Source organism: Emydura macquarii, unplaced genomic scaffold (assembly GCF_026122565.2).
Source record: "Emydura macquarii macquarii isolate MOO-44397 ecotype Brisbane River unplaced genomic scaffold, CSIRO-AGI_Emac_v2 contig_3345, whole genome shotgun sequence".
Lineage (NCBI taxonomy): Eukaryota > Metazoa > Chordata > Testudines > Chelidae > Emydura > Emydura macquarii.
Window position 1 is genome coordinate 831,422 of NW_027133482.1, and position 144,179 is coordinate 975,600.

The following is a 144,179-nucleotide window of genomic DNA, read 5'->3' on the forward strand; positions in this document are numbered from 1 at the left end:
AGAAACTGTTCCATACCCCTAATAATTTTTGTTACCCTTTTCTGTACCTTTTCCAATTTTAATATATCTTTTCTGAGATGGGACAACCAGATCTGCACGCAGTATTCAAGATGAGGGTGTAACATGGATTTATAAAGAGGCAAAATATTTTCTGTCTTATCTATCCCTTTCCTAATGATTCCCAACATTCTGTGAGCTTTTTTGACTCCCGCTGCACATTGAGTGGATGTTTTCAGAGAACTATCCACAATGGCTCCAAGATCTTTCTTGAGTGATAACAGCTAACTTAGACCCCATCGTTTTATATGTATAGTTAGGATTATGTTTTCCAATGTGCATTGCTTTGCATTTATCAGCATTAAATTTTATCTGTCATTTTGTTGCCCAGTCACCCAGTTTTGTGAGATACCTTTGTAACTCTTCACAGTCTGCTTTGGACTTCTACATTGAGTGGTTTTGTGTCATCTGCAAATTTTGTCACCTCACTTTTTACTCCTTTTTCCAGATCATTTATGAATATGTACAGACCTCTAGGGGGCACCACTATTTACCTCTCTCTATTCTGAGAAATGACTATTTTTTCCTACCCTTTGTTTCCTATCTTTTAACTAATTACTGTCCAGGAGAGGACCTTCCCTCTTATCCCATGACAGCTTACTTTGCTTAAGAGCCTTTAATGAGGGAACTTGTCAAAGGCTTTCTGAAAATCTAAGTACACTGTATCCACTGGATCACCCTTGTCCACATGCTTGTTAACCCCCACAATGAATTCTAGTAGATTGGTGAAGCATGATTTCCCTTTACAAAAACCATGTTGACTCTTCCCCAACAAATTGTGTTCATCTATGTGTGTGATAATTCTATTCTTTACTATAGTTTCAACCAATTTGCCTGGTACTGAAACTAGGCTTACCGGCCTGTAATTGCCAGGATCACCTCTGGAGCCTTTTTTAAAAATTGGCATCACATTACCTATCCTCCAGTCATCTGGTACAGAAGTTGATTTGAATGATAGGCTACATAACACAGTGTATTTAGAGCATTCAGAATACTTTTTAAAATACCTGGGTTTTTTTAATAACATGATTGGATCCAGCCATCCACAATTAGTACCAGGCATGGCTTTACTACTGTGAGTAGACTCAGACTTCAAATGATGTAACTTAGCGCTGACTTTGGCCCCTTGTCTTCTTCTGTTTTGAAAACGTATTTTGGGCACTGCCACCAAAGAAACAGAACCAAGTATCTGTCATCATTGCAGAATTAGCTTGGGCTCTTACATGTGTGTTCCCCCTGACCCTGCTCCCATCCACATGCAAAGCCCTCTCATCCAAGTTTGGTGGTGCTTTAAATCTGGGATAGTTGGAATATAGGCTAGTGCTGCTTTCACTCAGACTGGTAACCTGCGCATTTTGCTCTGAGGATGCAGGCTGAACCACTCAAGTACTCAGTCCTCCAGGGCCTTCCCACAATTCCCTTTGTGTCCTGTTTGCCCAGGACAGATAAATTCTCCCACAGATCACTGTGAAAGAATCAGCTCAGCCTACCACAGCACAAAGACCCCATAGGCTATACCCCCAGAAGTCCTAGTGAAATGCACACAGGAGTGCAACACCAGTGAGGACACAATAACTTGGGTAGGGTTTTGCAGTGTGACTCACTGGGCTCACACCTGGGCTAGGCTAACCCAGATGCTCAGATCCAGGTGCCAATCACTGAAGTTAATTCTACAGTGAAGACATACCTTAAGAGTAAAGACTTCTCCTATTTGAAACCTCATGGCGGGGAACAGAAATTCATGCCTTGTTATAACATCTTAGAAAGAGAAAAATAAGGTATTGAGCAGAAGCTTCCAAACAAGTGCACGGGATGTACCACAACACTCAGATATTTTATTACAACATTTATTTCAGAAGAGAAGGCACTTACAATACAGAAAAAAAAAATTGAAGAGGCACTGAAAGTGCGATCAGAATTAAAATGACACCAAAAAAACAGTTTACCAGACAGAAAGAGCACCCTTCCCTGTTAACAATACAGTAATGGAAATAAGCTACAGGTGACTATGTTTTAAAACAGTTAGAGCTTTTTTATATAAAAAGATAAAAATTGTTCTACTGTTAATTTAAAAAAGCCTACACACAACTGTAAAAGGTATCACGAGTTAGTGGTTCTTCTCAAACATTAAGCTTTTCAGTTCCTGCACTGTAAGAGGTCTTGGTACATTTCAATGAGGTGAGCAGCCTCTCTCTGGCCAGAAAGCAAAGCACCATGGGTAGTGGAATAATACTTTCTGTGAGTGGCCTCTCCCGAAAACATCACCTGCATAGGCTGGAGATGAGAAAAGAAAATCAGTGGAAGTTACAGAGCTCCATCAATTACAGCTCAGGGGAAGAGTCAAACATTCTATTGCCCTCATACACTCTCAGAATTAACACCCAAAATCTTGTGGGAATCAGGGGCGAAATTTCCAAAGAGATGTGCCATAGCTACATGCAAAATATGCCATTGTGAGGGTCAAATATATACTGGCAGGCATGCTTATGTAGTGACATCCTCAGAGGGCATGCATACATCATAGCTGTTCGGGTGCATGTCATTTTTTATCCCACTGCAGTATATCTACACAGCTTTACCATCTCTGTTGATTCAATTTCTGCTTCTTTCATTCCAAACCATGCCATGTTCACTGTATTCTTTTTGTGGCTTAAGTTTAATTTTTCCCAGTATGACAAGAAACTTCCCAAAGCCACCAGATTCCTGGAATTAGAGAATAGCGGCCTCTTTCTCAATTTTGTAGCGTCTCTCACCATAGTATCTAGGTGCTTGTTAAAGGGATCACATATGAAAGAGCTCTGATTCATCCAGAGATTTTATTAATTAAATTCCCCCACACGTGAGAGACATGAAGGGGGGGGAAGCTACATTGGCTTTGGAGTGGTGAATCCACAGGAAGTAGAGATGTTCACAGAATTTAAATGATTCAAAATCTCCACTACCCTTTTTAATAGGCACGTCTGCCCCTCATAATTATACAAAGAAATGTAAAGCCAAGAGAAAAGATGGGATCATAGAAGTTGGTTTGACAAGTCATCTCTCTCGGAAGGAAGGATAGATTCTGAGACAAAGCGAGTAGTCTGGGAAATTGCACAGACACGGCTGACACCTCGCACGTCTTCTTAGCGCTACATTCACAGAACAAGGACTGCCTGAGAAGAGCATTTTATCATACACACTTGAACTCGTAATGCATGAGCTTCACAACAAGGGACAGGATCTCTTACGTCTTAGCACAGCCACAGAAGAGTTCTCAGTACATTGCGCTGGCATAGTCTAAATTACCCCTAAGGATAAGTCATAACTGAGGCCATGTTTAACACTCATTCACAGATACACACATTCTAAGGCCAGTCGAGAGCACTGTGATCATCTAGACCTCCTGTACAGAACAGGCCATGGAAGTTCCCCGAAAGCAGATGATGTTTAGAAAAACATCCTATCCCCATTTAAAAATCACCGGTGATGAAGAATTCACCACTACCCTTGCTAAATTGTTCCAGTGGTTAATTACCCTCACTGTTCAAAATGTATGCCTTACTTCCAGTCTAGCTTCAATTTCAACCTTAGGATCATGTGACATCTCTTTCTGCTAGACTGAAGTGCCCTTTTATTATTATTATTATTTGTTCCCCATGTACCTTCTCTTTGTTAAGTTAAATAGATTGAGTTCTTTGAGTCTATCACTAACCCTTTAATCATTCTTGTGGCTCTTCTCTGAACCCTCTCCAATTTATCAACATCCTTCTTGAATTGTGGGCACCAGAACTGGACACAGTGTTCCAGCAGCGGTCACATTGAACCAAACACAGAGTAAAATAACCTCTCTACTCCTACTCCGGATTCCCCTGTTTATGCATCCCCGGATCGCATTAGTTCTTTTGCTCACAGCAGCACATTGGGTAGCTCATGTTCAGTGATTATCTACCATGACCCCCAAATGTTTTTCAGAGTCACTGCTTCCCAGGAACACTACGAGAAAAGGTTGTGTTTAAAATGAGTTACCTATCATTATTTAACATGCCCCGTTTCAAACAAGACTTTGCACCTAGTATAGAAAGAGGAAGTAGTGTTCAAAAACACATTAGCCAGTCATGACCAACCTGAGAGTCTCCTTTACAGGTGCCGGCCCTTGACTGACGGGGAGCAAGCATCCTAAGGAGCCTCTGTGTGTTCAATTCCCCCAAGCCACCCCCGAAAGCAGTAGTAAAAAGAACAGGCAGGTGAAGCAGGGAGGCAAAACCGCACTGAATAAAATCATCCCCAGAACAGGTTTAAATTTTTTGTAGGCAGATTTCCAGTAGGTGAAAGTAACAAAGAAATGGAAGGACAGGAGAATGTAGTGTGAAAGGCTGTGTGGAGGCACACACAGATCTGTATAAATATTGTATCGCATACCATGAAATCTAGTGAACTGAAAAATAGGAACTCCCATTAATAAAGTCATAACCAAACAATCTCTCTCTCCATCCTAGTGCATAATACTTACAACCGTCTTGGAGCTTTCAGTATAAGGCAGAGGCTTAGCAAGTTTCTCCACATCAGCCCCGCTAGACCCCACTTGGGTGTAAGAATAGGATCCCCGGAAGTTGGGATTGCTGCCCCACGAGGACCGCAGGATACGGCGAGGTTTCGGAATGTTTGAATTCCCTGGGTCAAAACCAAAGGAGAAAAATCACAGTCCGGAGAAAAGTGGCTGCAACATCAATGTGCCAAAGGCATGGGATACATGCACTGGGGAGCCCAACAACCTGCCCGGGTAGTTAGTTCCCTCTTTAAATTTTTAAAATACATCTATAAGTGCCTATCCATGCTGAGCCTGACAACCACACGTACCAGGCCTAAAATAACTCTCTTGGTAGTGTGACCAGATGGCAAGTGTGAAAAATTGAGATGGGGGTGGGAGGCAATAGGTGCCTATGTAAGACAAAGCTCCGAATATCGGGACTGTCCCTATAAAATCAGGACATCTGGTCACCCTATTATTTGGGGACAAGGACTGGTTATTCCTCTGGTTACAGCTCACCCATTGTAAGGAGCACCCCATATGCATACAATGCTGTAAAAAAATATTAAGTTGGGAGTACAATAGAAAGCCCTCCACAGAAGCGTATGTTGTGGCTTAGTGGCACGAAACATTATTGAACTAACTGATGACCAATGGGACTCAAGCAGACAGACAAATACGCCAGACCGATTCTTGACCCCGCACCGTCAAGGAACACGTATCCAGCCATTTGTAGGTTTTGGTGAAATTTCAGGGATAAAGCAAAGGAATTAAAAATACACTCCCTCCGGAAAACTAGGAGCAGGACCAGCAATGGTTACAGGCAATGACTTGGGTTTGCAGTGAAACGCCTAGTAAGTTGGGCTGTGCAGGAATAAGAAGCCACGTTTTAAGAGATCAGATTTGTCAAGGAAACTGCTGTCACATTTCATTTGTAAAGGTTGAGCACAAGCCGCAGAGAGCGTTTGGCAAGTGCCATTACACAGTACAAATACTGGTGTGCTCTAAAGTCTTCGTACAGAGTACATTCCAAAGCACTTACACAAAAGTCATACAATGTATTGTATAGTGCCAAGCCAAATAAGAGGAGGTGGTTAGAAATGAGCCTTTGTTGCCCTTGCATTGTAAAGGGTGCATGTTCTCATTTGATATTGTCAAGGTGCCCAGAGGCCTTTAGGTGAAGGCGTCAATACAGAACATAACAATAATAAAAAGTTGATAAGGCTGGGAACATGATGCTGCCCTTACAAGAAGTACTGAATTTTAAATTGAGAATCATACAAAAGCAGGGACAGAGATTAGAAAGGGATAATTTAGAGGCTGTTCGGGAGTATGCAAATATACCACAGAAAGCAGGGAAACTATCAAATTTGTGAAAGGAAGAGAGTTTGGGGCATATCTAACCTGACCGGCAGTTGTATAAAATCAGTGTGCTTAACAAAGCAATGACTTGGATACTTGTGAAAAAAACAACTTTGTATTTCCTTTTTTGTAGATTTCCAAAAGTACATTTGAATGAGTTAAGCTTCAGTCCTCCTGTGATTGAAATAACATCATTCCCATATCACTAACAGGAAACCGAAGCACAAGCAGATAAAGTGACTTGCCCGTGGTCATACCGGACCTGTCTGCAGCATAGCCAGACACTAATCTGAGACCTCCTTACCCTGGGCTCTGTGCTTTAACCACTGTGCCTAGATCATCCTCCTCCTCGCAGGACAGTGAAAGTGTAGATACACAGCAACATCTATTATACATTTGACTGTAGCATTCTGGCTGCTTTAAATTTTAGAAACCTATTATATTTGGGGTGGGAAAGTCTGGGGAGTGAGGAATGCTGGCCAAGAAGCAGATTATCCCTCAACTCTGCAAGAGAAATCCTACAGTGTCTTTAACTTCCACCTGGCCTGTCGCTGCAGACGGAGGGCGGCTCTGTTTAAGGGGAGATAGGAACATGCAAGACAAACGCTGCAAGATTGTAGTGCTCCTTTGGAGGAAGAAAACCAATTAGGAACGCTACCTCAGCCTGGCAGGGAAGAAAAACTCAGCTGAAAATACGTCAAGAAACTCATCCAACAGGATATGCTGATAACATTTTTTATCGATAGCTGGATATTCTGGCTGCTTCTGTTTGCCCACAGACCAAATAAATGCATTGATGTGGAAGTGGATACCCCTAAGAAGGGATCACAGATGCGCTATTCAAATAGAGAGATGATGGATGTGCAAAGACTGGCCATCATTAACATGGGAGTGTGTGACTCCAGGGTCTCTTGATGTCAACTGGCAGAGGGCACAGGGATGCGCAAGGGTTTCAGGTATACCCTGGGTGTGGTATTTACATACTAGTCCACCAAAGAGCATCACTTCACGTCTCTACTGAAAGCCTATGGGCAACTGGTCATCATAATCTTTGCAAAATGTGTGTGGATAATATGTAAGAAGAGGTGTATGTATACCGCAAATTATGTTCTTAAACACTTGAAGTTAAAGGCAGGTCACCCACAAGTAACACGCCTTAAGATAGGTCTCACCAGACAGGAGCTGGGAGACATGTATCTCCCTGGTTGACCAGTGAGTATTGTGTATCTTACAATAGGAGTGTGTTTGCATAGTGAATCAAATGCTAATGAGGAGATTGTGGGGACTCCAACAGAAGAAATTAACAGGAAGAAGTGAACAGCAAGGGGAGAATCCAGTTTACAGGCAAAGAACAGACAGCTGGTCTATTATATGGAGGAGTGCAAAGAGATGCCCTGGCATCCTCCATCTGGGGAGACAAGCCGCCAGCAGGCTTGGTCTCACGAAAGGCGGGTCTCGGCCAACCGGCTGAACAACACTGCGAGAAGGACTTTGGGTGAGCAGCACCTTATAACAGGAGGACATGCTGCTAGTTATGATTAGGCTCTAGAATGTGTGTTATGCTTTTATTTTATATGTAACCCTTTGTTTCCATTAATCCTACTTGCTTCAGAGTGTGTAGGCTCAGCTGATTTACTTCCTTTGGATTAGTTTCTCCTTGGAATTCAGAAAGTCGGGTTGTGCTCTGATCCTGAATCACTGTCCTTTGTCAAATAAACGTATCCTTGTTTGCACTGTAAACGTATCTGAGCGCTGTGCGTTAAGTGGAGCGGTGATCCTGAGGTGAAACGGATAGGCTGGAGTGTCTGGGGGGAGGGAGCAATAGAACAGGGACACGTGATGGGAGTTAATCAGAAATTAAGGTTTGGATAGCATGAGATGGATGTGTTGATATGAGTATGTCAGTAATAAGAGAGAAGCTTCTGGAAGCATAGAAGGGTTTCTCATCTTTGATAGCACGTTTTTTTTTTTTTTTTTAATTTCTAATCCAGTATGGAATAGTCCCTAAAACCAAAAATTCTTGGACGACGACTATACAATGCTTTGGTCATCATTTCTGCAAAGTATTTTTCACAGATTCCAAGATTAGAAGGGACCATTGTGATAATCTAGTCTGACCTCCTGTATAACGCAGGCCATAGAATTTCCCCCAAATAATTTCTAGGGCAGGCTTTTAGAAAAACATCCAATCTTGATCCAAAATTTGCCAGTGATGGAGAAACAACCACAACCCTAGATAAATTGTTCCAGTAGTTAATTATCTTCACTGTTAAAAATGTAAATCTCATTTCCTCTCTGAATTTGCCTACCTTCAACTTCTAGTCACTGGATCATGTTATACCTCTGTCTGCTAGATTGAAGAGCCCATTATCAAATATTTTTCCCCATGTAGGTACTTATAGACTGTAATCAAGACATCCCTTAACATTCTCTTTGTTAAGCTAACCAGGTTGAGCTTCCTGAGTTGATCACTGTAAGGCATGTTTTCCAATTCTTTAATCTTTCTCATGGCTCTTCTCTGAACCCTCTCAATTTATCAACAATATTCCTGAATTGTGGACACCACAACTGGACACAGTATTCCAGCAGCACCAAATACAGAGGTAAAATAACCTTGAGATTCCCCTGTTTATACATCCCATGATCACATCACCTTTCGACCATAGCATCACCCTGGGAGTCCAAGTTCAGCTGATTATCCACCATGACTCCCAAATCTTTTTTCAGAATCACCGCCTCCCGGGATAGAATCTCCTATGGGGGATTGTATGGGAAAGTATGGCTTATATTCTTTGTTCCTCGATGTATATGTTTACATTTAACTGTATTAAAATGCATATTGTTTGCTCATGCCAAGTTTACCAAGCAATCCAGATCACTCTATATAACAATGAGCCTCACTCTTCATTATTTACCAGCCCCCTAATTTTTGTGCCATTTGCAAACTTTATCAGTGATGAGTTGCAGAGGGGTAGCCGTGTTAGTCGGTTTTCAGCAAAACAACGAGAGTCCCGGGGCACCTTAAAGACTAACAAATTTATGTGGGCATAAGCTTTCGTGGGATTTCTGCCCCCGAAAGATTCTGACCAAATACATTTGTTAGTCCTTAAGATGCCACAGGACTCCCGTTGTTTATCAGTGATGATTTTATGTTGTCTTCCAGGTCATTGATAAAAACGTTAAATAGCGTAAGGCCAAGAACCAATCTGGGTGCATCCCCACTATAGTGCCTTTCATCTGAGGAGCTCACAGAGCTTTGCAAACGTGGATGAAATGAGCCTCGCAAACCTACCCCTTCCCTCAGCAAAGCTAGACAGGTAATGTGGAACTGACAAAGAGATTTGTTACAGCCTGAATTTTTTTAAAAGTCACTAATTTGGGGTGCCTCCATTTTTGGGTGCTCCCTGATTTTCATTCGTATAAACTGCCGGCAGCTACCATTGGACAGAAGTGTGCTTGGAGCATCTGAAAAAGTGAGGCCCTGGGTGGCTCATGTTTGAAAATTTAGTCCCATGTGACTTACAGACAGTCACACAGTGAGTGGGAGTCAGGGAGAGAATCCAAATGTCAGACCCTCAGCTGGTCTCAAATGGTGTAACTCCACTGACTTGAATGGAACTATGCTGCTTTACACCCTCTGAGGATCTGGCACCAGGAATCCTGACTGTCCGTGTGTTGCTATAACTAGTACAGCTGCTAAAATGATACTGGAGATAACAAAGATATTTGGAGTCTGACTGCACTCAACCCACCACTTGATGTAGTGTGCTCCAGTTATCAACATTGCATAAATGGATCTCTAAACACACTCAAGCCTTTACAGCAGTGGCACTTAGTTAAGTACACAGAGTGCATCTCTGCAGCAGGTGCTCCTAAAGCATTTGCACAGCCTTTCAAAAGGAAGAAAAGCCAAGGAGCTATTGACTACGTCACTGCATTTCCTTTCTCTTGGCCCCCGAAAGTCCCCCCGTTCTTCTCCACCCACAAAAGGAATGAGGGCATTGCTGACCTGTAAATTTACGCAGCATCTCAGTGCATGTTTCTGCCACGGTTTCATCGTCGTACTTCTCCATGATCAAAGCCTCCTCCCCACAAATCCAGCCACTCAGCACATAGCCGTACCGCTCCGGTGGGTAGAGGACATCAAAGCTGCAGATCTTCTTGTACCACATCTCCTCAGGATAAGTCAAACTCTCACTCTCCGCTTCATCCTCCCAGACGAACTGGATGCTGTTGCATTCAGGACTCCAGAAGGGCTCTTCAAACTCCAGGAAGATTTTGTCGGTGGTGCTAATGCCCAGTTTCTGAATGGCCATCACCTTCTCCTCAGGCAGGCCAGGGTGGAACATGCTCTCATGGTACTTCTTCAGGACCCCCAGCGATACGGTCACGATGACATGGTCAGCGAGGATGAACTCACAATCCTCACACTCCACAAAGACATGGTAGCCCTGGTCCTCCTCGGGCCGGTCGCTGTTGTGGTCGGCCACGCGCTCAATCTCCTTGCTGACCAATTGGTTCCAGTGGATGCACTTGACTGGCTTGCACAGCTGGATGACAGACTCTGGAATGGAGTGGGACAGGATCTCCACAATCTTGATGAAGCCACAAGGAATGACATGATGGGCCCCAGGGATTTCAGTCCATTCTCCAAATTCGCTGAGCGAGACCTCATCCATGCTATGGGAGCTGCTCTCACAGCTCTCCACCTAGTGAAAGCAACACAAAATCACCTTTCCAAAGAGCTAGCCACCTTACCATGGTACAGATAGAATAGTGCAAGTTAACGGCGGAGGTGGGAATAGAACCCAGGCGCCGTGAGTCCCGGTCACTTGCACTAGGCCACTCTGACACTTACCGAAACAGCACCTGATAGTCAAAGGGTTGGACAGAAGAGATCACTTGTTATAGAATCATAGAAGATTAGGGATGGAAGGGACCTCAGGTGGTCATCTAATCCAACCCCCTGTTCAAAGCAGGACCAATCCCAACTAAATCATCCCAGCTAGGGCTTTGTCAAGCCAGGCTTGAAAAACCTCAAAGGATGGAGATTCCACCACCTCCCTAGGTAACCCATTCCTGTGCTTCATCACCCTCCAAGTGAAAACGTTTTTCCTAATATCCAACCTACACCTCCCCCACTGCAACTTGAGACCATTGCTCCTTGTTCTGTCGTCCACTATACTGCCTATCAACTCTCTCTTTCTCTCTCTCACTGAGGACCAATTACGTGTGTTCTGCTATAGCACTCCAATGCCCCAGCATGACTGTATGGGTCACAGGGCTGCTGGGAAGTTCAGATCTTCTGCATGATGTTGGTCCAAGGCCCTGGCCACTTTTGATTATATAAAAATCCCACTGGACTTTTCTGTTAGAGAAGGGGTGGAGCACTGAACAGAGATCAGCTGTGCGGTGCTGCTCAAACTGAAGCTGAAGCCGTGCTTATTTAAACACTTTTTCACTGGCCAACGTTGACAGAGATTCCTATTCCATAAGGAGACATTAACAGTACAAAAGGGTTTCAAAGCCAGCCCTTCAGAGGCAGATCTTAGCATGCCATGAAAATTAGCATTAAACTAGCTAATGATCTGCAGCTGAGAGGACATGTTCCAATGGGGACATTGGAAGGGGAAGCCATGGTGAGGTTGGGAGACCGATCTTAAATGTTCTTCGATTAGCAAAGCCTAGGACTTGGGGGTTCTCCTCAAAAAGGATAAGCACAGCTATTGCTAGCAATAGGGCAGCATGGGGGCAAGATGTTAGGCCTGCCTTTTGTTTCCAGTGACTAAGTGGGGCCTGGGGAATGGTGGCCTTAGATCCTTCCCACCGTTTTTTTCTCAGTTTCTAATTGCTGTTTCTGATCCCTCCACATCTGTGACTGTTTTACTCCAACATTTTATGCAGCATGGAAATGACAATGATCCGTCTCACCTTTTAGCCTATTACCTAGGCTTTTCTAAGTTGCCTGGCAGACCCAGCCTCCTCTCACCATAGAGCATTCACACATTGTGCTTTGCATACCTGGTTACTGCCAGGCACCATCGGCATGCTCAGGTGGTCTGGGATGCCAGACATACACAGTCAAGTTATTATTTTAAAAGGGCCAAAGCTGCGCTAAGCACTTCACCAACAGAGAGGACAAGGTAAGTGCCTTGAAGAAAATACAACCTATGGCCCTACTCCTGCTAGGTGCCTTCAGTGAGGATTTGCAGGGGCATGGAGGACCCAGCTGCAGGATCTGGGCCTAAAAAGTTAAACCATCTTTTCCCTCAGCACACGTCCACTGCAGCACGGGCTGCCCAGCTCCCTCTCGGAGTCTGCAATAATTTTATAATCCATCCTGACAGGCTCAAAGAGCTGTGACATCTTTAAGAGATATTAATACAGTAAATGTTTATATCATTTATATTTGGGGATTCGTCATTTTTTGTGTTTAATTTACTGTATGCTACTTCGAAGAGTGGACATGTGCTTTATTCTAAAGTCCTCCACAGCCACCAGCTCATCAGTTAATACCTGAACACCTATTGGCTGATGGGCTTTTAAGTCTCTGCTCATCTCCTTTCCCTGGTTATAGGGTGCTCTGCAGTCTGGGACTAGAGGACAATGGTGGCTGTTGTATAAGTTGTTCTGGCTCTGGTGGAAAAGCCTTGTCAAATCTAAGCAAGTTATGACAATGGATTCAGCACCAAAATGACAGAAGGAATCTTGTGGAGGCAAAATGCAACTATCCAGATTAGAATTTGGACAAGACACCAGAGTTAATGCCCATTCTCTTACCAGAAAGGCCCTGGGTTCGTTAATGGCCACAAGTGGCCATTACTGATTCAATGACTCAGAGGGAAGAGTATCTTGGCAGCTCTGCCAGACTCCCTCTGTGACCATAGGTCTCTCTTTGCCTCTGTTTCCCATCTGCAAACTGTGGATTCCTATACTTACCTACCATATCAGAGTGCTGTGTGCGTGGCACCCCTGCCTTCCTTCGTAAGACTTTAATTCACATTACAATTTCAAAACACAAACTGCCAAATTATTATTACCAGTTATTATGTGTGGAGTGGTTGGTGTGGCTGGAGCATTGCCAGCAGATCGAGGGAAGTGATTATTCCCCTCTATTTAGCATTGGTGAGGCCACATTTGGAGTATTGTGTCCAGTTTTGGGCCCCCACTTCAGAAAGGATGTGGACAAATTAGAGAGAGTCCAGTAGAGGGCAACAAAAATGATTAGGGGACCGGAGCACATGATTTATGAGGAGAGGCTGAGGGAATTGGGCTTGTTTAGTCTGCAGAAGACAGGAATGAGTGGGGATTTGATATCAGCCTTCAACTACCTGAAGGGGGGGGTCCAGGGAGGTTGGAGCTAGGCTGTTCTACTGGTGGCAGATGACAGAACAAGGAGCAACGGTCTCAAGTTGCAGTGGGGGAGGTCTAGGTTGAACATTAGGAAAAACGTTTTCACTCGGAGGGTGGTGAAGCACTGGAATGGGTTACCTAGGGAGGTGGTGGAATCTCCATCCTTAGTTTTTAAGGTGTAACTTGACAAAGCCCTGGCTGGGATGGCTTAGTTGGGGTTGGTCCTGCTTTGAGCAAGGGATTGGACTAGATACCTCCTGAGGTCCTTCCAACCCTAATCTTCTGTGATTCTAGGGTAAGTCCCAGCCCCAAGAAAAGATCCAGAGAAGACAGGATCTACTTGGTAAGTAGGGTGGAGGGACTAATGAACACATGGGTTTATACAGTTTTACCTTTGATTTGACTATCTTCCTTTTCAAATGAATGGTAAATGCTTTGGGATTTAGTTTGCAGGGACTGCCCCAATAGCATTGTATTATCAGAGTCAATTTTCCTGGTTTGCAAGCTCTGATAAAAGGCAAAAGGGGATAACAGATTCTCTGCTGCAGCATGTGGTCCAAGATATGGGGCAAAAAGATCCCCATTTCTAAGTTGGCAGTATGCTGTCTGTGGCTGATAAGCGGCAGGATTGAGGATTGAAAGTTGTAACGCCACACAGAAGAATTGAACTCAACTGAATTTAACTCGTCATATTTTACCGGCCCACTGTGGAGAAGTCCAGCTTATGATGAAAATTTAATATATGAACCCAGAAATATCCCAGCAGCAAAGACAACAAATACCAGTAATTCCCCACTGATAGCACGTAGCTCTTAGTCGCTAACATCCCGTGATTGAGCTGCCTTTTTAAACATACCTTAAGATATTGCTGGATCATGGCTAGTTTTAGCCTCTTGGTGGTCTCTGAGTCATCTGGATCGGCTTTGATGCGTTTGCGCACCACATCTCGTGTGAAGACGCCCACACTGTTCTGGCTCTCAGCATTGACTGGTTTACCACGTTGAAAGAATTCCTGAGTCAGGTTATAGACCTGCCAGAGACAGGACAGAAAGAGGGAGGGAGTAATTCGCGTGTGCAGAATCCAAGCCCTGAGCAGTGCATAGGATACCACCCTCCAGGATTGTCCTGGAGTCTCCAGGAATTAAAGATTAAGCCATGGGATGAAACCTCCAGGAATACGTCCAGCCAAAAATGGCAACCCTAGCACTGCGCACTCCTCTTCACCCAGGATCGGTGTGTTCAGGCCACCCCGTTGTGTGAAGGAACAAATTCCATAACTGGAGGCTCAAGACTGAAAGTTCCCAGACGGCTTTAGGCATTTATTTTATCACATTTTGCCCTTCACAGGACGCACCCACAGCCCGACTAGTCAGCAGAGGATAGGAAACCAAAAGGTCAAAGACAAAATGTAATAAGAACTCTGACCTACCTAAAATATACTCTAGTCGCTATTTAGGAACACACTATGTCCGTCAGTCCTTCCCAAATGCTGGAATTTCACCATTACCTTCCACTGGACAAAGGGACAGACCTCCTTGTGCAATCATGGCACCCAACCTTTTTGGCTTGAGGGCCACAGATATCATTTATATAACCCTGGAGGGCCACCAGTCTCTGCCAGCAGCCCTCCCCTCCCGCTCCACTGCAGCCAGACGGAAGGAGTTCAGCGAGGAGGCTGCCTCCTTGCTGCTCTCCTGTCCCCCTGGCTGCAGCAGGGAAACTGCACGCATCCTATAGCCCCATGTACTCCACTTGGGTCTCCAGGCAGTGCCCAGGGGAATGGAAGATCAGTGCTCCCTTCCCTCTGGCTCCAGCAGGGACCCCAGCACCTAGGGACCTAGGCGGAGCATTTTGCCGTGCTCCCTGCTACAGCCAGGAGAGGGGAACGTTGATCTCCCGTCTCCTTGGCTGCAGCAAGAAGTCTGTGACGTGCTCCGCCTGGGTCCTCAGGCAGCGGCTCCCTTCTGCAGCCAGCAGGAGGTGAGCTGCGGGCTACTTTGAAAGCGCTCGCTGGCCACTCTTGGCCCCCGGGCCACAGGCTGGGAACCACTGGGCTAGATCCTGCTATTCACACTACAGTATGGGTATTGCTACTGTGTCTGTGACCCAGTTGCCCTCTAGTGGTTGCAGACCAGAGAGCACCGATGTCTGTACTACTGCGCAGGGAGGGCTGGAGTTTGGATTTTTGCTAAGGTGAGAATGGAGTAGGAGAATGTTTGGTGCTGGGGACTGGCTTCTTTTGTAGGGAGAGCGACTGGGTTTGCAGTGGCTGATTTTGTGTTTGTCGGACTGTGTCATAAGCCCATCACACGCTCTGGACGGGCACCAGTCTAGCTGTGAGTGGATCCATCCACTCAATCCCACGTGCTTCTAAACCCCCTGGGTCTGGGTAATGACTGTTCACTGTACCTAGCTCCGGGTCTCTCAGGCACACTCTCAGGTGCAGACACCACGTCTGACACAGTCCATGGGCAGTGGGATCCCACAGTAAAGCCACCTAGTCCCTGGAACCAGCACCACGGTCCTCCAGAGCCCCCACTGTGCCCCCAGAGTCCGCCTGGCCGAGGAAGCTCTGGTTCTCACACATATGCATACACACACACACACACGTTACTCTGAAGAAACACAAGAGTTACAGATCTGATGTTTGCCATAAACTCCTGAATGTAATTCCTCCTCAATGTCCTCACCTTCTTTGGCCTGACCATTTTGCCTCTGGGCAGCACAACGGCTTCCTTTGCATACAGAGCATACCCTTGTTAAAGAAAGCCTCTAAAACCTTTCTTGCCCCTGCACTTTCACTGAGGAATTTCCAGGTTCCCCCCCCAGCCCCAGGTTATACACAGAGAATTGTTCCATGTCACTGCTCATAGCAAAACCATTGTTCCATGGAGTATAAGCCATTCAGTGTTGATGGCCCCTAATTACACTGTCTCAGCTTCCTAGACACAGCCTCTCCTCTATGGTGTCAAGTTCCTGCTACAAAATAAACATTCAAAGCCACATTACAGGTTACATTCAGCTGAAACACAACAAGGCATTCACAAAACAAAAATGGAATCCCTGGGCTGAGCAACACACATCCCCCCACACTCGAACAGACTGTGTTTTTAAATTATTTACCCGGGAGTCCAATAGCCTGGAACAGGGGCTCTCATGCTGAAATCAAAATAAACACGTGTGAATGATTCACAAGCAGGGAGGCCACTCATCTGGTTTTAAACAGGACAGTCCCCTTTTGGGGTGGTTTGTCCCCCGCTCCAGTACTGAGACAAAACTGGACACAGTTTTGTCTGGTATCGGATGGGGGACACGACTCTGAAGAGCTTCCAATAGGACCGGGATGATAAGCTCCTCAAAATGACGTCCCCCGTGCAGTATGATCTTGCATGTATGTGTCGGCAGGAGCATCCCCTGTACAGGGAGATTTTGATAGACCAGTAAAAGGGCCAGGGGCCACTTGCTAGTGTAATATTGATGATCATCTTTGTTGCTAACAGCAACCAAACTTGGTAGGCCTCTCTGCAGGCCTGTGCAGCCTTGGCATGACTAAGCCAGGAGGGGAGGGGAGCCTCTTGCTCAACCTTTGCCTGACCCCGCACTCCTCCCTGATGCTCTGGTGGACGTGCTGGGATCTGTGTTTCAGGAAAAGACCAATAAGCTTATTTATGCATGCCCACTGGGAGATGTTTGTCCGGGCCTCAAAATATGCAGATTCTGTAGGAACACATCTAGTTAATTAAATACTCTGGCGACCTTAGGTCTAAGCTTTTGAAACTTTTTCTCCTCTTTCTTGACCTTTTATTGTCTACTAAAAAGGATAAATAGGGCAGAGAGGGTTGAATTCTTTGGGATCTCTTCTTGGACACAGCTTCTGGATCCTCCAACGACAGCTGGAAGATCAGGCCAGTCGGAAAGCTGTCACTGTTTCCACTCAAAAGCCACCCGTGACTTCAGTAATTATTGAGGGTTGAGGTGTTTAACTAACCTATTGCAGATGTGTGTAATTGTTTGAGCCTAAGTAAAGTGTAACTTTGTAGTAAGAGCACTTTTGTGTTGTACTGGTTCTACCAGTCCATCTATCAGCTGGACGGCCGTGTCTACATTTGGCTTATTTCTTGACACCACCTCCCAAAGTAAAGTTACCACAAGCTCTGGGTTAGCAAAACCCCCAGTAACACCTCCACCTCCCCATTCCCAGGAGTATTGGAATGTCTGGTATTCTGGGAATGCGGTGTAGCCACCCTATTCACAAGTGACCACTAGTATACGGTCATGAAGCACCCAAGAGTTCCTAGTTGAGCTTGTTCAACTGGCTGAATCTTCCACCATTTCATACATTCATGCATTCCAAGGCCAGAAGGGACCATTGTGATCATCCAGTCTAACCTCCTGTATAATACAGGCCTTAGAGCTCCCACAAAATCATTCCTAGAGCAGAGCTTTTAGAAAAACATCCAATCTTGATTTTAAAATTGTCAGTGATGGAGAATCCTCCATAACCCTTGATAAATTGTTCCAAAGCTTAATTGCCTCACTGTTAAAATTTTACAATTTATTTCCAATCTGAATTTGTCTAGCTTCAACTTCTAGCCATTGGATTGTGTTACAGCTTTCTCTGCTAAAGTGCCCACTATTAAATATTTGTTCCCTATGTAGGTACTTATGGACTGTAATCAAGTCACCCCTTAACTTTTTTTTTTTTGTTAAGCTAGATAGATTGAGGTCCTTGTATCTATCAGTATAAAGGCATGTTTTCTAATCATTCTCATGGCTCTTCTCTGAACCCTCTCCAATCTGTCAGCATCCTTCTTGAATTGTGGGCACCGGAACTGGATACACTATTCCAGCAATGGTCGCACCAGTGCCAAATATAGAGGTAAAATAACTTCTCTACTCCTACTCAAGATTGACTTCTATGCATCCCTGGGCTGCATTAGTTCTTTTGGCCACTAACTTGCACTGTTCAGCGTGTTCCCTGTTCAGTTGATTATCCATCACGATCCCCAAATCTGTTTCAGAGTCACTGCTTCCCAGGATAGAGTCCCCCATCCTGAAAGTATGGCCAACATTCTTTGTCCCTAGATGTACACATTTACATTTAACTGTATTAAAATGCGTATTGTCTGCTTGTGCCCAGCTTACCAAGCGATCCAGATCACTCTGTCACAATGACCTGGGCTCTTCAGTATTTACCATTCCCCTAATTTTTGTGTCATCTGCAAACTTTATCAGTGCTGATCTGATGTTTTCTTCCAGGTCACTGATAAAAATGTTAAATAGCATAGGGCTAAAAACTGATCCCTGCATATCATGATGATTCATCATTTACAGTTACATTTTGAGACCTATCCATTAGCCAGTTTTTAATCCATTTAATGTGTGCCCGGTCAATTTTATAACTTTCTAATTTTTAATCAAAAAATTGCCATGCAGTACCAAGTCAAATGCATTACAGAAATCTAAGAATATTACTTCAGCACTATTTCCTTTATCAACCAACCTTGAAATCTCATCAAAAGGTATCAAGTTTGTTTTGTTTTTTTATTGGAGAAGGTGCTTCATATAACACAGTGACTCAACAAGCTGCATCATTTTTACTGTTGGTGAGGAGGAAGCTGTTATTAAAAAACAACCATCACCACCAACCACCTGTGCCTGAGTGGTATAATCAAATCTTTTGTTTGGATGATTCCAAGAACCGCTCACCTGTGATTCATGGTACTTCGTATCACAGAAAAAACTTACCTGAACAAAGCCAGGCAGGAAAACCTTTAAAAATGCATCACAGGAGTACAACCAATCCCAGGAATAATCTGTTTGTCTAGACTCTGTCCTTCCTTCTCATGTATATAGCGCCACAGTGAAGCATAGTGCTTTATAAGTAGAGAGACAAGATCTCTGGCTGGAGAGTTTTTCCCATTGAAGGTATTTGGATGATAACAACTGACCTCTCTGATGGCACTGAATATTAGTGATTTTAACATACTCGTGTTGAGGAATAATTATGGAAAAGAGTTCAAACTCATTGCCCCCTTCACTCTCCATATAGCTGTAATTCCCCACCAGAAGGGAAATAGAAGGATCCTGGCATGCCCATCCCTGTGGCTTGTAATAAGAAGCTGCAGGGGCCATTAGAGGCCACATTCTTTCTCCCACTCACCACTGCCACAGCTGGTCCTTGTGTTCTATCCCATTCCCCCCATGCACTACACAGGTCTGGCTCCCCGCAAGAAGTGTGAGAGATAAGACAGTGGTTGCAGAGGAAGAGAAAGGATCCGTTGGCCGCAAAACTCAGAGTCTGCTGTCACATGCCAGACTTATGGACAACTGGCTTTGGGAATTTTCAGAAGCCAGAGGATTCAGCGTCTACCTTGATGAGGAAGGACAGACATTTGCTCTGTATTTTCCTTGGGACCTTTGCAGATGTTAATGCAGTCATTGCTATTTGGCTTGTTTCCAGACATGAGAGGCTCACCTGACACTTTAGTAAAAGCTATTTGTGCAGTCATTGGGCTGCTAGAAATGTTTGAGGAAAAACAGATGAGTTTGGCAAAATGGCAAACGGCATTGGGGACTGTGATATGCAATTGACCTTCTAGTTCTCAGGAAAAAGTGGGAGGGGAGAAGAGAGGGTTTGATATTTCCTTTTTGCCTCTGTGTACTGCCCCTATTATGACAGTAGTTTGGGGGGGGTTGCTTTGAAGTTTTATTTAATAAATGAACAGGGAGAAAGGAGATAGGAAGTGAAGTGGAGGAGGAAAGGAAAAAACTAAAGCGAAGGAGCAGTACCAAAAGAAACTGAAACATAGAAAAAGAAAATTATGAGAAAGAAAGAAAGAAACAAAGAAGAGAATAAGGAAACTGGTAGAAAATAGGAAAAGAGAAGGGACCCTAAGGGTGTGGACTGAGACACAGAGCTGTATAGGGGTTTCAAAACAAAAGGGGCTGGGAGTCCTTAGCAATGGAGGGAGGAAATGGTATCTCCCAATCCCCCGCACATCAGAAGTACTGTGGAATTTCCACACACTGCAGTTCGTGGGCCTGCACCATGGCACAGATTTCTGAGGTCTAACCACTTCCAACAAGCAGGGCTAAAAGCTGCCACAGACCTTGGCTCAGCATAATGAAGCTCAGCTTTCATAAGCTGATTGCAGACTATAAGCAGATAACACGTTCACAAGACAAACAAAGCTGTATTCAAATCCAGTTACCATTTGGCCCAGCGACTAAAATAGCCATAAACGTGTTTTCATTGTCCATTGTATTATTCATTGGGCACCAGAGGAAAGAAGAGAAACACACATTTCTCCCTCAGTGGGTAAAATACCAAATCAGGTTTTTTCTACATCATCCAGCTGGTCTGACAACAGGAAAATATCATCCTCAATATTTATTACGGTAGCACCACGGAGACCCAGTCAAGGGCCTACACTGCTCAATGGAGAGCTAAATGACTTGTGAATGGCAGCTCATTCAGCAGCAACATGTCAAGAAACGAGAGTGGAAATACCAGGAGATTCTTTCAATGAAGTCTCTTTTAATAACATACCAAGCATTGAGCAACTTTAGGATTGAACACACTTCCTAAATCTACCTGTGGAAAGGGATATTTTTGCTTCTAATGATGGAAAGAATATGCATGTGTGTACACACACACACACACCAAACAAAAAAACCCAAAGTGTATCCTTCACATATATATATACACACACACACACAGCACAACCTGTTGTAAGTGGCCATGCAAAGGTCCAACCAGGACTGTGCACTTGAGAATTTCTAATAAAGGGGGGAACAGAACTGTATTCCATATATCTGGAGATACGCTGAGGCTGTCTTTTGAGACAAAAACCTGCTCACAACTACAACATCAGTGAGTGTACAAGACCCCATTTAAAGTTACTTGGGAAATGCCATTTTTGAAATACAGGACATAGAAAATTCTTCTAACACCGCATTTTATTTTTATTTTTTTTCCATGGCATAGTTGTCAAAGCAGCCCAAGAGACTCCAAACAAGATTGATTTCAAAGAGCGAGGCAAGATGTAGTGCACGGGACAAGAGTTTACTGATTTTCTTTCCTTTCAGCATGCACACGTATGCAGGATCTGACAGCACCAGGCCAATGAGCGGAAACTGCAAAATCAAATGTCAGTGTCATCTTACCCACTCCATCAAGGGGCTGCTCTGACACCTCAGCATACAGGGCAGAGTGATGATCTGGGCAAACTCTCCTCAGAGACTGGGAAGAACAAATGTGCCTTCTTGCGCGCCCCATGTCAGCAAATCGGGGTATTTCAGACTAGAAGCAGAAGGGCTGCGCTCCAGAACCCTGCGCTCTGCCTACAGCCCCCTGCTCTATTCCACTGAGAGGGGTGGGGCATCAGCGTCTCTACTCGTGGATGCGTATCACGGGGAAAGCGGTGGTCTCTCCGGGAGGCCAGAGGTTGAAGAGCAAATTTGAAAAGTGATTCACTGCTGAATCAGGAAGGTCAGGATGGCACATCTCGATCTGTGCGGCTACCTAAGGATTGTCAGAACCCACCTCGAGCATTCTTTCTAACTCAGTTTTAAAACAAAGGGCTTGATTTACACCACAGTCTCATGCCAGTTTTACACTGGTGTAACCCGAGTTCAAACCAGGCCCTCGGTATCTAGTGGGCCAGGCAATTGGCTGTGTGATAGACTGCGATGCAGGGGACCAGGGTTTAGTCGTGAGCTGGCATAAAGCCTAGCAGAGGGTGGAGGCCTGCGGGGAAGAGAACTTAGTCATTCTCCAGCAACCTCCTTCACTCACCAACCATTCAATACATCGGGGAATGCTGACTGACTCTGCGGCCATTAACTATAGCAGCCAGCTGCCATTGCCAGAAGAAAGGTCGCTGAAGTGGAGCCTGTGGTGCTATGGTTTCACTGCACAAGACAGGCATGTTTTGAAACTGAAGTTCAGGCTCCTAGGCACTACGGTACTTACATTATTATTGTTAGTAATGTAAAATCCTAGCAGAGACAAGACCCTGATAGTTTTAACCTTGAGGGAGCTAGTCAAGGTCAGCACTATACCGCCCCCTCACCTAGAGTTTACCTCACCTCGCTACCTCAAGGTGGAAACGATTTGTGCCTTGTCTCCAATGTAAAACACACTTTTCCTAGCAATGAAGACCTCATCCTGGGAGACTAACGAGGTTAAAAGGGCTAAAAGTGGGGGCCCTCAGGGCTCAGAAAGGATTGGAGATCAACCTGTGAGAGAAAGGTATGTCAGGAGCCGGGAGATGACTGTGCGGGAAAGCTAAATATGTCACATGCACCCAGCTTTCAGATTTGCCTTATTTGCCACGCTTTTAGTGAAGTGGTTGTTTGCTCAGAGTGGTGTTAGGAAGTTGTAAAGTGCCCCAACATGCAATCCCACCAACTCCTAAAGAAAACATTCAAATTGAAGCACTCTTTTTCATTCCCCAACAACTTTAATGTTGCACAAGAACCTGCAAATCTTCCAGAGCAGAAAAAACACAAGGAACCAACACCACAAAAAATGTAAAAGCTAAAATTAATGCAGCATGCTAACTCAGTCTGTGTGTAAAGAGAAGTACATTCTCCTCTGTGCATCATGCAAGAGTAAAGGGTCCCGAAGCCACACACACACTACACTTTCCTATTTACTTCATTCATCAGTGAGTGTGTCTGTACATTGCACATTCAGTTTCTTTTGCAGTTTGGGTTTTCAAGAGTTCATAATAATGTCTTATATTTTTGTTCCCCAAAATATACAGAGAGGAGAACTTGCCATATCGGACCAGTACAATCATCCACCTAATTCAGCATCCATCTTTGAGAACAGCCAGTACCAGAAGCTTCAGAGATGAGTGTGAACTCCCCCATAACGGGTAATTATGATGCAACACAGCTCTGGGGAAAGTTACTTCTTAGTCCCAGGCAACTGAGGGTTGGCTTATGTCCTAAAATAAGAGTGCTGAGATCCTTTATCAATTTTTATTCCCATGAGTATAACAGCAGACGTGTCTACTACGCATATAAATATCAAATTCTTTTATGACTCTTAGCTCTTGGCCACAAGGTTATCTTGTGGTACTGACAAGTCAATTATTCATTGCATAAAGAATGATCAACTTGAAGTTTGTTGTTTTCTAGTTTTGCTGCTAGGCCCCTTGTATTGGTATTATGAGAAAGGGTAACCCCCAATGCAAAAAAACCAGTTACCCACCTTCCATAACCGTTGTTCTTCGAGATGTGTTGCTCATGTCCATTCCAAGTAGGTGTACACGCGCTGCATGCACAGTGGTTGGAAGGCTTTTCCCCCAGCGGTACTCGTTGGGTCAGTGCAGACACCCCCTGGAGTGGCACCCTCATGGCGTTGTATAAAGGGCCCTGCCAACCCAACGTCTCCTCAGTTCCTTCTTGCTGCTCGGCTCCGACAAGAAGGGTAGGTGGGTGGGTCTTGAAATGGACATGAGCAACACATCTCGAAGAACAACATTTACAAAAGGTAGGTGCCGGGCAGACTCTGGGGCGTTGGGCCAATTTTTCTTCTTCGAGTGCTTGCTCATGTCAATTCCCAGTAGGTGACTTCCAAGCTGACTTTAGGAGGAGGGGTCGGAGCTCATGAGATGGTTGACTGAAGCACTGCTCTGCCAAATGCTGCATCATCTCTAGCCTGTTGAGTAATGGCATAATGTTATGTGAACATGTGGATGGAAGACCACGTTGCAGCTCTACAGATCTCCTGCATATGGATTTGGGCCAAGAATGCCACTGAGGACGCCCACGCCCTGGTTGAATGCACTGTCAGTGCTGGGACCGGGGCCAGAACCTTAGCCAGATCATAGGAGGTTCTGATACAAGAGGTAATCTATGATGAAATCCTCTAGGATGACCCTTCATCCTGTCCATTACCGCTATGAAAAGTTGATTTGACTTACGAAATGGTTTAGGTCATTCTATATAGAATGCCAACGCTTGTCTGACATCCAGTGAGTGGAGACATCGCTCCCTGCTGATAGCGTGCAGCTTTGGAAACAATAATGGCAAAAAGATTTCCTGACTTGCGTGGAAATGGGATCTTATCCACTGTAACCCCCAGGTCCTTTTCTGGAGAACTGCTGCCTAACCCGTCAGTCCCAGTCTGTAGCTGTGAATGGAGTTCTTCTGTCCTAAGTGCAGGACTCTGCACTTGTCCTTGTTGAACCTCATCAGATTTCTTTTGGCCCAATCCTCCAATTTGTCTAGATCACTCTGTATCCTATCCCTACCTTCCAGGGTATTTACCACTCCCCCAGCTTAGTGTCATCTGCAAACTTGCTGAGGGTGCAATCTACCCCATCCTCCAAATCATTAATAAAGATGTTGAACAAGGATCGACCCTGAGGCCCTTCACTTGTTACCAACTGCCAGCTAGACATCAAGCCATTGATCACTACTCATTGAGCCCAATTATCGATCAAGCTCTCTATCCATTTTATAGTCCATTCATCCGAACCATAGTTCTTTAAATTGCTGATAAGAATACTGTGGGAGACTGTAACAAAAGCTTTGCTAAAGTCAAGGTATATCATGTCCACCACTTTCCCCACATCCATAGAGCCAGTCACCTCTTCATAAAAGGCAATCAGGTTGGTCAGGCATGACTGGCCCTTGGTGAATCCATGTTGACTGTTCCTGATCACCTTCCTCTCTTCCAAGTGCCTTAAAATGGATTCCTTGAGGACCTGCTCCATGATTTTTCCAGGGATTGAGATGAGGCTGACCGGTAGTTTCCTGGATCCTCTTTCCTCCCTTTCTTGAAGATGGGCACTATATTTGCCTTTTTCCAATCATCAGGGACCTCCCCCAATTGCCATGAGCTTTCAAAGATAATAGCCAATGGCTCTGCAATCAGATCAGTCAACTCCCTCAGCACCCTCGGATGCATTGCATCTGGCCCAATGGACTTGTGTATGTCCAATCTTTCTAAATAGTCCTGAACCTGTTCCTTCAGCACTCAAACTCACTTGTTTGACCATGTACGTGCATGAAGCCATATGGCCTAGAAAAGTGAGGCAACCCCAAACTGTGATGGTGGGAAACTGCCTGAAGCTTCTTATTATCAAGCCCATGGCCTGAAAAACGAGCCTCCAGTAGCAGTGCTCTGGCTTGGACCAAGTCCAGGACTGCTCCAATGAACTCTATTCTTTGCGTGAGCTCTAACTTTGATTTGCTTGAGTTCAGCTGGAGACCCAGACTGATGAAGGTCAACCGTATTAGGGTAACATGAGCCTCCACCTGTTTCTTGGAACAGCCCCTGACCAACCAATCATCCAGGTATGGATACACTTGAATGTGGTGCCTTTTTAGGAATGCCGCGACAACGGCCATACACTTGGTGAAGACTCTCGGAGCCGATGAGAGGCCAAACGGGAGGGCCGTGAATTGTTAATGGGTGCGCCCCACCACAAATCTGAGGAATCTCCTGTGAAGAGATATTATTGAGATGTGAAAATAGGCGTCTTAAGTCGAGGGCGACATACAAGTTGCCTGGATCCAGAGAGGAGATGATTGAGGCAAGGGAAACCATGCGGAATTTTAGTTTCATTATGAATCTGTTGAGATTCCGCAAGTTGAGAATAGATCTGAGTCCCCCTTTCGCCTTGGGGATCAGGAAGTATCTGGAGTAAAACTCCTTTCCCCAGAGGTCCTGAGGAACCTCTTCCACTGCTCCAGCATGTAGCAGTTGCTGCACTTCTTGTATGAGAAGTTGTTCCTGAGAGGGGTCCCTGAAGAGGAACAGGGAAGGGGAGTGGGATGGTGTGGTAGAACAAAACTGGAGAAAGTATCCCATTTCTACCGTGCGCAAAACGCATCCATTCAATGTTATTTAGGTCCAGACTCGGTAGAAATGGGATAAACGGTTTAGGAAAGGAGGGCAAAGATTCGGGTACTGTCCTGGAGTGTCGCCCTTGGGTGTAACTTCAAAAGTTCTGTTTTGGTCCGGGGAGATGCTTGCCCGAGCCTCTACTCGGGTTAGATGGTTGCCGCATTCTATGCCTGTTGTTTCTACCCCTTTTTCTTGAAACGTCCTGCCTGAGTTGGGAGGGGTAGAACCTCTGTCCAGACTGGAGCTTAAAATGATTCCTCCGGGTGGAAGGCATGTGGACTCCCAAGGATAATAATGTTGCTCTCGAGTCCTTAAGACTATGGAGCTCAGAGTCCGTTTGCTCTGAAAACAGGCCCACTCTTTCGAAGGGCAAGTCCTGTACTGTGGATTGTATTTCTGGCAGAAGGCCCAACATCTGCAGCCAGCAGCTTCATCTCATAGCCAGGCCCAAAGCCATAGCCCTTGAGGCTGAATCAGCTCCATCTAGCACGGCCTGCACGACATCCTGGCTACCGCCATGCCTTCCTCCACCATGACCCCGAACTCAGTCCTGGAGCAGGTCTTTAAACTTCAACATCACCTCCCACGAATTTAAGTTGTACCTGCCAAGAATCACCTGTTGATTAGCGATACGTAGCTGGAGCCCACTGGTGGAACAGACTTTCCTCCCGAATAAGTCCAGTCTTTTGGGCTCCTTTTATTTGGATGTTGGGCTCTGCTGGCCTTGTCTCTCCTTTTCATTTGTCACAGACACTACCAGCAAACCTGGCTGCGGATGAGTAAACAGGTACTCATATGCCCTGGACTGAGCAAAGTATTTCCTCAATCCCCTTTGCCATGGGGGGAATCAAGGCAGGGGTTTGCCACAAGGTTTTCGTTGTGGTCTGGATCATCTTGATAAGAGGCAAGGCTTCCCTTGAGAGTCCCCCATGTGTCAGGATATCCACCAATGGACCCACTGATTTTCTGACTCCTCTGCTTGCAACCCAAGTTCTGGGCCACCCATCTCAGGAGCTCTTGGTGCGCTCTATTGTCCATAGGGATGTGGGCAGCTGTTGATCATGCCATCACTTCATCCGGGGAGGAAGAAGACGAGGACCTTGGTATGATGTCAGCCTCCTGAATGTCCTGATCAGCACGGTCCTCCCTGTCTGGTGCCCCTTGTCTGCTTCAGGACACTCTCTGTTGCTGAGGTCTTCCTTGGTACCATGCCCTACACTGGCCACTGCCGGCAGCTCTGTCTCCCTGCAAGCCCCGACCTCAGTGCTATGTGGAAGGGCTCTATGCTCCAGGGTGTAGGTCATCTGGGTCTTTGAGATGACAAAGCAGGGGCCTCTAGGCTGCAACCCTTGGACCTGATGGTATGCCCATGGGGTCCAGAAAGGCCATTGCTGTGCCACTGCATAGGCCAAGACCTCAAAAGAGGGCCCTGCCTCTTTGTTCTCTGTGGGGTGGCACCTTCCTGACATGCGCCTACTTCGCTTGGAGGAGTATGATTCTGTCTCCAAGTCCGATGACCAAGATTCCATTCGTGGAGACTACGGGGGAGCCGTACAGTGGTGCCGAGACACAGGTGATCGGTGATCAAACCGGTGCCGATGCGTGGGAGAAAAGTGCCGGGGCAAGGCTGAACGGTGCTGATGCACGGGCGATCAGTGCCGGGGCAAGACTGAATGGCACCTGGGCGAAGAAGATCGGCACCGAGGTGCAGGCAACCAGTGTCGGGGCGAGGGCAACCGTTGACAAGGGCAACCAGTGCCGCATCATTGTGAGCTTGCCTCTAGATGCCACCACAACGGGAGGTCTTAGTTCGGGCACCCTTTCTACTGAGGCAGGGGACTGTTGGGCCATCATGGCAATCAAGTCCCTTGCCGCCTTGAACATATTTGGCAGGGAAGGGAGGCCCAGCTCTTCCACCTCACTTTCCTTCACTGGAGAGTCCATGTGTGTCGGACTCATAGGTGCCCTCTGCAGAGCTGACGTGGATGGCCCTGGAGGTTCCTGCGCCTGGTGCAACTGGGGGAACGACACAATAGCATCCTTTCCCTAGTTCGCAGTGTGAACGAGCGGCCTCTATCAGCCCTTTGCTTCTTGCGGGGCGCTGGTGAATGGGAATGGTGTCACGCTGGTCTTTGGGCTGGCGAGTGGTGAGTGGTGCTGGGATTCCCTCGACACCAAGCATCTTCGGTGCCAGGTCTCAAACGGACGCCGGAGCACTGCACACCGACACGCCAGGTGCCGGGTCTGGAAGTTGTGGCCAGAGAGCTGCCTCCATGAGGATCTGCTTGAGATGAGCACTTCTCTCTTTTCTGTTCCTGGGGCGGAAACTCTTGCAGATCCTACATCAATCAGTGTGGTGCGACTCCCCCATGCACTTTGAACAGGAGTCGTGCAGATCACCTTTGGGCATAGACTTGTGACAGGATCCACAGGGCTTGAAGCCTTGGGCCCGAGGCATGCCACGGTACCCCGGGAAGGGGAGTACAACTAAGGGGAAAGAACCCCCTTAACTAATACTTAACTATAAACACTTAACTATAAAAAAAAATTTTAAACTAAAATACTAACTATAACTATTTTATTCTACGGGAACCGCTAGTCGACACAGGGACAATGCTTGCAGACGCAAGGCAAAGAAGCTCCAACGACCGATACAGGCGGTAAGAAGGAACTGAGGAGGCGGCAGGTTGGCAGGACCCTACATACAAAGCCATGAGGGCGCCACTTCAGAGGGTGTTTGCACCGACCCAATGGGTACCGCTGGGGGAAAAGCCTTCCGACAACTGTGCATGTGCCTACTTGGAATTGACATGAGCAAGCACTCAAAGAACTGACTTTTTCTTCACCGTTCACTTTGTGTCCTTCGGTAAACTTTTATCAGTCTTCTCTCTCAACTATAGTTTTTATCTCTTTTTGTTCACTTCTCATTACAGGCCATTCTAAGTCTCTAATAATTTCCATTCCCCTTTGCTAAACACTTTCCATACTTCTATATCTTTGAGATGGGTTGATAAGAACTGAACACAGTATTCAGAGCAGTGGCATGCCATTTCCTTATATAAAATCATTTCTTACAGTACATATACACAATAACAGTGTTATTGACTTTCTTTTTTGATCTAGCCCAACATTTTATTTGCTTGTTTCGTCACTGCTGCACTCTGAACTGCGGTTTTCACTGAGCATATCATAGTGCTGCCCAGCTCTTTTTCTGAGCGGCTACTGTTAATTTTAGAATCTAGTAATAAGGAAGTCGTTCAAACTATTCCTGCCAAAGTGCATCATCCTGCACTTATCCAAGTGGGATTTCATCTGCCATTGTGTTGCTCAAATACCTACCTTAGCTAGACCCCTCAGATGTTCCCCACAACCCTCTTTAGTAACCCAATTAATTATAGGCCTCGTGTTCATTAGCCCTAGACAAGATCCTCGTGGCACAGCGCTAAACTTCTTTCTATGTTGAAAATCAGCATTTCCACTCTGTCTCTGATCCATGATAGCACTGTACCTCTCACCGCATGACTATTTATTTCCTTAATGGCCTCTGGTGAAGGATTTTACCAACGTCTTTTTGAATATCCAGGTACATATTTTAAAATGTATATTATACAATGTCAGGCTGATCCCAGCGTGTGACATTACAAAGAATAATTACCCAAACGAGTGTTGGTGAAGTCAGAGCCATATGCAAAATGTGAGGGCTCTACAAATAGCTACAACTTGGCAAGGATGATCCTCCCCACCCCCCATTTTATGTAACCCATTTTGATTGGGGAAATTTTATATTGACCACTCCCTCAAATACAATGAGCAAGAAACAGAAGAAACCAATTAGAAGAATAATTAGAGGGAAACCTGGCAAGCTGTCTTAGCACTGTGTAAGCCTGAGTCTTGGTATTATAAAAGTACTGCTATTCTACATCTGTTCAACCGTTAATTACGTATCAGGGACCACACTCACTCCGAGCAGAAGTGGGCATCACTTTAGAAGAATCAGTGGAGTGGTACCCATTTATACCAAAGCGAGACTGACCCTATCTGTCTAGGAAATGAAAGATCACTTATTCCTTGGGTGTTTGCTTAGGACAGGTTTCACTGCTGAACCCGTATTTCCACTTTTATTCTGCAATTTTCCTTTTTTTTTTTTTTAGTGCCTTCATTTCTACTTTTCGTTGGCCTGGAGCCTCTATCATGTGATTGGGCACTGTTTTACTTAAATCTTTGGAGAAAATCATTGAAGACAGAGGAATGAATATTACAGGTAGCTTCCAAATCATAACAATGAAGGCTCTCTCCAAGAGAGAAATGATATTTAACCCTTGTAACCTTTGTCACAGTACCTTATGATTAAGGTCAGTCACAGTTATTTTTCGTGAAAGTCATGCACAGGTTACAGGCGATAAACGAAAATTCACGGAACCCCGCAACCTGTCCATGACTTTTACTAAAAAATAACTGAGGGGAGGGGCTGACTGCCCCAAGCCCAAGCCCCACAGCGGGGAGTGAGGGGTGGGACACAGACAGCCAGCCATTGCTGTGGAGGGAGGAGGGGACAGGGGGAATGAATGTCATAACTTACATAGCACAGAGTGGTAGTTATAATGTCAATAACAACATCTCACCGCCACATCTTTTAGTTGGATCTTCCTAAGTGTTTATGTTCTGTCTCATTTGGACCCCTTCCTTACAGTTAGTGAAGTGGCAAATCTCTACAGCCATTGATTGAATTATCCCACAATATTTGCTGGAGTGATCAGAACTGATCATAAGGAAGAGTGGAGAGTGATTTGGTTCCAGGAGCTCTGATCACATTAACCAGTGACTAAATTAAATAGAAGGCAGCAGATTGGTTTTAAAAACTCCAAAACTTATTTTAAGTAGAGAAACTGAAGGCATTCAAAGTTTTTCTACTGTCCCTCAGTCCTTGGAATCTCAGAACTGACAAGGGTCTAGTGGTTTTCAGACCAGTATACAACCGGATACGGCTGCTAATTACTAACCTCGTTGTATAAATCACTGAATTCTTCAACCACGTCCTTCGGAATCCTCTGTCCACTGTTGGTGAGGTGATAAGCCACCCCATTCTTGGAGTAAAGACTGATACGGCCAATGCTTCTCTCGCCATCAGTAGTCTCTTCAAGTAAGCCATTGTCTTCTGCTAGATGATAGACTGGGTTTCCATTTGAACCATGGATCCACGTAGCTCCCAGTTCAAAAGTGGCGTTCTCTAGGGGGGAACAATGCAATTAGACCAGTACTATGAACCCTTTTAAAAAGAGATGTATGTCACATCCAACCCTACATATTAAGTGCAATAACAGAGCAAAAATAGGACATTTGCCCAATGATGCCACGTTACCAAAAAACAACACTGAAGAAGTGTTTTCACTTAAGGACAAGTTTAAGTGTCATACTAATGTTTGTTCATCACAGGTCTCTACGGAACAATGGTGTCATAAAGAACTAGAAGAGGGGATCAATCACAAGAGGAGTGCTCCCTAAAGAGATCCCAAGGTCTGCAGCAGCAATAGTCTCTAGTAGTTCAAGAACAATGCAGATTCCTCAACTCCAGGTCCTAACCCTGATTGTCACTAGTTCAACAGGTGTCACTTAGGTTCTCGACCTCATCTTTCCCACCTATAAAATAGAGACACTATTTGTTTACCTACCACATGGATGCTGGAAGGATCTCTGTACAGTGCTTTATATCTTCAAAAAAGCTATGCAAGTATTTTCTATGCCCCAGTATCAGATTCTGAGCAATGTAACAGCAGAATTCAATGGCATCTATCCTGAAAACATCATTACAATTTAGTCCACCAGAAGGTGTGTTGATCTCTCTTGGTCAGAAAGTGTGAGGGGCGGGGAAGGTGTAGAGAAGTTGGCTATCTGTACTGTACCACTGCAAACAGAACATAAATGAATACTTACATAAATACTGAAGAAGTGGTAGGGAAAGAATAAGAACATCTGTAGGCCACCCAAAGCCTTCAAACATCAAATTTAGTCTGAGGGAATGGGAGGGAAGGTGATTGTTATTCAAGTACAGGACAAAAAGTCATCTATTCCACTAAAGCAGAGGAATGCAGGAAAGACTGAGACAGTTCTGTGATGGCAGCCTGAAGCTGCTTCCTTTAGTAAGCAGGAAAGCTTTGTCCTGCCATGAAAAATGTGTGCTGTTTACAAAAAGGACTCAGGCTATCTGCATTCCCAGAAGGTGGAATGAGATCATATTTTATTTTTTGTGCCTTTGAAAACTTAATGCCATTTCTTTAAAAAGATGCACTGTCACATTAAAAAAATATTTTCTTTTCACTATCTATGCTGTTTGTTTGCTTTCTGCATTTCTCAGTTTGGACAATGTGAACTGATTAGTCAGTTACATGGTTCTCTTTAGCCTCGGTCAAATCAGTTTTGCCCTCAGACTCTAACGTATTAGCCCAATTCTGCAAAGTTTAAACTGATAATGATACAGGGGGACATATATTATGTAAAAAAAAAACCCACTATTTTTAGTGGGTTTTATCTTAATTTATGGGACTATTTCTTATTACATTTAGGTTTTCTACAAGCTCACTTGTACAAAACCAAAATTTTGAATTAAATTTGACCCAAGAGTGTCCCTTTAATGTCACAGTCAACCCCATGCAGTGCAGCAGGTCCTGTAGGTTAGATACTCGCTTAGATGTTTCACTCTCAGTAACATCCAACTGAAGAAAGTAAGAATCATGTAATTGATTACATTACCATCACATAGTGCTTAACATGTAAATACAATCACAACGCCATTCCAAGTATGCTAACATTTACTGTAGATTCACTATAAGAATTGATGCTATCATTTGTATAAATGAGTCACTATTTCAAAGCAAAGCCCCAGACAATTGGTTTTCCAAGCCAAGAACAATTTCGAAAGGAAATAAATTTAGTCCAGTGGAAGTTATACTCCAAAGCTCTGAACATGTAAAGACTTACAGGGGTACATAAAGCATGTGCTGAAGCCTTTGCAAAAATCAGGGGCCAAATGTGTTAATATTTAATGCAATGCAACTTCCGAACGTACCCACAGAGCATGCAGTCTGCTGGAGTTGATCCAATCTAGCAGTCAACAGTACAGTGCTCATAAATATTTCAGGTTTAAAGCGACAGTGATCTTATTACCTGGGATCCTCGTCCAATCCATAGCATACAAGATTATCAGCAGGAGTAGTATATAAAACATGTAGGCCACATTCTGGTCGCCGTTACATGAGTGTGAATTGGCAGTAACCTAATACTGATTTCCAAACAGAATCCAGCTGTTTTTCTTTAAACTACCAGCATTTTTTTTAAAGTAATACAAAATACTAGCATATTCCTTTTTATTTTTACCTATAGCATTTATTTTACTGTCAAAGCACAAATAAAAAAGGAAAAAGCCATTTCCTTTCATTTTCTCCTCTGTTCTATCTGAGCAGTTGTGAGGAATGTAATTAAATACAGGGAAACTAAAAATAGTCCCGCTCACCTGTATATTTAGAAACTCAATTAACTGACATGACTCAAAGCAGATAAGCCAGTTATTTCCTGGAATTAAGTGGCATGATAAATTCTTTAAAAGTGTGAAGATAATCACATTATTTTACACAGATACCCAATTTAGTTCAAGGGCCCTTCAGGGCTTGAAAAATCTAGTAGTTCCAGTACCAATCTCATTTGAGTTAGTAAGTAAGTAATACACAGTCCTCATAAAATGGTTCTGCTGTTTCCCATTAACATAGTTATTTAGCTATATGTATTTCTCATGCATCATTATGGGTCCCATGATGATTGTTGCAGTACGTATATCTGTAAAAGCTGTACTTATATAGCTAAAGCTGAACACATCACCTCTTCCTTGTTATTGCCCTGAGTGGAATTACTGAGAGTCAGATTCTGAAAATACGGTCTATGTTGAGTAGCAACTTACTTCATGAGTGAGCCCATTGGAACGGCAGGTAACCCACTGAAAGTAAAGGTATCAGAATCTAGACCTTAGGTACCTGTCTTCAAGGGTATGTCTTCATTGCAGATAACTCAGGTAATCAGCACCTGGGTCTAAGCACCCACCAGGTTAGCCTAGCCCAGGTGTGAGCAAACACACTGCAAAGCCCTCTCTGAGTTACTGTGTCCTAATTGGTGCTACACTCCCCTGTGTGCGTCAGTAGGACTTCTAGGGACATATCCCATGGGTCTTTGTGCTGCAGTAAGGTGAGCTGCTCTGATTCTTTCCCAGTGACTTGTGGAAAAACTTGTCTGTCCTTCAGAGAACACAAAGGGAATTGTGGGAAGGCACTGGAGGACTATAAGCACTTGAATGGTTTAGCCTGCATCTTCATTGCAAAGTGGGTGGGTTACTGGCTCAAGTGAAAGTGGCACATAAGTTCTAGCCTACACCTCCAGCCAGGCCAGCTAGCCTGGGTTTAAAGCACTACCAACCTCAGATGAGAGGGTTTTGTGTGTGGACAGGAGAGGGGTTAGGGACAACACTAGTGTAAAACCCTGAGTTAACTCTGCAGTGAAGACGTGCCCCGAGGTATGATCACTAGACCATCCCTTAGCTTTGTTGTTGAGGAGGAGGGGCTGCATAAAAAGGCCTTGCACCCTGACCTAATAGGGGGAAAACTTGGTCTCCTACAGATCACCAGCAGCAGAGAGATCAACAGCCAAGAACCCTCCACCAGGAACAACATGTCCTCAGATACAGAGAGCCAGATCATCAGCTGGTACACACGGGCATCACTTCAGGGGAGTCAGACCTACACCAGTTTATACGAGCTAAGGACCTGGCTTTGAACATATAAACCATGAGGAATGTTTCCAAAGAGACGGGAGCTCTCAAGATGAAACGCCCCCTGAGCCAGAATCTGCCAGCCTTGCTGCTGAACAGAAGGAAAAGGGATACACATAGGTGCAACTACATTAGAGAAGAAGGTATGTTCTGTGCTATCGGTAGGCCAATGACCCTCTTCAGTCTTATGGAATCACCTTCCCAATGCTAATTAACTGGTTTAATTTTTGACTATGCTCTCTGTATTCATTAGCTTGGGCCTCTAGCGGGTCTTCTTTCACTGTATTTAGCCCGGCTTTATGTCACTTACTGCATTTTACTCTATAAACCCACCACGGTGAGTAAACATGAGTGCCTCGTGATCTTTCAGAAGGGGAAATGAATGAAAAGGCTGCTTGACAAATCAAAACTCCGGGGCCTGAATAGGGCATTTCAAACTCCGGTGAGAGTTGGCAAAGAGATTAGAATGGGAAACGTGTCCTTTACTCCCTGTGAGCTGTGTCAGAAATATCCCTGATCATGTGTGTGAGTGGAGGGAAGTGTTAAAGGTTTTGAATATTAAGGGGCCAATATCCTCCCTGTGGAATTTTTTGTATTGTACTAATATAGGGCCTAATTTTGCCATCCCTGTTCACTATGTTATTCTGCGGCCTTGCCTTCTCTAAGAAGAAAGGGTGTTCTTACTTCATGTTAGCTAATCCATGGTAACGAACACAAAGTAAAATCCTGGTGAAGACAGGCCGTTTGAAGCCTAAGGTTTACCTCGACCAGCTAATACACGTTAACCCTACAAACTGCCTTGTCTTCACTAGGATTTTACCTCATGTTACTTATCATGTATTAGCTAATAGGGGGTAGGAATACTAATTCTAATCTACTCTAATCCCAGCCCAGGTAGACAGACATGCACTAGCTCTACCCCAGCTAGCACACTAAAAACAGCAGCATGTATGTGGTGGCTTGGGCAGCGGCCCAGACTAGCCAATGAGCACAGAGCCAGCAGATCAGGTGGCTTTGTACTCAGATGACTAGCTTGTGCCGCAATGTCCACGCTGCTATTTTTAGCCTGCTAGTTCAAGCAGAGGTAGCGCGCCAGCCTACCTGGCCTGGGAGGCTTGCTCTCTGCTGCAGTGTGCGCACCCAGAAAGACCTACGTTCTGTGGTCAACAGATTACCGAATGTTCTTAGCCAAGAGCAGAGGTTGGAGGCTATAGGAGAAATCTTCCTAGTTCACATACTCAAATTACTGGAGAAAAATACCTTTCCCCACCCTCAGCAACGCTGAATTCTCTTTATAACGCCAAACAATGACAATCACCTTCACTTTACAATAATACTTTACCCTTCCGCAGAGCCTTCCATCTGAAGATTCGAGCACTTGTGAAGCACTGTGCCCCGTCCATGCACAATAACCCTTTGTATCTACTGAAACCTGCGTTTGCACCCAGAAGCCTGGTAACTGCATGCTTAAACACCCATTTGCTGGTACAAACGATCAGGAAATGGCTTTAAGAGGACGTCTAACAAATTAACCCTTGTCATAATACAAACCCTTTGCCAGAAGTGTGAGGAGAGAGAGAGTCCGATATGACAGTGCAAAAACATTTCCCTTACCAAGTTTGACGCTTTGCACTCTGCCTCCAATTCGGTCAGACGCCTCAAGGATTGTTACATCCGTGAAACCGTTTTCCAGGAGAGATTTTGTAGCTGACAGGCCTGCAAGCCCAGCACCAATAACTACTATTCGAGGCTGTCGTTTTCTCCGAAGGCCACTACTAAGAGGATCATCAGTGCTGTCTGAAGATGTTTCACAACTTTGCATGCCGTCCAAGCTCTCTTTCTAAGGAACCTAAGGAAAAGCAAATAAACAGGTTCAAGGAACTAGGCCAACAATTCTCCACTCTTCACGAGGATCCCTTCTCTTGGCACAGAGGCAAATTTTGGGAAGTCTCTAGCTATATGACTAGCAGAAAAGAAAGTCAACTATGAACTGGAACAAGCCCTTTCAAATAGGAACCATAGAAAGGATAACGAAGATCAGCCTGGAATGTAAATGTTTCTGATCTGGACTCTGGAGCATCAGTAGTCGAGCTTATTGCAGACTCCACCCTCTACATTGTAATCATGTAACAATTTCCAGCGAATTCATAAGATTTCTGACCTCCTGTCTCTTTATATAACCTACTGAGGTGGCAATTTTGTGGTAGAGCAAAAACACACACCCTGTGATGACTAGCTGTCCAAAGAAGTCGTGTAACTTTATTCTGCTTCTGTGGCAACCACAAAGCATAAGATTTAGATCCTGTAAATATGATACTAGGTAAATGGACCTAGCTCAAACAGAAAGACTAGATATGAAACTAACAGCTACCCCAAAAGTGGGGGTGGGAAGGAGAATCTTGGGTTTGCTCGTTAGATGGCGATTTGATTATTGTTAAGAAATGTGACTAAATGCCCTAATGATCACAAACCAACATTACTTTGCACTTACGAGGTACCTTTCATCTGAAGATCTCAAAGCACTTTACACATTAACTGAGCTTCTCCACCTCTGTGTAGTACACAGGAATCAGATATGCCAAGCCTTGGGAACTCTCAGATAACCGTATTGATGAGTATATTATAAAGACCTAGATATGCAACTGTCTCCTCTACTATCTATATACTGCAAGCTTTAAACAGGAACTACTGTCTCAGAACTCCAATACAGTATTCTTAACTTCAGCTGCAAGATGCTCTGACTTCATCAAAAACTGAAAGAATGTGTGTGTTCCCTTCATTCAGCATTTTAATTCTCGAATATAAGATCTGTCTAGACAGATAAGACAATAATAGGGTATTTTAGAAACCACCATTACTTAGCTAGCACAAAATTTACTATACAACTTATGGGGGAAGACGATTAAAATAATAGGAGCCTAGGCTTCTAAACCGTTATATTCAGTAAAATGAAGATACTATATAAAACCTATGATTCCACACAGCACATGATTTCACTGTTAATTAATACAGTGTGTCAGGGCTTGTAAGATGAGCACATAAAACACATATCTATTGGCATAATACTTTCAGTATCTGCCAGGCAGCAAGAAAGACAGCACTCAAGCCATGTAAGCGTCCAACACAAAAAGAAGCCTGCAAGGTTTTGGCTTTTAGGTTTTGTCTTCACTGCCAAAAACACAGGTGTGTTTTTTCCATGGGAGAACTAGCGCACCTTAGCCAGCCTGCTATAAAATCTCAGTGGAGATAAGGCACCTGTAGTTTGACCACAAGGTAAACTAGGTGAGTTCAACTCCAGGCTGGGGGTATAGTGCAGATGTCCCCTAGCCACCTTACGGTCAAACCACAGTGCCTCACCTCCCCAAGGATTTTTATCCCACTGTTAAAAAACCCACCTTTCCTGCCGGGAAGACATAGCCTGTTTCACCATCTCCTCACTTCTGCCTCAGCCTCGCCATCTACCCACTGCTGCCTTCATTCTATTTTTAATTATCTCCTCTTCCCTGCTCCCCTTACTCAGACACTTTCTCCACTCCTTCCTCCCTCTCCCATCCCCACTTACTTTCACTCGTCTCCCCTCACCACTTGCCCTCTTCTCTATTTCTACTTCAGAGAATTGAACAAGCCATGATCTTGTTTCCAAGAAGTACCGACATGTCCGCAAAAATAAATCCATCACCAAGATGTGCATGGAAACACCAAAGCAAACTCATGGGCTTATAACTGCAATGCTTGCTCTCTTCAATACCTATTGACTCCCTGAACGTATTTCTCCACTGGCCATTAGTGAAGCCCCTGATCCTGCAACTGGTTCCTGTTGGTTAGACCCTTGCACCTGTGCAGAGCCGTTTGATTTACGGCAGGACTTCATGCAAGTCGAAAAGTCTAACCAAGTAGATCCAGTTGCAGGATGAGAGTCTTAGGTTGTAAGCGTTCTGGGCAGGGAAAATGTCTTATTTGTTTGAGAGGTACCTAGCTTACTTTGGACCCTACCTAAATAATTAATATAACTATTTATAATTACTTGTTTATTTGTCTGTCTTATCTTTTAGAATACAAGATCTTCAAGGCAGGGACCATCTTTTATTCTCTTTGTATAGTGTGTAGCAGAATGGGGCCTAACGAAATACAAATAAATAATCATTAGAAACTGAGCACAATAAAACACAACCTGTTTAATCCTAGCAAATCAAATTATCATGATGTGGCTAGTAGCAGTGTAGAGCCTAGGAGCCTCAGTCATGGACCAGGATCCCATTGTGCTAGGTGCTGTACAAACACAGAACAAAAAGTCTCTCTCTGTGCCAAAGAGCTTACAGTCCAATTCTGAAGGCCATACTCCATTCTTATTCACACAGACTCCCACATAGCACTTTGTGCTCTGCATTCCCCAAGTGGGAGTTCTGCCTGAGTGAAGACTTCAGGATTTGGCCCAAGGATTGGGAGGGGCACAGGAGTTTAAGCCTTTTGCCTTGGAAACCCTCACATATTCCCTTTCCTCCCTCACTGTTATAAACAATGGTAGCGTTGTACTGAAGTCTTACCCACAGATTTTATAGAAATCAGGCCAATCCACATTTTCAGAATTAATGCACAAGCTGAGCATACGTTGGGCTTCTCATTTTTCTTACCATTCAGATTCTTACCCACTCTTAGGCCTGGTCTACAGTTGAAATGTAGGTCAATTTAGCTACTGCACTCAGGGCAGGAGGGTGAAAAATCCACATTGCTGAGTGTCACAGCCATGCTAACCTAATCCTCTATGTAGACACAGCTAACTCGATGGAAGCAATTTTCCCTGGACCTAGCTACCGTTACTGAGGGAGGCTGAATTACTATAGTAATGGAAGAACTCTTTCATTGTTATAGCATGTGTCTAGGCTATGGGGTTACAGTGGCATACCGACGGCACTACAGCTATGCCGCTGTAATCCTCACAACTGAGACAATCCCTTAGGCCTTCTCTACACACAAAAGAGATACCACTAACTACACTGGTAGAGTTAAAGCAGTACAATGCACCTAGTTTGGACACTTACATCAGTATAAAGGTCCTCTTATCAGTAGAACTTATCCACATAAGGGAAGGGAAATAAGACAAGCCAGCACAAGAAGCCTTTATACTGGTATAACTGCATCCACACAAGGGTTGCACTGATATAGCTATTTTGTTTTTAAAAAGTCATATCCCTAATTGAAAATAGTTACATGGGTATAAAAATCTGTGTGTAGACCAGGCCTGACTGTTCAGCTAAGGTTTGCTCAAGCAGCCTTTTCCCTTAAAAAGAATTTATAATAGGTTTCTCTAAGTTATGCCCCCTTCCACATGAAAGGCATCTCATGCATTGCTGCCCACTGATTCTCACAGAAGTCAGCCCCAGCAACACTAGAGAAGCAAACACCAATGCTAGTTCTTTCTACTCCAAATTCAGCAGCTACAGTCCAGAACAAGCCTAGAGATCCACCTATTTTATAAACTTCCTCTCATCTTATCAGACTTTTGCCAGCAAAATCCTGCAGTACACAAGTGAGACAATTATATTTCAGCAGAGTCCATAGGATTAAAGCAGTCCATAGCTGCTTCCTTATTGTGTTCTCTTGGAATGTGTCACTCTCCTGATACAGGCTTCTTTTTCTTGGACCCTGAACGAAGCGGACGTCAGACAGAATAGTAAAACAGTGAGCAAACTTGGCAGGAATATCGCCAAAGGTCAGACAAAGTTAAAAAAGCAAACAAGGAAATTCTGAGCGGAAGCTGCCATAATGTCCTTAACTCACCTAAAGCAGACTGTATAATATGCACTAGCCACAACTAGGAGCTGCATGTTGAATTACCAGCATACTACAGTATTGTAAAAATGGACACAATGGGACAAATTCTGAGTTGTGCGTCCACATACTATTCACAGGCTCATTTGTGTGGGTTTGGTTTTTTAGGCACTGTTCTTGAATGAACATTTTAGTACTTATGAAAGGTGTCTAAATTGAGGCACTAAAATTATCCAACCAGCAAGGGAAAAAAATCTCTCCTGACCCCACAGACTCCCTCAAGCACAAAAGGGCAAATTTAACATAGTTAGTTCCATCCAGTATTTTTTTTAATTTCAGTGAAAAAGGATTTAATGTTATTCTGCAGTGGAAATCTAGACACCAGCACTGGGTTTGTGTGGGCCTGCAAAGAAAACAGACTAACTCAGTGTTTATTGTACAGGCCTATGGAAGAACAAGAAATAAAAAGAGTACACATAAGACAAAAAGAAATGTTTTGTCTTAATTAAAGAATTTGAATTTTAATTATCTAAGATATTATCAATACTGGTGAGGACACCACGCTCATACACTTTATATACTACATAAGAGATGCTTTGGTCTAAAAGTACCTACTTAGTGTGAAGATTTCTGATAGCAGAGGATTCTTAAATCCAACAGAAAGAGGCACAGCAAGTGGCTGAAAGCGGAAGCTAGACAAATTCAGACAAGGACGAGTATTGTCTCACTGTTTACTTGTACTCCTCCATCTGTCTGTATTCTTGGCTTAAACTTAGATTGTAAGCTCTTCCGGCCAGGGACCATATTTTGTTTGTTTGTGTCACATGTTTGTATAGCACCTAACACAAAGGGGTTTTGGCCCAGGATTAGGACACCAAGTTGCGATGGTAATACAAATAAATAGTAAGGGTAATTAACCATTAGAACTGAGGCTGTAGTGGATCCTCCACCATTTGAAGTCTTTAAATCAAGTCAAGGTGTTTTTTTCTAAAAAGGTATGTTCTAGCTCAGCCAGAAGTTATTGTCTTGATGCACGAATTATTGGGGGAAATTCTATGGCCTGTGTTATGCAAGTCAGATCCTTTCTGGCCTTAAACTAGGAAATCTATAATTACGCACACACACATGCATGTACGAATAATAATATAGGTATAATGTGTGTCCATATAATATGCAGACACACGTGGGAGCATGTATTGTTCCTCAGTGTCCCTGAAGAATAAAAAGGATTACCTAACACCCAGAAGCGTGCTTGCTCCTCGCCATATAATTCAAAACAATCTTAGATAAACGGACTGAAAATCCATTTTTCAATAGGTTATTCTTCCCCCCGCCAAAAAAAGGTTGTTATCTGAAAGCAGAGCTAATGGAATCCAGATACGAAAGTGTCATACAACGGAAGCAGGAGTGGCAACACATTTAGCAGATGTAAAGATAATACACACTTTGGCTATTATCTCATTAAGTAGTCTAGCGCTACGCACATCAAGTCAACGTATAACGTGCCAGGATCTAATAAGTAACCTTTATCTAATTAACTGCACTGAGAAAGTATTCAATTATCTTCTCTAATGTACCTTTTTTTTTCTTTTTCTTTTTTTAAACTAAATAAGGGCAAGGAAGCATTTGGAAGGATAATAATAATCTTTAGTTTGCAAGCAGTTACATCCCCGCATGCACGCCTCCTTACTTAAAATTCAGGCTGTCCACTGGGTATACGCTGCCTGGGACAGAACACAGCGTGCTTTTTAACAGATAAAATGAGGTTCCAAGTAGCAGGCAGAGTGGCAGGAGGACCGTGCTGTTTGCTGCAACACTGTCAATTGCCAGTACCTCCTGCGTCTTTTAATTACAGTCATCCTATCCCCCGGAACAATAAACAAGCATTTTGTAATTTCTCCCTCTTTTATTCTCTAATCAGTCCTCTAAAAAGCAAGTCCATTAAACCTGACTGCCCGTTGTTCTGAACCCTGATGTCAGTGCTCTCAAAACTAAACTTGCCCAGCTGAAATATCCTCCTGATTCCTCCCCTTCCCTGCCCCTTTCCCAAGCTACCAGGCTAGGAGCCAAATTGTTGAGACCATTCACAATGCTTTTCAGCACCACTATTTACAGCAGCATAGGTTAAGTACAGGCACCGTTTCGCTGAAGGCAGAATAAGTCATAAACAAAACTCAAGTACGCCACATCAATCTGAAACAAGGGTCTGCTGCTGTTATAAAATCCCAACATATCTAGTTTTTGCAAGCTCACATCTTTATGTTGCATTCCGATTGGAACACCACCACCTCAATGAGTGTCCTTTCCCCGTCTTTATCCTGGACACTCTCTTGATTTAAATTTGGTTCTTTACATTCCATTGTCAATACTCACATCCCGGACTTAGCATTTCATTGTGGGCAATAAATAAATACACTGCAGATAGTTAAATGCGGATGGTTAAATATTAAAGTGCTGTTACACTGCAGGCAGAGTAAAAAAGAGCATCTCCTTCCTTGAAAGCAGGGTTGACTAGCACATAAAGCAAGGGACTTTGTTCCAGGGTTTCATTCCTGCCTTTTCCACCAACTGTGTTACCTCCAGCAAGTGTCTTTTCCCATCTCCAAAATGGGAGAGAATTCTAATACAGTTTTGTAAAGAGCTTTGAGATCCTCAGATGAAAGGTGATACATACAAGAGCAAGGTATTATTACTCATATCAGCTCCTTTTGTGTAGTCATATCCGCTTATTTAAGTGAAAGAAACACATTTTTAGTCTTGATAGCACTGTTCCGCCTCATGCATCACTGGCTATACTCTCATTACAGACGCCAAAGCAACGACTCAAGATGCAGAAACAAACTGGCTTGATTTCCAGAGTGAAGATGGAATTTACAGTGCTGGTAGTTAGTTTATAAATCAAAAGATGACTTTCCTCAGATTTTAATCTTTGGTGAAAGTCGCTCCTCCCCACACAAAGTCCAAGCAATCAGGCTTTGTGAAGCGTGCTAAGCAGATGATAAGGGGACACACAGGGATGCAAGTCAATTACCTGAGCTTATTACCTGAGCACCTAAAGGTCCCAACCAGGGATTCAGTCGTGCCAGGCGCTGCACAAGTTTGCAGCAAAAAGACAGACCTTGTCACAAAGAGCTTACAATCTTCTTTAATGATAAGACACAACAGGCGGATGAAACAGACAAGGAAGGATAATGAGCATGATGCTATAAGCATGTTTCCATTTAAACTAGCTGTGTGCACAGCAAGGTGCATGCCCCTATTGGCTGGAACAGTGGCTCCCGCTGCCCTCCCACGTCCCACGTGCATGGTTCTCAGGTCACTGGATTTGTCCCCTCGCAGAACCTATGGCCCTGCTCCCAACCCGCCCCAACATCACCTCAATGCCAACCTATCTGGAGGCAGCACAGAGACCTCAGGCTAGATTCTGTGCTGTGTTACCGAAGAGATGCAGCCCAAAAGACGCAGCCCAGACAGAGGGGGGAAGGAGAATGGCACAACGGCAGCTTTAAGCCGCCTTCGTCCTGTCCAGATTCTGAATTACTGAGGGACTGAAAAGGCTGATTTACCGGGACCGCATGTGGCCTACTCTGCAGCCCAGAATCCTTGTAGCACTGAAGCCACCACCCCTCCTGCCTCCCTAGCTCCAGACCAGCCTTGGCACTCCCCCCACGCCAGGGTCTGCGAAGGGGAAGCAGCACAGGACCATCCCTCTAGAGCAGTCTACAGTGAATCCCCACTTTCTCTAGACAAGGACCCCCCATCCCTGAGATCCCCCTGCTTCCATTTAGCCACCCTCCACCCACATTAAGCATTATCAGAAAGGCAGGGTGACTGTAATCCTCTGGCATGTGTTTGCAGCTCCCAGGTTGAGAATCTGCTCCCTCAGTGCACAAACAACTCATATTCCCAGTTTGGACACTGAGGCACGGTGTGGCCTTGGGCAAGCTACTTCACCCCTGTGCCTCAGCTTCCCCTATCCGCCAAACAGGTATAATAATGACCCATCTTTGTAAAGAGCGTTTTTAGTTTCAAGTATTATACTAATGAACATTAGATGCTATAGAGACAAAGGACCTCAATCCATCAAGAGTAGCACTTAAAGGTCTTCAAATTTCAGAGAAAATTAAACATAAATTTTAAGTTCTTAGACAAAAAAACCAAGATACATTTTTGTAAGTGTGATCCAAGACAGCCATTCCCTTTGCCTCTTCCTACATCATCACCAAGGGAAAATGTGGGAGAGAGCAAGCTAAACAATCAAATCCATTTGAAAGGTACCTCCTGAAATGCAAACGAGATGTGAAAAGCTCCCGGGAGCCCTACCACCAGTCTGTAGGCGCTAGTTCACCCTTTCTTCAGCTTGTTTTGCTGATTTCTCAGATGCTATGCAGAATCTCATCGCAACTAGAGTTGCATTGAGATAGCGTACACTAGTGTCTGACTAATCAGCAAAACACCCATGGAATGAGTGAAACATAAATATAACAACATTCCCCTGGGTGATGACATGGTCTTCAAAATGGGACAGGACAGGAGTCATTGCAACACAGTCACTTCCCATGCTTAGCAAATGCTTGCAAACTTCATCACAGCGAGATGACTCGTACAGCTAACAGGGTGGGGGGCTGGGAAGGTGAACACAGCAACAAAGAGCATAAGGTGCAATAAAAAGATGGACTGGGGAGAATTTTATGACCAAATAGAGTTTTACAAAAAGAGATTCTGAATACGGATGCTTTCAATTTAATTTTTTTAAAAGGTTGATGCAACAAAATAAGATCTTAAAATCCCAAAAGCATGACGTATTTACAAAGTCTATAATTTATACAGCATTCATCTGTTTGTAGTGCTGTCAAGTTCCACCTACGCTGCCGGAGACTTCATGTCCTGTAGGGTGAATCCCAAATAACACAGACTTCCTGTAAAAAAGACACTTCCCTCCAATGGAGTTAGATCTGCTTACATGAGGACTCAATCTGGTCCCTGATCTCCTCCTAGCAGTCACAGACCTATACAATAACAAATAGGAAATCAGAATGTGAGGCTGCAGTCCTATTACATCTCCAATTACTGAAGATTACATTAAGAATCTTTCAGATCACTTTCATGTGACATCGGGCCATAGGTGCTCTCAGATAAGCACGGTTGGGTATAGCTAATACTCGCATGGGAAACTGGGGTACTGGTGATACAGTTGTTGGTGCTCATTTCCTGTGAGTCAGCATAGCAACAACTACTGACTGGGCTGCTGATTTGCTGTCTTTAGGAAGAGAGAGCAACCGAGGATCCTGACTTTGCTATTGTTTAAGGACAGCCTCGTGTTTTTTCCAGATTCCTTGACACTTTTTGCAAGCTAGGGGATAGCCCTGGTGTCTTACTCAAGCCCCCGTCATGATTTCTTCATCCCAACGTGAGTTCTCCATACAGTATCTGTCAGACAAGTAACAGTTCCTCATTTCCTCTCTCACAGCATTGTGTAATGCTGCTGAGCGTCAAAAAGAACTACTGTGTTGCAATCCACAGGGCACTGCTGAGTAAAGAAATCCCTCTCTTGAGACTGTAATGTGCTTTGGGATCCCTCTAGAAGAAAGGTGACCACAGCTATAACATTCACTACTGAAACAGCGAGAGTTCTGTGGCACCTTAAAGACTAACACATTTATTTGGGCATAAGCTTTCATGGGCAGAAACCCACTTCGACATGGGTTTCTGCCCACGACAGTTTATGTCCAAATAATTTGTTAGTCTTTAAGGTACCACAGAACTCTTGCTGTTTTGCTAAAAACAGACTAACATAGCTACCCCTCTGGAATTCACTACTAAGCGTATGGTTCTAATAATTTCCTAGTGTCTGCTTAGAAGCATTTGACCCAACCACCTTTCCCCACTCCCCCAAACATCACCAGAAAGTTGCTAACTGTAAAATCTCTCTGCCCCAGACTTTTTTTTTTTTTTTTTTTTAAATAAAGGCTATTGGATGGAGCTTTTGACTGTCAAACACTGCACATTTTTACCACTGTGATTGGACTTGTTTTACTGCCTGCAAACATCCCTGGGTAAAATGAATTTGTCTGACGCTGATTCACATGAAAGCCACTTTTTAAATTCAATAGTTGTTAAGCTGAAGATATTTAACAAGCCCCCCGAGCACTTGGCATGCACTCTAAAGACTTCCTTGCTCTTTTTTGTTGGGTTTTTTTTTTTCTTAAAGCTAACATATGAGCAGAACAGGTTGGCTGCCAAAGGACACTTCCATAAAGTGCTCAGAACTAACAAAAGAACCGAAGTGTCCAGAAAAACACGTTGAAGAACATTATGCCAGGTGCCCAGAGTGTGACTCAGAAAACCTGCTAGTGTGTATTTTCCGAATCCTTCTGATCTCAGAGAGGGGAAAAAATTAACGGCTGGCCCACATTTGGTTCTTCAGCTTGCTCCTGTAGCTAGGGAGTGCTGCAGACAACGCACTCAGCCAGCTCCAGGGCGGTGATTGGAGCACCTTGCACTGCTCTCTAAAGACCCATCAAACTAGCTCCAGGAGCAGAGCTCTGCCAGAGGGACAGAGCATGGGGATAAAATTAAACCAAGGAGGGTAAATCCTAGAGGATTTCCTCCACAGTAGGAAGTCTTGAGCCACGGGCCCTGGTGTTAGTGACCATCCTGCAATGATTCCCAGAGGTTTGAGCTAAGAATTAACCTCAGAAGAATTGAGGAGCATAGCACAAAGCTCTCCTGCACTGGCAGGGGATGGGCTAGCTGCTGCTGTCAACCAGCTCTCCCAGAAGCTTCAATACCACTCCCCTTCAATACCATTTTATGCAACCTTTAGCTCTTTGAGCATCCAAAGGTTGCTGGCTTGTCTTGGAACGAGACAACGTTCAAATGTTCCCCTGTCCACCCAGCTAATGAGGTCAGAACATTGTAATGCAATGTTCCTTCATTGGGTAATGTGCCGGAGGATTCAGTGTTAAAGAGGATGCAGTTCAAGAGAATTTTACAATTGCAGCAAGGGTATAACTTTGGGCTCAGGGTGTTCTTTCTTTGCCTGGTACAATTCATAGAATCATAGAAATGTAGGACTGGAAGGGACCTCGATAGTCACCTGCACTGAGACAGGACTAAGTATTATCTAGACCATCACTGACAGGTGTTTGTCTAACCTCTTCTTAAAAACTTCCAATGACAGAGATTCCACAATCACCCTAGGCAATTTGTTCCAGTGGTTAACTATCCAGACAGTAAGGAAGTTTTTTATAATGTTTAACCTAAATCTCCCTTGCTGCAATTTAAGCCCCTTTTTTTTTTGTCCTGTCGTCACTGCTTAGGGAGAATAATTTACCACCCTCCTCTTTACATACTGAAGACCGTTATCGTGTCCCCTCCTCAGTCTTCTCTTCTCCAGACTAAACAAACTCAATTTTTTCAATCTTCCCTCCTAGGTCATGTTTTCTAGACCTTTAATCATTTTTGTTGCTCTCCTCTGGTCTTCCTCCAACTTGTCCACATTGTTCCTGAAGTTTGGTGCCAGAATTGGACACAATATTCCACTTGAGACTTTATCAGTGCTGAGTAGAGTGGAAGAATTACTTCTTGTGTCTGGCTTACAACACTTCAGCCAATACATCCCAGAATGATGTTCACTTTTTTTGCAACGGTATCACATTATTGACACATTATTTAGTTTGTGATCCATTATAACCCCCAGATCCTTTTCTGCAGTACGCTTTCCTATGCAATTATTTCCCATTTCGTGCAATTGATTAGTCCTTCCTAAATGTAGTACTTTGCATTTGTCTTTATTCAGTGTCAACCTACTCATTTCAGACCATTTCTCCAGTTTGTCAAAATCATTTTGAATTCTAATCCTATCCTCCAAAGCACTTGCAACTCCTCCCATCTTGATATCATCCACAAACTTTATAAGTGTACTCTCTGTGCCATTATCCATTTATGAAAATATTGAATAGAAACAGACCCTGAACAGATCCCTGCGTTCGATATGCCCTTCTAGCTTGACTGTGAACCACTAATAACTACTTTCTGAGCAGTTTTCCAACCAGCTGTGCACCCATCTTATTGTAGGTTCAGCAAGGCTATATCTTCCTACTTTGTTTATGAGAGGATCATGTGGGATAGTATCAAAAGCCTTACTAAAGTCAAGCTATACCACATCTACTGCTCCACAAAGCTTGTTACCCTCTCAAAGAAGGATATTAAGTTGATCTGACATGATTTGTTCTTGACAAAGCCATGTTGATTGTTACTTACCACCTGATTATCTTCTAGGTGCTTACAAATTGATTGATCATTTGCTCCATTACCTTTCTGAAGTTAAGCTGACTAATCTATAATTCCCTCGGTTGTCTTTATCCACCTTTTTACAGATAGGTACTATATTTGCCCTTTTCCAGTCCTCTGGAATCTCTCCCATCCTCCATGAGTTCTCAAAGATAATTGCTAATGGCTCAAAGATTTCTTTAGCCAGTTCCTTAAATATTCTAGGATGTATTTTGTCAGGCCTTGCTGACTTGAAGGCATCTGACTTGTCTAAGTCATTCTTAACCTGTTCTTCCCCTATTTTAGCCTCAGATCCTACCCCATTTAAACTGATGCTCACTATGTTAGACATCCAATCACTGCTAGCCTTTTCGGTGAAAACGAAACCAAGAAGGCATTTAACCCTTCGGCTGTGTTTTCTGTTATTGTCTTTCCCTCCTCATTGAGAAATGGTCTACCCTGTCCTTGATCTTCCTCTCGCTTCTAATAGATTTGTAAAATGTTTCCTTGTTACTGTCACATTCTGGGGTGCACTCCAAACCAGTGAGAAACTGTGTCACGACCTGCCCCATAATGCCAGGTGCTTTACAATGCTTTGCTGTTGTAGCTTCCAACTAGGGCCACTCACAAATAGCCTACCAGCATGCAGACTCACACCCTGTATGTCTGTGTATACCTACGGCCCTAGTCCAGAAGCTCTGACCCCGGCAACCTGTCAGCAAGACACCAGCCACACTCAGGCTTTTACCAGTCTTGTTTACTACTTGCATGGTGGCCCCAACAGACTCCCAGTCCCGAATTTTCCCAAAAATTACCGCAGTAATTACATCATTTGTGCACGTCTACACTTTGCTTCTTATGTCGGCGGTGCAAGGAGTACTTGTATGGATTGTACCGTCAGCGTGGGGCATTGTAGGATGGCTTCTGAAAGCCAGTAACAGTTGACGTAAGCAGCGCAGAGTCTACACTGACACTGCGCCGACCTAACTACATCGCCATTGACTCTACCTCTCTCACGGAGGTGAATTTATTAAGTCAGCGGAGCGGAACAAATACAGCAACGGGAGCCAAAACTCAGCATAGACATTCCATAGTTCGATTGACATAAACTGTCTTGAGTCAACCTAACTCTGTAGTGTAGACCAGGCCTGAGACAAATTAAAAGGATACAGGAGATCCCTGGAACAATAAAGTAAGCTGATAAACTAAGGGCTGTAGTTGTCACGGAGATGGTACAAGAAGGGGAAAATGCCTGGGAATTGCAGATAGGAGGGGATCTGGTCCATGAGACAACCTATGTAAATTGGAGACTAAACCAAGTGGGGATATGAGCAAGGGTTGAGGACCAGTCTGCCCTAGAAACTGGAATCATGCTTTGATATAAACTGGACCAGTGCTGCTGCTGGGTTCCCTCAGGTGGTTGTGTCAGTCGAGCAGCCTCGCTGTACACTACCCAGCCTACGTAACCACATGATCTTCTCACCCTTCTTCTTCTTCTCTCTCCTACTGTTTAACTCAGCAAGACCAGCCTTAAAATTAGATTCCTGACCTCAGTTACAATGCATGCCCAGTGCTGAGCAAAATGGGGCCTCACTCAAATAAATGAGGATACCCGAATTCGTTCTGAAGGCTTTGGGCTTGTAAACGAATGACAGTAAGCGTTGGAGCGAGGCCTGAGTTCTGACTACAACACACCTCTCCCTTATCCTCCTCACCGAAGTAAAGGGAGGTGAGTCAGTTAAGGAAGCTATGGTCACCGAAGGTCAGCAGAAGTTCCAGCACAATGTGTCTACTGTGTGGGCAGGAGCACCAATTCAGGGCACACTGCATTAAGGACACTACCTCAAAGCAACCACTTCCTAGAATCCAGACGTCGCAGACCACAGTGAAGTAGCAGCACAGTTCTCGAAACAGCATCATTTATTTTATATTTGAAAGCTGCACACATTCTGAGCCTTTGATTTAAAGCCAGCCTTAAGCAGTAAACACACTTTTCCCTTGCAAACCATGGGAAAAAACAATTAAATGTAATGGAAGCCAGGGCTTCTAACTAAAGATATACATGGCCAGATTCTGCAATGATTCACACCCACAGCAATATCACTGACTCCAGCAGGAATAGGGTAGGCGTGAATCAGTGCAAAATTTGACCCATTGGGTGGATATAGATTTAGAAGGGCTCCCTTGCCTGTTTTTTTTCTGGGAGTCTAATTGCCCATCAAGTGCTGTCATGGGAGGAAGCAGCAGAACCCTAAATTCTCAATAGCCCCCCAGAAAAGACTAATTTCAGGATTGTGCAACACTTACAACTTAACGCTCCCCACCTCGCTTTAAAATTCCAGGTGTAAGGCAGGAGGGGAGACCTGATAAATATAATTAACTGAAACAGACACACAGCAGACATCATTGCAAAAGTCTGGTGTTTCTTACAAAAGGAAAATTATCATGAATCCATACTTGCTTCAACAAGTGTCACAAAGGTAGAGCATGCGGAGGAAGGAAAAATCCCTAATCTGATGACGAACATACAGCACAAAGTCAATTTGTTGAAGAGGGGTGAAGTGGGGTGGGATGGAAAGAGGCCTCCTGAAAGGACCTGTCTACACTTGAAACACTATAGTTGCAGCACTGCAACGCTTCAGTGTAGACACCACTGACGCCAGCAGGTGGGTTCTTCCATCGGTGTAGGTAATCAACCTCTCCGAGAGGCAGTAAGTAGCTAGAGTGACAGAAAAATTCTTCCATTGACCTAGCACTGTCTCCAGCAGGGGTTAAATGGACTTAACTACGTCGCTCAGGGGTGTGGATTTTTCCCTTCCTGCATAACATAGCTGGTTGACCTAACTTTTTAATGTAAACCAGGCCTAATTCTCTGATAATACTGATGGCGGGGCTTCTGAGATTTACAATACACCCATGACTAGATTCCTTCTATTCCTTCCTTCTATAGACTTCTCCATGGAGTCTCAATCAAGGAGCCTCTTACTGAAGATTAAGGCGTCTCCCCGGTGCTGGTCAAGGGGCATGGTTTTGAATATAAAATGTACATCCTCTTATCTTACAGATATTTCTGTGGCAAAGGCACGTAGAAGCTTTTAGCTAGCTCATGTCTAAATTCTAGCTGTCCGGTGATAGCTGCAGGAAATATGACAAATCATCACTACGTTACCATGAAGGAAAATTCTCTTGCACTGAAAGGGCCAAATTTATCCCTACTGTAGCTCCAGAAGCCGTTCTGCCCTGCCTTCATGATTACTAGTGCCTGGAACCAGAGCAGAGAGAAGAATTAGCTTGTGAAATGAGGGAGGAGAAGAGCAGAAGAGAGAAAAGAGTCAGCATGAGAAGGGAGAGATAGACACGCACTAGTAATGCATGGTAACAACAGAAAGTTCTTTGTTTCAGCATACAGCTGAAATTCTATCTCGGGGCTCTGGTGACAGTGAAACTGCTGCAGCTGAGCTCTTGTGGTTTGAAATAATTGAATCCCAGCCTTATGTACACTGGGATGTTCATAAACTACGGATTATTTATCTGTACAATACGGCTTTCATTTTCCCCCCCCCATGGCTTCATTAGAGTGACATTGGTTAAGTTAGAGTAACATTTCTTCTCGGTGATTACCAAGATGTATTGCATTTTAAACAAATGGAACTTTATCTTGCATTACACATCTTTAATAAACTGTATCCCAAACTACCTTACGAAAATAAGCAAATTACACAGAGAGAAGTTAAGCATAGGCTAAGAAGGAAAGCAGCATTTTAGATCTAGGGGAAGTTTTAGCAGGTTTGGGAGAATGATCATGGGCTAACACAGAGGACTAGGAATCAGACAACTTGTGTTTTATTCCTGGCCCTCACACAGATTTCCTAAGATTCTAACCATGAATTGCTAAGTACTCTCAATTTCCATGTATTTTGATGGGAACTGATTGCACTTAGCATGTCACACTTTGTCCTTTCTATGCTTTAGTTTCCTCGGGTATAATAAAGGGATCATATTTAGCTATGTCAAAATAGTGTTTTCATTCATATTTATAAAAGGCTTCAAAAGCCTTAAGTGTAAGATGTTACATTTAAGATTTTAAGACTGACCTAGAGGTCCATATCATTTCAGTTAATAATTCTTACATCAAGTCCATAACTACAGGGTGAATGTATTACTACAGATCAGCTGGCATGTCGACAAGAAACACAGTAAAATTAGCCACATGTTCAACCAAAGTATGCTTCAAATGTAATGCAAACCTAAAGTATTTCATAGAAAGATTCTTTTTTTAAGCTTAGATTAGAGTTTCCCTTGCTCTGGCTGGGATGATTTAGTTGGGGTTGGTCGGGCTTTGATCAGGTGGTTAGATTAGATCAGTGGCTCTCAACCAGGGGTACATGTACCCCTGAGGGTATGCAGAGGTCTTCCAGGAGGTACATCGACTCATCTAGATATTTGCCTGATTTTACAACAGGCTACGTTAAAAAGCACTAACAAAGTCGCTACAAACTAAAATTTGTTTATACTGCTCTATATACTATACACTGCAATGTAAGTACAATATTTATATTCACATTTATTTATAATGATATGGTAAAAATGGAAAAAGTAAACAATTTTTCAGTAATAGTGTGCTGTGACATTTTTGTGTTTGTCTGATTTTGTAAGTAAGTAGTTTTTAAGTGAAGTGAAACTTGGGGGTACACAAGACAAATCAAACTCTTGAAAGGAGTTGTTTTTTTCCCTGGGCTAACTTCCAGTTTAAAAAGAAAAAAAAATACACTTGAATGAAACACAGCCCCTGTATTTAGAAAGCTTGTTTTGAAAACTTGGGAGGAAGCTAAGTCTCCTCAATTTATAAAAAGTCCTGATTAACATTCTCAGCCAAGCCTTTCTATAGAAAGCATTTGGTTGGGAACACACACAATTTCAAGCTGTCCTCCTCTTTACAACATCACCTTCAGGAATATAGGTCAAGATTTCTTAAAAAGAGATTAGTGATTTTTGTATGCTCATATTGAGACCTCTTGATGGGGCTTGAGTTTCAGAGGGGTGGGTGCTCAGAAGACAGTCCCTTTTAAAGCACTAGACTGGACGCCCAAAAATAGACACACACAAAGAGGACGAGTCACTTTAGAAAATCTTGACCATTATTACATTTATTTTTTGCAACGGCACCATGGTTAAAGCTCTAACCCCCAGAAAGAAGCACCTCTAAAGAATGAAGTTTGACTAGAAGGAAGGTGTGTATATTAGAATATCTTTCTATTCTAATCTATTCTATATAGATTCTTAAATCTTATGACAAATCATTCCATCTACGAGCCTTTTCAAAAAGGTTAAACTCCTTGTAGAACAAAGGACTAGAAGGGTCTTTCTGTGTCACTGAGTCCTGTCCCCTGCTACCACGGGCAACTGCATCATGAAATTCCGTTCAAAATCTTATCAAGCGCCATCTGAAAACTAGTACAGTTGTTTGTTCCCATTACTCCTATTAGAAAGCTGTTCCAGAACCTCACTTCTCTAATGATTAGAAACCTTCTTCTAATTTTCAGCATAAATTTATTCATGGCCAATTTATACTCATTTGTTCCTGGGCCAATTGTATTGTACCATCTTTTTTTCCTTCTCAGTGAGGAAAGGAAGATTCCTAGAGCATTCAAGAGGTTTTAAAGCATTCAAGAGGTTTTTTGAGCACTGAATTATTTGTTCCAACTACTGTACTCTGGTAGTTGCAAGCTCCCTGACCCTGTTTACACTGCATTTTCTTTCATATTAAGATATAGCTTTTTGAGATCATGTTTCTGCTGCAAATCAGAGTACCATATTATTATATGGTAGTTTCCCAGTGTTGTAACACCCCTGGGGTCTAAACTGAGTTTTAACTATTTTAAATAACTAATATTATAATAATAAAAGATTTTAAAATGGGGTTTAACTATTAAAACAGGTAAGTGTTTTAAAATATAATTATGCTGCTAGCATAGACGTGGTCTAATATTATTGGCAGTCCCAACTTCGAAGAGACTTATTTGAGAGGTCTGCATGTCCACACTGGAAGTGTAAACGTGAGCTAAAACAGATTTTTCAACACTTTTTCATGACAAAACAGCTGCCATATGACAATTCAAAAAGAAACAGTATGATGCATTTATGGGACTAAAATGAAATTAAACTGTTATACAAATCCAGTCTTCAAAGCTGCCTTTGAAGTAACCCTGTATCACTTTCTGCAAGTGCAGGAGAAACAAGGAACGTGTCTAGTCAGGCCCAGATATCAGCCTACTGTCCTCTGGGCCTACGTGCTACTACTCACATCTAGCTAGTTGTTTAATTGGATAATAGAAAATACACTTTATACTTGCAACAGTGTATCCCATTTAGTCTGCCTTGGAAGAGGGGGATGCAAATGGTAACAAATAAATCAGAGAAGCCAGGTAGTAGAGTGCTAAATTTTGGCCCAACACCCTCCCCCCATTACTTCACTTTCTTCTCCTGTGAACTTCCTGGAGAAGGAACTACATGACTGTTTGTACAGCATTCAGTGCAATGGGGCCCCAATCCTGACTGGTGTCATTGGGCACAACTCCAACAAATGTTTATTAATTATCAGTGCTTCTTTATAAAGACGGGGGCCCTGATTCTGATCTCACTTAAACCATTGTAAATCCGTCATAGAACTGTTGAAGAAAATGGTGTCACTCCCAGCTCACACCAGTGTGAGATGAGAACTGGGCTCAGACTGTCTGCAGCTTAAGAAGTCAACTACTCTTACCTCTTATTCCCCTATCAAAAATCACTGTAATTTATGGACAAACTACAGCTAGTGGGAAAACAGAATTTCTGGTCCATTGGAAATTCTACATTTTGAAAAACATCAACTCAGATTGGTATGAAAAGTCAAAATGTTGCGCCGGATGGAAATTCCAAAAATATTTCAATTAGAAAACATCAAAACCACCTGACAGAAATGTTTTGTTCTGATAATGTCAAAATGTTATATATGTAAACATAGAAATATTAAAATTAAGTTGAAAAAAAAATTGAAAGAAGGAAGCTAAAATGAAATACTCCCATTTCAATTTCAAATAATTTAACATTTTTACCAACAAAAATTATATTGAAATCAACACCTTCCCACAAAAATTTTAATTTAGAACACAAGCATTTTTCAATGGAAAATTTTCCATCAAAAATTTTTCAACCAACTCTAGGACAAGCATTTCCGCAACAGCCAATTTTTATGGATGATTTAGACAGATGTACATTGGTCTAACAGAGAAAAGAACTTGACCTAGTGACTTCAAGCGAGGTTTACACAGCAGAAAGAGATGAAGTTGTTCTTTCTCTCACTTCAGTCAGTGGGATATTTGTCATGGACTTTAAAAGAAGCAAGACTGGAACCTTAAGTAGCAAAGACCTGGTTCTTACATCCACATGACCTGGGTAATTATAGGCCTGTCAATCTGACATCAATCCCAGACTAGATAATGGAGTGGCTGATACGGGACTCAGTTAATAAAGAATTAAAAGAGGATAATGTAATTAATGCAAATCAACATGGGTTTATGGAAAACAGAGCCTGTCAAACTAACTTGATATCTTTTTTTATAAGATTACAAAGTGTTTGATTTGGTACAGCACAACATTTTCATTAAAAATGTAGGGTGATATAAAATTAACATGGCACAGACTAAAAGAATTAAAAATTTGTTAACAGGTCTCAAAATATAATTGTAAATGGGGAATCATCATCAAGAGGGTGTGTTTCCAGTGGAGTCCCACAAGGATTGGTTCTTTGGCCCTATACTATTTAATATTTTTTATCAATTACCTAAGACCAAACATAAAATCGTCACTGATAAAGTTTTCAGATGACACAAAAATTGGGGGAGCAGCATATAACGAAGAGGACAGGTCTTTGAGACAGAGCAATCTGGATTACTTGATAAACTGAGCACAAGCAAACAATATGCATTTTAATACGGCTAAGTGTAAATGCATTCACCCAGGAACAAAGAATGTAGGCCACACTTACAGGATGGTGGACTCTATCCTGTAAAGCAGTAACTCTGAAAAAGATTTGGGAGTTGTGGCGGATAATCAGCTGAACATGAGCTCCCAGTGTGATGCTGTGGCTAAAACAGCTAACACGATCTTGAGATGCATAAACAGGGGAATGGTGAGTAGGAGTAGAGAGGTTATTTTATCTCAGTGTTTGGCAATGGTATGACCACTGCTAGACCACTGTGTCCACTTCTGGTGCCCACAATATAAAAAGGATGTTGATAAATGCACAGGTTCAGAAAAGAGCTACAAGAAAGTTTAAGGATTAGAAAACCTGCCTTATAGTGACTGAGCTCTTTGAGTTTATCTATTTAGCCGAACAAAGAGAAAATAAAGAGTTGACTTGATTATAATTTATAAATATCTACACGGGGAACAAATATTTAATGATGGACTCTTCAATCTAGCTGAGAACAGTATAACACAATCCAAGAGCTGGAAGCTGAAGCTAAATTCAGACTGGAAATAAGGCATACAGTTTTAACAGTGAGAGTAATTAACCATTGGAACAATTTGCCAAGGCTAATTCTTCATCGATGAATTTTTAAATCAAGATTGGATGTTTTTTCTAAAAGATATAGTCCAGGAATTACTTTGGGAAATTCTATGGCCTGTACAGGAGGTCAGACTAGATGACGGCAATCATCACTTCTGCCTTGGAATCTATGAGTTATAGCATCATAGGTGAGCATGGCATTTAAAAAGTCAGACAAGGTCCCTTTCCCACGCAGCTTGCAATCTAAATATGAGCAGAAACAAGTACTAAGAGATGATGGTGGGAAACAGGAAGAGACAACGAAATAAGAAGGAAAGGGTTCAGAAAAGAGTAATTCAAGAAAAATTCAAGGCCTGGAAAACCTGCCTAGCCATGAGATACTACAGCAGATGCTTAGTTGATCCAAAAGAAGGTTCAGACAGATGACTTGATCACAGTCTACAGGTATCTACACGAGGAAGAGATTTCTGATAATACACAGCTCTTTAATGTAATAGAAAAAAAGTATAATGAAATCCACTCGTCGGAAGCCTAACCTACATACATTTGGACTAGAAAGAAGGTGGAAATATTTAATAGTGAGAATAACTAACCATTGAAAAACTTATTTAGGGATCTGGTGGATTCTCCATTACTTCAAGTCTTTAAATCAAGACTGGATATTTTTCTAAAAATGATGCTGTAGCTCAAACAGAAGTTATGGGCTTGATGTAGAAATTATTGAGTGAGGTTCTTTGGCCTGTGTTATTCAGGTGGTCAGATTAGATTATCATAATGGTGCCCCTTAAGGCCTTAAAATCTATGAAAAGGGCATGTGTCCAGATAACAACACAGGCAGAAGAAGAAATTCTTTGCCAGTATTTTGTCCGCTAGAATCAATAAGGGAATGCCTAAATGAAATTGATTTTTAAATTGTTCAAATGACCTAGTTTCATTATTCTGGCTGGAAAGAGTGTTTCTCTCTTCTCTTACTAACAGTGTAGAACTGTTCAGATTGTACTACATTACTATTGAGTTGGTGCAGGAGCTCAGTGAGAGAGTCCAATTAGTTGAGCATGGGGGGGAGGCATTAGGGGAGGGAGGGCAGCAAACTATCAGAGTAAATTCTGATGGCAAATTGTGTAACCATCTGCTCAACCCAATTCAAACAAGCTAGCACTGCACAACAAACAGCTATAATTCACTCGTATTGTAGGTCAAAAATTCAAATCTGGCCAAGTCAGCTGCAACACAGTCTCATGTATCTGACAGCTGCTCAGTGGCTTATGAGAACTAAATTGTGGTTTTAGGGCTTGTCTATACAGAGAAATTGACCAGAATCCACTTTGTGGATTAAGCTAAATCAGTAAAAGGCATTCTTTTTCTGGAATAGGAGTATCCACATGGGGAGCTACTGCTTTTTAAATTCACACCCTACTTTATTCCAGAATAAATGTCTTGTGTAGACAAGCCATGAGTTCTTTTCCTTTTATACATCCCAACTGACACCCTGTTAGCAAGTCTCCGAAGGCATAAGGTTTGACCGTGCCAAAGGGACTCCGCCCAACCTCTCCCCACAGATCAGGGTAAAGACACACCAGAGAACACTGACATCAAAAGATGTCAATAAAATTACTTTTACCAGCATTAAGTTCACTTAAAACAATTTTTTAAAGGAGACATACTTATTTTTAAAGGAGAAAATAGTTTATTTGCTGGCTACCACAGACAGATGTTTCAAAGTTCAAGAAAATCTGGAGACACACACTGGACAAGTTAACAGATAGAAGATGTACTGTATATGAAAAGCTTAGGTCTGTTCACATAAAGTTCCAGAAGAACTAACAGCAAGCAAGATGGATTAAAATCTTTTTTTTAAAATACACATATTTAACATTAAATTTGAAACTGACAATCTACGCTAAAGCCTACATTTATTATAATCCATTCAAATCATTTAAATTAAATACAAAAAATATTAAGCAGTACACGTTTGCTACTGCAGCTTTAAAGAAACTCAAACCACTGAAGTGGTGGAAGTCACTGGCTAAGCACTTGCAACCAGAGTTTACTCAAAGTGCTAATCCAGTTTTTGACAGCAGTAACTACTTCTGCAGATGCGGAGAGAACATTTTCTTCATTTCAATTTATTCAACTAGTTCAGTTCAATGACTAGTTCAACCACAGGAAAGAAACTAATTGGGAGTTGAAAAAGCAGGAAAGCTTGTTTACCTCTTCCTATCTATGAATAAAAACTAGGTGTGACAGAGGATGAGATTTTCTATTTCTAAAAACTTGAAGGACAGGGTGACCAGAAACAATCAGTTCAATTCATTAACTACAGAGAATAATTCCTTTGTTCAGTAAATCACTTATTTTTAAATGCAAAACTTGTTTTGATAACTGTTTGATAACCTTTTTTTTAATGTATCCAGCACATTTAATGTAGTTTTATTTAATAATAAAAATTTAAAATGCTGGTTTTGTGCATTTGTAAATGAATTTGAATGTCCATCCAAATAGACCTTGACGCAAATCGCAAATACAAAATTAATTATCTAGTAAATAAATGCATCAGTCACCATTTTCTAACATAATAAAAATGTAAAAATTAAGAATCTGAACAATATATAGTATAGTCTCCTGGTTAGCAAAAAGAAGTACCAAATTTATAGAGTAAAGACTACATTTACTTGCAAATCACTATTTTTAATAGTTACCAACCAATGAGAATCCACCTTTCTTTAGGAAAATAACTAAAAAGTACAAATGCAAAACACGATTAAAATCAATGGTTTAAATCAAGGTTTCCTGCTTGGTTCCTACTAAATTAGTGATTTAAATTGATTTGATTTAAATCAATCCACCCTGATAGCAAGAAAAGAAAAGAACATAAGTGATGTATGTAAATTAATTCCTGGGGTAAGCCACAAACGTTTGTCACTTGCATGTTTGGGACTATCCAGGTTAGCCTTTACAATGGGGTTAGCTCACCCAGTTAACCCCATAAAAACACCCTGTGTAGATACAATCCTGGGGTTTGTCTACACAGGGATACATGGGGAAATTAATCTGAATTAAAGATTAATCTTGTAAATGGGAGCAGCTAAATTTCAACGAGGATAACTACATTCTGTAATATAAAATTTCCACTTTAGTTTCAAATGAATACATTTAAATTTTTCAGTTTGCAGTAGCACTATCGCCTTCCTTTGAGTATATGGATAATTAATACTCTTTTTAAAACCCCATGATAATTGATATGAACATAATCAAAAACATCCCAAGAGATTTCAACTAGAGCCACTGCAGCATTGTGTGATGTGGACACATGTCCACTTGGAACCAGAAAAGACCAAATTCATTTCACACAGAACCACCAACAGCCATCAAATGCCAATCAATTGATTTCTTTGTTACCCAGGGTATGTACACACTGACTGCGGCAAATCCGCCGCCATCAGATTGATCTATCAGGATCGATTGAGAGGCAGTGAAGATCTGCTCAATCGATCCGGAAATCGATTCAATTAAACCTCCTCCTCAAAAGGCATAGCGCTGCGTCGACGGGAACGCATTTCCTGTCGGCGCAGCACAATGGAGACGGCACGCTGCACAGATGAACAGGTTCTGTTCTTAATTTCTGTCCCTTATCCCTCTTGTGCCATATAACAAAGTACATGAAAGCTCAATCTCCTCTCATCGTGCAGTATCAAAGCAAAATGAGCACCTACCGGAACTCCCCTCTCCTGCATTCTGCATGCCAGAGCCTGGAGTGCTGCGACTGGCTAAAAGAAGTCCTGATTCCCCACATCACTGGACGACCCTGCTGTCTGCACTACATCATCCTCCAGCTCTACTTCCTTATCTGGGTTGAGGCCTCCCTCGCCTTCTGGTACGCCTGCCTCAGCTCCGTGATTTTATCAACACACTGCCGATTGTCCCTTTTGTGGCCCTTCACTTGCATGCCACTTGCAATCAGCCCATAGGTATCAAAATTTCTACAGCTGGTGCAAAGCTGTGACTGCACAGCCTCCTGTACCCATATAGTCAACAGATCCAACAACTCCAGTGCGCTCCAGGCGGGAGAACATCTGGTGCATACATCTGGCAGTCAGCTGGGAAGATGCCGTGTGAACTGTACTCGCCGAGCAAACAGGAAAAGGAAAATCAAACATTCCCGGGACTTTAAACAGGGACGGGGAGCATACTTGTGCACCTTCAGGACAGCAGAGTTCAAACTGCTGACCAGAGCAGTCATGATGGGCATTGTGGGACACCTCCTGGAGCCCAATTAGGGTGACATAACCAAGCGCGGTGTCTACACAGACACTGTGTCGCTCTAAATATGTCGCAAAAAGCTCTATGCCGCTCACGGAGGTGGTTTTATTTTGTCAGCATACTCAGGGGGGTTATATCAGTGGGAGAAGCATTTCTTTGTATACATCTCCACTGTTTTGTCGACAAAACTCTGTAGTGTAGATAGCCTAAGTCTATCAAAGTAATTAATTTAAACTCCCAGGCTCATCTTTTGAGGGTGTTGTGGGACCTATGGATCTTGAAAGGTGGGTTGTGGAGGGTATTGATCAACACAACAGTGGAGATATGTCTGCGGGTTTTGCATCTGTTATTAGGGTACGGTCTGCTGCCGCTTTGAGTTGCTGTGTCCTGATCTGTGGGGAGCTTGCTTCTGATAATGAGCTTGGTAAAGCTGGGGGATTGTTTGAAGGTCAAAACAGAGGAGTCAAGAGGGATTTATTTCAGGATGTGCTCCCCATCATGTACGGATTTTAATTGTTTGAGTTCCAGTGTGCAGTGGTAGGTGACAAGTAGGAGTGTGTGGTCTGAGTGGGGTTTTTCCTGTATTGATGCAAGTTCTCCCTAGATATTTGGGATATTTGGGTGGCCCGTTCCATGATGCGATCTACTTCTCTGGTGAAGTGTCCTTGTTTGCTGAAGGCAGTTTTAAGTGTGTTAAGGTGTGTATCCCAGACTTTCTCCTCAAAACATATACTGTGGTAACTGAGTGCCTGGCTGCGGAAAACAGATTTCTTTGTGTGTTTGGGGTGGTTACTGCATCTGTGAAGGCAAGTGTGGTGATCCGTGGGTTTCTTGTAAGTAGGGTTCGATTGTTGATGATAATTGTGGTGTCCAACAAGGTGATCCTGACCTCTGAGTGTTCTAGAGTTTGATGGATGGATGGTGGTTGTTGAAGCTATAGTGGGAATCTATGAGGAAGCTTTCGGGATTCAAGGGTCCTACATGTGCCTATCACAACCCATGTGATCCAACAGACTAAATGCCCCGATAACACCTATGCAGGTGAAATAACACAATCACTACACTCTCAAATGAACTAGCACAGAAAAATTAATCAAGATAAAAACACCACAAAGCAGTAACTCCATATCTGACCTCTCAGTCCTCGTCCTCAAAGAAAACCTGCAAAACGCTTTCAAAAGATGAGCCTGGGAGCTTAAATTCACCACCTTGCTAGACACTAAAAATCATGGACTGAATAGAGACACTGGATATATGGTTTATTACAGCCTTCTGTAATCCACTAACTCCCCATTTGTCCTTTGACTGCACAGGTGTTAATGGACCCCTTCACCGTGAATGGTCTCTTACAATATGTGTTAACTACTTACGCCAAAAGATCTGTTCCCCTTTGTATTGAGCCCAGACACTCTTAGTATCTTCCCCAGACCTGAAGAAGAGCTTGAAAGTTTCTCTCTTTCACCAACAGACATTGGTCCAATAAAAGATATTACCTCACCCACCTTGTCTCTCTAAGGCCACGTCTACACTACACGATTAAGTCAGCCTATGTAAGTCGACTTACAGCCGCCACAGTAACCACTGCGGTTTTTCATGTCCACACTACCTTCTTTCTGCTGGTGGTGCGCATCCTCACAAGGAGCGGGGAGCTGAGAGGCCAAGCTGCAGACAGGCTCCAGGTCGCAGTTCTGCAGGGAGCCACAGCCCGGCTCTCAGTGCCAGGCAGCAAGGCTCCAGCTGTCAGCACTGCTGGGGCTTACAGCTAGAACTCCCCAGGCCCCCACTCAATTTCAAAATAGGAACCCCTCCAGCAGTGAAACTGACATTCTTGTCAATTTCCAGGCTCTGGCTGTCAGTCAACCTGATGGCCAACAGGCCAGGCAAATAACACAGTGTCTGTAGAGACACCATGTCACCTGACTATGTCGATGTAAGTCTTACGCCTCTCATCGAACTGGATTTACTAGGTCGGCTGAGCAGAACGCTGCTCAGGAACACTGTAGTGTGTACGCTTACATAGTTAGGTCGACGTAAGCTGCCTTATGTCGACTTAACTTTGTAGTATAAACCGGCCCTAGGGGCAGATCTACACTACAAACTTGCAGCTGCATCACTCAAGAACTTCTGGTGAAGACACTCCAAGCCGATGGAAAAGACATCTCCCGTCAGCTTAATAACTCCACCTCCACGAGAGTCGGTAGCTAGGTTGGTGAGAAAAGCAATCCCATTGACACAGCACTGTCCACACCAGTGCTTAGGTCGGCATAACTACATCGCTCAGGGTTGTGGATTATTCACACCACTGTTCGATGTCGTTATACCACAGTAATTCTGTAGCATAGACCAGGACTAATATCCTGGAACCAACATGGGTACAACAACATTGTATTTTCAGTGTTATTTTCTGTGCTATTCCTTATGCATCACACCATTTTGGTTGCTTTTTTGATTGCCACTGTGTAAGCAGCAGAGGTTTTACTTTGAGCTATTCCCAGTGATAAATGTATCTTTGTCCTGAGTAGTTACAGTTAGTTTAGAAACTGGTAAGATGTAGGAGTAATTCAATTCGGCCTTTACAATGTTTATTACCTTCCATTTGTCAACACTGAATTTCATCTGCCATCATGCAGCTTGTTGACCTAGCTTTGTTAGCAACATTTGAAGTTCCTCACAGTCTTCAGTAAACTGAATAATTCTGCACCATCTACAAATTTTCGCCTACATCGCTGTTGTGGGGCAGATCCCCACCCAACTCAGGAAAGGGTTCAAGGGCGCTCCTGGTCACAATCGGCCCCAAGCCAACCCACTTGTGAGACTTGTCAAGCCTGGAGATGTCTGGGTCCTTAAAAGAAAGGATTCCTGCTCAGTGCAGGTAGCATTCTGAAGCAACACGACTGCATCTCAGAGCTCCCTAGCAATCAGGTGTTGCTTACTGGGGAAATGGCTTCAGAGCCTTGGATGCCCAGGCCTTCTCAGAAAGGAGAAGGGCTAGTACTTTTCTATTTCCTCCTTCTTTGGCCTTCCAAAAGCATAGGACTCTGCTTTTTGTGGACAAAGGAAGCATACTGACTTTTTGTTTGGAGTACTGTAACCTCCCCCCTGCAAGGGGGTTGATGCCTTGAACGGCACAGCTGGAGGGCTGTGCCCTAGACTCTAAGACAGTGCACAACCAACTCCCCAATCAGTTACCAGAAGTATAGCTTATTACGATCTCTTTCCTTCAGATCGCTGGTATATTAACCATTGTCCTTAACATTCTGCCATATTGAAAGTTTACCGGTTAGCCGTAATTTGTGTTCTGCCTCAGTCTGTTTCTTCTCCAGGATTGCGCTTTGCCTCTCACTCCATGACTTAGTTTCAAATTGCTTCTTATAAGCAACTTTGTCAAATGCTTTTTGAAGGATCAAATAAACTAGAAATGACAGAGACAAAAAGTCTTCTCAGAGCAAAAAGTTCCTGAGGATGGGGGAAGTACTCCCTATGTACAGGAGAGTTGGATTGGGGTAGAGTAGGACCGTAATGCTTCCTGCTCTCTGCTGAGGCAGCACAGACTATTCTCTTGACACCACAGCTACTAAGTCACTGAAACTGACTACTTCTGCATTAGTGAACTACATGTTTATTGCACTTCAGTGTTGAATCAAACCTAAAAATATAACCTATTCTTTTCTTCATGGCATGAAAACATAGTGTAATTCTAAACAGGTCAATAATATACTTTGGTGAATTAAATTTAGCTAATTATGGAGTAACATCTTAAACAAATATGCCCTTCACAGCAAAATAATGAACCATGAAGAACAGAACAAACATTATGAGTTCTTTGGAAGAGATCTACCACTGTTTGTCAATTCTGCAGTTATATCAACTGGGAGAATACAAATATTTTTCTGTTTCAGGTAGTTCATCTCCTTTCACACCCCTTTATCTTTTAAATTTTGAAAAGGAAAGGCAGATTTAAATGAAATTGGTACAGGATGCCAACAAAGTACACTTGCTTTTTTTTAAAAAAAGCTTTTTTTCTTTAAAACTGATCAGAAATTTAATGCAGCTGAACTATGAATTCCTAAGGTCAGATCCTCCTAATCAGTGTAGCTCTTCTGAAGTCAATGCAGCTATACGGATTTACAGTAGCTGAGGATTTGGCCCATAAACTCTAACGCCAGTTCTACTACTCATTTGCTATGTAGCCTTCACCTCTCTGCCTTAGTTTCCCTATCTGCAAAATGGAGATAATATTTATCTTAAAGGCATGATGTGGAAACTATCTTTGAAGAGGGAATGTTCTATAATCAAGGTCCTGTATATTCCACAGTTCTGTGACTGCAGAATCTCTCTTCCTGCAAAGCAGTGCTTCACAATCTAAGCGTAGGTTTCTAGTCTTCAGGATTCCGAAGGTAACCTTGAAAACATAAATACAGCATAAACTAATGCAGTGTTGTCTTCCTCGGATCAGCAGAAAACCTTAAACAATGGCTCTAGAGAGCAATGTACTACCCCATTCAGCTGAGTGGCGAAACCAGAAGATAATTTCGAGTCAACATTTAAGTATTTTGCTACTGATCATTTGATCAGAGATATCCAGCTAATGTTCTTACCTCACAATCCAAACTGCATCCCACATCTCCCCAGGTGTCAAAATCCCCAAACGTCTCCTACCCAGCTGCCAGACCACTCCCTGCAGCATCTCCCTTGACAGATGTGGTTTATAGGTTGTCAACACAAAAATCTGTGGCACATCAAGAACTGAAAGTGTAGGGGAAACGCAAAATAAAAACAAATTTAATATCTAACAAACAATCGAGGCCATTGATACTAAATTCATTCAAGACCCTCCTTTTTTATTTAAAAATGACTATGTTAAAACAAAAGGACACCAGCTTATTCAACAAGATATTGGTGCCGATTCCAGTTGAAGAAAACCGGGTTGCACTTTTGTCAATGAGGAGCTAATTCAACCTGCAGAACTTTTATTATAGGTATGATGCACAAACAGAGCGCAGGCTGTTTGCAAAGCTGGCAGGTGGTGGGGGTTTTTTGTTGTTGTTTTTTTTAAGAGCAGGGAGGGCGAGGAGAGGGAACCCCACACACACACCCCAACGTGTTTTTACATGTATACAGAGCACAGCTAAAAAGAAGTTACCACGACAGAAACACAGAACCCTCTACTTTTCAGAGTAGAACCTCACTTTAAATGAAGGTGCTGCTGTAACACAGAACACAAACACCTAGTTGCAAATTTAAGCCTAGTTTATTGTGGAGTACGTGGGGCTTTGGCTCCACCAGTAGTTGCCATCAATATCTTATGTTGCAAATAGTTCACATTACCACCCACAGTATTCCTGGCATTTGTTACAGGAAATACCATAGTAATGTTAGCTACTTGCAAGTGGCAATTGCAAAGACTTTCCATGGTGACCACTGTGAGAGTACACCTTTCACTATTCATAGTCAAATATGCCCCCTACTCCAAGGTATGGAACACCTGGACTCCTGGAAACCAATATTTCAAGATATTTTCATTCCTTTTAAGGGAGGGAAAGCATGATGAGGAGTGATGGTTGTGGCCATAGGTAAGGTTATTTCTACATTTATTAGTTTTCTGGTTGGTTAATGGCGATCACAGAGGCTGCCAGATCTGTGGATGTGGTAGAGTCTATCTTTAGTATTTGTCAAAGTCACCCAGAGCATTGGATAGGCATTTTTTTATTTATATTTCTTTTGATACATATATAATATGTACTCATATAAATTAAGTTCCTGGGGGTTGCCTCACTGCTTCAACCTTCAGAGGTCAACACTTACGTCCCTCCCACTCCCTGATATGAAATTTAAAGAAGAAACTCAGCTTTCATTTAAAAAAATAATCCTAGTCATTTTCCTTGGAAAGACTCTTTTCTGCAACAGGGATGGACAAACCACTCTTAGTATAAAATGAGTCAGTTATGTGTGCCAAAGGATACGTCTCCACTTGAGCTGAAGGGATAGACGTAGCGCACTAGTTTTGATCTCGCTAAAAATGGGCAAAAAATGGAAGTGGTTGCTACAGTGCAGGCAGCAAAATGGGCTTGCTGCCCGAGTACAGCCCTGCCCGAGACCCTAGGTACTATCTCAGACAGTTAGCCCAACCCACTGCCTGCACAACTGCAGCTACACTTCTATTTTTTAGCACGCTAGCTATATCAAAGCTAATGTATATACATACTCCCACACTGGAAGTTATGCCACCAACTCAAGAGCACACATACCCAAGAGTCACCTTGCTAGCCCTCTCCTAGGCCATCCCGGTACATAGCGGTGGACAGGAATCCATTACATTGTAGGACTCACAAAAAGTGATCTCCAAGGCCAAACCCTAAATGTTAAGGCTGGTTCGGGCTGAGGTGGATGTTAGCTCCACGCATGTAATTTAAAGCAGATGGTCCTGCAAATGAACCCATAAAAAGCAGATGTTCTATCTGATAAATGTGGACAATTAGAGAACCCATGAAACTGTTCAAACTATTTCACCCCCAGTTTCCGCACCCCAGACAACACTGTGTGCAAGTTGATTGCTATCCTCCACTTCAGTGGGGCTGCATTTCAGTGGTAATGTAATTAACTTGTTAAAGTGCTTTGCCTTCCTTCAGCACTACAGATATTTAAAAAAAAAAAAATTAAGATTCAAGTTGAACAATGAGAGGCCTGCCCAGGACTGGCAATATCAGACTGTTTTCAGTAAAGAGACATGGTCTAATGGGCTAACGACTGAAGGAAGGCTCTAATCTCCAATTATGATCCTGACTCCATCTGTGGCCTTGAGCACATCAAACTCCAAGTCTCAATGTCCCAAGTATTAAATGGGGACAACTGTTCACCAACTCCTAAGGGTTCTGTAAAGAATTAATGACTGTTTGGTTAACACTTCAAGAAGGAAAGGGGCTATAAAAATGCTACATATTATCAGCATGTCAATAAACGGAGTTTGTAGAGACTCAAAACACACACAGTTCTTACACAATATACTGCAATGACCCGAGGCTGACACCATGTCCTTAATTCAACCAGTCAGGGTACTCTCAGAACAGTATACTATATCTTGTATATTAAGTAAAGCTTGCATCAACAGGGTGAGGTAAGAACAGAGTTTTGGCCTCAACCTTGTCTTTGTGTCAGATCATAAACTGGGTGTGTGTAATTTTATACATACGCAAAACGCATTTTTTGTGTGTGTGTAATTGTATCATATACAGGAGAACAATTATTTATTAAGATGTTTCTGTTGATACTACTTGATCTTTATTCTCATGCTGTCACCATAATCCTGAGATTACTGATGTAAATACAAAGGTTTTATAGCCAGTAATTTACATAAGGTGTTTTACAATGACACTGTGGTATTATTATCATACTACAGCTTTGGAACTAAATTCTGATCTTCAGTTGCACCAATGTAAATCTGGAGCAACTCCACTGACGCCAATTATATTACTTGAGTACATGAGATCAGAAACTAGTGCCAATACCACAGTATTATAATGCCCATGTACAAACAAGAAACACCTAATGCAAACTTGAAACATTTGCAGACTGTAATTTACATCAATAATCTCGAAGTTTTGGTGACATTTACTATTTGACCTTAATTCTCATGTTATTACAGAAAAACTCCTAACTATAAATATGCTCACACACAGATATATAACTGAACACACATATCCACTTTACGATATGACATATATATAAGGTTGAAGCCATTAATAATTGTCTTACTCCCACCCGGCACAATTCTACTTGCCTGGAGCAATTTTTTTCAAAAACATATGAGTCAAAATAGAATTAGCTGTTTCCTTAGCAGTGTCAAGGTTAAGATCAGAAGAGTTGGGAATTTTCGGAAGGTGCCTGGTAAATTTCCAAGACAATTTTGTAAAGCTGGCTTTGTGCTATTGACTGGATATTCCACAGATTTCTCATTACCTCTCTATTGAGAAATATGCACACAACAAAAAAAACACACACACATTGTTCTGACGGTTCTGATATATTCTATGTTTTGGAGTGTGCATGCACAAACACACACAGTTTACTGTGCATTATCTAAGTGGAGCACATCTCAAACTGCAGTGAGACGCAGCTGTACTCAGTGTCAAAATCCTGTGTAGCAACATCATTGGGGGAAAGGAACCGGCTTTGTTTCAGGATTCACTGCTTTTGCATCCATCAATTTGCAACATCAACAACAACAGAAGACCAAAAAGAGGTCAAGAAAGGAGCCTGAACCAGCACGAACCACACAGCCTTTGCATGGCAGGAGTCTGACTCTGACACAAGAAGAGTATGAAACAACCACCACCAAAGCAGGATCTGAAGAGGGGGGGCCGGGGGGAGGAATAACATCTACAAGTAGGGTGCCCAGATGTCCTAATTTTATAGAAACTGTCCCGATATTGGAGGCTTTGTCTTATACAGGTGCCTATCACCCTCCACCCCCATCCCAATTTTTCACACTTGCTATCTGGTCACCCTATCCACAACAGCTGTTTCATGTGGGTGTGGGTCCTCAGGGTGAAAGCCCCTCTCCCCCCAATTCCTGGGGCAGCTGAGGGAATGACAGACCCTCGGTGTCCAGCGGGGACAGGGAATGCGCTCTCCTTGAGGAAGGGGGGGGTGCAGAATGGGGATCAGCACACCCCAAAAGCCAGATGCAATCATCCTATACCGAGAAGACACGCTATGGGGGGAGATGAGCCCTTCTGGGGGGGCAAAGGGGTTTGTGCTCCTCCAGGGAAGAGGGGGGTGTACTAGAATCCCAACCTCCCCTCCCAGCAGAGCGGGGCGAGGGGGGGGGGTCTGTGGTCTTCTAGGGGAGACTGGGGGGTTACAGGACGGGTCACCCCAATTTCCTCCCTCCCAAGCGGGACTGGGGGGCGGGGGTCTGAGCTTGCTCCGAGGGAGAGGAGGGTGCTAGGCTGCCCCCCGAGGAGCCCCGGGGCTGGCGGGGCGGTGCGGGGGGCTGCCCCCCGCGGGGCGGGCCGGGCCGGGCCGGGCCGGGCGGTACCTGGCTGTGCGGGGGCCGGCGGGGAAGGGCTCCTGCAGCCTGTCCAGCTCGGCTCGGCGCTCGGCGCTCTGCCGCTCGCTGCTCGCCCGCCTGCTGCACTGAGAGGCGCGGCCACGACCGGCGGCGGCCTGTTCCGCAGCCTCCTCCCCGTCCCCGCTCGGCCCGCCCCGGCTCCGCCTCGGGGCCCTCCGCCCCCCGCGGCCCCGGCCGGGCAGCCTGGCGCGGAGCCCGCTCGGGGCCGGGGCCGGGGCCGGGCCCTGCCTCAGGCCGCAGCGCTGCGCGGGGGAGCGGAGCTGGAGGCCGGCGCCGACACAGCCCGCAGCAGGGCTGAGACATCCCCCCCGGGCACGGAGCTGGAGCGGCACCGCCGGTACCCGGCCCGGCCCGGCCCCTTCCCCAGCGGTACCACGGCCTGGCCCCGCCCCAGCCCGGCCCCGGCTTAGCCCGGTCCCTGCGCCACCATCACCCCAGTACCCCGTCCTCATCTCCCACAGCCCCTATAGCCCCACTGTAACCCAGCCCAGTCACCCCGCTGGTACCTGGCCCCCCCAATACCCCGGCCCAGCCCCCTCGGCCTCCATGCCACCCTCCCCAATACCGCAGCCCTGCCCCCTTCCCCGCAGGCCCTACACCACCAGTATCCAGTCCCATTCCCCTGGCCCTACATTTCCCAGTACCCTTGCCCCCAAACCACCATTGCCCCCAGTCCCAGCCCCTGATACCCTGTCTCAGCTCCTCCCGCCCTATACCACCATCCCCCACAGATATCCCTTCCCAGCCCCCCTGACTCCTACATCACCTACCCCACCCCATGGCCTCTACACCGCTATCTCCCATGTCTCTGCACCACCGTTCTCCAAATACCCCATCCTAGTGCCCCTGTGGACTGTGAACCACCATTCCCCAAATACCCCATTCTACCCCCCCACGGACCAGCCTGATTACCTTCTTTAACAATACTAGCCTAGTGATGGGGAAAGCAGTGTTCGTGATATATCTTGGGTTTAGTATGGTGTTTGACACAGTCCCACATGACATTCTCATAAGCAAACTCGGGAAGTGTGGTCTTGATGAAAGGTGGGTATATAACTGATTGAAAGATCATACTCAGGGCTAGTCTACTCGAGAATCGCTATGCCGCTGTAGCGTGTTTGGTGAAGACCCTGTATGCTGACAGGAGAGCATACGTTGGCATAGTTACTCCACCCCCCATGAGAGACAGAAACTATGTCAACGGGAGCGTCTCCCACTGAGATGGCACTGGTGTGGACAGCACTTAGGTTACTGTAACTTGCGTCGCTCAGGGATGTGGCTTTTTCACACCCCTGAGCAACGGAAGTTACAGGCGGTAGTGTAGACCTGCCCTGAGAGTAGTTATCAATGGATCACTGTCAAACTGGGAGTGGCATCCTGCAGAGGTCAGACCTGGGTTTGGTACTACTCAATATTTTCATTAATGACTTGGATAATGCAGTGGAGAGTATGCTTATAACATTTATGGATGACACCAACTAGGAGAGGTTGTGAGCAGTCTGGAGGACAGGATTCAAATTCAAAGTGACTTCAACAAATTAGAGAATTGCTCTGAAATCAACAAGATGCAATTCATTAAAAAGTGCAAAGTAGTACACTGTGGAAAGAAACATTAAATGCACAAGTACAAAATAGGGAACAAATAGCTGGGCAGTAGTACTGCAGAAGAGGATCTGGGGGTTATAGTGGATCAGAAATAGACTATGAACCAAAGATGTGATACAGTTGCAAAAATATATATATATATATATATATATATATATATATATATATATATATATATATAATTCTGGGATATATTTATGGGAGTATCAGATGTAAGAGATGGGAGGCAGTTATTCTTCTGTATTCAGCGCTTGGCGGGAGTGCTCAACTGGAATATTATGTCCAGTTCCAGGTGCTACACTTTAAGAAAGATGTGGACAAATTGGACTCAGGTCCTTTTTTGCAGCACTGCTGCCTAGCCAGTTATCTCCCATTTGCAACCCCTCCCACCTTGATGTCATCTGCATATTTTATAAGCATACTCTCCACTCCATCATCCAAGTCACTGAAAATACTGAATAGTACTGGGCCCAAGATGGACTCTTGCAGGACTACACCTGATATGTCCTCTCAGTTCAACAGTGAACCATTGACAATAAGTCTTTGAGCATTGTCTTTCAACCATCTTATATTACTCTAGTTTGCTCATGAGAATGTCATTTGGGACTGTGTCAAAAGCCTTAATAAAGTCCAGATATATCATGTCTTCTGCTTCCCTTCTATCCACTAGATTGGTTACCTTGTCAAAGAAGAAAACTAGCTTGATTTGGCATGATTTGTTCTTGACAAATCCATGTTAGCTATTGCTTATTAGAGAATCATAGAAGATTAGGGCTGGACGGGATCTCAGGATATCACCTTATTATCCACTAGGTTCTTACAAATTTGTAGTTTAATAATACTGATGCCCCACTGGGCCACCCCAGGCCTTTATAGATTAAGACTCCAATCATGCAAAAATGTATGCACATGATTATCTTTAACAACTCAAGCAAGCCCACTGAAATCAAGGGACCTACTAATATGCTTACAGCTTAGTATATACTTAAGTCAGTACAGGATCAGGCCATAATTTTTACTCTAAAGGGACACTATCAGATTAAAGTAATAACTTGGTAAAAAAAGAAACTGTGTTATACTTTAGATAATTTAGAATAATCCAGAACAGTCCAATTTACTTTTTCACCACTTACGCTGTTTTGTTTATTTTGAAAAGACCAACCCATTTCACTTTCTGCAATCTTTAAAAATAAAAGATTTTAATTAAACATTAAAATATAAAGAAAAGGCAAAGATCAAGCAGAGATAGCAAATGTAGTTATGTCTCGGATACGGTATTTTATTATGCCTTCAATCCACAACATTTCTCTGATTGATTCCCCACTTCAGTCACACAAGTTCAGAGCAGGCATTTTTATAATTATAAAACAAACTAAGGGCAGGTCTACACTTAAAACGCTACAATTGCGCCACTGCAGCGCTTCAATGAAGATGCTAGAACACCGATGAGAGAGCTTCTCCCATCGGCATAGTGAATCTACCTCCATGAGAAATGGTAGCTACCTGGACGGGAGAATCCCTCCAGTCAACATTGCGCTGTCTACACCGGAATTTAGGTCAATATAGCTGTGTAGCTCAGAGGTGTGGATTTTTCATACCCCAGAGTGACATAGTTATACCGATGTAAGTTTGTATTGTAGACCTGGCCTTACGTTTTACCTTGTAGCATGGAATACAGATATTACAAGTGAGATTAATGGATGCAGCAATTTACAAGCATTTCATAGAGTCTAAACACTGAACACATTCTTGTAAGACTAATACCTATTTTGAACAAAATTAACATACAGGTGAGCTGGTTTGGTTTTCAGCTATGAGTTTGTCAGTTCTTAGCTAATGACTACAGCCTCAGCCAGAGCTGGCACGTAGTTTACCCGTGTCACACCACTTATAAGATAAAACCTAAAAATAGAGCGGAGTTCTATACCACAAATGTGTGTTGGAGAGAAATATTCTAAAATAGATACAAAATAGGTTTTTTTCCTAAGGCAGTGCTAATGGATAAATACACAGCACAGTGCTACAGAATGTGGGTCACACACACAGCAGAGGAATGTTGACAATCAAAAAAAAAATTCTCATTGACTTTCTCCCTCTTGCTCTGCAATTTCATGACAATACTTCTATAAAAGGTTTACAAAACCTACACTTGGGACTTGAAAAACCTGGCAGTCTCTCTCTGAAAGTTTGTTTCATTCAAATCATATGTGAAGGATGTCTCAAAGCGAGGTATGATTGGCACCAAAAATCTGCACAGAGACTGACTGTCTTTTGTTTAAGGCCTTATGCCCTATCTGCCATTCTATACAATAATTCAGCTCTGTTAAGGAAGGGTAATCCCTACTACTATTCAGTCACCAATCTGCAAGATGTCTTGAGTGATGGATAAAAAAATTTAAAATCTAAAAAAAATCTAACGACGGTAAATCATCTGAATACCACCAATGGCCCAAGTCACCCCTGTGGTTAAAAAAACAAGGGAGGAGGAAATCTCTTGAAATTCCCTTTGCAGCATTTTCCTCCCACTACTCTCTCTTTTGGGAGGAGATTTGGGATGCTGCACCCTGTCCAACCGTAGCATTCGTGTAGGGCAATGGGAAGGGACACAGAGGTGTAGAAGCAGCACCCCCACCTGGAAAGTGTCAGATCCCACTCATCATTAACCTGATCCAGTAAAAACAATACTGAATTTTAAAAGAGAGTTAGAAAAATAGAACCAGCCAGCCAAATTCAACATGGGAGAAAGGCAATAGCATCCAGACAGGCCACCCCTTTTATAAAGGGACCAGGTCCATGGAGGAAACAAAAAGACAGCAAATACAGAAGCAACATGAAGTGGCCTTAAATGTGGAAATATAAGCATTGCAGAATGACCCCCAGGGCAGCTAGGAAGGGATGCTAGTTGACCTCCAGGACAGAAGTCCGTTTGTAGCACCTAAGATCAGGTAACAATGGAAATGGGGAAATAATGGCAGCTGGAGTGAAGATACCAGAAAAGGTGAATTATTTATAAAAGTCTGCTCTTCTATCACAAACACTGGTCAGACTCGGGCAGCACCACAGCTTAAAGCCACCACGAGTAGATGTTAGAGCATCACCCTCCCACTTCTTAAAGAGAAACACTGCAAGAGTCAAAAACCAGTCCATATCAACCAGCTTAAAAACCAGGGAAGGGTGAAGAACCTTGCATCCCTCCTATGGACTAGAAATGTTTCTAAATAGAATTTCCCCTCCCACACACCCTTCAGGAAGGAATCCAGCAAGCTAGATTGATGGCTGGTTCCCAAGGGAACATTAGCAACCTATTTCTCTAAAATAGTAGGCACATAATTTTCCTTTGTTAAACTATTTAGCCTGCTGTGACATTAAAACCTCTATAACATAATTCAGAAGCTGCAGACTGTGTTGATGTGTGTCCAACATGTGGAAGAAGAAGAAGAAGAAGAAAGGAAAAAGCAGAAGTACTGGTAAAATAAGAAAGACAGATTTGCTAGAATTTTTTTTAAGTGGGTCACGTTTTCCCATGAAGGTGTAAAAAGGAGGCAGTAATGTCTAGCAGTTAGACCAGGGCACTGGGACATTGGTGCTCCACGTCTATTGCCAGGTGGAGTGGAACATAGAAAACAGCAACATCACACTACAGACTAGGTCAAGAAGGAAGAATATTGTGTGCAAAGAGGGATTTTTAGGTAGACAGGATGTAATTACCAGCATGGGATTTGCTTAGGACATTAGGGCAACCCTACTCTTGTAGATATAAAAATCCACATCACCATGGGACTTGCGGGGGTGGGGGATGAGTAGTTAATGTCATGACTAGCGTGTGAATTGGATTTAAGTGAGAGGAAGTTGCAGAGTCTCCCTCAATCTCTTGTCCAGGCCTGTGTGAATCCAGTGGCACGACAATGTCGAGAGATCTGGATTATGGGTCTGGGTACAGTGGAAGGCCATCAGGTCCTACAGCACCTGAACTGATGCCGTAGGCTCTCCACACAGCTCTTACCTTCCACCTTCGCAGCCAGGGAGATAAGTATATCTGCTTCACTGCCTGGTCCACCAGAGAAGACCTTCCAGGGGGAGCCTGGTGTAGCTGTCCACTCTGGTTAACAGTCACAGGTAGTACTGTCTACTGTTTCTTATGGTAGCAGGCATAGTCTGACCTGTCTTAAGAAGTTTGGACCATGCTTCATCTGGAACCTCACCTCAGACCTGTTTGCCAAGAATGGCCCTACCAGGAGTACAAGACTCCAGACAACGTCGTTCTGAGAGTCATTGGGACACACAAGCCTCTCCACCACAACAAGGTAATTGTCCAAGGAGAGGAAGTCCAGATAGTCATCAGCTGAACACATCCCCCTGAGGCAGAGAAAAGGGCAACAAGAAATGTAAACTTTGAAGCCTACTAGAAAGTATCATTATTACTAGGAGCCAAGTTCTGTTTTCGGTTTCACCAGTTTAAACCCAGATTTATGCTGGCATAAATAAATGGATTAGAATTTGGCCAAGTGTCTACGTTTCATATATTTCTAAGGGTACATCTCCACTGCAATAAAGGATCCGCACCTGGCCTGAGTCAGCTGACTCAGACTTGTGGGGCTTGGGTTGGAGGGCTAGAAATAGCAGTGCAGATGTTCAGGCTTGAGCTGGAGCCCAGGATCTGAGACCCCATGAGGGGGGAGGGTCTCAGAGCTCAGGCTCCAATCCATACCCGAACGTCCACACTGCTATTTTTAGCCCTGCCGCTCAAGCCCCGCCAACCTGAGTCAGCTGATCCAGACTCTGAGACTCAGTGCTGCGGGTATTTTAATCACAGTGTAGGGTATACCCTTACTCTGCCTTTTTTTTTTTTTTTTTTTGGTAAGTTTCAAAGTAAAAGAAAAAGCTGATGAAATGTGGAGTTTTTGAATGTCTGGTATTTTTAGGTGCTGAGCGTCCTGTTACCGTGACTTTAGAAAAACAATACGTAAACACTATCCCATGGCTTTGTTCTGCCAACAGCAAAAAGAACCTCAGGTCAGTAAGCATTGTGATGTGATCTCAGCAAATACCTTCACAAACTGGGGACCTCAGATTAATATTAGAGCTGGGTAAACTATGTACTGGGAATAACTTCTGTTCGTTCACAAAGGCTGCAAAAACAGACTCGGATTTTTACAGATTTGTTAATTATTTAAAGCTGTTAGACATGTTTTATGTGAATAACTTCCAGCCTGTGGATTATTCGGAAGCTACTCACTGCAACGATTGCTGCAATGATTTGCTATTTCTAGTGTGCTGTTTGTGCTCTGTGACCTAAATGCAGGGTATTGATTCTGCTCCCTAACCGGGAAGCAGGCTCGAATAAGTTACTTGAAGTCGCATGATCCAGTGGGTAGGTCCATGGTGCCTAGCTCTGCCACTGACCCCGTGGTATGACCTTGGGCAAGATATTTCAGCTCTTTGTGCCTCTGTTTCCCCTCCCACACTTTTTCTGTCCTGTTCTATTTACAGTCTGAGCTTTTAGGGACTGTTTCTTATTATGTGTCTATACAGTATTCAACACAATGGGGCTCTTGTCTGTAATAATAAAATAAAAGTGCTGTGAACATTCACCAAAAGCATTTGCATGAGAAATCATGGCTCTCTCTCGCCTCTGAATTTTCTAGTGAACAGACCAAAAATGAAATAAAATAGAATTCGTTCTTTACAATTATTTACAAAATGTGAATTAAAAGGGACCAAACATCAAAGAGAAAGTACGGTTCCTATGTGAATTAATGTGCACACATCCAGTTCTCAGCTCCTGCATCTCAGCCCAGCGCTAATAAGCATCTCTCCCTCAGCAAGAAAGTTTACAATCAAGTCATTTGGTTTTTTTTAATTAGAATAAGAGAGCTGACAAAGCTCTATCAGAGTATAATGAAAATGTTGGTGCTGTATAAAAAAGAGTTACGATAGTCTTCTGCATTCAGTCAAGATCCAAAATGCTAATGTTCGAGACACTGTTTACTGCCATGTTTGGGGTCATTGCTTTACAAATTTTTTCTTAATTCAGTTAGCTTTACATCATAAGAGGTTTGTGTTTCAGCTATACAAGTGAACTGTAAATTAAAATATAAAGTGGAAAGTTTTTTTTCAAATAAAATTAAAATGTACAAGTTTAAATTAGATTCGTAGAGTCCAAAGCCACGAGGAACCATGGATATAAGTTAGAACTTCCCCCAAATAATTCCTAGAGCAGATCTTTTAGAAAAACATCCAATCTGGATTTAAAAATTATCAGTGATGGAGAATCCACCATGACCCTTGGTAAATTGTTCCAATGATTAATTACTTTCACTCTCAAACATTTTTGCCTTATTTCCAAACTGAATTTGTCTAGCTTCCAGCCATTGGATGGTGTTATATCTTTCTCTACTAGGTTGAAGAGCATTAAATATTTCTTCCCCAGTTATGAAGATATGTGCTGTAGTCAAATCACCCCTTAACTTTCTTTTTGTTAAGATAAATAGATTGAGCTCCTGGAGTCTATTACTATCAGGCAGGTTTTCTAATCCTTTAATCATTCTTGTGGCTCTTCTCTGAAACCTCTCCAACGTGTCAACATTCCTTGCATTGGAGGCCCCAGAACTGGACACAGAAGTCCAGAAGTAGTCACACCGGTGCCCAATACTGAGGTAAAATAACCTCTCTGCTCCTACTCAAGAGTCCCCTGTTTATGCCTCCATGGATCACATTCGACTTTTTGCCCACAGTTTCACACTATTGCTACTATTGGGATCAAATGTTAACCTTTTCTAAGAAAAGGTTTTGTTACTTACGTCACTAGTGGTATCACTGGATAGTAAATCCAATAGAATTTTTAAAATAAAATGTAATCTTCACCATTAATGCAATTTGTTTGCTTTTTATTATTTATATTGCAGTACTCCCTAGGAGATCAAGTCATGGATCAGGACTCCATGGTGCTAGGTGCTGTACAAACACAGAACAAAATGATGGTCCCTTCCCCAAGGAAATTACAATCTACATCCAAGCTTTTCGCATTTCAGCCTGGATAATTAAATTAATCTTGTGATTTTACATTTGTGGCAAAGGCCCAGGCTGGGAATCAGGAAACCTGATTCTGTTGACACACTATGTGAACTTTGGCAAGTCAGTCTTACCTTTGTGTGCCTCAGTTTTTGCCATCTGCATGTTAGAAATAGCATTGCTTATATATTTTTGTTAAGCACTAAGATATATAAATAAAAACGTTATATAAAGTGCAAGATATTAATATTTTGATGCTTTCAGTTTCTAATCAGTTTCAGGTTCTGGTTCTCAGACAGCATTTTGTGCTGATGTAAGCTTGTGTTGCAATCACTGCAGGGAGAGGTTATTCCTTTACAAGTAATAAATCAAGAAGTGTAAAAAATGTATAGAATCATTTCTACTGAGGTTAGATTTTGTGACCAGCTTTTTTAGCGTACAGTTTGCACTTTGTATGGATCTGACCATGTCCCTTTAAGATCCTGTGCTGTGCTTGTACACGTCAAAAACGGTTTCGAAAACAAAACAAACTCCGACTCATCCATTTGCCAAGCAATGTGTAGAGACTATGAATCATTAATGGGTAGCCACGTGTCAGCAAGAGTAACAGGAAGTGCCTTGTGCTTGACCTTTATTTAGGGTAACAAGAATGACACTTCACTGCATATATTTACAATGATCTAATCAGCCCTACTCCTTTACAGCCATCGGATCAATTTCATCCATAACACACATGTTTTCCATTAAAAACAGCTGCCTAACGTTTATCAGACGGGAGCAACTATGAGAATGTTCTCAATTCACTGCAGCAATATGTTTTAAAGTGGGGGGGTATTTTAGAGGGTGGGCTGAGAGGACTCTTAATTTTTTGTACTATTTAGAGTGGAGCTTCTCTTGTCTTTTGGGTAAATAATACAACAGCTTGAATCTCCTCTACTTGAATCAGAGATTTGTAGTTACCCTCTCTGCCCCGCTGTGTCCAAGTGCCCTAGGAGGCCTCCATTTAGCAGCGCACTTAACCACATGCTTAACTTTTAAATCCTGTTGACTAAAATGTGCCATGTCCCTAAAGCTAAGCACATACCCTCGTGTTTTATCGAATCCTCTGTTCAAATCCTGCCCCCAGCCAAAGGGGGGATAAGGAACTTGGGTTTCCCATATATCAGGTGAGTGTACTAACCACAGGGCTGGCATTGTCACAGTTTTAGTGGAGGGAGGCAGGTGCCTAACTCACTCTCACAAGAAACAATATAGGCACCTGCACTTCCTGATTCTAGGAAAGGGTTGCCAGGATGTGGATTGCAAGCAGAGTTAGGCACCTCCCCACTCTAACTCTATGAGAAGGGTGGAACTTAGGACACTCCCCTCTTGTCGACATTTCCCATTGGCTACTTTAGGCAGATCCCCATCTAGCATGCTGACTTTTGTGGGTCCCATTTCTGAAGCACCTCCCTCCCCCCATTCACTGTATAGGGCTGAGCGTCACCACGCCTATGTCCTTTTGCTGATCTGGGCATAGGCTCCTAGTAAATTGGGACCTGAGCAGTAGAAGCGACTGTGCTGGCCCTCTGCAAGGGGGTGAAGTACATTCACAGCTGCAAAATGTTATCCGGAGAAGTAATCAGATAACTTTGCAGGCTTAAAAGCGATTACTTTCTTAGGTCACGCTGCAACAGGTCAGTGCTCCACCTAGGCTTGCATATTGCCTTCACCCGGGGCCAATAGCAAATGCTTCTGTGGAAAATGTGCAAAAACCAAAAACAATCCTTAGCCTGCCCCACTGCAGTACAGCATATTAATAACAGTTTTACTGGGCCAACAACATTTCTCAGTGATTCCAGCCGACGGTAGTTGACAGTTCGCAGGAGAAATATTGATAGCCCTCATCATTTTTTGGTTAGCTAGCACAACTGAAGGACACTCTTCTTCATAGATGTCGGATCTCTTTGGGAAACTTACGATACTTCAGTCTTTGCATCCATGTAGCCTTCAGGGAGTGCCACAGGTTATGCTATAATAAATCTATGGCCAGCTGACAACCTCCCCAGTTAATAGTATTCTGTACACCATGGCCACCTAGAACTTTAAGAGTACAGCAAAGAGAGAACTCAGCTCCTTCTTAGCGCAAAAGTGCAGGCTCCTGACATAACAAAGAATTCCCATAGCCACATAAGGCCGATGTTGCATAGCTGAGCGGCTCTGACTCTCTCTTGTAGAGACTGCAGCGGTGCGAAGTGTAGCCAATTCCTTACAATGTACTTAGTAAAAATGTTTCCCATTTACCTTTTTGAAATTAGTTGCCCTTTTCATTGTATTGAGTGTTCTCTTAATCCTACAGAAAGTGACAGGGACTTCAGGAACACCCAGAATCTGCAAGAAACTGAGCACTTCTTGGGGAGGTGCTGAGGGCCACTAATGTCTATGGGAGCTAAGGGCACTCAGCTATTCCCCTGGTAGCGCTGCATTCACAGGATCAGCTCTTCAACAGCTCCATTCTTTAAAAGCTCTCACAGAATCCCTTCCTACCCCTTCCCCCCACCTACCCCCGTCCCTGCCTTTAATCAGTTTGTTGCAGTTCTCTGCACCTTTTCTGTTTCTGCTCTGCTTCTATTGAGATGCAGACACCGTTAGTCGCTGCATTTTTCCAGGGGTGGGGTCCCACCGCTGTAGAGATCCAATTACACCTGTATACTGAAGTCACTTATCTGTCTCAAAATCATTTTCCTGTGTCCCGAGTCTTTTCTGGAGAGGTTCCTCCCTTCAGAGGTGGCTGACGCCCGCCTCCAGACATCTCATCCATGGTCTAGATCCCATCTAGGGCCTCAAGAGAAATTCACACGGATGCAAAACTAAGCCAGAGCTTGGGCCTGAGCCAAAGCTGCATTTCTTTAAAAAGTGCACGCACTCGGACATTCTGTTGCCTGGGCAACCATTCTTGACATCATCGTCCTTTCCACATGTCAAATGCTGTCGCACAAGAGGTTGGGAAATCCTCCTCCGTTAACAGGAAACTGTAGTCTGACACTGTGTGTTTAGCTGGGTGGGGAGGAGGGAGAAGAGCGTGGAGCAGAATCACTACATAGCCTAGAGGGAAAAAGTTAGACACAATAAATACCTGCTTATCCTGGTCATCAGACATGTAGCTCCAAACAAAAAACCCCATCACTGAAGGCTAAATTATGCTTCTTCAGCATAAAAGCTGCACTGGAGAGCAGGAGCAGCTGCACCACTGGAATGTCAGTGTGAGAATGCAGTATTCTTATAAGCAAGTTAAAGTAGTATGTGTTGGATGAATGGACTATAAAATGGACAGAGAGCTGGCTAGATCATCAGGCTCAACGAGTAGTGATCAATGGCTCCATGTCTAGCTGGCAGCCGGTCACAAGCGGAGTGCCCCAGGGGTCGGTCCTGGGTCCGGTTTTGTTCAACATCTTCATTAATGATCTGGAGGATGGGGTAGATTGTACCCTCAGCAAGTCTGCAGATTTCACTAAGCTGGGGGGAGTGGTAGATACCCTGGAAGGTAGGGATAGGATACAGAGTGACCTAGACAAACTGGAGGATTGGGCCAAAAGAAATCTAATGAGGTTCAACAAGGACAAGTGCAGATTCCTCCACTTAGGACGGAAGAATCCCATGCACAGCTACAGACTGGGGATCGATGAGCTAGGCAGCAGTTCTGCAGAAAAGGACCTGGGAGTAACAGTGGATAAGAAGCTGGATATGAGTCAGCAGTGTGCCTTGGTTGTCAAGAAGGCTAATAGCATATTGGGCTGCATTTGTAGGAGCATTGCCAGCAGATTCAGGGAAGTGATTATTCCCCTCTATTCGGCATTGGTGAGGCCGCATTTGGAGTATTGTGTCCAGTTTTGGGCCCCCCCACTATAGGAACAATGTGGACAAATTGGACAGAGTCCAGCGGAGGGCAACAAAAATGATTAGGAGGCTGGAGCACATGACTTATGAGGAGAGGTTGAAGGAAGTAGGTTCATTTAGTCTGCAGAAGAGAAGAATGAGGGGGGATTTGATAGCACCTTTTAACTACCTGAAAGAGGGTTCCAGGGAGGATGGAGCTAGGCTGTTCTCGGTGGTGGCAGATGACAGAACAAGGAGCAACGGTCTCAAGTTGCAGTGGCGGAGAGGGGGTGTCTAGGTTGGATATTAGGAAAAAGTTTTTCACTAGGAGGGTGGTGAAGCACTGGAATGGGTTACCTAGGGAGGTGGTGGAATCTCCATCTTTGGAGGTTTTTAAGCTGTGGCTTGACAAAGCCCTGGCTGGGATGATTTAGCTGAGGTTAGTCCTGCTTTGAGTTGTCTCCTGGCAGCATGCTAGAGCAACTATTGTGGACAGGGCCATGATACCACCTAGACACCTCCAGCCCTTCTGAAACAGTGCATCAGTGCTAGCCAATACCCCTCCACACAATCTCTAGCCAAATTACATCTGCCTTCTGTGCTGGACTGGATGAGGTGGAAGGGACTCTCTGAGATTCCTTCTGGCAATCCTGTGCAGAAGCAGATGTCATTTGGCCCTCATTGTTGAATGTCGCCCCAGTCATAAAGTTATTTGTCAAGGTGTCTGTGTCCAGGCAAGGAGAAGTTGGTTTGCCATATTTAGAACCTGTTCACAGACCATAGGTTCTGAACAAAGATGGGAATTCAAGTTCCATTCAACTCTGGCAAACCTTTACTTCTGTTTGCTGCATTTCAGCTATCTTCTGTCTTTCCAAAGATGTCTCTCACTGGTTTATCACGTGTCTCATGACATTGGGTGTTTTGTTGAAGTACTGTCTCTTCAAGTCAAGTCATTATATGAGAATCACTGCTTCCATTTAAAAATAACCACACACAAATCCCAGGAACTGCCTAGCTTCTCCTGGTTACAAAGTAAAGCTTAAAACAGGAAGCCTAAATGCTCAGAAACCAGACGGCAAATCAGAAGTACACTCTATTATTTTTTTTAAATCTCCTGAGTTTGTGGGGCCTAGCTCATGATTTTTGAATGCTTGGGTTTGGTGCTACGGGACGCTCGTCGCTTTGGGGAATAAGCAGCAGTTTTCATTTCCCTAAGGATTGCAGCAATCAGGAAAGAATTCCTTTCAAGCGAGATTTTTTTACTGTTTGCGTAGCATAGGCTTCTTTTTAGTTAACCCAGCAATCTCACCTAGGTAGCTCTGCAGATGTAAGTGGCACTCAACCACACCGTAATGGATGGTCTCTGCCCCCTGAACACTTACAGTCAGATATAAGACAAAGGGAAGTCAAGATGCGGGGCAATGGTTCAGGTAAAGGAAGGTGATTTACACCAGCCTCCAGTTGTCCTGGGCCACTCATTGGCCAGCAGGGGATCAGCCAGACTCTCCTGCCTTCTTTCTCCCCTGCAAGCGGGGAGGTACAGAACACAGCTCAGCTCACACTGGGCAGCCAACTGTTAAGTGATGCAGACACCATGTGGTCGAGTGTGAGGAGACAGCAATGGGCCGGGATGAGGTGTCTTCTAGCCTCCAACCTGCCCAGCATCCAGACGTAGCCGCCTCTCTCAACCCTTACCCCCTCCTCAGGCTTGCTACACAACAGCCAGTTCATTTCTGTTAGTTTATTGCGACCCAGCCGGTGGCAGGTGGTATGTACGAGGCTCGGGTTGCTTCGGACCTGAGACTGAGACCTGTCCTTGATCAGCCAGTCGTCGAGGTACGGGTAAATCTGCACGCCCTGGCGTCTTAGGTGTGCCGCCACGACTACCATGCATTTTGTGAACACTCTTGGGGCAGACAAGAGGCCAAAAGATAACGCCGTAAACTGGTAGTGGGAGCGGGCCACGATGAAGCGGAGAAATCATCTGTGGCCAGGAAAAATTGCAATGCAGAAGTACACATCCTTTAGGTCGAGGGTGGCATACCAGTCTCCTGGATCCAGAGAGGGAATGATGGAAGCTAGGGAGACCATGCAGAACTTCAATCTCTTGAGATATTTGTTGAGATGACACAGGTCTAGAATGGGCCTGAGATCCCCTTTCGCCTTGGTAATAAGGACGTTCCGGGAGTAAAATCCTTTCCCTTTCATGTCCGTCGGTACCTCCGATACAGCCCCTAGGCTGGGAAGGTTCTCCACCTCCTGCATGAGAAGTTGCTCCCTGAAGAGGGATGGGGAGGGAGGGTTGTGGGGGGAGGGAGGGGGGAAACGGCAGGACATATCCTGCTGAGATTATGCCAAGGACCCAATGGTCCAATATTATCTTGGTCCATTTGGACAGGAAGGGGGCAAGACAGGTGAGGAATGGACAGGAGGGAGGATCCTGTCTGGAGACTGGAATGCCATCCTTGCGCACACCCCCAAAAGGAATGGCGCTGGCCATTGGAGTGCCTAGAAGGCCCCGGCTGGGGTAATGGGGCGGACCCCTCAGTTGTCCAGTGCCTACTAGACCCCCTATCTCTGTCCCTTCATCTGTAGGGAGCGAAACGAGGAGACTGATATGTCTGCGGCTGCTGCTGAGAGCAGAACTGGTGCCTCGAGGCCTGCAGCATATAAAGGCCCAAGGAGCGCAGCATAGCCCTCGAATCCTTCAGACCGTGCAGCTTGGTGTCAGTCTGGTTTGAGAAACGGGCCGACCCGTCAAAAGAGAGGGCCTGGATGGACTGCTGCACCTCCTGTGACAGCCTGGAGGACGGCAGCCATGAGCACCGAGGCATGCAAATCACCAAGGCCATGGCCTTCCCGGCTGAGTCTGCCGCATCAGAAGCCACCTGCTGGGCCATTCTAGCTGCCATTCCACCCTCCTCGAGGATGGTGGCAAAGTCCGGCGCTGTTCCTGGGAGGGAGTCCCGAAGATTGTAATTGAACCTGCCCAGGAGCGCCTGCTGGTTTGCAATGCGAAACCGCAGGCTTGCCATTGAATAAATATTTCTCCCAGAAAGGTCCAGTTTTTTGTTGTCCTTGTTTTTAGCAGTCGGACGAGGCTGGCTTTGCCTACTGCACTCATTGGCGGCTGCCACTGCCAGGGAACCCGGGAAGGGGTGAGTGAACCAACATTCAAATCCCTTGGCAGGAACATTATACTTTTTCTCTGCCCTTTTGATGTTGGGGTCACAGACGATGGCGTCTGCCACGGGGCTTTTACCACCTTGAGCACCCCTTCACGTACGGGCAGGGCGACCCAGACCAGCTCCTCTTCCTCCTGACCCAAATTTGAGGCCACCCTCTTAAGGAGCTCTTGGTGGGCCTGAAAATCATCCAGGGGCACAGAGCCCTGACGCAACCGCCTCGTCCAAGGAAGACAATGAGGACTGAGCTGGCATGGAGGGCGGTGGCAACCCCTCATGCTGACGGGGAGCCACTAATGACGTCCCCTCCTGGGGGTCCGAGTCATCCTCCGACTCATGTGCTCTCTCCGGGGCCACTGGCGCTGACTGCATGCCAAAGGACCTGTATGAGAGAGGGCTTGGGGCCACTGGGAGGCCCCAGGGTCCCCAATAGGTCACTGCACCACCGGCCACTGGCCTTGGGGCCAACCAGGAGCTGCAGAGCAGGGGACTTGCTCCTGAGTCCTTGCGGGGTGACGATGCCCCAATCCTGTCCTCCCTTGAGGAATGGGGACTCGCTGCCTGACGACCATGGGGAGGGGCAGTAGCTGGCTCCCTTGTGGTGCAGTGCCGCTGTGTGGAGGAGCGGTGCCCCAAGCCCCGAGTACCATGGCACTCCAATGACCACCGCCTTGGAGTTGGGGCGTGCGAAGAGGATGACCGGCGGTGCCACTCGCCGGACCGACACCGGGTTGCCGAGGATCCATGGCCCGAGGATGAGCGGGACCGGTGCCGCACAGAAGATCGGCACCTCGAGACCGAAGACTTGTGGCGCCGTTTGCCCCTTTAGGCGATGACACCCTCTCCAGCGACCGGGTCCTGCGCCGTGCTTGTATGGGCAAACTCTTCGGTGCCGGAGACCGGGAACGGCATCGACTCCCCTCTGGAGAATGCCTGCAGGAGGTTGATCGGAAGAGGGCCATCGTCCCCAGTGTGAGGTCCTCGGTGCCAGAGATCGCGATCGGTGCCCGCAAGGCGGCCAGCGACTGCCTCTGATGTTCTGCCCAGGAGCGCCTCAGAGACAGGAATCGGGACCGCCCTCTTGGGGACCAGTGCAATGATGCCGACTCCCTGAGCAGTAACCTGGCCCTGGGGGACGGGCACCTCTGTTTGGGGGAACAGTGCAGCCATTGCAGGGGACCACTGCAGGCTTCCCTTGGAAAGGAGCAATGGTCTCAAGTTGCAGTGGGGGAGGTCTAAGTTGGATATTAGGAAAAACGTTTTCACCAGGAGGGTGGTGAAGCACTGGAATGGATTACCTAGGGAGGTGGTGGAATCTTTATCCTTAGAGGTTTTTAAGGTGCGGCCTGACAAAGCCCTGGCTGGGATGATTTAGTTGAGGTTGATCCTGCTTTGAGCAGGGGATTTGGACTAGATGACCTCCTGAGGTCCCTTCCCAACCCTAATCTTGTCTGATTCTAGGATTCCATGATTCAAGCCATTAGAAACTCCAGCTGTAGTCTGTGTGTTGGTTATTGCCTTTGTGACAGTTTCAGCTAAGGTAACCGGATAGCAAGTGTGAAACATAGGGATGGGGTTCGGGGTGGTAATAGGCGCCTATATAAGAAAAAGCCCCGAATATCTGGACTGTCCCTATAACGTCAGGACATCCGGTCAATCTAGTTTCAGCACGCTCAGCACTTCCTCTTTTGAGGCACGTGCAGATTGGAATTATGATCTTTGAGCTCTTTTGCTGCTCTTTAGATGCAGCAGCTGCAGAAGTAGCTGGAGATTCAACCAGCCCACCCCATAAATGCATCATGCAAAATGTTCTCGCTCCCGATGCATCAACAAAATCACTGTATTTGGAAACTCAGAATGGATGAAGTGCCCAACTGTGGGTACAATTACCTGCTTAGCATCTATAAATCCTGCCTTAATGCTGGTTCTCAGTATGTCCAATGGCTACACACACATTGTGGCAGGCATAAATGTTGTGCCTACAAATAAATATGGTAGATCTGGCTAATTTTATGACCATGCACAACATTTTTATGCATCCTGATGGCCCAATCTATCTGCCACTGAAGTCAATGGGACCCCTTCCATTGTTTCAAATGGAAATAAGATTGGTTCCTGTGGTAGACACGATTAAATCCTGTGCTTCAGGGCGAAAGCTGCAAGGGCCAGGAAGGATGTATGCAGCATGCTGAAAAATTATAAAGGTCGTTTGTGGGTGGTAGGAAGGCTGCCACTCTGCATTGTAGGTTGGCACTGCAGAAAGCACGATACTGAACCTGAAGTACAACTGCTCTGATCAGACACGATAAATCCCTTCTTCCTTTCAACAACAGAACACACAGCAAATAAGTCCATTTTCACAGAAAGTTCTACTGTAGTTGCAGGCTTTTGCTCCTACAATTTCTGCTGTCAGATGTAAAACAGCAGGCAAAGTTATGTCCTGGTGCCCAGACACTTATGTGAGGCTATAACCTAAAATGTTACAGGAAACGGACTGTGTTTGTCAGTGAAAGATCTAACTCCACTGTCCACCCTTTAAAACTTGGGTCATGAATGGGAGCAGAACTGGAAGAAGGCCTGGCTCCTGTCTAGGAGCTGGTTGAACTCCCTCCTTTGTTCTTTTGGAAGGATAGGACAAGAATTATCAACTCGCTCAGCTGCAGATAGCATCTTCCAGCCAAGGATCTCAGAGGAACTGCACTGGCTAAGGTCCCCTTGTGAGGCAGGGATTACTCAATTGTACAGAAATGGGGAGAGGGGTAAATGAGGTTGAGAGAGGCACAAAATCAAGCCTAAATTCAGATTTTCAGAAACACTGAGCACCCAGCCGCGCGTCATTGTGCTGTTTCGGCCAGGTTTCCACAACCCTTCTGCACCCAGCATGCTGCCCTCTGATGAGAAGCTGTCTGCTCATTTTGTTGCCTAAATGGAAGCCAAGCACCTTTGAAAACCAGGGGCGCCGAGCCCTTTAGAACATGTGGCCCAAAACATCTCAAGCCGGGCACGGCCAAATGGACACACCCAAAGTCAGTGGCTGCTTTCGAACCTTTAGGCCTGTGTAACTTGCTCAAGGTCCCACCGTGAGCTGGCCAAGATACTACAGTGATGTGCATCTCTTAAGTGATGAATTAAATCGAGGCAGAGCCAGGAGCCCTGATTCCTAGCCCCCTGCTCAAGCCATGAGACTATCCTCTCTTTCTTTTCAAAGCAGTTAGGACTCTGAACCAGAAGCATTCTCCTGAAGCCTGCAAATCATGTACTTAGGCAAGTAAAATATCTATAGAAATTGTTCTGCCTAGACCTACATACTGTGTCAGCCATTGTCGTACCTAAATTCCTGATAGTCATTAAACTACATCCCAGCCAGCACTCACTTGAGGCTGTAAATATTAAGAAAACAGCCCCAGCTGCTGCTGTGAGGCTGCTCATTATTTGCTATGTAAGCTGGGAGGCTCTGAATGCCAATAACATAATTTAGCACTTGACTATACTAATCAATGCTGCACTGGTGACAGGCAGCTCTCACACAGCCGCTGCCCCTGGAGAACAGTTTGCTGGAGATTGCAGGGGGATTGGAACTCAGTCAGTGAGGGAGAAATCTCAGACTTATTCACGATTTTTATTACTCATGGGCAGAAATGTGCCATTCAAGCTCTCTGGAAGTAAATAGAGTGGTTGTTTTTTAAGTAAACTGCTGGACTAACAGCTCCAAAGTCCTCTATTTATCCAGAACAGATAGGTCATCGATAGTGCCAGGGGCCAGCCTCTAAACACGAGAAGCTGTCTCTGGCTACGTACACACAGATTTGCCACCATCAGATCGATTTTTCCAGATCGACTGAGCGGCATTGAAGACACGCTCAATCGATCCAGAAGTCGATCTATTAAAACCCCCCCCAAAAAAAGTGTAGCACTGCGTCAACGGAACACATTTCCTGTCACGCTGAAGGGAACTTACAAAGTTGATGGGAGTTACACAAGCTACTCTGCGTAGCTTGCATAACTCCCGTCAACTGCCGCCGAATTTTGCTAGCAGGGTAGACCTGCCCTCAGTCTCCCTGTTCAATCAATTCTGATTTCCCTAATGAAGCCACAGACCAAGAGGCCAGTTAGTGCCTACTGTGGGGCTGGTTTCTGTGCTGTGAACATAGTGGGCCAGGACCACTAATTCTTTTTCACATTCAAATCTAAAGCTCGGTCTACGCTTATCCAGCGATTCGGCGGCAGTCGACGGGAGTTACGCAAGCTATGCAGAGCTACGCAGAGCAGCTTGCGTAACTCCCGTTGACTGCTGTACTTCTGTTCTGCGTGGTGTCTTCACTGCACTGCGCTGATGGGAACTGTGTTCCTGTTGACACAGCGCTACGCCACTTGAAGAGGTGGTTTTAGTACATCGACTTCCTGATCGATTGAGCGGGTCCACACTGACCACTCAGACAATCCAGGTGAGTCGATCTGACGGCGGCGACTTTGCAGCCATCAGTGTAGACATACCCTAAGGCTGTCTCCTGTATCTGTCCTTATCTCAGTAGTGTGCCTTGTCTTTCTACAAGCTGTGAGTCCTTAATAATTTGTATTACAATAGCCCCGAGAAGCCCCAACTGTCAGCCAATGTAATTAAAGGAAAAGCTTCAGCTTTAATGATGAGTAATGCTGGGTTTTGTCACTCTGATGTTGCAAAACCATTTGTGTTATACAAACAGGTTTGGTTCACATTTAGTTGTAGTTCTTTACATTGTGCATCACATGGTGCCTTGCATAATCCTGTGAAAAGCAGATCTGATCAGGCTGGTCTAAGGCTGACACAAGCTCCCCAGCTGGGAGAAGGCAAAGGTCCACAGACCACAAAACCACTAGATCCTGGCCAGTACCATGACTTCTCTTTTGCCTTGTGAGCTACAGAAAATGGGACGCATGCCAGGCCCATCTTCCTAACTCAGAGCCTTGAGGTTTTCAGGCAGAAGTATTTTGTTGAAGCTCTTCTTATGCTTTTATAGGTCAGCCAGTGACAGTGGCAGCTAATCTTTTAAAGGTCACTAATTTGAAGTGCTTTAAAAACCACTCAAGTCTGATTCCTGATCTCCCTCCTCCTCATGTCTTGCTTTTTAAAAGTCAACTTGGGTTGTATTTTTTTTTAAGTGTGAAAAACCCCATTGCTGAGATATAAAACAGGGTCCATTCCATGCATGGAATGCCCACGGACGTCAGTGGGAGCTCTGTGCACGGTGGGTTTGCAGAAGGAGACCAAACACGAATGAGCCTATATGTGCAGAGCTATAAAGGTGTCACCATGAGATGGAGCTGGTAGGAGGCATGGTCTAGTGCTGAGGTTCCCAAACTTCTCTTATTGCGTGCTCCCTTCCAGATCTACCAGCTGCCTATTTACCCCTACTCTCCTCATCACTGATGCTTCGTGTGTTCTTCTTAACACAACCTGTCTTTAGCCATCTGTCCATATTTCACTGTTACATACCGATATTGTTATAGTGCGACATATACAACTGGAAAAAAAACCCACCCTGACTAAGTTCTCAGCTCAGTTAGACTGGACAGTTGCGCTGTACAGTGATTGGAGGTGATGGCTCTGTACATCAGCGTCTCTGTGTATCTGTGCTCTTATTGGTACATCTTAAAGTAAATTAACTACTGTATTTCATAGAACAAATTCCCACAAAGTTTTGAAGCTTCGTCTGAGTAGCCTATTATGAAAATGCAATAAATAAAATAATTAAGCAGTAAAACCCACCATTACACAGTTTTTCCTGTGTACCCCCAGGGGTGCACATACCACACTTTGGGAACCCCTCGTCTAGTGGATAAGTAATGGTAGCGATTTGGCTGTACTATTGTGTTTGGGATAAGTAGAAGAGCAGATGTGCCCCATTTGCTTCTGGTGAAGTCCTCGTATTGGGGGTTGGGAAAGAAACAATTTCTAGGTGCGGATTGTTCTTTCTCAAGATTGGTGTACAGTGTATATGAGAGAGAGAGAGCATAATCTGATCTAAACCAATTCTCTAAATCTAATTTAAGAAAGAAAATAAAGATAGACAATTAATAACATTTATATTCCTGTAATGATTTGGTTAATGGGTGTAAAGTGCTCTGAAGCTGAAAAGTGCTCTGTAAGAGCTGTTATAATACATTTTCCCTGGGTTACATAACAGTGCCCAACTCAATCTTTCATGCTGTTCACTTAGGTTTATTGGATTTCAGTGCGGCATTTGACAGAGTTTGGCATGATAAGCTCTTAGTGAAATTCAGTGAGACGACAATCTGTGGGAAAGTAAGATTTCCTATAGTATAGGAGAAGAACAGTAAGACTAAATGGTAATTTTTTTAAGACAAGGCCAGTGAGAGCGAGAGTTCCTCCGAGCTAAGTTTTAAGTCCCCTTCTTTTCCAGCTGTGCTCCTCTGGACACTCAGGCTCCTTGAAATCATCTGTATACACATAGGCAGATGATGTTATGCTTCATATCATGGGTCATGAAATAGATGTTCTGGAGAATGAACTGAATGAAAACTTCCAGCAAAGATAAAGTCCACCTACTTTACCACAATTTGTAGGCAATTCAACCACAGTCCAAAATGGACACTAGCTGGAGAAGGTATGGCCATTGAGAGGAACCTGGTATACCTTGACGTGACCGTGGACACAGAACTCAGGTTTGGACCACAAGCCAGAAAGATGGCAGCCACTGTTGGGTAACACATTATGCTAAGGCTCACAGGCCTCTAAGCCTTATGCTAACTGCTTAAGCTAAACACCTTGCAGGATGTAGGCCTGTAGGTTTCTTGTATAGCTGCCTCATAAAACACCTTAAGCTAGCTCCGTAGGCTACAATCTCCTATGATGTATTGCCAGTACCATCTGGGCTTCACATGTTAAGACATTAAAAACAACATAACAACATATAATAACAATATGCTTAATAGTTTGCCCAATACTTGAATATGCATCACCTGTCTAGTCATGTACTGCTCTAAGGCTTGGTCTACACTTACCCGGTGATTCGGTGGCGGTTGATGGGAGTTACACAAGCTACGCAGAGTAGCTTGCTTAACTCCAGTCGACTGCTGTGCTTCCCTTCTGTGCGGTGTCTTCTCTGCACTGCTCCAACGGGAACCGCGTTCCCGTCGACGCAGCGCTACACCACTTGAGGGGGTGGATTAACAGCGTCGACTTCTGGATCGATTGAGCGGATCTTCACTGACCGTTCAATCGATCCAGATAGGTCAATCTGACGGTGGCAGCTTTGCCTCCATCAATGTAGATGTACCCTAAGTAATCTTGCTAAGATTGACAAATTGTGCAGTCATCTGTAGTTCTGATGGTAATTGGAGAAGTAAGAGGCACTCCAAAAGCAATTTGTGAACACAAGTCTGTTGCTGAATCGTAGAAAAGAACAGCTATTTCAGTAGAGACATTGTCTTTGTTCTCTACCAGAATGTTATCACTGTTCAGAATTGTTCTGATTGGAAAGCCAAATCAAAGCTGAAATGATCCTCTTGTTTCAAAAGGTATGTAAAGACTACCAAAGGAATGGAAGCATTTGACGATGTTAGGAGAAGAGAGTGCATGAAGAAGTTTGTATGCCCAGTCATTCCTCCACATGACCCTATTTACTTTAGTAACTATCTCTCCCTTTTGGAACCTCGCTCGAAGGAACACATGGAGTTGGCCATACTAAGGACATTTGTAGAAAAAAAATCCAGTTGTATCAGTCACAAGGCAAACAGATTCATGTGTACACTGATGTGTCCTCAGACAAATCCTTCATGAATGGTAGTTGTAGCATTTTCATCCAATGGCCTAATGGAGAGAGTACAATAAAGAGCGCTAGTTCAAGATACATCAGGCCAAACTATACAGCTGAACCGAAAGCTGTTTTCACTGCACTGCAAGAAATAAACAGGGCAAAAATAGAGGCGGATGTTGTCATGTTTGTTGACTTACAGTCAGTGATCCTCTGTTCCTTTCAAGGAAATCAGAACATTATCAACAATGCAATTCAGAAGGAGGCTAGCATGATTGGAAAGGGAAGCAATTAATTGACTTTTCAGTGGATTCCATCAAATGTTGGTGTATATGGGAGCAAGCCAGCTGGTGATCTGGCCTAAACTGGAAGATGGAAAATTCAAGTTGGAATGACAGCTATTGAGGATATTCAGATCCTTTCAAGGGAAATATTAGCTGAAATAAGTGATTAAAAGAGGAAAGATTCTCTGATGGATATCAAAGCAACACAGAAAATAATATCCACTATCGTGAGATTGCAGATGGGGCGGATTGCAGGAATGAAAATCAACAGAGATGAGACCAAGATATATCCAATCTGCAAGATATATCAGGAGATGTCTTTAACACCTGCCCACACTTTTGAACGTTATATTGTAAGGAAAGTGAAACTTTTTCGATTGAATACCTCGTATCAAGCCCTTACAAAGGACCCTGTATGAGTTGTCAAATTCATTCTCAAACTTCAAGACCTAATATGACCCAGGGACGAGACAACAACAACAACAATTTAGATTTAGCACAAGAAGAAACATGCAGGTATTTCAAAACCGTGCACGAGAACGTCACAGATGTCACACAATAGCAATTAGGTCAGGCTGCAGCACTGAGATCTGGATTACAACCACACCCACCCCCCAAAGCTCCTGGCTCCATGGCTCTGGGGTTTTGGTTTGGCCCCATCTCAACCGGAAAACAGTACATCTTCTCTCACTGCAGCAGGTAAATATTGAGAGCAACATTTTAATAAAAAAATGAAAATAGCAGTAAGGAATAAGAGGCACCCAGCTTATTTCCTGGCATTGAGTGTACAAACTGTCCTTACCTAGCTTGAAGTCAACGCTTGCACTATCAGTTTCTCTTTGATTCAAGCAAAATAAATCATGTTAGCCTTTATTCTTCATCCTTAACAAGTGAGGGACATTGCAGTGGTATATCGGAGAGATGTCTGTGTCACGTGACACATCTTTATGCTGTTTAGTTAACCACTGTGTTTAGGACTGCACACGCGCAGAGGTTGGTGAAAGCTTTTAACTGAAACTTTTTTTGGTGAAAAATGCAGGTTCAGGATGACAGAAATCTTTTGCAAATTCAGGTCAATTTCAGCTAATTGTTTCCAAAAAATAAGCAAACAAATAAACATTCTGAAAAAAAAATCATATTGCTTCATTTTGGCATTTTCAAAATGAAATGTTTCGATTTTTCAATTCAAAAGTTCCTTTAAAGTTTTTTGAGGGTTTTTTTTATTTAAAATGATTTTTTTTAAATTACAAAATTGAAATGAAACATTACAATTCAGGCAAGTGAAATGTTTCATTCAACCCAAAACTTTTTTTTTTTTTTAGGAATTGCCAGCTAACCAAAAAAAAAATCCATTATTCACACAACTCTCTCTCATGCCCTATCGTGCTTCAATCACAGATGGCGGTATCATGAAGATTCACCAGCCACCCATTAGGATTTCCTTAATCGATGTCCAAATCTTATTTTAAAACACTGGAAGAAGGTTCCACAGCACTCAGAGATCACTACAATAGTCTAAACATCTTAGAAGCCAGCACATTTATTATTAGAAGCTGCTACTATGCACAGCCATGTCCTCAGACTAATTAAAGACAGCGGCAGGCTAGAACATTAGGTGCAACAGTGTATCACTTTGTCTGGACCCATATACTTCAGGCCAAGAGAAAAAGAGCTCCTAACAAGGCATCCCCCTTTGTTTAACACATAGGTACTAAAATAATTAATCCTTTAGTTACTGGATTAGAATACTGTACAAACACAAGGCTTCTGGGTTTTGCAGGCTTTTTTTCTGTCCTCTTCATCTGTGAGAGGGGCCTTGATGAGCTCTTTCCTGAGGTCATACCATCTGAGAGTAGGGAGGAAGTTATGAATAACAACCCCAGCAGTGTCAAAGTGAGGGGAAATTAGATTTTTTTTAAACCTTGCTAGCATAAATCAGAAAGTTGCATGCTACATAAATAGATATAGGCAAATTCAATTTGAAAACATCTGAGTTTCAGATTTTTAAAGTTTCTGTTGTAACTGCATTATCCTAGGAAAAGTGCCTTCAATGTACTATACACAGTGGCTTTCATCCCAAGTTAAATAGGATCTCAAGATGCACAAAACCACACCCATTTATAATATAGTACAGATATCCATTCACCCACCATCCAGATGCGGTTGCATTTAATGTGGAACATAATAAAAACGTACAGAATAACACCTGTTATCTCAAAACAGTTCAACTTAAATACACTACGTATTGTATAAAGGGATCACGACATTCGCCACTGAAACTCAGCCACCTCTGGGGTGAAAAGGCAGCAGCTAACCTCACAACAATATTGCGCAACGTTTTAGGGCAAGAAGTGATACAAAATATCCACTTGAAATTGCAGGAGGAATTTAAATAGGTAGAATGCAATTACCTATGTTGGAATTTTCTTAGGAAATGGCCGCAGGGCTGTTTGGTCCCATTTGAACAGCAGCACTTCCAGATCAGCATCCTTACCATGGTACTGTGGTACGAGTCCTGTACTGACGCAGAGAGAAGCTGCCACCAAATGACGGAAGATAGAAGTTAGTAGTCCACCATGCCAACAACAGCATTTTCAATAATAATACCTTCCCCACTGGCTCATAAGGGTGCCGTAAGGAGAAACGAGTTAGCATCTGTAGCGCACTTTACAGTTTCAAGAGTGCTCAAAGTGCTGCATTTTTGGAAGGCAAGAAAGTGAAGAATAATTTTGTATGGGCCGGTAGAGAGTATCTACTGTAAGTCAGCAGCCTGTCATTACCTGAGGCGAATTTCTGACGCGTGATTTCCCAAAGCTGCCAAGTGAAAGTTTCAGAGGTTCCCTCTCCCCCATCTCCGAATGTCACACTGGAGTGAAGCTAATCCTAGAGTTAAAATCATTTAAATCCTGAGGCAGTCCCGCCCATTTATGGTACCCAGTCTTTGACCAAGAAGCTTTTTCCTTTACTCCATACTTTGTTTTGCTGTAAGAAAGAGGTTTGTAAAGCCAGACAAAGCCTTAACCCTTGTGTGACAAAGTGGGAATTTTTCATAATTTGGATTAATATTCTGTGTGCCTCCGTTTCCTCTACGTGGTTTAACTAGGAGAGGGGGGAAGGTTGTTTACTCTTTGTGGAGATCCATCAGTGACTGACACCTAGCTGTTTGGGTCCAGGAGCCCTATGACAAGGAGAGACCCAGAAGACAATTGCCCAGATTTTTGGTACCTAGCAACTAACGACCCTGGAGATGGCCCACCCTCTGCAGGAAGCCAGCCAGTTGCGAGCACCTGGAGAATAAAAGGATAAGGGGCGTGGCCCTGGGACCATGTTTGCCTGGGAATTAGAACTAAGGGGCCAGGTGGGGTGGTTACATGTGGGCCGCTGGAAGCAGGACACACTCTTCTGAACTGGGGAAAAGAGAGGGCTCTGGGCTCAGAACTGACCCAGATGGACTATGCTGTAACTCTGTATGTGGAGTAAGAACTTCCTATGCTGTATTCCAGACATCTAATAAGAACATAAGAACGGCCAGACTGGGTCAGACCAATGATCCGTCTAGCCGGTCTTCTGACAGTGGCCAATGCCAGGTGCTTCAGAGGGAACGAATAGAACAGATAATCATCAAGTGATCCAGCCCTTCTGCTTTTACAACGTTGGCCGAGAGTCACTCCAGTTTAACCAAGCTGAGGGTGCATTGCTCCCTGTGGGTGTGTAAGTCTTCCCCATGTGTCTAGGTCAAGTGGACTTGCTGAACGGAGCTCACGGTGTGAAGCAGGGGCACTGAAGACTCTGATGTTCGGTCCCAGGACGCGGTGAAGCCCAAGGGGCTTACCCCAGTGAGAAAGTGTGACCCTAAAGGAGATTGAGACACTGACGGGGGTCCTCCCAGGGACTGTTCCAGAGCTGTTCAAGAGCACCGGACCTGTGGATCCATGACACCTTGTCATGGGATAGTGCTTTTACTCACATGGTAACAAATACTTGACTACCTTGGTCTCCAGGGTTGTCTTTACGCTGCACATCATGGCACACCGACCATCAGAGCAACAGCCGGGCTAGCGCTCACACCTGCCTGCTTCTATTGCATGGACCATGCCAAGTGAGCTGACGACAAGGAAGTAGAAGGACCACGACAACGCGGAACTGTTCCCCCTGGGCTAACCACACTGTTTCCTTTAAACTCTTCCCCAAAGGTTTTCGACTACTTACGTAAGATCACAGACGTAGGACAAACAGTCACAGTCTCCTAAGATATTCAGGAAATGTTGTGTTTACTGCTCAAACCGGAGGTGGGATAGATCTTTGCCACACAAATGCCTGTCAGTGTCTGCCAAATGTTTGCTGAGTGAACTAAGGCAGGGAACAAAACCAATGGGACTGGTATCCTTAAGCAAATACTGAAGAGAGTGATTATGACTTAAGCGAAGACTGGCTGTGTGGAAACAGGGAGCGAGTAGAACAAAGTGATGCAAATCATGTAAATTGCAAATCCCTTCCTCCGTTCAGGGCAGGATATAGACCCGAGAGAGGACGGAAACGGATTCTGTCTTTGATCATAGCCCAAATGACAAGAAATGACAAGCTTCCGTAGCTGCTAAATCTGTTTTTTTGGAGCGGCGTTTTTTGCTACATAGTGATAGAGCTTTATGAAAGTGGGGCTGGGCCTTTGTCTCCTTTAGTGGGCCTGGTCCACAAATGAGGTTAATGAGTCTACTACAGTTGCCAGCCGGGGAATTTAGGTCCAGATCCTCACAGGTATATTGGCACCTAATCGTTCATGCTTGTAACTGTACAGCGCCAGGTTCAAACCCCACTGTTGGTCCAAGTGGAATCAGTCACAAAGGGATGTGGGGTGGGAAATGTGCTAAATGCTTTATTGGTAGCAATCGCTTGTTTAAGCAGCGCTTAAAATAGCAGTAAATTCCAGAGGCTGTGTTTGGATCTGGATTAGATTTAGACTAGGGTTTCAGGCCAAATCAGAGCTAAAGTTCAAATCCAGATTAAATGGTATGATATTCTAAGCACTGACAACATAAATCTGCGTCCAGAAATAGCATGAGATCAGCTGTTCGTATAAGACTTGCACCATCGTCAATAAATGGACACACTGCTGTGGGCACTGTCTGTTACAGAATGTGGCACCCACAGTAGTCCTGACTGAATTTCACCTCCCATTCCAACTCCTAATTTCCCAATTCCATTGTTTTCAGTTGCTCATAAATTTCAATTCTGCCTCCAAAAGTCTGAGTGAAATCTGTTACGAGCTGGTGGAGTGTGGAGGTAAAATATAATCTCTCCAAATGTTTCAAGTCAGAAGCAGTGTGCTCTGGTAAAGGCAGTGTAAGGGACTGGGGCATAGGCGGTCTGGCCTACTGGTCACAGCTGGCTAGGGTCTGCACACTAGGGACGGCAGTCACTGAGCAGGAGTCAAAAAAATCTGCAAAAGCCAGGTTCAGTAAGCAAGAGTCAGGGTCAGAGTCAGGCCGTGGGTCAGAGATCAGAGGTGGAATCAGGAGGTAGGACTCAGGGTTGGAGTCACAGATCATAGATAGTTCCAGGCTGGAGTCAGGAAGCAAGAATCAGGCTGAGACCGGAGATCAAGGGACAAGGTAAAGTCTGGAATCAAAGCAGGCCAAAGTCTGTGTGGTGGTCCAGACAACTTCCTGGGGCAAAATAGTTATGCCCAAAATAGCCCGCAAAGAGTTACAAAGGGATCTCACAAAACTGGGTGACTGGGCAACAAACTGGCAGATGAAGTTCATTGTTGATAAAGGCAAAGTAATGCACATTGGAAAACAGAATCCCAATTATCCATACAAAATGATGGGGTCTAAATTAGCTATTACCACTCAAGAAAGAGACATTGGAGTCATTGTGTATAGTTCTCTGAAAACATCCATTCAATGTGCAGCAGTAGTCAAAAAAGCCAACAGAATATTAGGAATCATTAGGAAAGGGATAGATAATGAGACAAAAAATATAGTAATAATAATATAATCACTATATATATAATATCTATAAAGCCATGGTATGCCCACATCTTGGAAACTGCATGCAGATCTGTTCACCCCATCTCAAAAAATATATTTTAGAATTGGAAAAAGTACAGAGAAGGGCAACAAAAATGATTAAGGGTATGGAAAAGCTTCCATATGAAGAGAGATTAAAAAGACCGGGACTTTTCAGCTTGGAAAAGAGACATCCGGGGGGGGGGGGGGGGGGGGGGGAATGATAGAGGTCTATAAAATCATGATTGGTGTGGAGAAAGTGAATAAGGAAGTTTCGTTTACTCCTTCACATAACACAAGAATCAGGGGTCACCCAATGAAATTAATGGGCAGCAGGTTTAAAAGAAACAAAAGGAAGTATTTTTGCATACAATGCACAGTCAACCTGTGGAACTTGTTGCCAGGGGATGTTGGGAAGGGCAAACCTACAATGGGGCTCAGAAGGAATTAGATACGTTCATGGAGGATAGGTCCATCAATGACTGTTCCCAAGATGGTCATGGAAGCAAACTTGTGCTCTGGGTATCCCTAGCCCCTGACTGCCAGAAGCTGAGAGTGGATGATAGGGGATGGATCACTCGATAATTTTCTATTCTGTCCCTCTGAAGCACTTGGCATTGGCCACTGTCAGAAGACAGGATATTGGGCTAAATGGACCATTGGTCTGACCGAGAATGGCCATGTTCTTAGGTAGTGTGTTTTTTGTAACTACTCAGTTACTGCTGGCTCAGTACCAGCTCAGTCACAGGACAGCATCATTGTAGTTTAGTAAAGACTTAGTCCTAAAACTACTGCATAAATGTGACTGTTGCATAGGTTACTGCTGGTATTCACATCAGGGATGTGAAAATAATTACTTCTAGAAGTAATTTAAAAAAATCTGCTCTCAGTTACAGCTGATAACAATGGCATTGCTTTGGTTTAATGGACCACAAATTTTGGCCTACTGTCTAATAAAAAAATATGACTTCCCTTAAATCTGTGCAAATTCAATGGAATTGTAGGGGTGCAAGTGAGGAGAGAATGTAACCAAATTCACAACTGGTTTAATCAGACGTAACGCGTTTAGAGTCCAGGTTATTTTTATAAATTTCAATTGACCATGAATCTGGATTCATTTGGATTTATTTGGGTTGAATATACGGATAAGTCTAATGGAAAAGAAAATGCAAGACTTTGCATTTGGGGAGATTATTATTACAGCATTTTTGCCCAAACAGAAATCTGTGCTCAAATAGTGCAGAATAGGTCAACTTTCACTGTGCAAGTGGTGAAGAATATATTCAACACTGAAGCAGGTAAATTGACTGGAAAATGTCACTGAAATTTATTTTCAGTGAAAAATGGAATGTTTTCACACAAAAATTTGCAAACATTTTTTCTGTTTTCCCAAACAGCTCTACTTACATGCGATTTTTTAAAGATATATATTTTAATATTTGGTATTTCTTAAACAGTTCTAGGGCAGAACACATTGAAACCTGAGACAAACAATTTTTAAAAGAATAAGACAGACAAACTTCCATGGATCACTCGTAGAGATGCCAGTTTGTTGAGGAGCACATTTGAATGGAAGTGCTGAGTTCTCTCAAAGGATCCAGGTCCATATTGCAGCTCTGTCACAAAGTTACAGTTATATATTGGTCAGAATACATTTTTGTAATAGTTTGTACCATGAGTCATCACCAGGGTCTGAATGCTTGACCTTCAGCATAGACTTACCACTGGAGCTAAAGGACTAATTCCAATAGCTGGCAGCAGTATCAGGTTATTATCTTCTACGTGGCCAGCCGCTAGAGGGGGACCCAACACCAACTTTAAAATCATGTTATATTTGCATCATAAAGTAGCATTTATCCCTATGGCACATACAAACAAATTTAATTTATGCAGCACAAACTTCACCAATTATCCATGAATAGTGAGGTGAAACTAGGTAACTGTTTCATAGAGCACAGCAACATTGTATAAGAGTTTAGGACAAGAAATAAAGAATCCTATATGCAATTGAAATAGCAAGGAGAAATCTAAGTAGACAAAATTTAAATACCTGAATGGGAATCTCTCCAGTACACAAGGATTACTTCTCCTACTCCTGGCTACAACTGGGTGAATAGTGGATTTTTTCTGTTCACCAGTAATTCCAGAAAATCAGGGAGGGGAATTGTTTCAAATTGAACTGAAAACAATTTTTTTTTTCAAATTGTTGGTGAATTGAAAACTCAAAGTTTGAGAATGAACAAAATGTTTTGTTTGACCCAAAACAGAACATTTAATTTTCAAGCATTTTTTTAAACCTTCTGAACATTGTTTGAATAAAATTAAAGGAAATTTCTACGCAAAAATAGCATTTTGAACCAAAAAGCCAAAATGTCGCAATGAAACTTTTTTTTTTTTTTTGGTAATTGTTATTCCTCCTCGCCCCAACCATCAAAATGATGTGGTGAAATTGACAGGAATTCATAGACTAGTTTGGTGCCACTGAATCTACATTTTTTGCAGAAAAAGTTTCAGTTGAAGAATTTTGCTCAGTTCTAGTTATAACTTTCTGTTCCAATAAGGCACAGAATGTTGTTGAACAAGCAATGTGCCACTAAGCCCATGTCTATACTTCAGGTGCTGTAGCCATGTTTCTGTGATCCTATAAGTGTAGACACAGACGACAGCAACAGAAGAGGTTTTTCCATTGCTGTAGGAACTCCACCTCCTGGAGCAACAGTAGTTAGATCGATGGAAGTATTCTTCCATTGACGAAGCTGTGTCTACACAGGGGGTTAGCTCAGCATAGCTATGGTGCTTAGAGGTGTGATTTTTTCACATCCCTGAGTGCCGTTTCTATGTCGACCTAAGTTTTAAGTGTAGACCCGGCCTAAATGAGTCAGCAAACGGAGCATAGAGACAGTGCACCAGCATATATGATCTTCTCATACAGCAAAGAGCTGGTCCGCTAGTCTGCTACAGCAGTGGTTTCCAAAGTGCGGGTCGCAACCCAGTACTGGGTTGCGGAATATTAGACACTGAGTCGCTTGCAAATTTAAAATGTCATGATCTCTTAAAATGTCTTTCTTTCCAGTTTTAAAATAACATTACAATCATTTAAATGTCGGCTGTTTTACTTATTTCCAGTGAGACTTATTTGTTTGCAGAGAGTTTCTTAAGCTCTATGCACTACACGCGTACACAATGTAGCTGTTTGAATGTAATCACCTAACGAGACTGCTTTCTGCACACTGTCAGTTTTTTTAATGCTGTGGAGACTCGAGCTGTGAGGCTTAATCAACAAACCTCCATTCTGAAAAATGGGTTGTTTTGTAATAAGGAATAGAAGTTTGGAAAGAGAGTCATCAAGTCCATCTACATCTGAAAATGAAAATACAAGTGTAAGTACATCATCTGCAACAGAAAGCTCTAGTAGTAACGGACAGACTTTTGTCATGTCGACCTCGTCTGAACCACCTACTAAAAAGAAAACCAAATCATGGACAAGGCAGGATAGTGATGCTTTTTTGAAATATAGTTTCATCAATTGTGCTAAGGCAAAAAAAGATCCAAAGCCCCTGTGTGTTATTTGCAGTGAGATGCTTGCAAAGGGAAGTTTAAAACCATCCAAGTTAAAAAGACATTTAGAAATAAAACATGGGGAACTCATTGATAAGCCTCTTGACTATTTTCAAAGGAAGCAATGGGAATTAAAGTTATCAGTGCAAGTTCTTAGCTGGTCAACTACTTTGAATGGTAAGAAACAACTGGCATCATATTTGGTTACATATCATGTGGCAAAAGAGAAAAAGGCCCATACAGTTGCCGAAAAACGTATTCTTCCAGCATCTCTGGATTTGGTGTGTGCAATATTCGATGAGAAGTCTGCTGAAAAATTGAGAAGTATTCTTCTCAGAGATAACACAATGTCTCAGAGAATGTGCGATATTGCAAAGCATTTGGAAGCCCAGCTTATTACCTGATTACAGTCAGCCGGGGATTTTGCTATTCAACTTGATGAGAGTACTGATAGTTCAAATTGTGCAACACTGTTCGTTTTCATGAGGTACGGATGGCAAGATGACTTTACGGAAGATTTGCCGTGTTGTCTGACTTTACCAACCAATACAACAGGAGCACAGATAATTTAAAGCACTACATGACTGCATAGCTGGAAAATACAAATTAGACTGGACTAATTGCAAAGGAATTATACACCTGACGGTGCAGCAAATATGACGTGGAAATAGCAGAGTTGTGAAAAAAAAATATCTGAGGCAGCTGGAAATGATGTTGTGTGAAATCACTGTTTCATTCACCACAAAGCTCTGGCGTCCAAACATGTATCCCCTGATCTTATGACAATATGGAAGGAAATAGTGAAAATTGTTAATTTCATTAAAGAAGCTCACTGAACAGCCAGCTTTTTGAAGCGTTATGATCAAATGGGAAATGGGAGCAGAGCGTACTCATTTGTTGTTTCACACTGAAGTACGATGGCTGTCACAGGATAGGGGGCTTACAGGGGTGTACGAACTCAGGAATGAGATTCACATTTTTCTAGTACAGAAACAGTCTAACTTGGCAAATCTGTTTGATGATGACAGTTAATCAAGTTGTCATATCAAGCTGACATTTTCTCAATTTTAAACTAACTGAATTTGAAGGTACGAGGAAGAGGCAATGATTTGTTTCGACACTGAAGAGATACAAGCATTCCAAAAGTCATTTGCACTGTGGCAAGCATGACTGAAAAGTAATCGTCAGAGCTACTGCATGTTCCCAACACTGTTACAACACATTGAGAGCAAGCATCGATGAAGAAAAAGTGAACGAAATGAAAAGTGTCAAACAGTTACATTTCACTGCTCCCTCTGACAATTTTAGTTGCTGCTTCTTCCATGCAAAGAGGTTTGAAAATTGGAAGGAGAAGCATTGCGGGAAAGATCCTTTTGCTTTTGAAAATCCTGAATCAATAATGGCGCTAAACTTGATGCCCGAGCAAGAAAAAGAGCTGCCACAACTCACCTGTGAAAGCACACTCAAAACATGCCGCAGGTCATTACATTTGTCATTGTTTTGGATTGCTTTCAAAGAATATCCACTGTTAAATAAGATTAGTGTTCTGTTGTTGCTGTGGTTCACAACAACCTACATGTACAAACTGGGATTTTCAACTTTGACAAAGTCAAAAACAAAAGAAAGAAACTGAGTCAACAGCAGATGTGATATGCGGGCAGTGCTTTCATCTTGGGGTCCAGATTGGAATGAGATCATGAACCACAGGCAGGGCCACCCATCACATTAAGTTAGTGAAACTCAACCCGATCATCTTTTTTTTACTGTATTTATACTGTACTTTAAAATGTTTTACAAGTAACATTACTGTCTAATTTTAGATATTACTTGAAGTAAAGTGATTAAAGCTAGCATGAACTGCCCTTTATTGTGATTTTATGAAAACTCCAGTCAGAAGATAGTATTGTTTGGGGCTGCAGAGATACGCGTTTTGCTTCAACTGAGTTGCGAGAAAAAAAAAAGTTTGAAAACCACTCTGCGACAGCATCACAAAAGGTCAGACCACTACTGACCATGCCTGGTTCAACCTCTCAAGTCAGCAACGGAAAACACAAAGACCTCTGTACTCATGATGAGGATGTGAAGCGTGAGGTTGAGATTCTCTTCTCACACTGGTGGTGTTACACCAGTAACTGACGTTGGTGAAATATTTCATTAGTGAGACATAAGGTCTTCATGTCTCACTAATGAAATATTTCACCAACATCAGTGGACGCAGTTTACTTACAGGGACAGTTCTCAAACGATTTAGGACCTTAATTTAAGTTTTACTAAATTGGATAGGATTGTAGTTGTGGCTTTTTAAAAAACATTCCCTGGCAGGGCTTGAAAACCAAACATTTGCTGCCCTTGTGTTGGTGAATGAATGAGAAACAGAACCATCCAAATGGCCAAAGCTGTATGAATCTCAACAAAGAAAGTAAGAGCTTAAATAGTGAAAAGGAATCAGATTTCTAAAGTCCCTTCAGTATTCCTTATCTAGGACCTGATGCTGCTGCAATTGAAGTCAGTGACAAAACTCCCACTGGACTGGATTCTCCAACAATATGAGTCAGGAGCAACTCCACTTACGTTAAGAGACTTCACTGATGTAACACCAGTGTGAGAAAAGAATCTGAACCCACTGACTAAGACTGATCTCACACTTGTTTTACACCACTGTAATTTTGACTTCTGTGGAATTACTCTTGATTTACACCAGTGTAAGAGATCAGAACTGGGCCCGTTACATTCATTTGGAATGCTTCTTTAAACCTATGATCCTGGTGAGTACCGCACATGAATACCTGCTAAATGGCCAATACCTTTTCTTTTCTCCACTAATGGAAATTTGCCCATCAACAACGTCTCTCATTCAAAGAGAGGAAGTGGCAATTGTGATCCAACCAAAGTAGCAAAGGCCAGGTCTACACTACAGATGTTTGCCAGCACAGGTATGTCAGTCAGGAGTGTGTTGAGATGTGGTTTGCAACTGACGTAGCTGTGTTGGCAAAAGCCCCTAGTGTAGACACACTGATGCTACCAAAACTGCATTAGCCAGGAGAACATATTTTGCTCTAGAGGAAGAGAGGTGACTGGGATAAGCTATACTGACAAAAGCAGTTTTGCTGGTATATGCTTGTCACAGGCCCACTCTGCTGGTGGCTCACCAGATTGCTGTGTGAGGAATCCAAACCTCTGGATCCTAGGTGTTTTAAGCCTCCAGAGCCTGAACAGAACCTACCCATTGCCCCAATCTTTGGGGTCCTTAGGCATGATCTCAGGGCACAGACCCTGTGTCCAGCAGCCCTCCTGAGAGCTGGAGCCCACGGTCCAGCTGCACTGCCCCGCAGGGCTCAGTGCTGGATCTCCAAACTCCCCCAAAGCTTATCCACACTTTTCCAGAACTCCCCCCAAGGTGTGAGCCTTCTGGGTCAGCATTTAACTCTCCCCCGAGGCACTTTGTAGTTGCAAAGAGGTAACACACACACCAGCACTTTTCCCAGAGTCTAACTCATTATTGGCTCTTGGACTTTACAGATAAAGCAGAAGAGAGAGCAGGTCATTGAGAAATCAACAAACACCCTAACTGCAGTGGCCCTCACGAGCTCACCCTTCCCTTGAGAGTCCTTGTCCAGGGCCATCTGTGTCCAGGAAGGTAGACAGCGTCCCCTGCCTCATCAGGCTGCTTCATGCTGGGCTGCCTCTCCCTCGTCCTGAAATAAAGGAAAATGGCCCCTAGAAGAGCAGCCTCGCCCTTTTTATAACTTTTTGCCCCCTTTGTCAGGTGACGTCCTGCTCAGCTTCCTCAGGTGATCACAGACCCCTGCCATGTGACCACGTTGTCAAGGCAACTTCTCCCCTGCTAAACCAGTTTTCCCAGTTGGGAGCCCGTCTGTTGTTTACAGCTATTCTATTTTAATGGGAGAGCATCTGACATCAACTGCGGCATCCAGATTAGGAACGCTTTGCAGGGATAGCTATACTGGCAAAGCCTTCCAGGTGTAGCCCTGGCCTGGCAAAGGTAGCAGTGGCTGCCTGCAATTCATGCAAAGAGCAAGAAGAGTGACCAGTCTACAGAACTGATCAGAATCTCTCTTTTTAAAGATTATTGGTTTTTTCTTAACATAAGAAGTAAATTTCAAAGCCTTGAACAGAACCATCAGGGATCCGTTGTTTGATTCCTGCTGAACTACTTTAAAAGTTTTCTTGTCCTTAAATTACAGAAAACAATGCCTCGCTGGTTTTTATCCTATGGGAACAGGATCTCCTGTGCCATGGGTCTCAATCCCAGGCCCACAAAGGTCAGGGGAAGCACCCATAAGCCAACGCTCCAACTATTAGCCTACTGGCAAGCGCTTACATGAGATGGACCTAGGAAGCCCAGCCCCAGAATGAGGCTCCTCCCCTGAAGTCTGATTGGTGGAATTTCAGAGCAGCTGATAGGCCCGCTGGCCCTACTTAAGACAGCAGCAGGACCTGGAAGCATTCTGAACAACTGGGCTCTACTATGTCCTGTCCTGTCCTGTCCTGTCCTGTCCTGTCCTGTCCTGTATGTCCTGTCCTGTCCTGTGTGCTACCTGCTTCTGTATCTTGACTCCCGGTTTCTGACCTCCGTTTTTGTCTCCTGTCTCTGAAGCCCTAGCCAGCTGACTCCTGTCTCATGACTGCACACTCTGGCTCTGACTGCTAGGTCTGGCCACCCATGACCTGGCTGTGACACCCTGGCTGCCGTCTAGTGATAGATGTTCATCTTTTCTGTTGCATGTTTATTCTGACCAGCGTCTAAAGCAGTAGTACATAATATCTGCAAAGATACGGTCCACTAAGGCTTAGTGCTGTACAAACCAGGTTGTCTTTATATTCTCCATTGGCAATTGTGTTTGGGTTGCTCAACTACTGTTTATCTGACAAGAATTTTTTTCCTTTGAGTGTCACAAATTGGACTGAAGAAGCTTCCTGATAGGGGAGGGGGAAGCAAAAAGGAGTTAGGGTCAGACAGGAAGATGTGGGGGGAAATGACAGATCCTCCTCCTTTGTTCCATTTTCTAATTTTGAGGGAGTCTTTTCTATTGTCTGCCTTGAACTTTACAGGCTTTGGCCTTAACAACACCCCCTTTTGCTTCCTATTGTCCCTGGCTCCTTTTCATCCCCCCGCCCACCCCCCGTGCACGCACGCACACACACACACCCTCCCTTCCAGGCCCACTTTGTTCTGCCTTTGAAAGAAAAAGGGGGAAAAACATTTATCTTCATCCCACATCTCTTTTCTTTGTCCTTATTTTGTGCCCATCACCATGATATCTGACTTGCCTCTCTGAAATCCATCCTGTCTCCCTCCCTCTGTCATAGAGCTTGTTTACTGCTTTCACTACCTTATGTTTCTCTTCTCTAGCTCTTGCTGATTTCCCCCTCCCATCTGGCTTACTGTGAAGGTTTTCTGACTTTTTAAAAACAGGATCTATTTTTGCGTGAAAAATGGATTTATTTTTGCTCAGATGTTTTAAAGCAAAGAAATCACTTTTTGAATTTAAGATTTGTTTGGGTGAAGATCATTCTTTGCATATTTTGATGCAAGCCCAGCTGCTCCAGAAAGACTATGCGAAAGGAAGTTTCCAGTTTCTAATGTTGATATTTTGTTTTTTCTAACAAAATTTTCTCCTAAAAACTTGCATCAGTTTCGTCATTCCTACCCAGATGTGTGCTGGCAGGTAATGCCCATGTTCTAAGATCTATCACACAAATGTAAATGATAACATGGTTGAATTTATTTTGATCTCACTCCTGTGCATGAAGATTCCTATAATATTTAGAAGTGATAGGGTCTAATCATACAGTTAATAGAGGATATTTTGCTTGTGGTTCACAAGCATTAGACCTCTTTGCACTCCTATAGACCCTTCCCTCTGATAATCTTCAAAGCACTCTACAATTATTACTGAGGTTTACTGTGTAAAATTTTATCTCCATCTGACGGCTGGGGAAATTGAGGCACCGAGATTAAGTGACGTGCCAAAGGGGACACAGAGTTGGGAACATATTTTGTGCTTTAACCACACGATTCTTCCTTCTTTGAGAAACACTTAGACTTTAAAAGTCAAGTAAACCAAACTCCATCTATACACTTTGAAATTTCATTCCATTTCAATAACCAGAATAGTTCTAGGGCCATCCTATTCTGCTGCTCCAGAGTGCGTGAACTTTAGTTAAGGAAATGTCATCCCATCACCCCCTCGCCCAAAGAATGGGAGCTTCTTTTACTGGCTTGGAATGCAGAGGCATGCAAATTCCAGTTTCCTCCTAACTCTGCAAAAGAGGCAGCATTTTCCTCTGTGGTTTGTAAAGTAGCAATGGCCCAATATTCCCCACAATCCGGCAGAAAGATGGATCAAACTCAGGCTCATGTTGGAATTCTCTCTCTAGTTATGTCATTCATCACCCAAGACCTCTTTAGGAGACATCCTAGCCACTGACACTGCTGTGGATAACTGTTTGCAGCAGGTCAGCTTCCAGTTCTGGCCTCTCCTTGTTTTGAAGGAGTTTCATAGTTTGCAAGTCTATGTCCATGGGATACCAGCAATTGCTGGCAACAGCATCAGCAGCTACAGATTAAAGAGGAGAAGACAATCTTCAATAACCCTTCGCATGCCGAACCTCTAGAATCTATGGCGTCTCTTCCACCTCTACGCTGAAATCATAGAATCATAGAATATTAGAGTTGGAAGGGACCTCAGGAGGTCATCTAGTCCAACCCCCTGCTCAAAGCAGGACTAACTTCAGCTATATCATCCCAGCCAGGGCTTTGTCAAGCCTCAGCTTAAAAACCTCTAAAGATGGCGATTCCACCACCTCTCTAGGTAACCCATTCCAGTGCTTCACCACCCTCCTAGTGAAAAACTTTTTCCTAATGTCCAACCTAGACCTCCCGCCCTGCAACTTGAGACTGTTGCTCCTTGTTCTGTCATCTGCCACCACCGAGAACAGCCTAGCCCCATCCTCCCTGGAACCCCCTTTCAGGTAGTTAAAGGCCGCTATCAAATCCCCCCTCATTCTTCTCTTTTGCAGACTAAACAAGCCCAGTTCCCTCAGCCTCTCCTCATAAGTCCTGTGCTTCAGCCCCCAATCATTTTTGTTGCCCTCCACTGGACTCTCTCCAACTTGTCCACATCCTTTTTGTAGTGGGGGGCCCAAAACTGGACACAATATTCTAAATGTGGCCTCACCAATGCCGAATAGAGGGGAATAATCACTTCCCGTGACCTGCTGGCAATGCCCCTCCTAATGCAGCCCAATATGCTATTAGCCTTCTTGGCAACCAGGGCACACTGCTGACTCATATCCAGCTTTTTATCCACTGTTACCCCCAGGTCCTTTTCTGCAGGGCTGCTGCCTAGCTCGTCGGTCCCCAGTCTATAGCTGTGCATGGGATTCTTCCTTCCTAAGTGGAGGACTCTGCACTTTTCTTTGTTGAACCTCATTAGATTTCTTTTGGCCCAATCCTCCAGTTTGTTTAGGTCACTCTGTATCCTATTCCTACCTTCCAGGGTATCTACCACTCCCCCCAGCTTAGTGTTATCTGCAAACTTGCTGAGGGTGCAATCTACCCCATCCTCCAGATCATTAATAAAGATGTTGAACAAAACCGGCCCCAGGACCGACATGATCGAACACAAAATAATTGTAGGTAACTTGAATCTATCTGCAGAAAAGGTGCTGTCAAGAGAAAACGTTCAAGCCTCAGCAGCTGCAGAGTGCATAAAGGATCCTAAGAAAACGAACCACCACTAACCTTGCTGCATTCTGAGATAAGTGTAACACCCGCCTCTGTGCTCAGGCATTCCCACTCATTGTTAGAGTCATTCATTAAATAAATGAACTCCGAGCCTGCTTCTCCGTGGCAAGGAAAGGAGAGACACAACACTTACCTTTTAGGTAATGAGAGGCAGAGAGATACTCTAGTGGCGAAGGCCTGGAGGGATAGACCCCATTAAACACAGGTCTGTTGGGAGTGATGGCCTATCAATCATTTTGTAACTAAGGCCTTAGCCACACCAGAGGGGTGTACATTCTAGTGTGTAGGGGTATATCACGCACAACTGGACCACCTGGGCGTGGTTGGCAGGCACTAGACGTTCCTACTACAAGTTAATGCAGTCGTGTTTCAAACAGTACTGCAGGAAGATGCACTAGGAAATTTTCAGTGCACGCTGGTGGGGTTCACATACACACTAGAATCTACACCCCCTCTGGCACCAACTCATACACCGTGTAGACAAGTGTGATGCTCCACAGGGATACCCAGGGTCACGTGGTACCTCACCTCCAGCTCCCCTTAGCCTGAAACAGCCTTGTCTGTATCTATTGTGGATCAGCTCTCTGAACCATCAGCCTCTAGCAACACAAGAACGGCCTTCCAGGCCTCAGAAGGCCTAGCTCTCTGTGTATAGCTAGCGATAGGTGTCCACCAAACCCTGCCGTGTCCATCCTTGATCCACCGAGTGTTCACAGAATGACCAGGTCTGCTGTCCCCAAAGGAACAGTACATGCCAGCTTGCACAACTCAGGACTGGCACCTTGCTTAACCCCACACCATTTAGATATATTTATAGTGGAAACCAGAAGACGTTGATTCTCAAAGAGTCAAGTAATAGTGAGTAAAAATATGGGAGACAAATGGTTATATAGAAAACAAAATTGTAGCATGCTTTCTAGAGGCTAAACTAACACATTAAGCTGCTGGCTAAAGAAGTTTTATCTCACCTGAGTTCTTTTCAGCGCTTTCAACCAAGCCTTTTTCATTCAGCAGAACTGCTGTCTTTTTACTTCCTCGGTGAAGCGTTCCTGGGTGTCTTCTCTGCCTCCCAGATATAGTCAAGCAAACCTTTGAAGCACAGCCACCAGAAAGGGGTCCCCACCCCTCCCACTGCTTTTCTCTGTCACTTTGCTGCTCTCTCTGAAGTTCTTACAATCCTTTGTGAGTATTCAGGTCAGGCGAGTGCCAGGGAGCCTGGTGTGAATGAGGCACCGCTTAGTTTACATGTGAACAAACAGATGAATGAACATCTCTTGTTGGAAAGAAAACCTGTATTTCACCTTTGCTGTTGACCACTGCCTACAAGCTTTCAGGGTATACGCAGAACTCCTTAGACAGTATTTGTACGTACATTTCATGATGATTTTGATTACTAGAGTGACACAAGCTTTTATTCAAGACCTGACAAGAAACTCTTTGATAACAGGAATGTACAGACCAGACCCCAAGTGAGTCTGTAACCACTCTGCACCTCCCTTGTCACTCGGCATTAAGAGATTCTTGAGTCCTTAGCAATTCTTGAGTCACAGCAAGTCCTTAGTAAAGATAGAAGGGAGCTAGCAGGTCATCTAGGCCAAAGATTTCAAACCTGGGCGACACCGAAATCCATGCATAGATACCAAAATAAATGGCTTAAGTGTCAGACATGCTGAACACTTGCCAGTCACATTAGTTTCAAAGGGAGCTTCAGATGCTGAGCACGGCCAAAAAACCTGGGCATTTATTTAGGTGTTTTAACTTCAGGCAATTAACTTTGAAATGTTGCCCCTCCTCCAGACCCTGGCCAGTGCAGGATTGTACTTTACTGTACAATCTCTAACATTTTGTCCAGTTTGCAATGACCCCAAGAGATGAGGTTTCCACCGCTTCCTTCTTCCACACTCTGGGAGCATTCGTGGTTGAGATGTTTTTCCTAATGTTCAACTTAAATTTACTTTGCTCGGTTTCATTCCGTCCCCCTTGTTTGGTTCAGCTTAGACTGCTCCATCCAGGGCTCTGGGGAGGCACGCACGTTATTTACATTCCTTCGCATTGTGCTAAGGAGTGTGAACCTGAGAGTGGAAGTGGCTTGGCTGTTTCATTGTCCAAGCTGAGAAAAGCACTGAGGAAACAAAACAGAATAAACAAGAAAAAGAACGTTAGAATTTTAAAATTCTCTCGGTTTTAAAGGGAGATGAGCCAGACGAAACCCCTGGACTGAAACATCCCCTGGGTTTTGGCAAAGTTCAGATCATAATGTAGCTAAGATATTAGAGTGCAATGACCATAGCGTGGCAGTGAAACAAGGAACCTGAGATCCAGATCCATGCAGACATGTCCAGTGGAACTCAAGTCCAAAGCATTATTTACAAAGTCTTTCTAGCTATCTGAACCAGAGATGAATATCTGGACTTCACAGGTCAAGGTCGGGGCTAGTTCTTAGTTATCCTAGGTATTGAGACTAACAGCCGAGAAGCCAAATCCTATAGCATTTACATAGACAAAACTCCCATTAACTTCATTTGGAGTGTCGATAAATAGATTAGGCCTAAGAGGTTTGTGTCAGTGTGTCCCTTTAACAAAACTCTGTCTTCAGTCTCTATGCCCACTCTTCTCCCCCTACACCTAGCATCTGCACTTTGGTTATACCTACACTAGTTTTTGGGGGAAACCTCCCACTAGTTGTCCTGCCTTTGGTGCTGCTCCACCAGGAGTAGTGCCATACAGGACATAAGTGTTTTTACCACTTACCATGCGTGTTTTTACCACTTACCATGAGGTCAGTTTCCAGCCTGATTCCGTTGGAAGCCTCTGCAGTGGGTGATCTTCAAACTGCTATGGTGATGAAAGGTTAAAAATAGGCACAAATGAGATCAGAATTAAAGACTCCTGGTGCTTCTGGGCTGACTGAAAGTCACAACAAAACCTTTTCTCATCCACTCCTGAAAGGAAAACCCACACACGTTCCTTGCTATTCAGACCAAACACAGTGTGCCTGTTACTCATTCAAGCCTTCTGAATGCTTTCTTCGCTCCCGGCTAATCAGACGGAGCCAACAGTGCAAAAGCAGAGCTGCTCATTCTAGGCGGGCAGGAAATAAAAGCGGTTGGGGATAGCGTTTTCTAGAACAGGAGTAATCAAGGCTCATCTTGTTTTTTTTCATAACCCTAAACTGTAGTTAATATGCAAGAGTCAATGTGAAGACATCCTGGAGTTCCCTATTTAGTTTCCTTTTAAGGTTTCCATTAAAATTTCGGCTCAGTTTAGAAGGCAGCGCCAAGGTGTTTTTTAACATCAGGGTGCTCCATGCTTTCTACTTCAAATGATGAGAGACAAGCCAGCACAGAAGCTATTTATCTGAACCCAAACTGAACACTGGGGCTGGGATAAAATGGGATCCACTTCTCAATCATCAGATCTGAAATCACCCGCCACTTCAAATATATCTGTATTGTATGTTGCCTTTATCCAGAAGGGAGCAAGGATGGTTTTGTGGTTAAATCACAGGACTGGAAACCAATGTCTGCAGGCTAATTCACTGGGTGACTTTTGGCAAGTCAGTTAGCCGTGCCTCAGTTTCCCTATCTCTAAAATCATAGACCCATAGAAGATTAGAGTTGGAAGGAACCTCAGGAGGTCATCTAGTCCAATCCCCTGCTCAAAGCAGGACCAAACCTGACTAAATCATCCCAGCCAGGGCTTTGTCAAGCCGCACCTTAAAAGCCTCTAAGGATGGAGATTCCACCACCTCCCTAGGTAACCCATTCCAGTGCTTCACCACCAAAATGGGAACATTGTTACTCCCATATCTCAGGGATGTTGTAAAGCTAATGTTTTACTATTACCAAAGTGCAATGGGCTCCTGTGACAGATGAGAGTCTAGAATCAGAATGCAGCAAGTGATTTTCATTCCCTTGATACAGGAAGGAAAAGAGGACACAGCTATCTTAACCACTTAAAAGGCCTGATTCTGAGAAATGCTGAATGCTGAAGTCGCCATCATAGCGTAGAATCAGACCCTAAACCTGCTTCACACCAGTTTAGTAAAAACCATTCAGGCTGCCTGGAGCCAGCTCCAACCAATTATAGAACTGGTTCAGCTGATCTGGTCATAAACCAGTTAGAACTCTGGGTCAAATTTTCCCTGGAGTAGACTAGGTTATTACAATAATGCCCTGTTGTGTGAGGCATTGTACATACACATAACAAGGGACAGTCCCTGCCAGGAAGACCACTAGTATAAATAGATAAGACTGTGGGTGGGAGAACTAGAGGTGGCACAACTTGCCCAACATCACACAGGTCAGAGGCCGAGTAAGGACTAAAGCCCATGTCTTCTGAATCCCAGTACTGTGTCTGCTTGACCACACTGGCTATCTCCTTGTGTACAGTGATATAAAGTCCCCGCCTAGAAAGGAATTAGACGTGAAGCAGAGCTCTGTGAAGTTCAAAAGCTTGTCTCTTCCACCAACAGAAGTTGGTCCAATAAAAGATGTTATCTCACCCGTGTTCTCTCTCAAATATCCTGGCACCAACACAGCTACAGCAACCCTGCAAACAATCTGAATAATTGCCGGGATAATCCAGTTGATGTGGATCAAATAAAGAACTAAGCCAAACTTTCACTCATCTGGGCACTAAACCCAAATTAAGCCTTTCGGGACTTCATAAACCATTCAGTTTTATTTTTTTTTTCCCTTTGAGGTGGGAACAGGGAAAGGTGTCTCCATGTTTTGCTGCATTTCCTGGCTAAATCCAGGGAGAACTGGAAGTTGCCTCAAAAATCTTTATGTACACCTTGTATTTCTAGCCCAGAGGGCACTGGAGAGGGAAGCAGCATGTGCTGGTATTTGTAGCAGGGAACTGGAAGGATTTGTGTTATAATCCAGACTCTTCCCAGATTTGCTGTGGGATTAAGCTGCTGAACCTCTGTGCCTCAGTTTCAATTGTAAAATGGGAAATAAATACTTGCTCACCTTTCTGAAACCCTTTCATGTCCTCAGATCAAAGGCGTGATATACAGATATGCAAACTATTCAGATTAGAAGCATCCAAAGCTTGTGACACCCATCAATGTTCTGCCCCTCTAAAGGCTGGCCCATTACTAGATTAAGGACATTTTTGGACCAGGATCACCATTTAATATCTCACACCATGATGATACTGTCTACATAGCAGTTGATGGATAACTCTGTTTCATCATTAGGAAATTTCCCGAGAGAAACCATCTCAGCTCTCAAAGCTGGCTTTCCTGTTTGATCTGCTGCCTTTGCTGGCTGGCACCATGTCATTGCTCTGTTTATTATGATAGCTAATTGGTGGTATGCCTAAGGCTTGAAAACCAGCAGCTTGCTTTTAAATCCCGTTTTAGCTAACAATGCACAGATTTGAATTTATAGTTTATGAACGTAGATCATGCTCGTAGGGTCGATCTTGCCAGGAAATTCTTTGCATTTTCTTGGGCAATTTGTAACTCTGGTCCTCCTGTTGGCATGTGCTCTGACACTGCCTTTGTTTGTAGTGGCTACCTCAGAGAAGAGTTATTACAGTTCCTTTCCTTGCAGGCTGCGTGAAGCTGATTACTTTTAAAGTGAATGTGGTGTTTTCTGAACATGCTGAACAGGGCCCAAGCATAATTGTTTCAGGCCCAGTACAAACTTGTAACACGGGCCCCCTCCCACACACATACCACAATCCCTCACCCCATACATACAATCTCATGAGCCACGAACACATTTTTCCTCATGGCAATGGGGGTTTCAGCCTGGGCCAGGCCCCCCAGGGTCTCGGTAAAATGTATCCTTTTCCCCATCACGTGGGTGCCCTGCTGCTGAACCAACATTCCTAGAAACTGAAGCCCTTTCTGCCCACCACAGGCAAAGTCCAATCTTCCTTTCCTCACTCTGTTAATTTGCTTCACACTGCCTTGGTGAGCTTACAATCTCTTTTGGAAAGAAACACAACGAGAGGAAAATGAGGACAGACAAGTACTTGCCTCCTCTGTAGAATCCTCCACTGTACAACACTCTCAGATCGGTGAGTCATTTTGCAGCCTTCACCTCCTTTTAGACTCCGCATTTCCACTGAATGCCTGAACAGCAGTGGTGGGGGAAAATGCTTATTTCCATCTATGATTGACCAGAATATGGGACCTCATCCTACCAGACTTGGACCTGGTTGCAGTTTTCCACAGATTTTTGTCCTCTGGGCATGATAACTGCGACTCACTGTATCTCGGAAGGTAGCCACACAGGCTGAAAAACACAGGCTGAGAAAGCTCCAGCTGATTCAAGCTCCAGCTTAGCAGCCTGGGTCACCATGAGCACATCAGCCTGGTGCTCTGCTCACTGCAGTGGTTTCCCACTGAATACAGAGTCCAATTCCAAATCTCTGCCTTGATACTCAAGGCCCTCCATGGAACTACCAGAGAGATCGACTCTCCCTCCATGACTAACGACCCCTCCAAAACCTGCCCTTCCACGACAACTACATTCTACCAGAACAATGAGGCTGTCAACCAGTGAGGAGACACCCATGAGCACAGGAGCTGGACTCAAATTATGGGCTTCACTACTTGAAGAGATCGGAATAACCATGGGCCTCAGTGCATTTAGAATTCATCTCTCAGACCTAGGAACTAATCAAGCTGTTTCACCCTCAGGCTGGAAACCAAGGACGAGATTGCTGTTATTTCTATTCTGAAATATGCATGAGATGCTCTGGGGGTGGGGGCCAGAGTAACTATAATTATCCAGACAGTAAGTTTATGCAGTTATCATGGTCTGCCCTGGCACAATTTGATGGTTCTGTGGAAGATATTTTTGTATTTATCTTGACTCACTTCATGTAGGCAACAAAGTCGTGGGATTTTAGGAGGGATTTGAATGCAGGGTATGTCTACACTACAAATGCTACAGCACCGCAGCTGCAGCTATACCGCTGTAGTGTAGATACCTACTATTGCAACGGAGGTTATTCTGAGAGTGCAGTAAATCCATCGCTCAGAGATACAGTAATTATGTTGATGGAAGAATTCTTCTGTCAACACAGCTGCATCTATGGGTGCGGTTAGGTTGATCAAAATACGTCCCAGAAGGCGTGACATTTTTTCATAGTCCTGAGTGATGCAGCTAGGTTGACTTAAGTTTTAGGTACAGACTAGACCTTCATAGAAAAGGTGGTGTCTCAGGTGAACAGGTTTTAAGTGGATGATCCATGAGGAGCAGAAAGGAAGGAAGAGGGGAGTGGAAAGAGAATAGGTTTTAGTAACATAGAATAATTATTACTTACTGAGTAAGAATACTCAGCACTTGTTTAGCACCAGATTTTTGCAACATTGCATCAAATTAGTCCTCAGTTATGCAGTGATGTGAGTATTATCCCAGTAGTACAAGCATGGAGGGCTTCTTACACCTGGCTCTATTACAGACCTCAGTGAGATTTTTTTTTAAATGAAGCCAAGTTGGAATGCAATATATTGTAAGATACTGGACAAAAAGCTGTGTAAGAAATTCCACTTTTTTATATATGGGATTATATGGGATTCATTTATTCATAACTTGGAATGGAAACGGAAATCAAATTTTAGGCATAACAAGACAAATTGGAGGATTGGGCCAAAAGAAATCTGATGAGGTTCAACAAGGACAAGTGCGGAGTCCCGCACTTAGGATGGAAGAATCTCTTACACAGCTACAGACTGGGGACCAATGAGCTAGGCAGCAGTTCTGCAGAAAAGGACCTGGGGGTTACAGTGGATAAGAAGCTGGATATGAGTCAGCAGTGTGCCTTTGTGACCAAAAAGGCCAATGGCATATTGGGCTGCATTAATAGGAGCATTGCCAGCAGATCGAGAGAAGTGATTATTCCCCTCTATTCAGCACTGGTGAGGCTTCATTTGGAATATTGTGTCCTGTTTTGGGCTCCCCCACTACAGGAAGAATGTGGACAAGTTGGAGAGAGTCCAGTTGAAGGCAACAAAAATGATTATGGAGCTGGGACACATGACATGATTAGAGGCTGAGGGAACTGGGCTTCTTTAGTCTTCAGAAGAGAAGAGTGAGGGGGGATTTGACAGCAGCCTTCAAATACCTGATGAGGTGTTCCAAAGAGGATGGAGCTAGGCTGTTCTCAGTGGTGGCAGATGACAGAACAAGGAGCAATGGTCTCAAGTTGCAGTGGGGGGGGGGGGGGGGGTTTAGATTGGATATTAGGAAAAACTTTTTCACAAGGAGGGGGTGAAGCACTGGAATGGGTTACCTAGGGAGGTGGTGGAATCTCCCTCTTTAGAGGTTTTTAAGGCCCGTCTTGACAAAGCCCTGGATGGGATGAGTTAGTTGGGGTTGGTCCTGCTTTGAGCAGGGGGTTGGACTAGATGATCTCCTGAGGTCCCTTCCAACCCTAATTTTCTATGATTTTATGATAACCACAAGGAGAAAACATTTTTAGTTCTGAAAGTGCATTTTCTTTGTTAAAAGTGCTTAAATTCTCAACCTGCCTCCTGGATGCTACATCAATACACATGCTACACACATACCAGAATTTATAAAGTATGTGGGCTGCCATGCTGGCAGCCACAATTTACTGTCCACACAGGACCGATTAATCATATTTATCTTTGGGAGGATTTCTCCCCCTTTGGGAAATCAAAGGCTAAGTACAGCGAGACCCATAACCCATAACCCTCCATATAGCTGCAGTATACAGATGCAGGCAGATGTGGATTTCATAGTCAGAGGGAAGATTGGTTTCCCATGCTCCTCCTCCCCAGATTATAGTGTATAAAGACAAGCAGTTTCAGCTTCATCAATTTCAAGTGTCACAAAGTTGATACCATGACTACAGCAAGGAACAGAACTTTCTGACACCTTTTCTCTCCCCACTGCCTGTCCCCCCCTTGACACAAGATTTCAGATCTCCCAGGAGTTGATCCTCTTCTTAGTTTTTTTGTTGTTGGGTTTTGGGGGAGTTTTTTAAAGAGCTGAATCTGAGGGTTGTGCAAGTTCATCCATCAGAAAGCAATTTAAACTGATGACAGCATTTTCCACTCTGGTCTGAAATTGAAAGTGGATTGGTGAAGAGCACTCCAGTAACTTTGGATTGTGGCTGCATTACAAAAAGCTTGCAACTCCAATAATTTTATGAATGAAACACTTAAGGAAATGTACACAGCAGTAATAACCTTCAATGACTCTTTGCCTGGAGCATTATTTTAGTACTTGGGCGGAGGGGATGGGTGAATAGAAAGTCTGAGTGTGAAGGCAAATCAAGTGCATCTTTATGGGAGAGGTTTGAGAGATATTGAACTGTTCTCACATTTTAACATCCAGAGAGGGAAACATTTAACAAGGTGAAAAGCACTCTGCAAAGTTCAGCAATTACAAAGGTTGGTGTGATGTGTGCTGCATGGACTACTCTTGTTAGCTGCTATCATAAGCTAAGTGGATTTGGTTGGTGACATCCAGACAAAACCCAGCGTCCTGCATGAAGTGGTGTCGGTAGTTCAGTTTGGGGAATTCTTCCTTTTGAGCTAGCACTGGGCAGAGTTGGTCTGGTCAGAATATTCTCAATGAAATCTCAGAGAAATTTTGGTTTCAGCGAAGTCTTCATCAAAAAGGATTAGTTTGGGGAAGTTGTCTGGCCTGTGTTGTACAGAGGTCCCTTCTGGCCTTGGAAACTATGAATCTATAGATGGTGCTATCATTGAAAGGGACTATATCAGTGGAAGTTATTACTGTCATCAGGCAAGGCTATTTATGAAGAGGAAGATTTTAAAGAGGCAAGAGTTGACTCGAGTTTCAGTAAAATGGATGTGGGATGGTGGATGGGGAAAGGAAAGAAAATCATACAGTTTCAGAGATTGGGTGAGCACTTCTCAGTGATATGCTTTACACTATTTCATACAGGGTAGGAAGGATGTATAGACTTTTCTCACTGTCTCCTAATGAAAAAGACAGTCTAGGGATTGTATGTTTATGTCTCTTATGGACGTTGTTCAAATATAAACTTTACAGCCATTGGAAAGCAGATGGCAGAGAGGACACAGAGCTTTTCTGATAAGAGTAAGGGGTGAAATCCTGGCCCTGCTGGAGTCAGCGGGAGTGCACCCAGGATTTCCCGGGAGACAAGTGTCTCAGTGGTATGTGCCATTCTCTGGGGAGCGTTGAGAGTGGATGGAGCTTCTAAACTCAAGCATGACAGGTGCAGACCTGATCAGAGAGACAGGAAACTGCGACCAGCTCCCTGAAAGCCCCTTCTCCTTGCACACACAGTAGGAACGGGGTGCAGCAGAGAATCTGGGCCCCAAATTAAACTAGAGGGTTGCACACTTATTAGCCTCTGTAGGCTGAACTCACTGTACTCACCAGGGGTGCCCCTTGCCCCGCTCCATTCCCTCCATACTCCTCTACTTCAGTGACTCCTTGCAAACCCCCCCCTACCCCCACCCTCTCCTCATGCCAGGGTCTCTGGGTGCCTCACATCCAGCTCCATGCCCGGGTCTCTGGGTGCCCCTGACTGGACAGTGTTGTGTTTGGGGCCCACCTCGCTGAGTCCATGTGCTTCCTAAGCCTCCTGCGTCTGAAAAGAGCCCAGGCACTGCCTCTGGCTGGGGTCTTTTGGCACACTTTTGGGGTCCAGCTCCTCTGTCTACCAGCCCCTTCTGAGGGCTGAGACCCCCACAGTCCAAGTGCCTATCTGCTGTTACCTGCACTGACCCGTGAGACTTCCCTATAGCTTAAACACACCCCCTCCCAGAACTCCAGCTGTGCGTAGGGTGACTAACCCTCCAGAATTGTCCTGGAGTCTCCAGGAATTAAAAATTAATCTTTAATTAAAGATTGTGTCATGTGATAAAACTGCCAGGAATATGTCCAACCAAAACTGACAACCCTCGCTGTGTGGGTGTGCTGAGTTTACAGTTTAACTCTTCAAGGATATGGAAACAGGCACAGAGACAGACTTCTCACAGGATTCTAAATGCAATTATTCTGTACTTAGCAGCATGTGAGATACACAGATCTCGATAAAGTAATAAACTCACCTATAACACAGTTCTCTGCCTCAGTTTCCGCACCCATCAGGAGAGTTTTTGGGCTGGGACAGAGCCCTCTGGAGTGTCCAGGATCCTTCCCCTATAGCTTATCACTGCTCTTCAGGATCCTGGAGCCTCTCTCCCTCTCTAGGCCTATATTTCGCTGGTCCTACAGTTAAACATAACACCCCGCTACGAAAGCATGCCGCCCTTCGTTCCTACCCAAAGTTTCCTGTATTTTGCTCTTCAAATCCCTCAAGTTTATATATCCCCCTACCTACACCTGGTCTCTTTGTTCTGCTGCTGCAAAGAAATTGGAGGGACGAGCTACTCCCAACTTTAGCCTACCCATTGTCCCAAGGTCCACCTGAACAGGTGGCCATTCAGTTGTGGCAACCGTCCGTCTTGAAAGGCAGTGGTATAAGCACCAAAGCAGTTCGGTTACTACGTGTTGTGCTGCAGCATTGTGAGGGGCTAACACATCCCATTCTAGAGTGACAGTCCTTGCCACAGATAATGCACGGGCAAAGAGTAAGGCCAGATGAAGTCAGCACCCTACCAGCACTTGAGGCCTACTGTGCTGACCTCTTCACTTTCCAACCACCACTCTTCAGCCCTTTTGACTCCCTGGTGCAGCACACACCTCCAGTATAGCCTGTTATTTGCTGCACCTTCCCAGCTGGCGGGATCAATGGTGAAAGCTTTCAAGTTCCTCTTGCAAATGTTCTTGAATTTGAGCCTAGTTGGGCCCAGTGGCCTTGGAGCATCGGAAAGTTCTCCATATAGGAGACCCTTTGAAAAGCATCCATCCTCCATCCAGTGCAGATGAGCAAGCCAACTGAGACATCTGTATTTGAGAATAGTGATTAAACCTGGCAATTTTGCTTTATCAAATACTTTAGTGTCAGGAATTTTGCTTTCCGACTTGATATTTGGAATACAGTAAAGACGGTAGGTGTGGAAGGTGTTTAGCATACTCTCATGCCTGCTGTTAGTGGTCCAGGTCTTGCCACCATACAGCAGCATGCTGAAAATGCATGCCTGGTAGACCCGTATCCTTGTGTTCAGTGTCCACTTCCTATTATCCCATACCCTCTTGACCAGTTGGCCGAATGTGGTGGCTGCCTTGCCAATGCAAGAATTACTCTAGTCATCTAGAGATAGATTATCTGATACAATTGATCTTGGCTAGAAGAACTTGAACACAACTTCTCATGTGGTGCTAGCTATTAAAACTTCTGGTGCAGTCAACACACTTTGTGCCATAATCATTGTCTTCTTTAGACTGATGGGTAATCTAAATTAATCACAAGCCAGTGCAAAGCTACAGAAGAGTTTCTGGAGCTACTTTTCACTGTGTGCAACAAGCACTGCATCACTGGTGAAAAGAAGCTCTCTTATGAGCACATGTTTGACTTTGCTTTTTCTCTTAATCATACAATGTTGAAGAGTTGATCTTGTATGGAGATGTACACCCTCAGTGCTAGATGAGAAAGCACGACAAAGCAGCAGAGAGAGGACTGTACCAAAGATTGTTGTTGCAAAAACACATCCCAGTTTGACACCACTAGATTTCAAACCTATCAGACTGATCACTGTCATGCTGGAGCATAACCTTCATGCCATCAAGGAAGAATCAAATCAAACTAAGGAGGATTGGAGGACAACCAATTCTCTTTAGCAGTTGGAAAAAACCCATTCTGATGACCAGGTCAAAAGCGTTTGTAAGATCTATGAAGGCCATGTAGAGAGGTTTGACATTCTCTTAACATTTTCTAGCAGTTGTCTTAATGTGAAGACAATGTTGATAGTTGATCTCTGGCCACAGAAGGTGCAGTGTCTCTCTGGATACACATGTGCAGCAAGAACTTGCAGGGTTTTGAGAATGATTCATGCAAATACCTCGCCAGCGACATTGAGAGAAATTTTTCTGTAATTGTTACGATCAGTCCACTCTCCTTTGTTTTAACACAAGTTATGATGTGGGCATCCTTCAAGTCTTGTGGTACTCCTCCTTCCACCCAGCAGGCAAACAAGACATCCTGCAGATGTTTAAGCACAACCAGTCCTCATTTCAGTACTTCAGCTGGAATTCCATCTTTTCCTGTAGCCTTACCTGCTGCTAGGGTGGTGACTCCCTTCTCAAGCTCAGTTATAGATAGTTCTATACCAATTTCTTTGATAGCCTGGAGCCTGGAGATTGCAGTTAGCACTGCTTCAGAAACAGTGGTTTCACATGAATAAAGTTCTTGATAGTGTTCCACCCAGCATTGCATCTGATTGTTTCTGTCAATTATGATGTCTCCATTTAGAGATTTGAGTGGGGCTGTGACAGGGGTCCTCCAATCACCGCTAGGATGGCACCTCCTCCTGGTTGTTCTGGGGAATAGCTCACAAATTTGACACCCCTTCCCATGGTTGCAGGCAGTCCTCCGCCTCTCTCTCTGGATCTGCAGCCACTCTCTCGCTCCAGGACCGGTGCTGTCTCTTTGTGACTCAGCGCTTCAGCCAGATCACCAGTTTCCACTTCCAGGGTTGGAAAGTCTCTTCCCACAAACAGGCTCAGGCTGTCTTCCTATTCACTGCCTTATAGTGCCACTCGCTGAGCGGCTGGCAGGAGAGCCCGAGTCCGCCCTCCATTTCTGGTTCCAGCTCAAGAACCCTCTAGCTAGCAGTCAAGATCTGTTCCTTTTGAGACCTGACTGCCTTTCCCTAAGCCCTGTCCTACCTTCCTGATTTCCCCTCCCCCTGCTGGGTTTGCCAGACCAACTGCACCTCCCATCTCCCCAGGAGTGATTACAGACTTTCCCAGCAGCCCCTTTCTGCTGCCAATTTCCTGCCTTTATAGTCCCAACCCAGCTCTTCCTCTTCAGCTGGGCTCCCTCTTTCAGTCAGGGGATTACTTGATCACCTGATTCCTCTCAGCTGTGGCCTGTTGGCTTAATTAGCCCCCTTCTTTGTCCTCATTAACCCTTTCAGTGAACACTCCATCTCAGGGGCAATCTTCTTGTCTGAAGGACCGATTGCTTTCTTGATTGCATCAGACACCTTTCTTAGATCTCCATTCTCAAAGGACATTTGTATCTTCTCGCACAGACCAAGGCAGTATATGATTGAGTACATTGCCCTGCTGAACACAGCAATGCACTTTTGACCACTCTGAGGTTAGCACATCTTAGGAGAGCAGTTCATGTTGTGGCAAAGATATGCTGTGTGTTTTGCTTCCGTAACTGGAAGTTTTTCTTCATAGTCTGCTGAAAACCAGTCTTTATCTTGTACAATCTTGACCAAAAGCTAAGGTTGCAGCTATGTGGTTATTCATTCTGTTCAACCAGGAGCTAGATGCAAGACAGAAGTGCAAAATACAGTTTACTCCTTTGGAGGTTGTTTTTCATTCCAATGGGTATTGGGCACGTCCCCCGCCACTCAATGAGTAGTGAGGTTCCTGGTTTAGAGCACCCGACCCGGGGCAAACTGTACTCAGTTATGTGGTACAGTAGCAAGTCTCCCATATCTGCCATGAAGGTTTAGTGACCGAATATTGTTTCTGATCTGGCAGAGATATGCTACAGCCCCTGTCAGCAAATGGTCAATTCCACATCCACACAGAGGCACTCCGTGATACCCCAATTTTGTGACAACAACTTCATAACATCCACCAGAATTCTTAAGCTGCACATGGACCGGTTCCCCAAATAGTGTTACACCCTCACTCCCCTCTCTGTGTGTCCCCCATGTCCACCTCCCCAATACCATCAGAGCCATTCTCCCCTCACGTTGGGGGCTTCATGTTTCCCCCTCAGTCCCTGCACCTCCTATCCCGTTATTGTTTCTTTTCTTTCCAGCTGAGAGCTAAGTCATTCAGTGTGTGAACATGTTAAACTCCATACGGCGGATGGGCAGGTCTGAATGGGAGGGTGCTATGCTGGAGGGCATTAATGGCTGCCAACAACCAGTTCTTTGATCTCCCAATAATTACAGAGCTGATTGAAGTGGCTGGGGCTGCTCATCGAACACCTGGAGTTCCCTGTGTCCTCCATTTCCCTCTCCTGGTTTTTCAATTTTCACCAAAAATCAATAGGATTCCGCCCACTGATGCCTAACACATTCCCTGAAATATTGCAATCAAGCACTGGATGGGGGGGGGGCTCTGAGTTACTACAGAGAATTTGTTGCCAGGTGCGTTGTCCATATACTCAGGGTCTAAGTGGTCACCACCTTTTTGGGGTCAGGAAGGAATTTTCCCCAGGGTCAGATTGGCAGAGACCCTGGGAGTTTTTCACCTTTCTTTGCAGCATGCGGCACGGGTCACTTGCATGTTTCAACTAGTGTCAATGGTGGATTCTCTGTAACTTTGAGTCTTTAAATCATGATTTGAGGACGTCAGTAACTCAGCCAGAGGTTGTGCGCCTCATTCAAAAGTAAGTGGGTGAGATTCTGTGGCCTGCGATGTGCAGGAGGTCAGACTAGATGATCATGATGGTCCCTTCTGACCTTAAAGTCTATGAGGCATTCAAAAGTTATTGTGTTGCAAACAAACAGACAAAGAGAGAAATGCCATCGAGACAATTTGCTGCCTATTCAGCACCTATTCAGCTGCATCTGAGCACCTAAATATTAACAGATTAATCCGCACAACATCTACCTGGGAGGTAGGGAAGCGCTGTTATTCTCATTTTACAGAACCAAAGCACAAAGAGATTAAATGATTTGCCCAAGGTCACACAGGGAGTCTGTGACAGAACATGGGAATTTACCTCAGCTCTCCTGAGTCCCACTCAGTTCCTTAATGATAAAACCCTCCTTCCATCACTAAAATAAGGATAGAAAGGGTTTTTTTATATATTTATAATTTTTCATTATTTTTTCCGAACACAACAAATATTCCAAACTACCAGATTCATCCTAATGTACAAAGTAAATAAAGCGTTCGGGTAAAGGGAGGGAAAGGGAAGTGACATCTCTATCATAAGAGTCTACGTTAATCACAGACCTCTAAAAAGTCAGCCCCAATTGTTTTGAATTTTTCAGACATTCCCTTTCTACGAAATGCCAGTCATTCCTTAGCTGCGAGGGCGGCCATGTCACTGAGCCAGGCATCCACAGTAGATGGGGATTGACTTTCCCATTTTTGCAGAATTAATTTTTTAGCAAGCAAAGCTGCAAATTGGAGCCACGCTGCTTTGTTACCAGGTAACCTCCAGATATCAGGAATATATCCAAGAATGAAATTGAATGGGGAAGGCTCCAACTTAACATCCGATATGCAATTGAGCCTTTCATCCTTCTCATACCAGAAATTCTTGATACAGGAGCACGCAGATTAGTCTATGTGGGGACCAGTATATCTGAAAGGATATATTAAATATATTAATTAAAGTGTTGGGAGAGTTTTTGCTGAGAAGTAGAAGAGATTAAAAACACTAGGATTCCTTAGCTTTCGAAGCAGAGTGGCATTTTTAGTGATGGTTTAAAAAATAAACTGGAGAATATATTAGTTGAAACTTCTGACTGAATATACTATTTGAAACTTTCTTTCCATTACATTCTGGAAATCCTGCAATTTAAAATGACTGTTTCTGTAGCCTGCAATCACCCTTAAGGATTTATACCATGTGCGATGGATTTTAAAAATTGATCCTCTGGTCCATTTCTGCCTGAAAGAGAGAACGAAACTAATTAGCCTACCCTGGGGGAAATGTAATAGGATTTACCCTGGGTGTGGTAGTGGGTCTTTTGTGAGCTAGGGAGAAGGCCAGCTTCTTACACGTGGTGGAGAATGTGGGTGCAATGACCACCCCTGGAACCTGGAAAGCATGAGGAGGGTCATTGGTGCAAAGGAAGAAAGGGAAAAATACTTTAAAGATGGAGCTGAAGTATGTGGATCTGGGCTGGAAAACTCACTATCACAGGCTGGGTAGAGACCCCCTAAGAAGGACCAGGGCCAATGCACCTGTGCCTCGCCAAATGATCCCAACTGGGCTACAGGAGAAGGCAACTGGGCCTGAAAGGAAGGGAAGCCTGGGGGAAAGAGGCTTCAGAGTCGGTCAGGAAAGGTGTAGAGAGCGCAGACATGGGGTTCTCACTGCTAGCATGCTGCTAGCCCCCCCCCCAAAAAAATTGAGTGGTGTTGCGACCCTGGGCACCGCCACTTAGTGAAGTTTGGCTCAGCCGCCCACCATCCTGTCATGAGGGAGGGGCAGGAGGGCCAACCCCTTCTGCCAGTTTGCAACACCACTCGCTCAACTGGGGGTGGCTTGAATCCCATGTGAAAAATGTCTGGGGGTGCCCCTGGGAGCCCCAGCCCTGTGGGACGAGTGCAGGGGGGGCTCGTTCTCCAACACGCCCCACCCAGGCCTCCCTTCAGGGTTTTTGCACTCTGGGTGGGAACCCTGCTTTTTAGTTTCAGATTTTGCCCCAGGGCTCCCAAAAGCCATGGCAGTGGGTCATTTGTGAGCTGGGGAGAAAGCCAGCTTGTCACCTGGTTCATACGGGGAATTCTGAAGCTTGGCGTGAGCTTCCCTCCCCAACCAGGAGGAGAGTGTAACCCACACCCACTCATGCAGCACTTTCTCCCCTTCTAATGGTGGCTCAGCCCCCGGCCACCTCACCAGAAGTTGATGAGCTTGCTACAGCTTTGCATTAAAAAAAGGGTCTTTTAGCACAGGTACTGGAGAAAGAGACTCCTCAATTATTTAGATCCAGAGGTTGCAGGATCAATCCCTGCTGCTGTGGACTCACCTGGAAGGGTGGCATTATAAAAGCTTCTTGGTGTCTTGCATGCAGGAGCAGATTTCTGATCCCAGAGCAAATACAAGGAGCCATGCCCACAGGAAATGTAGCAGGCCACTCCATTTGTCCTTTCAGGCCCAAAAGAAATTGTTCCAAATTGTTTCCTGAGCAGCAACACCTCTCCTGGAGAACCATCTGTAAATTGATGAATGGGAAATCAGGGTACCTCTTTCCATCGATTTCAAAGACAGTTGGACCAGACTCTACGTTTCCTCAATTTACTAGTGAGAAGATTTCACGTTTAAAATGTCAGTGTTGCTGGTTTATGCGGGGACCTGAGATGCAAACTGTGCCTTCTCTGCCACTTACAAAGATCTCGCCCCCACATATTAAAACCTCACTCTCTGAATGTAACCATTTTGCTGATGCATGAGGCAAAGAGAATCCAGCTTGCTTTCTGTAGCTGTGTTGTCTTTGCTGTGTATAAGAGCTGTCAAAACTTGTTCGTATCTGTCCTGTAAACAGATCTGACTCAGACAGACCCAGGGAGCAGGGAATTAAGGAGGAAGGTGCCATTTTACGTAGGGTAGGTCTATATTTTAACCTACCTAGGTCTGATACAAGCCCACCTGGAACGCCTGGGTAATTCCTCGTGATGCTGCAGATCTGTTGCTCCAGGACCTGTGCTAGCTAGATTAAAGCTAGCTCGGGTACGTATACACAAGCTGCAATCACTACCCTACGTCATTTTTCTGACCTCAGCCACCCTTTAAAGGGGCAACAATAGCCTCAGTCGTCAGTGGATATTGCACTGGCTACGGGCACTTGTCTTCAGAACCTGGTCCATGTCATGTGACTTGGGCTAGCAATTAAAGTACAGTCTCTCCCCAGCACTCCTTTGTGTCACACTCTAGCTACATAAGCGAGGCCAGTGATCGGGTCTAATCGGCTTGGCAGGGTCACGTAAAGCACTTTGGCAACTTGCTGCTAACAAGCTCACATAGGAGTCGGAGTGCAACTGCTGTGTGATAGAGGGAGGCCCTGCCCCCTGGAACTGGGAAGGTTTTGAGTAAGACGTGGCGTGGCAGCTTGCCATCTTCCATCCATTCGTGGGGAGCGTTCTGGAGTTGGCGTAGAAGTCACAGACAGGCTCAAGCTTCTCCCTTTCCCCAGTGTCCCAGACTTTGTCATCACTTAGTCCAGACCAGTGTGTGTAGCATGGATTTAGTAGCGATTGGACGTCTAACGTCTGAATGCCAGTGAAAACGAGGTAGGATCTGAGCCTAAAACGTAGGGAATGAATAAGTTAAAAATTGCTTAGACAAGTTAGATGTCTTCGAGTCACCAGGGCCTGAGGGAATACATCCTAAAATACTCAAGGAGCTGACTGAGGAGATATCTGAGCCATTAGAGATTATCTTTGAAAAGTCAAGGAAGATGGTAGAGATTCCAGAGGTCCTATGGGGAACAGAGTCATCCATCTGCCATCGGGACCAGGAAACTTGAGAAGTGTGCTGCTTGCCCAGAGCTAGAATTCAGGATGTGATGGAGTCTGCCGAGACTCATCAAGCCCTCGAACCACTACTGTTTCCTACTTCTCCACATGGCCATCACTGATACTGCCAAGGATGAATTTGAGCGGCTCACTGCAGACTACTTGGCTCTGAGAAGAAGGATAAAAGAGTGTAAGGCGCAAGTGGTGTTCTCGTCCATCCTCCCTGTTGAAAGAAAAGGCCCAGGTAGGGACCATCAAAATGAAGATGTAAATGCCTGGTTACACAGATGATGTCAGAGAAAGAGCCTTGGATTCTTTGACAATGGGATGTTGTTCTAAGCCCAGAGGTAACTGAGGAAGTGGGATACTGGCAAGAAGCACAAGAAGGAGGGTGCAACAGGGGATGCCTCCTGATTCATACTGAGAAGGTAGAGCAATCAGCGAGTCATCTTAGGTGCCTGTACATGAACGCAAGAAGCCTGGGAAACAAGCAGGAAGAATTGGAAGCCCTGGCTCAGTCAAGGAACTATGATGTGATTGGAATAACCGAGACTTGGTGGGGTACTGGAGCACTGTCATGGATGGGTATAAATTGTTCAGGAACTTGCCCAGAAAAGCTTCAGGCTCCATTTGAGCAATGGGCAGAAGTCCAAGCTGGCTCTTATTTTAACACCACAGCCACTGCTTGTCAAAATGCCCTGTTGTCACTAGTCAGGAGAACAGGAACTGCGCGTAGCAGATGGAACCCACCCGCTGTACAGAGCAGTCTGAACCGCTGTATATGCCCTAGCCTCGGGCACGAGAGCCCAATCACATGCTGCTGATTCAGCCACGTAACCCACAGTGTGAGACAGCCACTGCTCCCAGCCACTGGGGCTGGCCACACCAAGCTGCTCATGGGAGAAAAAGGACGGGCCCTGCTGCCTCTGCCAGTTTCCGCGCTGCAGAGAAGCAGCTCCTTTTGTGTGCCGCAGGATCTCAGCACAGCCCCACAAAGCAGGCATTGTGCAGGAGCGGCGGCCACGGTAGAGCGGTTTCCAGGCAGCTGCCAGGATAAAGTTATGGGGCTTTCTCCGTTTCGTTTCATTTTAATCCAAACAGGAAGAAAGCCCAAGAAACTGGTTCTGGACTCCTGGGTGTAAATCTCAATTGCCTCCCTTTAACTCGGTGCTTCGTCTGCCACTTAAGCCAGCTGATAACAAGGAGGTTGGGGCAAAGCTGGGATCTTGGCAGCGTCGTTCCAAGCAGGCAGGAAGCGCGTTGCCTGTGCTAGGAGATTTGCTCAGGGCACGTCCTGATGGGTCAAGAAAGGAATCAGCAGCAGAGGGGGAAAGAACAATATTATCTGGGGTGCTTAATCATAGCCTGGGCCCATCAGGGCAAGGGACAGGAATTGAAGCTCTCTTTATTAGTAGATGTATTACGGCAGCACTGAGCTGAAATCAGGACCTCTCCTATCATGCTAGGCATTGTACATAACCCAGCGAGAGACAGCGCCTGCACTGAAGAGCTTGGAGTCTACACGGACAGGACACAGGGAGGGAGAAAGGACATATTAGTCCCCAGCTGACAGATGGGGAACTGAGGCACAGAGCTCATGTGACTTGCCAAGGACATCTGCGGCAGGGCAGGGAAATGAACGAAGACAGCCTTGATTGAGCAGCAGAGCTGCCTTCTAGCTCCTAGGGTATTTTTTCCTTTAAATAACTATTTCCTGAATTGTTTCAAAAGCACGTCTAATGCTGCTGACTGGCACCGGCCCTCAGCATATAGCACAGGCAGTGAAGGCAAACTCCCCACTACTCGCTCCCCTAGATGCTTTGCCTCTAGCTTCCAGGAAAGGGATGCCAGTAATTTAGTTTCATGGCAGTTCAACGCTTGGTCTTTCCACTGAGATGGCCGACAACGGTGCCAGTCACTGGGCGGAGGGGGGTGCATTTGTCCTCCAGGAATGACAGAGACACAACACACACCTAGGCCACCCAGCAGGTGTCAGTTACCAAGGACTTTGGGTCACCATCATCCTGGAGCTAGATTTGAATCCTGACCTAGAGCAGTTTGGCTTTATTTAGTTTATCCAGCAAGCCTCTTTGAAAGGTTGGGTTTAGATAAGGGTGTCTACCCTGGAAAGGTAAATCCAGGTATCCTGTTTGGAGCCTGCGACTCAGGAAGGGGGGTGGGAGCCAGACAGCGTTGTGCAGACAGGCAGGCAGTGGCACTCACATGTCCTGCAGAGGAGCTCAGACCAGCTGTTTGTGTTACCACAGGATAGGTTGTCACTTTATTTTTAGCCCATTTGGGCTGGAGAGTGGGGCTAAATCAAGGTTTGTTTGGATCCCTTCAGTGTATTTTTAGCTTCAGTTAGGGAGGGTTATAAACAGAGCTACCAGCTGGCTACACTGTGTAAACACACCCCAGCTGCTGTGCATACGCCTGTGACTGGGAGGAGGCAACGGGGCGTTACAATAGATAGCTTCCTAGCAGGGGGCATTATAGCAGGCTTATGTACAGATCAATATCTAAGAACTTCGAGATCTCTGCTCTCAGGAAGTATTTGGTGAGAACACAGCACATGGGGGGAAGGAACAACTCTGGAATATTGCATGTTCTTGGCTCGGCCTCTCTCTCTGCTTGAACGGTGAGGAGTACAGCTGAGGACTGGCTGTTGCTCATGAAGAAACTCTAGCATCTCTGCAGCTGCAAGCCACATACTTGGATTCTAGACTTTGCACCCTCAAGTGCTGTGGCTGTTAAAATCCAGCCTTTTGCCATGGGTCCCTCTCTGGTCTCCAGCCTAGTGCTTGTCTGCTATGGCTGGGAGAACTCGAATTGATTGGAAAACAGCTAGCATTGAAAGGGGAAGAGTATCAGAAATGTTGACTCTGAAATGCACCATGAGCTCCGTGTTTGGGGGCCGTTCAGAAAAGGCCCTGACTATTTTTTCCAGAGGCAGAGCAGCGGACTGATAACAGAGAGTACAAAGGCAGCAGCTCCTGGGGGGAGAGTCACGTGGAGTTCAGTGAAAGAATGAAGGCCAGAGTGGCCGGGATGGAGGCCAGCATGCAGCACACAACCCGGCTGGGAGCAGGAGAGCTGCACCGGGAAGCAAGTTAGGTGGGCCGGGTGGATGTTTCGGGGCAGCTCAGAGGACAGCGGGAGCTGCCAGGGGGGTCAGAGAGGCTGGAAAGGGGTGGTGAGAAGAAGTAAGAGAAGACGGACAGGAAGATCATAGGGCATGGGAGGCGTTCGAGTGCTGGGCTTGTGCTCAGTGCCATGAGGAAGGCTTTGGCCAGTGGGCCAACCTGCCCGGAGGAGGCAGCAGAAGGAGCTGACAGCAGTATTCTGAGCATAGCAGGTGGACATGAAGCAACCACTTTAAACTACCCCCAACAGATGTCAGGGTTACATCGCCCAGCCACTAGTTAAAGGCCACGCTCTGTTTTATGCAGCAGGGAATTCACAGACTAGCCAGGTCACCGCCTTCCAAAGAACAAACACCAGTCGTCCCAGACGTCGGCTGAATTCGGGCCCGAGGTGTAGATGGAGTCTTCTTTGCTGGGGGCATTCCAGAGCACGTCCCTGGGGCTAAGGGAAGAGAGTGAGCACGTGCCAGTATAGCCACACTGGGGCACTTCCGTCAAGGGAAGGCTTTTACATTGCCAGGATGTTCTCTTTCCCCCACGACCAGCCGGAAGGGAAAAAGCTGCTGGGGCTGTGCTGGCGAAAGACCAGCCAAGTCACAGCCCTAAGGGCAGCAGATATAAAAAGCCGCCTTTCTCTCCCAAACGAGCAGTGAAGCACAGTTCCGAGCATGTGGCAGCGGGTCTGTGCCCTGGGTGAAGTGAGCTGGGGGGGACTCAGCCCAGCTTGCGTGGAGAGGTGTCGCCATCCCAGAGCAGCACCATCCCACGTGGCAATAGTTTGCGTCTTTGTTGGCAAACTCAGCAGAAAGGCCAAAGTCTCAGCGGGCCACATAGACAAAGGTCCCCGGCTAGTTCACAGAGGAGGCATGGAGGAAATTTGGGCGATGCCTATTCTCTGGGAAAAGAGGAAGTGCCTCGCTGGATCAGCGAGGTGGGTCCCTGGGTCAGTAATGCCAAGCACTATTGATAATGACATCTTAGATTATCGCGGGGCAAAAGGGAGTGCAGCGCAGGGAGCCAGGGCTGGAGATCTCACAAGAGCAGGCTTGCAAATGACGCTGGGCCAGGAGGTTCTGAAGAGCAAAGAGCCTTCCCTGGGGTCCGTCATCACTTTACACTTCAACGCAGCCGGAGCCAGGAAGGGCTGAGCTGTATGAAAATGAAAAAAAAAAAGTTTAACTGGGTTTTTTTTTTAAATCTTCATCAAGGTCCAGTTCAGATCATTGTGATGGATGAAGGTCTGGGCAAATTCCTACTTTATCCAAGAGCTTTGCACATCTCCACTTCACGCACCAGCACGAGATGCTCTAAGACACTTCCAAGTGGCACATGGGTTTCATGCCAGAATTCAGATTGCAAAGATTTCCTTGTACGGGTTGCTGTAGCTCAAGCCCAGTCAAGACTGCCTCCCAACCTTGAAGTTCCTGGATATTCTGTCATCTGTGGGGCCCACACAGTTTGCTGCCTCGACTTCAGATCTGGGTTGCTGGGAATGTGTTTTGCATAGTGTGTTAATTCAGCAACTAAAGAGTTAGAACATAAGAAGAGCCATGCGGGGTCAGAGCAATGGAACATTGCTAACCTGGTATCCTGTCTTCTGACAGTAGCCAATGCCACGTGCTTCAGAGCGAATGAACAGAACAGGCAATCATCAAGTGATCCATTCCCTGCCATCCACTCCCAGCTTCTAGCAATCAAAGGCTAGAGACACCCAGAGCATGGAGCTGCATTCCTGACTGTCTAATAGCCATTGATGGAGCTATCCCTCATGAACTTATCTAGTTCTTTTTTGAACCCCGTTATAGTTTTAACCTTCACAACACCCCCTGGCAGTGAATTCCACAAGCCGATTGTGTGTTGTGTGAAGAAATACTTCCTTTCATTTGTTTTAAACCTGCTGTCTATTAATTTCATTGGGTGACCCCTGATTCTTGTGTTATGTGAAGGAGTAAATAAAAACTTCCTTATTCACTTTATCCACACCAGCCACGATTTTATAGATCTCTATCATATCCCGCCTTAGTCATCTCTCTTCTAAACTGAAAAGCCCCAGTTTTTTTAATCTGTCCTCATACAAAAGCTGTTCCATACCCTTCATCAGTTTTGTTGCCATTCTCTGTACCTTTTCCAATTCTGATATATCTTCTTTGATTTAATTATTATCTTAATTATTACTATATGCACATGGGCTGAGTAGGAGGCCAGATGAGCATTGGAAAAGAGTATTCCTATTGACCAGGACAGTCTGGGACCAGAGAGTTGATACATTGTTGCAACTAATGTTGTGACAGGAAACCATTTCAATTATTAGCATGGAGACAGAGCTGTGCTAAAGAGACTCACTCTGGAGTCCATCTCTCCCTCTGACGGAGAAATCCACTCAAGAGCTGCACAACAAACAATCACGTTGCAGCAGTCTCTGGGGCCTCCATTAAGGGTATGAAAAATAAGGTGTTTGTAAAGTGCTCCACTTTTCCCTCACAGCCTACGGCCTTTCAGCTGTGAGACACCTCTGATCTTATGGGCAGCCTGTAATTACTGTGTTTTGCTTCCCATAGAAACTGAACTAAACTATTGTGAAGTATGAGTTTGCACTTTACATATGGAGCTGAGATGATCAGCAGGGGAAGAGGAATACAAGAATCAGGAACCATAGAAGATTAGGGTTGGAAGGGACCTCAAGAGGTCATCTAGTCCAACCCCCTGCTCAAAGCAGGACAAACCCAACTAAACTATCCCAGCCAGGGCTTTGTCAAGCCCCAACCAAACCTCTAAGGATGGAGATTCCACCACCTCCCTAGGTAACCCATTCCAGTACTTCACCACCCTCCTAATGAAAACCTTTTTCCTAATATCCAACCTAGACCTCCCCCACTGCAACTTGAGATTGTTGCTCCTTGTTCTGTCATCTGCCACCATTGAAAACAGCCTAGCTCCATCCTCCCTGAAACCCCCCTTCAGGTAGTTGAAGGCTGCTATCAAATCCCCCCTCATTCTTCTTTTCTGCAGACTAAACAAGCCTAGTTCCCTCAGCCTCTCCTCATAAGTCATGTGCTCCAGCCCCCTCATCATTTTCGTTGACCTCCGCCGCACTTTCTCCAACTTGTCCACATCCTTTTTGTAGTGGAGGACCCAAAACTGGACACAATACCCCAAATGTGGCCCCACCAGTGCCGAATAGGGGGGAATAATCACTTCCCTCAATCTGCTGGCAATGCTCCTACTAATGCAGCCCAATATGCCGTTAGCCTTCTTGGAAACCAGGTCACACTGCTGACTCATATCCAACTTCTTGTCCACTGTAACCCCCAGGTCTTTTTCTGCAGAACTGCTGCCTAGCCTGTCGGTCCCCCGTCTGTAGCTGTGCATGGGATTCTTCCGTCCTAAGTGGAGGACTCTGCCCTTGTCCTTGTTGAACCTCATCAGATTTCTTTTGGCCCAATCCTCCAATTTGTCTAGGCCACTCTTTATCCTATCCCTACTGGGATGCTGTCTGGATTAGGGGTGACCATTTATAATAATATTTAATGTGAATATTGCAAAATTCAGACAAGATATGCCATGTCAGGTACTGTTAGAAAGGTTATAGTTCACTAAAATTAATCAGCACATTTATATATATATGTATCAGTGTTATATTAGAAGTTCTAAATATGTATGATACTTCGGTATTTCATCTTGCGCTATGTTTCTGGGAGACACCCCCAACAGGATGGCAGCAGCATTAAGCCTGATTAATGGTCCATTAAGAGAACTCACAGGTACAATGAGTCCAGGGAGGGAGAGAAGCCAGGGCTACACCTTATGAGTCACCAGGATTTGCCCAGGTGACCGTGAACTCCATCTTGTTTCTGTGAATTTCCACAATCCGCATGGCAAAGAGACATAAAAGGCATATGCTCCATCCCATTTTATCTTCATTCCTGCTTCTTACCTCTAGATCAACTCATCTACAACTGAAGCTGTGAAACAAAGGACTGAGACCTATCCAAGTACTGAATGTACACCAGAGGAACTGTACAAGCCTGAAAATTCCACAATCCTGTTGAGAACCTGATATATATGGACTTTTGAATCATTTGTATGCATCTGATTGCTTTGATCATTTAACATTTCTCTTCTCATTTGTTTCTTTCCTGTTATAATAAACCTTTAGTTACTAAAGAATTGGCTGGCAGCATGGTATTTTGGGTAAGATCCAAGTTTATATGGATCTGGCAATGTGGCTGACCCTTTGGGGATCAGGAGAACCTTTCTGGTAAATGGAATAGCGTTTTAATAGCTTATCTCTTTACTGTACCTAGTGGTGATTTGGAGCCTGAGAATGAAATACAATAAGCAGGCTGTGTAGCTAATTGTTTTTAGCTGCTTGATAACCAATGCAGGGGATCAGAAGCACTGTTTGTGACTGGTTTGTGAATTTACTGCACTGTTACCCGCCAGTTTGGGAGAATCTGCTCTCCTTTTGCAGCCTGCCCTGACCTTGGCATTTTCAGGTGGCTACCCTAGGTACAGATGGATCACACCTATCCTCCAGCGTATCTAAAGCTCTACTAATTTCTGGACATGGCACAGTCTTAGCTTCAAAGCTGCTCTTATATTTCATGTCTGTGACATTTTATGGAAGTCATAGGCTATGTCTACACTACAGACCTTACAGTAGCACAGCTGTACCGCTGCAGCTCTGCCCTATAAGGTCTCCCATGTAGCCAGTCTATGCCGACGGGAGAGAGCTCTTAGCTTAAAAAAACACCTCCAATGAGCAGCTGTAGCTGTGTCGGTGGGAGAGTGTCTCCTGCCGACATAGCGCTGTCCACACCAGCGCTTCTGCCGGTAAATCATAGGTCAGTCAGTGGGATACTTTTTCACACCCTGACTGACAAAAGTGCTAGTGGCAACATAGCCATAGCCAAGACAGGAGCAATCAGCAGTCCTGTCTAATGGCTTTATATTTTCCCCAAATTTGAAAATATCTGATGTCAGTCCAGTATCCTTGGCAAGAGCTTTGGATGAGTAATAAATCACTTACAATAATTAATTGCTATAACTGCAAGATACGACTAGGAACATGTTTCAAAATGAGAGAGAATTCATTGGTGAGGGGAGCGCCTATTCTCTGTGATCTCTGTTAATTCTTGCTACTATTGCTGATAGGAGAGATGTGGTTGACGGACTGAGATATGAAACCTTATTTTTCCTTCTAAAGCTCCCTCAGTTCAGGAAGCTGGAAGACGAAAGCTGCTCTTAAGGTAATTACAAAGTGAAGATATTATTATAGTGCCAGGTCAAACAGGAAGGAGAACAAAAAGAGAAAGAAAAAGAGCCTCATCCTAATTGATAGGCACTTCTATCTCACTTTTCATCCCTGGATATCTACATGCTTTGCAGGTGAAGCCCCTAACACTCCGATGAAGTAGTTACTTAGCTGAGGGAACATCACAGAAAGTTTTCTGGGATTATTTGCTTGAAAATAATCCATCGGATTGGGTTCATCCGCTTCCTTGCCCCTTTTCTGTTTGAATCTTTCGGCAAGAGAGTTCACTGGTGGGAATGTTGGTGGAAATCCTGAATTTTAAGAGAATATTTGTGGAAACCCAGAAAAATTGGCACCATAAACCTGAACCAAAGAGTTACATTCATCCAGCCAGGGAATCGAAACACCAGCAACAACTCGTGGCCTGTGTGTTCAATCAAAATGTACTGATGTAGCCCACATTTGAGTCTCAAAGAGTCCCAGCAATATCCTGACCACGAATTGGCTTCAACAATCATTTGTTCAGGAAACACAGTTGAGAAAAATTTTAAGTGGCTCACACAAGACACAGCCAGGCAAAGTTAGGCAAAATCTGTCCAAAGAGTATTCACTGTGCCTTGTTCAACCAGTGCTAGTAAAGTCTGATGTGAAGTGGAGATGAACATAGACACAGAGAGGTTAAGTGATGTGCCCAAGGTCAGAAAGCAAGTGGGAATTACTACATCTTTTTATTACGCTAATGTCCAGGGGCCCCAGCTGAGATCAAGGCCCCACTCCATTATTTAAGGCACTGACCAAGTACACAGTCAGAGACCGGCTCTGTCCCAAAGAGCTCACAATCTAAATAGGCAAGACAGACAGAGGGTTGGAGGGGAAACAAACACAGAGATGAAGTGACTTGCCCCCAATAACTCACAAGTCAGTGGCTGAGCCAAAAATAGAACCCACGAGCCCTCGTTCCCGATCCTTCAGCTTTAATTACCAGACAACAATACTTCTACGTTAATCAACAGCTATTTCCTCACTGCTGGTGGTGCCTCCTCGTGGTGGCTCTAGGGATTAGCTCTGGCCAGGCACTGCCCTCCTCTAGCGGTGTCTCTACCTGTTGTCTCTTTCACCCTGCAGCCCCTCTCACTCCTGAGCTGCAGCTTCCTGTTTGTGGCTTGGCCCTCTGGCCAGGTCACTGAGGTCCTCCTCTTCCAGGGAAATCAAAGTCCTTCCGGACCAGCTGTCCAACTGGTGTCTCCAATGCCCTGTGCCACTTCCCAGTGGCTGGTACGGGAACTCAGGCCTGCCTTCTGCACTGGGTTCCAGCCCAGGGACCCTATAACAAGCAGCCAAGGTCTGTATGGTCCTACCCCTTGCTGCTGATTCCCTGGACTTCTTCCTACTTATCTAGCTTCCCTCCTCCCAGGGAGTGACTGTAAACTACTTCCTTGCAGCCTGCTGCTGCTCACAGATCCTGGGCTTTATAAAGGCTCCTCTTTTATCTCCCCAGCTGAGCCCATTTCCAGTTAGTGGCCTGCCCCCTGTCTCCTTCTTCAGGTGCAACCTGGGCACTTAATTCGCCTGCCTAGCCACTTTAATCCCTCCAGGCCTTATGTGGGGTGGGCACCCCATCATTCCCACATATAAATGTAGGCTACTAGACTGTCCTCTTTAAACACACACCAAAAAAGATTTTTGTGTGGATGAAATATAGTAAGTAAAGTTGTACCCTCATGAATGTCCTTAATTTATCTCCTGCCTCTTGTCTCCAAGTACATGGTCATATTTAAACACACACTCACACGCCTGCATCTGAACTGATGGTTCAGGGCAGCTACACATATCAGAAACTACTGAGCTTGCAAAGAGAGAGTCATAAAACAGTGAACCCAGGAACATCAATTGCCAGATCAGACCAGGAGTCCATCTCAGCTGGTATCGTGTCTGACAATGGCTAACACCAGATTCCAAAAGGTAAAGGAAACCCCGTCATTGATAATTATGGAATAAGCAGCCCATAGGTGGAAATTCCCTCTAGCATCAGACAGTCAGTGGTTTAATCAGTTTCAAATTCTCTGCTATTGAAGCCTAGTTAGTGGCAGATGCAGGGGCCAGCCCTGACTGTACCCAGTAGGGTGGTGGAACCAGCATCCCCATTCCCACCCTTTGGCCGGAATTGTTCTAATGGCGTGAGTCTAAAAAAAGAACTTTAATCGTGTGAACTTCCGCGCGGAAACATGGTGTGTTCCCTGAAGGTGTGTTCCCTGGGAGCAGTTAGGAAAATGCCACCGGGCAGTTCCTTCAGGGCTTCCTGTGCAGGAAGGAAGATGCTTTGATTTATTCTAGGTGTCAAACTTGGCAAGGCAGGCCTGCCAGATGTTTATGTTGAATCTGTTTCCTCTCTGACTCTGCTCCTTCTTGAGTCATACGCTTCAAAGTCACTTTTGCAGCTGCCCTTTGAAAATCCACTGACGAATTCAAGTCGTACAGAGAGTGGGCTATAGGAGGGCGAGATGGAGAGAGGAGGATGTGTTACACAGTGATCAGGACTCAGCCTTTCTGGCCTGAAGTCAGTCACTGACAGCTAATGTGTGCCTTCTGCAACCATGGACTGGCCAGAAGAGGGGGCGCATTGTGTGCCAGAGCCCCACCCAGGTGGTAGTTCTGCCTGCTTAAGGCTGAGTTAGGCAGATTGGGGGGAAAGCATTTCAGCTGAGATGGCTAACTAGGGGTCATGTTTATCACCTGCTGTGACGTCACCTGTGGCTGTCTTCATGGTACAAGCTGAGATAAATCTGAGCCATTCACATGGCCAGAAATCCAGGCCAGCCCTGGCTAATTGGAACAGCAACGTGCTTCCTCCGGAGCAGGCAGGTCAGGAAAACTGGCAGTGGCAAAACACTGGGGACTGACAGCAGGAAATCCAATGCCTCATTCTCCTAAATGCTCCAGCAATGCCTCCAACAGAGATTTAAAGCTCATTTATATCAGCTGTATCTAATGTAGGGTTCACCCACTGATACAAAGCTGCCTTTGGCTGATCCTGGCATGGCACAGAGCTGTAACTCACGGGAGCCAAAATTCCTCAAAAACTGCACATCTCCCACCCCCGCCTCTTTCCCCTTTTGTTCGCTAGCTCTGCACAGAGCTGTGTGCAAGCCCCTAGACGAGGAGAGATGTTTTCAAGTAGTGCATATGGAGGCAGGATGCAGCAATAGTTCAAACTGGGGGATTGAGATTCTAATTTTCTACCCAGCTCTGGATGGTTCGATGAAAGCGCTATCCACATCCGTTGGTATTACTGCTACAACTAAAGTAGTTCCCCCAGATTGGTTAACCAAGATAATTTTTTTATAAAGTGGCTCCTAGGCCTTTGATCTTCATTGATGGTTTCTGCTCTCACAAGGCACCTCAGCCTCTTTATTCAAAAATGGTAAATTTCACAGGGATTAATAAAGTTTTACAGTGCTTTCTGCCCCATGCCAAGCTCCGGTAGAAATATGCAGAAGAAGAGATGGGACTGAGAGAGTCTCTTACCAAAGCTGAATGCAGTCACCGCAGATCAAATCAGTGCCAGGAACTAAAGAGCTTTGCTGGAAAGGATGTGATGCTGCTATCATGTAAAGCTTAACTTTCTGGGACATTTTGTATTTAGAGAAACTTAATTTGTGCTGTGTTGCCTGCCTGAATGGCACGTTTCAATTATATTTCAAATCATTTTGATTGCATTGAGTGCAACTTAACAAGCCATATACAGCAATTCATATTCATGTACCATTCTTTCAGCTCCGCAGTGCTATCACCAGGTATATTATAGTAGCATCCAAAGACACTAGCCAAGGTTGGGACCAAATTGTGCTAGGTACTGTACAGACATATAGTCAGATAGTCACTATTTACACTCTACATAGACAAAGGGTAGGAGGTAAAACAGAGGAAGTGACTTGCCCACGGTCATACAGCAGAGCAGCAGCCAAGACAAGCGGAGAACCCAGGTCTCTCAGCACCTAAGCTGGTACCCTAGCTGTTACCCAGGGTTCTGCAAAGCCAAAGCTTATAGTAACTTTACTTTGTGAGGCGGTGTCAGGAAATAAGCTAAATGTAGACACGGCCGTCCAGCTGATAGATGGACTGGTAGAAACAGTACAACACAAAAGTGCTCTTACTTCAGAGTTACACTTTACTTAGGCTCAAGCACTTACACACATCTGCAACAGGTTAGTAGGCCACCCCAACCTTCAATAATTACAGACGTCTGGGACGGCTTTCGAGTGGAAACAGCAACAGCTTTCCGATTGGCCTGATCTTCCAGCTGTTGGAGGATCCAGCTGTGTCCAAGAGGAGATCCCAAAGAGTCCAAGCCTCGGCCCCCCATTTATCCTTGTTAGTAGACAATAACACGTCAAGGAAGAGGAAATAAAGTTTCAAGGCTAGACCTAAGGTTGCCAGAGTACTTAATTAACTAGATGTGTTCCTACAGAATCTGCATATCTTGAGGCCCGGACAAACATCTCCCAGAGGGCATGCGTAAATAAGCTTACTGGGCTTTTCCTGAAACACAGATCCCAGCACGTCCACCAGAGCAGCAGGGAGGAGTGCGGGGTCAGGCAAAGGTTGAGCA

The 144,179-nt window shown here is 44.4% G+C and overlaps 1 protein-coding gene across 1 annotated transcript; it reads right to left on the bottom strand.

Moving 5' to 3' along the window:
• Nucleotides 1–1,863: 1,863 nt before the first annotated feature.
• SMOX (spermine oxidase) lies at nucleotides 1,864–71,042 on the bottom strand. Its single transcript, XM_067533593.1, has 7 exons — nucleotides 70,851–71,042; nucleotides 36,574–36,808; nucleotides 31,151–31,377; nucleotides 14,136–14,309; nucleotides 9,936–10,635; nucleotides 4,547–4,707; nucleotides 1,864–2,331 (listed from the first exon to the last, which is right to left on the bottom strand). Exons 2-7 carry the CDS (start codon nucleotides 36,779–36,781, stop codon nucleotides 2,194–2,196), a joined length of 1,608 nt encoding a protein of 535 aa, XP_067389694.1. The 5' UTR covers nucleotides 36,782–36,808; nucleotides 70,851–71,042; the 3' UTR covers nucleotides 1,864–2,193.
• Nucleotides 71,043–144,179: the final 73,137 nt, after the last annotated feature.

Excerpts from the sequence above, each read along its gene's own strand:
- SMOX (XM_067533593.1), bottom strand. The coding sequence starts at position 36,781 with ATGCAAAGTTGTGAAACATCTTCAGACAGCACTGATGATCCTCTTAGT. Across the intron at positions 31,378-36,573 it reads AGTGCAAAGCGTCAAACTTG|AGAACGCCACTTTTGAACTG; the intron begins GTAAGGGAAATG and ends GTTCCCCCCTAG. Across the intron at positions 2,332-4,546 it reads CTGAAAGCTCCAAGACGGTT|CCTATGCAGGTGATGTTTTC; the intron begins GTAAGTATTATG and ends TCTCATCTCCAG.